This window comes from Pieris brassicae, chromosome 8 (assembly GCF_905147105.1).
Source record: "Pieris brassicae chromosome 8, ilPieBrab1.1, whole genome shotgun sequence".
NCBI lineage: Eukaryota > Metazoa > Arthropoda > Insecta > Lepidoptera > Pieridae > Pieris > Pieris brassicae.
In genome coordinates, this window is record NC_059672.1 from 12,939,462 (window position 1) to 13,061,357 (window position 121,896).

Consider the following 121,896-nt stretch of genomic DNA (forward strand, 5'->3'; position numbering starts at 1 on the left):
AGTGTAAGTACGGTATCTCGGACCCACGAACATACTGTGAAGGCATTATTATCATAGAACACTAAGACTTCTAATGAATATTATCTTAGTTTAAGCTATTCACTAGTATTGTAGAAAATATAATACTACTTATTAGCCATAATTTTTGTAAAGGCTAGATTATAACAAATGTTATTGTAAGAAAAAAAATTAAATCGGTAAGTGAAGCGTACGATCTAACAAAACATTACTGAAGTATTTCCGAACCAATTGGACTTAGGGTCCTTCAAGAAAAGAGCGTACCAATTTTTAAAGGACGGCAGCGCGCTTTCGTGTCTTCTAGCATTGCCAGTGTCCATGGGTGGTGGTCCATGAAATTTTAAAACATGAAGTATACAAAAAGAATTTTCTATGAATTGGTTTAGACGTTACATTCATCAAGTCAACTCAATCGTATTAATATGTATTGCGCACAAATGCATTTCTTATCAGGTTGTAAACTTGCAATTATTCAAAGTTATCAATACAGTTCACCGTGACTATCAAAACAGGTATTTTCTTTGTGTTTCAATAAAATATTCTAGCTCCCGACGACTAAACGACGACTTCTTCGGAAAGACATGATCTGTATATGGTCTATGTATGATATGAGTAGCGCAATTATTCTCAAAAGTTAAAGGCAAAATAATCACGAATTTAAATCTCTGGAGTCGTAAAGTGCTTTATACAATCTTCACGATTCTTTTTTTTATTTAACCTGGATGAGATCACTTAGTAGCGATAAGACCTCGTGTCGCACCATGGTTTTACATATTTTATAAGTCGATAGTTAATATTGTTAATAAATTCTTCTGGAAAAAGTTAATAAATTAAAATAAAGATGGAATAAACTCAAACGACTCCAAAGTTTATTTTTCTATTAGAATGCATTTATCATTGACGTTATATTTTTGGCTCTCAGTGATTTAAGGGGTACATCCATTATACGTACGAACACACGCACGCACACAGTCACCTTAATAAAGTATACATATACGTATAAAAAATAAAATAAATAAAACTTTTTTAGGTCTGGGCCTCAGATTTCTGCATCAGTTTCATGATCATTTGTTAATCGAATAGGCAAGTAGGTGATCAGCCTTCTGTGCCTGACGCACGCCGTCGAATTTTTCTGTCTAAAGCAAGCCGGTTTCTTCACGATGTTTTCCTTCACAGTTCGAGTTAATGTTAAATGCGCACATAGAAAGAAAATCCATTGGTGCACAGCCGGGGAACGACCCTACGACCTCAGGGATGAGGGTGGCACGCTGAAGCCACTACGCCAACACTCCTCTTACGTATGTGTGAAATTTGTTTATGTAAAGAAAAACAAATGGAACTTTCCAGATATTAATTTAAACTGCGTTAATCAATGGCAGTGTAGGGTTGCACTCGATGAATTGGGATTTATGTTCTCATGTAATAGTGGAGCCATTTATTAATTAAAAAGTCATGTGAACCACATACCTAATCAGTGATGTAATGCGGTATTTCGTGGTAAATAAACTAGTATATGCCATAAACAAAACGAAATCACATCTTTCGCGTATCATCGCTCTACTCAGAGCTTTCCTGAATTCATATAATCTCAAGAAATGTGGTTGATTATAAGTGCTTTTAGTTTATTTGTTGCAAAACCACTATCTTCACCACTGCTAAGTCGTGGTTTTTCCAGACCGATACGACTCGTAAAAGGCCGACAACGCCTTTTCGAATCTCCTGACATTACAGGTTTGCTACATAAAAACCTTTTTAAATAAGAGTCTTTCAAGAAAAGAAGAAGAAATTATAAAATTGTCCCGTTTTGAACAAAAACTCAAAATCTCTATAGTATACTTGAAGGCCAGATCTCCATGCACAATTCAGTAACTTGACAAACTTATTAAAAAAAGATAAAATCGCAGATCATCATAATGTTTTCCGCAAATAAAACGCAGTAGGGTTGTAAGGGGTTTAAAGTGCTTACTAAACGCAGCTTTTATCTTTGGGCAAACCCCTGTTAAAGACGTTAAGTACATGTTCGAGGGTGAATGTTAAATATTGTACTATTTATTATTAACTAATTTTTTTTTAAAGATTTAAAAATCAATTCGTCAAAATTATTTTTTATTGACAATATACCTAATGAATTACAATTGTACATGTTTTATTTATTGTACATTGGCTAAGTTGAAGTTTTCTCTTTATACAACACACTTTTCTCACCCTCGGTACCTACTTCTACTGTCCTTTATAGTACATAATAAAACTACACTTGTATGTAACAACTAGCATCGGTGCTATTTAACTCCCATTAGGAATAAAGATTGCGATCCTTACTATGATATTGAGTTTAAATGTTACACAGATGACACAAGAGAGAATTACACCAGAATTTCATTTAAAACCGTTCATACGAATATTTGATGCAGTCGTATTACATAGTTGTTCTTTGCTAAACTACGAGACCTAGTAAGTGGTTTTAATGTGAAACTTTAACGTAACTCCTCCATACTAAAAACTGTATATAAATCTGTTTAGTAATCTTTAACAAACTAAAGCTTTCTTAATATCTGTATCTCCAATTTTACATTTTGCTCCCTTAATTGTAATGGAATTAACTTGAGTAACAATTCTGAAACGTATTCTGAGCATTTATCGTCATAATAAGTAACACATCCCTTGTGCCTGTGTAACAAGAACAACAAACCTTTGGAAGCGAATCCAAAACTATTCAGCTATTTTAAGAGTACAATAAAATTGGTAAGTAAAAAGTACTAGATTGACAAAAGATTATGAGTCTCTAAAAACTTCATACAAACAGCATTGTTTTCTTTGAAATTGGCAAATCGAGTAACGTATGAGTATTTGCGAATTACAAAACAATGGGCAAGCAATTTGTCCCTTACCATTATTATTCAAAATATAATCAAGATGTAGGATTTTAGATTCTATTGCTATAAGGAAAGAGAGTAAAATTCTTTAAACTAATTAATGTTACTCAATTGTGTTGTTACGCACTTTTTTCATAGCCTCGCTATCCAGTAGAAGAAGCGTTAGAGTGTTATGTTGCAAAAGCTACGCTATACTATTGTATAATCTAAGTTGAAACGGAAACGGAACGGACCGCCTAACAGTAAATAAATGTTATTTTACAGATTAGTTGAACTTATTTTATACATAAATATCACTTTATTTTACGGTTATTTTATTAAGATAATAACATACGAATATAAAAACATTGTATATTTATGTAACTTGATATATTTTCCTTAGTTTACACAAAGTAAATCTATATATGTATAATATATATGTCTATCCTCTTTTCTTTATCTAAAATATGCCATACGAAAATTGTGCTATAGCTTGTCGAATCAAATCCTTTATATGATCTTTAATTTAAGGGGAGAGTACCATGTCGACGGAATAAACATTAATAAATGTTTGACAGTTACGAAAGTCATAAACACTTGTGGTAGAAAATTTATTAGATCAATATTAATTATATCAATGAACCTCGGCTACTACGTGAATTTTTCACGAACGCTTCGATGAACGATGTTGTTAACTTTTTTTTACATAAAAACAACGACTTTACCTGTCCCTAAATTATGTGATAAACATATTTAAAGGAACATTTCTTAATGGCTGAAGTTCCTTCAAATTCCTTGTACACCAAACCTTGGTGATTAAAAAGAGTGGCGGGTTTATTGCCAGTTCTTCTCGCCCGCTCGACGCCCTTGTTTTGGGAACTGGTAGTAAAAGTAAATTTAGATCTTCTTTTGTTTATTGGCCGTACAAAAGTTCACATAGTTATATGATTAAATACCTTTTTCATTTAATTTAAATAAAACATTTCTTCATAATGACGAAAAAGTTTGTTACAATGATGGCTTTTATAACTCGAACAAAAGGTTTAATTCAATTCAAGTGTTTATGGTCAACTAAGTAGGATATACTATAAATAATTTTCGTACAGCCAGATATATTTTCTATCCAGCAATATAACTCGTCATCGGCTAGCTTAGGTTTAAGTGGATAACAAGGAGGCACCTAATTCGAGATGTGTCTGATAAGCTGTGGCACGCGTGACGCCTACGTTTCCACTTTACTTATTTGGACAGTATAAAGGACACTTTAAAAGAAGGAAAATTACAAAACCTTACAGTCAACAGGCCTTTGTAGACTAGCATTGTTACCTCAATTTTGATCTGACCTGGCGCCCTCGTGTGCCAACTTTTATAATATTTTTAAGCTAGATCGTATAAATTCCACTGCTTAAGTAACTGTTACTTACCATACTATATATTAATTATAGATGCTTCTTATTTTAGTTCCAATACCACAGATTATACAACTGTTCTATTTTCAAATTATACAAAAAGTTTTCATGCGATGTCATTTAGCAAATAAAAAAATACAATAAAGAAGGCCAAATATGCCGACCTCCGATCGACAGACATCAATTATTTCGTAACTACAAATTTTTTAATAATAAAAATGATATGGCAAGATAATTAGATGACCTTATAGCCATATTCGAGGAGATAAATGCTTAGATAGTCAGAATAAAGTCTCAATTATCTTGAGAAATGAGTCACCGGCCGTTACTCCTACAAATATATTTTTTACTTTAATTTGCAAAACTGTCTAAATACAGCTGTTATTATTTTAAAAATATGCCAAAGAATCTAGACGAACCATTTTTGCTGTTTGTTTTGTTGTTGTGTTATTTTAGAATAGTTTCTTAAATTATAAATTGTTCTTCGGATAGAAAGATACAGTTACTTAGCGATAATAAAATAGCGCGTTCATAATTCAAAATGTTTATTTTTTTGAATTGTTGAATTGTTTAGAATGACGCGGGAATTTACGCCTCTGTCACTGAGAATAGGAGTAAAAGAGGTAATCTTTGATTTGGACAGGAGTCTCTCTGAGTTTTTTGTTATTATTATTGAGACAATAAAGTGGCACTCACATAAGACAATGCTAAACTCAACGTAAAAAATGCGAGCGGTTTTTATCCATCAATTAAAATAATAGTCGTTTATCCATATACAATAAACTGTAGTTACTTTAAGTGGTTAGACGCAAAAACAACGTTTACCGTGACACATGTGGGTGGTGGTTCTCCACCTGATAATATTATTTTGTAATAGGGTAAAAAGTTTCTCAAGAGAGTATATATGTACAATCGCAAATATTTTTTGATTATTTACAATTATATGATATATGTACGAAAATAAAAGAAGAAATAATTAACAATATTGTATGGATTAACCTATTTGTTATCTTTGCATGTAATTTTATTCAAATTTAAGTCTTCTATCTTCTTTGTGTAGTTGTTAATGTTAAAAAACTGGTATTTTTATATTTATCCAAAGGTGTTTATGAAAGTATGGAATAATTAATAACATACTTTAAAATTCACGGATTCTTTTGCATGCTGCCATCTTCCTGTTCTGCTATTCTGATAGCATTTTGCTGTAATGCTAGAAAAGTACTCTCTTGTACTGTCTACGAAAACGTTTATTGTATATAAAATCGTTAGGCATTCTGCTCTTCAAACAAATCTCCGTGCCCTAAGAATGTCGTCACTAGGATTATTCGATAGGATTTTTATCAAAAATCTCGATGGTTACTTTCTTGAAGATATTAAAAGTTAAACTGTATAACATACTTAGTTAAATTAATTATAATAAGTATATATAATCTATGTATGTGCACGTGTTTAAAGACCTTTAGGCGCAGTACGCGGAGGCGGTTATGGCCACCATATACGCGAATAAATAAATTTATTGTTTGTTTACATTTTGTGCGATAAGACGCAATTCGTTTTATACAACGTATTACATTATATATTAGTTGTAGTTTATTGTACGGAATATAACACAATTATATATATATAATACAATAGTGTTAACGTACAATAGTGTTATATATATATATATATATATATAACACTATTGTACGTTACGTTAGCCTAGTGCATTCGACTTTCAACCGTAACGTACTACGCCATTTTTCTTATGTTTTCCTTGTCCGCACGGTTAAGGTGAACATTATAAGGTATGCTTCAGATCCGATAATCGTATGCTGATCATAAATAGCGTCAAAATCATAAATTTCGAATCAAAAGCGTCTGGCGAAGATGAGCGTGAATTCAATATCGGAATTATATAAATGGACGTACCGTCACTGCACAATGAAATTATTATCAATACGTTGAATTTTAAAACATAAAGTCCCAATTCGGGGTGACTGACAATTTTAAGCGTATAGACAACTATGGATCACATATGCATGTATTAAAAAAAATATCAAAGATTTTAATATTAAAGTTGTAAAATAAAATATAATTTCTACACAGTACGGTCAACGTTCGATTCCTGGAAAAAGTTTGTGTTGTCTTATCATTAATCGCGAATCTGTTACTGTACTTTGTAATTTAAATATACGTGTCCGTTTTTTCTTAGAACAGGAAGTGGGTTTGAATATTGTAATAAATGTAAAAAAAAAGTAAAACGTTTCGTTTTTGTTTTTTTAATCTATTACACTATAAGCGAGTTCGCTACAACTTTATGGGGTCTGGGCCTTATTTTAGAATTTGTTTCATGTTAGCTTTTATTTCTAATAAGAAGTAGGAGATCATTATGTGCCTGACACACGCTGATGGCTTTTTGAGTCTAAGGCATGCTGGTTTTATCACGATGTTTTTCTTCACCGTACGTGGAATTAAATAATATAATAGTAATACTATTCAGAAAGGCTGATCATACATACATTTGTTTTACCCATTTATTGTTTCTAAACTATTTATTTAAGTAAGTAAATTAAAAACAACTAACGAGGAAGTAAAAAGATTTAAAAAAATATCAATCATTACATATCCTAATGGAATTGGAGTCACATATTGCGCACGCGACGTTTGATTAAATATCTGTCTATTTCTGTCGTATTCATTCAGAGTACAATGAGTTACTGTTTTGGACACTCAGGGTTCTGTACCGACCTGGCGCCAGTCTAACCTTTGGGGTCATACTGAGAAATTTGACCTTAAATTCTGACTGATAACAACCTTACTAGATTACTCAATAGTTCGTTTATCGTAGTAAATATGAAAATAATTTTATATTATTTATTTCAAATGGTTTATGACGCAAGGTATCAAATTAAAATATACATTTAATTGAAATGTTAGCAAATATATGCAAATCTTAACCTTTTGTAAGATGAGAAATGTATGAAAGTAGAACTGAAAGAGGTTGAATTTGTTAAAACTAAGACTAATTTATTTGATGTAAAATAATCAATGGCGCTACAACGCATCTAATATGAATATGTATTTCCTTTTTTTAGTTTTTTTCTTTACTAGGGTGGCCTGGAAGAGTTGTTAACGAAGTAGCATCCTTTATAATTTTTATGTACTATTATGTTACTTGTTTTTCTATAAATGTAACGCAGTGTAAATAAATAAATAAATCTTTTTAGGTCTGGGACTCTATGTCTGTTTCATGATCATATGTTAATCTAATAGAGAAGTAGGTTATCTGCCTCCTGTGCCTCACACGCCAACAACAACAGCCGTTGTTCTCGCGATTGCGCCGGTTTCCTAGCGATGTTTTCTTTCAACGTTCGACCGAATATTAAGTGCGTACACAAAAAGGAAGTCCATTGCTTTACAGCCGGGATCGAAGCTACGACCTCAGAGTCACACGCTGTAGCTACTAGGCCATCATTGCTCATTTTTTTATACATTTATTATTAGCTGTAGCAGCTTAACGTTCGCTATAACCCCTTTCTTTGTTAGGAGAGTGCATAACAGTTAATATCTTTTTCTGAATGACGTTTTGTTATTCAAACTACATACAAGTCCCATGCGGCAGTATCGAGTTATTGCTAGTAACCCTCTTTGGTTTATCAACAAATAGAGTTGGGTGGCCGTAGAGAATAGACAATATTTTTGTAAGGCCAAAGTCATAAAATTTATCAACCCGGGTGGTAACTGCTATTTCTATGGGTTTGTGAAAAGAAATATTAAATCATTTCTTTGATTGCGTTTGATATAGATCACCTCACACTAATTTAACATCCTTACGAATACCTGCCGTCCTGACTTTGCATACTGGCTACTTCTAGAAATATAAAAAAAAACAAATTTAACGTATTTTATGACAGTGAAACCTTTTTTAATATTAATAAAAAAGCAATAATATTGTACTTGAAATCTTTCTTATTTTAGTAGAATACGAAATGTTCTTTCTCGAAATTTAAAGAGTAGCAATAAAAATTAGCAAGTGTAAAATCTACTTTATGAGTAGAAAATATTTTTTTTAAAGTTACATAAGTTAAAGGAGGATATTCCTCCTTTAAAGAGTAAAGAAACAAATTTTCACGAGAATAAGGAAGCTGCAGCTCGACTTTTGTAGCGTTGAAACAGTAACATTGTGCTTATAAAATACAATTAAAAGTTAACTACGTGCTAGACTCCACACTATTTTAAGCTTTATTTACTTAGTAACACGAGATAGTATGGCTTAACGTTTGCAGTATGATTGTTTAACTTAGAACACGTGTGCAGTCTCCCCCAGTGTTTGTCACTAATTTTATGTTTAGTCCCGGAGATGCTATATTCTCTTTACACTTTACATATTACGTAAATTTTGTAAGAGCAGTTTTTTGGTATTCATATTTCTATAAAAAGTCTTCTTACAATTAAATGCAGATGTTTGCGTTCAATATTTTATCAAACTTGGTGGATTTCATTTAGAAATATCCAGAATTTTATAATAGATGAAAATTAAGTTCTTGTGATTTTAATCGCAAAAACGGGTTGAAATGTTTAATTATCGTTATCAAAAAACATGTGTTAAGATAGGTAGATGGTCAGAGGAATGAATAAACAATAATTTGTTCATTAAGTTTTAGTCACGAAAATTAAAGTCCTTGTTATAGCAATCTAAAACCGATGTCATTCTTATTAAGTAAAATAATCTAAGTGACAGTATCTATATTCCCATGTAGTTCAGATTTGAGAGGCGCTCGCAGGTATCACTCCTATGTGTCATACGAATTGGATTTTAATAAATCTAAAATACGAAATCGAGCAGGTCACCTCACTCTTCGACTAATTTCTCAGTGGAGTGACCGGAGCCGTCTGGAACCCTTGTTAACGATGTGTGTAATGATTATTTTTTACTTTCTCATGTGAATTACTATTATGCTGCGCATACGGCTTGCGTAATAATGGAAGTCGTAGACGTCATCTGTATCATGAAGGGTTTATTAATAAATAAAAATGTTTCATTATAAACAATGCATGCAATATGTAAGATTTGAAAATCAGGGTTCCCAGTTTTTCCATAACAAACTTTATTGTAATATTTCCATCACACTATTCCTTTGTTTTTCAATGACATTTTTTCTGTGTGGGTGCATTCATTTTATTAAAATAATATTTATTATTATTCCAAATTCAAACTAGTTCTAAATTTAATAAGGTCACAGACATATATATAACGTTCGAAAATTGTAATACTTACCAGACCATTTTTGGATTTTGAATGCTCCGAATAAAAAACTAGGCCTTAAAACATGAATGGTTTGATTCATGGGCGAGTAATTGATAGTGAACGGTGAATGATATCTAACTGACATGCTAATAAAAACCCCGCTGCCGATTGACATCCGGTATCAGATTTACAGAGGGAGTTAACGAACAAATTTTTGTAAGTACGATCTTGAATCTGATCTTGAATAAATCAATAGCTTTCCAGGATAATTTATCTATTGTATATTACTTTTTAAGAAAATTATAGGTTGCCTTGTGGCTCAATGGTTAAGCGCATATTTTATTTATATTCTGGCTTTGATTCAATAGTCAATTGTTTCGGAATGGAACTCATGATCATTTTACTGGCCTTTAAAGAACATTGACAGTATCATGTCATTATTCATACAACTTTTCCACTTCAGTAGTGGGCCACTAAAGCAATTCTTATGTATTCTTTTGGAAGGAATATGTTCTTGCTTTTATTTCACCAATTACTATTCATGAGTAATATCTACACTGATATTTCAAACCGATGACGTACTCCGGTCGGCCTTTGCCTAAGCACAGTTCTTAATGAGTGACAGTTTTCAGGAAAACTATTTTTTTATTTACCAACAGCCAACAGGTTTGCACCTAAGCTTACGTCTGCCCGTCTCTTGCTCTGTCCTCCTGTTTTCATTTTCCAGTGTTCTCAATGATAGACAATTTAGAGTGGCGGTATAAAGTATCTTATTCTTGATTGGGTTTAAGTATTTGATCTGATGTTTTTGAAATTTTTGTCATCTCGTTTCTGAGCTGAAAGGGAGTAGTTGACAAACCCCACGGTGACCGGCTTGGTAAGGTTTGATTGATCGAAAATCCTTTATCGAAAATAATCTCTTTTGTTGTTTTATTTGTTAATAACTACATGATAGTCCGAAATTCTAGGTCTATTATACTTTTTTCTATAACTGTGAGGCTATTATTATACATAACTTGGGGGGATATTATCCCCTGCTGGCGTTCTTCATAACAATTTATATCAAAGCTTTATTGGATAAGTAGGTCAAGGGAAGTGACCTTTCAATAACAGATAACACAGGAGCAATCACTAAATTTGACAGACACATAATACCAGATGTACGACAGGCGATTCTCTACGCTCGATTTGATTTGATTTCATCTCATATTTACGCAGGTCTTTGGACCACCAGTAGCATAATTCCCGTCACTACTGTCATTTAATTCTGATTACGATTTTGTTTTGACGGACATATATAACAAACAAATTATTAGAAGGAGGTTTCGTGTAATAAATTGCAGTACCTAATAATTAGAAATTTTAATAGTTTGGCATCTGTTTCAATAATATATGTCTACGGGTGAGATATGAGTTATGACTAAACAATCATTTTAAAATTTTTTAAAAATAATTTTTATGTATGATATGGTCCTGACCTGTCTGATACTGAGAAAACATTTTATATTAAAAAGGTAATAAGTGGCGTTACACCTCTATATCAGTCTTGATCTCAGCTTACATTCGTTATTGTGACAAGTATCTCTTCTTCTATGCCTGACACAAATCGTCGATTGGGCCTAAGACATATCGGTTTCCTCACGATTTTCGCTTTCATCTAATAAGTCACAGTTAGATGCAATTGGGAAGAAATCCAATTTTTTAAATTCAAATTTGCCGTGTGCAGTTTAATCTAACTTAAAAGATAGTATAGCCTACATATATATAATTTTACTCTACGTGTGTATGTCACTGAATTCCTCCTTAACGGCTGGACCGATTTGAATGGCTGTTTTGTATGCGTTTGGGTACGGGCATATGGCGCTTAAGTCGGTACTCTCATACTTTGTTTAATATCCTAATCGCTATCGGTAATCGAAATATCATGCAGGACAACGTCTTTCGTGTCCGCTATTATTTTATAAAAATATACCTACGCCTCTAATGGAAAACCTTGGGTTTTTCGAATTTGGTTAATACTGTATTCATCGCAGTTATTTGCCTAAAGTTTTTATAAATTGTTGTTACAGTAATATTGACAGGGTCGGTTAAAAAATGATTGAAAAAGATGTATGTTCAATCACGTTGATGACATCATGTATGGTTTGTAAAGGTCAATCGAAGATTATAGAAATATTACTTTAGAGTATTATAAGTATCGGATCAAGTAATCAGTTTTATTACTTATCTGATTTTATAACGGAGACTTTGACTCGGAGACTGACTTTGAACGGAGACTCTATTAAATAATAAGAAACACTGGTAAGATGTTGTTAAAATAGTGTAAAAACTGATTTAGTTAATATGAATAAAGTGTCTGACCGAGTAGGTCTTATTAAAGTCATGACAAGTGCATTATATAAATGTCACCGGTCACATGGAAATATTATGAACTCCCTCAAATTAAGCCCTGAGAGTAGGCATACTACATTCTTAAGATTGTGCGTATGTTAGTCATATAAGTGGAGTTGATACATGCATCTCAATTTTATCATCGGACGTCGAGGAAGAATACGAAATTCCACCCGTATCACATCGACATCCGTCGTTTAAAAACTGAGCCACTTTTAAGGCAGTTTTGCTCCGCAACATCACTATGTGGACCCAGCTGCCCATTGAAGTATTTTCAAACTAATTCGACTCAGGAGTCTTCAGGAAAAGAGCGTACCAATTCTTAAAAAATCGGCAAGGCACTCGCGAGCCCTCTGGCATTGCGGTATCACTTAACATGAGTTGAGGTTCAGGGAACAGGAGGATCAATAAAATAAATATATTTCTTTATCTAACCAGATTTACGTCCTATACTCCCAAGGACTATCAAAATTGTTAATTGGAATTACACAATCAAATTTAAATTGAAAACCTTTTTTTTTTTCGACTTTACCAAAAATTTCTGCATATTTATTGTGTGCTTATTTTATCTTGTATACACTTTGGTTTTCATTTTTTTTTTTGAAGCACTTATGTTCTCTTCAATTGACATACACTTTAGATATGCAGTAGATTGAGTACTATGTATGATGTGACAAATAGTAAACTTTTATAAATTTATAAACCCATGATTAATATTTGCGTAAAAAAAAATGTGTTTCATTTTTCGACCGTCAAGCTGTAATGCACTCGACATATTGAAATGAATATCAACTTAAATAAATTAAACATTACAAAAATGAATCAGTACGCAACGGATACAATTTCATTAATTAAAAACGCTGTTGCAGAATAGTAATCGTTTATTAAAATCTTAACATAACAATGAAATACAGTATTTACAATTTTCTTAATCTACATAGTAATAATTAAAAATTAATAAAAAGAAAATTAAAACTAATTTAAATAGTTTGGTCCCTATGGCAGTGTACCTATAACGCGGGCAGCATTTCCACACGCTACGGCTCCAAAGGGAACAAAATCGAAGTTGGAGGAAAGACTCTTATATTTGTAAAATTATATTATAAGGGTTACCGTATTTTATTATTACAAAGTATCTTTTTAATACTTCGTATGTAACTGTTTTCTTAGAGCAAGTTTCCGATACGAGACTGCCCGAACTAACTCCTGTATATCACTATCCAATACATTTTTCAGGTAGTCAGAGCTCGTCAGACCTAGCGCCAAGTGTTTCTGCATCTTACCTTAAGGGCCTAATAATTTAAAATGGTAGTTAGTTTAAGCGATTGAAGTTGAACAAACACTTGAAAAACAACATAAATTGTGTAAAATTCACTATAGACTATGAAATGTAATGATGTAAAATATAATACAGAATTTTCGGGTATTTGAAATGGGTTGATAATAAGAGGACATTTTTACAGCGTATAACTCAGTACCAATCTCCTGGTTACCTCGAGAATAATGAATGAAAGACGCACAGAGATGTCTGCCCGCATCAAGGAGTTTAAAATATCGGCTAGTGAATACAATAAAACAGTTTTTTTTCATTGTAATCGTATGATTCACACAGAATTATCGTAAAACTTTAATTTCCTCTGACAATGACACGAAATTGGTTCAGCCCACACCGACCTATAATTGGGTCTAGGGCGTTTTATATTGTTTTTTTTAAATATACACATATCTAAATACATAAAAGTCAAACAAATTTTGTTAAAATTGTATGTACACTTTATCAGAGTTTTTTTCTGTCAAATTGTCGTTTAAAGAATGAGTTTGGTTTATAAATTCAATTGTTTTGCTCGTAGTCACAATTAGGTCAGGTCCTATCAATATTGTTTCATTATTACTATTCTCAGTAACTGTTCCTATCTGATAAATGCTTCATACACTACCTGTGCTCCGATGCGTCAACGTTAAGTTATTCTAAAGATTAGCGCATATAAACAAACCAACGTTTTGACTTAACAGTTTATTTACGTGTAATCATCCTATAAAAATTCTTTGTTTTAACCACGACTGCCTGGTAAAATGATTAACGGACCGAGTGCTAATAAATATCTGTTACCGAACATAACTGTTAGAAAAATAAAGTAAAGTTTGTAAGCTCGTAGGTTTTCCTTGGAATTTATATTACCAATATGCCTCGATATATGTGAATGTATGTACTGTTCTAGACTTCCGTGGTAGTCGGAATTCCAAAAGTCGTAGAACGAAAACTTTTCTTACAAACGCTGCCTTAACGATGAGAGATATATGAGTTTTAGAGTTAAAGAGCTAAGTTCTCTATAAATATGTCAGCAACAGCCTATCTTTATGTTATATAAAAACAAGTCTGCTATTAGTGTGTTTGCGATTAACTTAAAAACTACTGCACAGAATTTATTGCAGTTTTCACCAATATCTAGAATAGGTATATCTAGGTAGCCTACCTATATATACATAGCTAGGTAGTATCTAGGGTAGGTATTAACGGGTTTCACAGTTGCCTATACAAAGCCGGGTTGATTCACTAGCAAACAAATAATAAATTGCGTATGCTTTATTACTTATGTATACTGGAATTTTTACATTAAAATATCTTATATATCCTTATCTATTGCTAGTGAAACTTAATAATCCATATACGTATAATTGGCTGTTAATTGAATCAAAGTGACTAAACGCATGTCACCCCCTGGTGTGTCAAAGTTGTAATTCCATGTGTGTATGCGCCTTGACTGTGCAGGGCCAGTCACCCGGAAGATATGCCAGGTCTTCGTAACGAACTTGTACATAGAGTTTATTTGCGTTTAATTTTGAGGGTTTATGCTTGGTCCCTTAATGTGGCATGTTTCCGTCCGTTATACCAACTTGACCATTGTTTTGGCATGGTATACATTGCAAATGTAAAACTGGCGCCGCCGCAGCTGAAGAGAAGAAAAAACGATTTGTTTGTCAAAACTGATTATTAATGATAATTAATAATTTATTTTTTATAATATATACATATATATAATGTGTACATGTAATTTATTTCAGATTTCACATGATTTATCGAATCAAACACTCAGTGTTTTTTAACGTGGGGCCCATGCACATAAGGGGGCAATTTTTATTGTTATTGCTATTCTTAAATTTATTTGGAATTCGATTTTCGAAAAAAGGTTAGGATGCACTGACGAATAAAAGTTAATTTTATTTTATTTTTAGTTTAGTCTTTTGGTCAAATGTCAGCTAGGAAATAAATTTAATACTTTGTGGTGTATTTAATTTCCTATAAAATAAAATCATTTATTGCATTAATCGATGCCGTATCACAAATGTAAACAACTTATTGATTAAATTATGCCTTTGATAAGAAAAGTAATTTTGAAGTTGGCATTTCACGTATTTCTCATTGCTGAAATGTAGGTGTTCATTAATGTTAAGTAATAAAAATAATAGCATTTTTTAACCTTGTGATTTTATATTGTTATAGCTTAAAATATAACATTTTTATTTGTTTCAATTTTTAATCGGATAAGATTTTAAAGTAAACAGTATACTAAGATTTGTTATATTTATTCGTTTTGTAGAAGTACGTACTTCTACCGCTATATTTTATATAACTAACAACAATTATATTTAAAGGCTCGGCTTCTCCGCAGGCTCGTTTGGCGCTAACATTAAAAATAAACATTTTGACAAGTCGGTTCAAACCCCATGCACGATATTTTCTACTACTACTACAATCAATACTGACAACAAAGAATCAAGGCGAAGCTCTCACTTTATAACCGACAGCTATACCGATCTCAATAATTAGTTTTTATTCTACGCGATCCCAAATTTGCGACTTGCGACATCAGCGCTACGGATATTGAGAGAACTACATCGAACTTGCATACAAAGTCGGGATAAGCTGCCGTCTAAACTAGGGCCAAGAATGAGGTTTTATATGTAAATATAAAACCTCATTATATAATCTTTGTTTTTAGCCTTCGATCACTTAAAGTACTTAACAATAATCTTATTTGTTTTCAATTTAAAATTGCTAAATATCACGACGTTTGTTGCGATTTACGTCTTATCTCATGAACATGATTTAGGTTTAGAAACGATAAATAGGGTCAAGTCTGACTCCCGTACATCAGGATGATATTGAATTTTGGCATCGTTTCTGAAACTCACCCTCGTAATAGTAATCATTGATATTATAAGTTAAATTCAAGCATTAAATAGCAATAAGATTAACTTATAATTGATTATTTTAAAAATAAAAATGAGCTACGTTGAAGGACTAGGACGCGTGATAAAATATCCAGCGTGTCAGAATAACCTACGGTACGAAACTGAACGAAAATAAACATTCGTAAGCAATAAACCTCAAACTAATGCTAAACTTCTAGGTACTTCGTAGGTTTGACCCCTGTGCACCAATGGACTTTATGTGTATATACGCATTTAACAATCGCTCGAACGGTGAAGTAAAACCTAGTGTTGAAACCGGCATGTCTTAGACCGAAAAAGTCGATGGCGTATGACAAAGAAACAGGTACAGAAATCTGAGGCAACAAGGTTGCAACACCAATGGTTATTAACAGAGTAGGAAATAAACTGTATTTGGGTTTCAATTATACATCTTTCGTTGTCTACTATTTATCATAGAGTAATATTGGATTAAAGCAATCTTAACTCGAATAGCCATGTTTGAAATGCATACATAGTTTTCCTCAGTACTATAATATTTACCAAAATAAAAATGGTTGAAATGGAGAAATGCGTCGAACGAATTTTTTGAGTCTAGCAATTCATGCCATTTATTCGATTTTTACGACACTTTTGAACTTTCACATTATCTTATTAAGTGCAATGAAATCTTTAGAATTATTCCCATAAACGGACACAATGCAGTGACAATCGGGCAATGACCTTACTTCCCTATATAGATTGGCGCCGCGTGCGCGACGCGTAAGATATGTGACTAGCACTAACTATGCGAACTGAACGAACGCCAAACTGACTTAAGATGAATTTCTAGGTGTGAATTGCGTTAAAATAACGTAATTTTTTTTTCTTTTTATAATACAACTCTGCGAAAAATTAGATAAAAATGTTTAGAACTGGCCAGTTAGAAACATTGCTAATGAAAACTTTTTTTTACTTTTCAATTTTAGAACCCTTTGGTAACCTTATGTACCTAGTATATTGTATTCATTTGTCATTTGTTTTTGTGAATTGGCGGCAAATCTAAACTCTTGTTAAACGTGAAAATTAACCTAACGCGAGAAAGTTTTCGATCAATGATTTATTATGACTGTCGTTGTGGGCTTATTCAAAAACAAAGCTATGATAGGCTGCGATTAGCATTTCTTAATGAAGCCCCATCTCGTGCCACTATTTACAATTGATGTAACGAGTTTAAGCGTGAACGTAGCAATCTCAATGATGATCCGCGTGAGGGACGTCCTTTAACAGCGACTACTGAAGATAGCATCAGTGCTGTGCGACGCATGATAGAGGAAGATAAGAGATACGGGCAAGGCATTGGTATGAGTCAGGTTTAAAAAATATTACACGAACGATTTAGGCGTCAGGAAGCTTTGTACCAGATGGATTCCCCATACATTAACGGACCGCCAGAAACACGTTTGCATGGACTGGTGTCGCCAAATGTTAGAAAAGTTCAACGGCGGTGACTCAAATGCTGTATTTGACATCCTCACAGGTAATGAAAGCTGGATATATTCCTACGAACCCGAAACCAAAAGACAATCAGCTCATTGGGTGTTTCCTTTCGAGGATCGGCCAACTAAGGTAAAGAAACCAAGAAGTCAAGGAAAAAAGATAATTGTCTCATTCTTTTGACGGAAAGGTCATTTCCGTCAAAATGGAAGGACAGTTACTGCAGACTGGTATTTCAATCGCTGTTTGCCGGTTGTCATGGAAAAAATTCGACGGCAGCACCCTCGAAGCAGGATCCTGCTTCACCACGACAATGCTTCAGCGCACTCCGCAAGACGGAGGACGGACGGCATTAGCTACTTTCTACATTAAGCCGTTTTTCATTTCTTAAACATTTTCAGTGTTACGTAGCTGCCCACTTTAGTATTTCCGAACTAATTCGACTTCATGAAAAGGCCATGCTCACGAGCCCTCTGGTATTGAGAGTGTCATCTGATGTTAAGTGACACCCATGGGCGGCAGTATCACTTAACATCAGGTGAGCCTCCTGCCGATTTGCCATATTTTATTAATTATTTTATTTATTGGTTATGCACGAAAACGATAAGAAAATACATTTTTTGGAATAAAATTTATATTTTGTGGTAGTTATAGTAATAATTTGAATCTTTTTAAAAAAAATTTTAATACAGCAGGATTAGAATGGAGGTTTCAGACATGGTTCCGCTAGATGGCGCTCATACGATAAACAACATCCAGGTGTTAATAAACATATTTGTATTATGTAATTTGAAACAATATAGAATTTTCACCACAACTTTTGGAAAATATCCTTCACTGGGTGTCCTAAATACAAAAATAAAAATGTTCATGTCATATATTTGTTTTCGTATAATTAATACCTTACATACGAAATTTTATATTAAATCAAAGTCAAGTTTTGACAATCACATCGGGTCTTAAGATTTTAAATGTGTTTGAACAGATGTGTCTCTCCTAGGTGACTATGATAATAGGTCTCGTCATTAAAGTTTTAAGTTCTTATATACATTTAATAAGTACTATACAAATATATCTTTATAAAAACTTTGTATTTATTGAAAAATATACATAATGCCTTTTGGACTATTGGCAGAATAATCTATAGTATAATAACAAAATATAAATGAAATAAATAAAAATGTGTCCCTCTTGCCCCATTAGAGACAATATCGCCCACTTACTGAACATTTATTTAATTCAAATAGTATATTATTCCTTCACATTCATTCTGTAACAGCTGTCAGGACCCGTGTCATTCCTAAAGTGAATGTCAACCGCATACTTAGTGACAGCTGCAAATTTTGCAAACATGGAATTTGTTCAACGAAACTGTTCAACGAAATTTTATAAAGTTCATTGCTTGTTTTTGTAAAAACAGTTGCTATGACAGGCTTAATATACTTTGTTAATCAATATAATAACTCGATACTGCCGCATGGGCCTTGTCTGTAGTTAGAATAACAAAACGTAATTCTCGAAAGGATATTAACTGTTATATCGCTCTCTATATAACTCTCCTAACAAAGAAAGGGGTTATAGCGAACGTTGAGTTGCTACAGATAATAAAAAGCGATTCATAAAATATTCAGTGTTGGCCTAGTGGTTTCAGCGTGCGACTGTTACACCTGAGGTCGTAGGTTCGATCTCTGGCTGTGCAGCAATGTCCTTCCCTTCTGTGTGCGCACTTAATATTGGCTCTAACGTCGAAGGAAAACAGAAAAGAAGCAATCGACGGCGTGTGTCAGGCACAGAACGCCTGGGAAGGATCACTTATTTGCCTATTAGACTGACAAATGATAATCCAACAGATACAGAAATCTGAGGCTGTAATGAGGCTGAGGCTGAGAATAAGTGTTGTAGCGCCACTGATTTTTTTAAATAGATATAAAACTCCAATGTTTTGTTAATTTTGCCGAGTATTCGTTATTCATCGGAACATATTCGTATGCTAGTGAACGGTATACTTGTGCACTATAGTTGTAAATGCCTAAAGACCTTAAGTTTTTAGTACTGAAATTTATTGTTACTGTTCTATTAGTTAGTACTTATTAATAAAGAAATTTCGATGTTTATATCACAAACAACAGAATAACACCCCTGGTTTTATAGTGGCTATCATTTAATGTCATACTTCCGCGATCCATAGCTCTCGGCTTGTCAGCGCTTGCGTCACTGAAATAGCCCTTTCAGCTTGCATTCCGTTCTCGAGTCACCTGTGCAGTATATCATTACCCTACTTTTAAATTCTTGAAGTTCTTATAATAGGGGAGCCCAAGCGGGGATTTTGCGCATTGTCAGAGCGCGTCATAAAAACATATCAATTATTTTTGAAAAAAGTTGTCTATGCAAAACTTGTTCAACCCTATATTTTTAAGATTTGTATGGATCAGTGACCAAAATTATCTTCTTAAATTGCGTTCTTCATTACTGAATTTCGTGTTGGTGTTGCATATCTTACTCCATTCCCCAGTTTTTGGGGAAGCCATAGATAGCGCCTATGTCGGTCAAGCGAGTAGGGGATCAGGGTCTCTGCTCTACCGATCACCACAAGTTTCTCCAAGTTATCGGGACCTCTGAAAATCGATTATAATATTCTTAAATTAATTAATATCAGTTCAGAAGTTGGACTGAAACGACTCAAAATACAAAGCATATATAACGAATACATAGCATAACATATATGTAACAATAATAAAACTAGTTTATTTACAATTCATACATTTATTTATTTTTTATTACTCGCTACCGTAGTTCTCTTCAGTGCCATTGATCCCCTTTTGCAATAATTATGATATGCCCTGCAATGTGTAAAATACTTATTCAATAACAAAGTGATTCCTTCCAAATTTTCAGCCTTTTCGATAAGATAATATAAATATAAAACCAACGGGATTGATTACCTAGATGTTGACAGGTCACCGTGGATTCTAGTCGTATGTTTACGAAGGTGATCGTGGTTACTTTAAGATAAGGCGCTTGACGCTTCTGAGTTTGGGGACCAAACCATTGCCGAAGATTCCGATTGCCGAAGACGTGACATGTATATTACCTGTATATTTAATTGAAGTTGTATATACAAATTATAAATTGATTATTAAACTACAGAATAATAATTAAATATTGATAAATAGGAAATTAAATTGTATGCATTTGGTACTCGTTGCGTATAAACATAGACCTATATTAGTTTGTAAATTGTATTGACCTTGCATATCACGGATCAATTATTGTCAAAAGACACCGCTCACCTTCAGCCTGGTAATTATTTCATTAGGCCTAGTTTTGCTGTAAGGCGATACAACTCGCGGTTGTGTCTGGCGCCGATTAACGCCCTACATACTTAGCGATTAGACGCCGTGTATAATATGGTTCGTCCGGTTGGCTAAGGCCAAAAGGCCAAAACCACTATAGAATCGAATTGTGAGTGTAATGTCCGGTGTCATAAAGTTTGAAGACTTGTTGTTTAGATTTATCAAACGCTACTCTAGCAAACGTCGTGATATTTAAAGGGAAACACTTTAACCGTAGTTTCTTACCATTACAGCAACTTAACACAAATTCGATAGAAAATATATAAACAACCTAAAAAAATTCAGAACAAATAATGGACAATGCAACTCTTGTGGATTCTGTTAAACTTAATATCAAATATAAATTATTATCTGTGGAAAATATTATCTAATATCACAAATATAGAGTATTTACATTACTTACATAGTAATAATAATAATTCAAAATGATAAAATGTAAATTATTATTTATTTTCATGTTTGTCTGATATTTTTCCAGGAACCGAACGATCTGTTCAAAAGTAACAAAAATATCACTTTCGCATTATTAAGTAATGTTATCAGAGATTCAGCATTGTTAAATTAATTAACTCTTTCATAATAGTGTTAATGCGCGTAACAGAAAGTATGAGAAGAAATGAAACAAAGAAACCATCCCACGTTCATCAAGTTTCTATCGTGACAATAGTGGAAAAGTTAACTTGTAAGTTTCATATTTAATAGCTACCTACACAAAAATACGAATATTAACAACCGCCTTCGCAGCTTATTTAATATGCGAGGCTAGAGAAAAGCATATGTTTTTCTTTTTTTATGACACAAGAGGCATAAAACAGACCAATCGAACGACAGAATATACCCGGACAATCTATGCGAACGCATAGTTCAGCAACTTTAAGTACAGATACCGGCAAACTTCTTGAGCATTAAACAAGGGAGTTGGGGAAAGTTTTCGCATCGTACACAGCGCGGGACACATACGTCAACTTATTTACCAATCACGCGATCGACACGTCATTCTCCCGAAGCCCCCCCTCCCACTCCCTCCCAGTGATACATACAAATCGCTTGTTTAAGATGTTTGCACGACACCGGGTGTCTCGCTATCCCATCGAATATAGTCCCAGCAAATTAAAGTTAATGTCTATAAGAAAGTATCTTCCGTGTTAGGTAATAGGTTTAACCATAAAGTGGCTATAGGCTATTGAAATCCAATGTATTTTCTCAGCCTAATTAACAAGTAAAATTCTAAAATCGTTAATTTCAAATACAGGACCTGGCCCAGATGGCTTTCGGTCGTACTTCGCAAAATCGTTTTATGACGTTCTCTTACTGCTGATAACAATTGCAAATCTTTATCTTCAAATCTTCATTGGGTATCTTTTTCCATGTATGAAAAACAGCACATCTAATACCAGGGCATACATCCGGAGACAAATTTTACGTATGCAAAATATAGGCCAATTTGTATTCTAAATACTTTTGCTAAAGTGTTTGAACGCGTCATTTACAATAAAATTTATAATTTTTCCATTACACTGTACTACATATTATATACTCTTACTGCGGTTTAGGGAATACATTCATACAATTTGATATTGAATCAAATCAATTGAGTTCGGTTATATACTCCGACTGAAGTAAGGGAGAATATGAATTTTGTTCATGATGAATGCAAGTATTTTACAATGTTTTAATTTGAAGGTTAGGATATCGTTTAGTTACTTGCTGGTAAGTTACCTTAAAATACCCTGTGTGATGTTTTCAGTTTTAAAAAGTTGCTTAGAAGAGTATTCTTATATTTTTTGCACCCAAGTCTTTAAACGGTTTTATAAATTTTAAATTCCGTTTTACTAGTGAATCGATCACCTGCTGCTACATTGTAACCCGCAGATGTTCAGGTAGACGCCCAAATCGAGAAATACAAGGCCGACTCTAAATTCGATTAAAAACTGAGATAAATCTCGAAATTGCATTCTTCAAGGCCACCTGCCCTGCGCATACGCATCCCAACGCACGCGCCGACTCATTCAAGCCAGTCTGCCACAAGCGCTCCGCATAAGTGCACGTGTTGAATAGAACGCTTCTTGATATCGCGATAAGTGCTGTGTTAATAACGGATTTTTTTCGTGTCGTGGACCGACGAGTTTCTTTAAATTTTGAGGTATTATTTTTCGTTAATTTTGACTCTTTTGTATATTACAACTATTTTATATATTATGACTCAAATTACTTAGCATTGTATCCTATTAGGAGCCCTTATCGTTTAGTCAGTAGGTACTTATTCGGATAGAAATAAAGTTTATCATTGTTTACGTCACATTTCAATGATAATTATTGATTAAGGTTATGTCTAATAAAACATTGATTAAAAAGGAAATGTATGCATCAATTTTTTATTGATCGAAATAAATTAAAGATATATTTTTTAATCTGTATTAAACAAACATAAAGGTAGGTTTCGCTGTCTGTGCGCCATTTTTTTACAAGTCTATATATCTAGACAAATCGACAAGTACAAGCTGGATAGAATTCTCAGACATTAAAAAAATTCATACGTGGGTGAACAAAATAATTTATAAAATACCGTCAATCGAGATAAATAATTATTTCACTATGATAACTATTTTACGTACGGTTAAATAATCGGAAATTTAAAAATGACAAAAACACTATAAGGAACTATTAATTATACATTAAATTCTTACAAATATTAAAAACGTTTTTGCAATAATTTTTATTTATGTAAATTTGGAATTTAAAAAAGTCGGCAAAGCGTATAATACAACATAATTGGTACAAGTTTTTTACTGCTATTTTCTCTTTAATTAAAACTATTATATGTCTAAAAGAGAAACCGTTAATTTACAGGATTTGAAAATCATGTAAACGAAACATAAAAACATTTTAATTACGTTAATTTAATTACATTTTTAATACTTTAGAATGATCCCTCATTTTCAATTCAACAAATTAGTTTTGCAAATTTATATTTATTTTAATATAAATTAAGCATGAAATCTCCCTTTCTATATATATAAAAGAACGTTTAAATACTTAGCAAAACTCTTAAATGCAAAATCATTTTATTGTCAACGCGTCTGTCTAAGAATCTTATAAAATAAATATAACACACTTTAAAATACATCTTAATGCATTTAATTACAAATTTTTCTATTTAAAATTATCCTAGTTTTTTTACAGCTCTTTGGTGCTTGTCATTGAAATGTTTGATAAGCTAGGTAGTTAAAGTACATAAACCTTTTGTAACAGTATTTTTAATAAATATCAAGTCTTGGAAAACAATTGATAAATTATTCTTACTTAATATCAATTTATAGATAGAAATATTTTTATAGCAATATAGTGACTATACAAAAGCACGGTATATTGCATTCCTCATGGAACTAAGCGAAGGACTTGAAGCAAAGTTCCAAAGAAATAAGATATTTCAGTTTGGCTATTTCGAGAATCGCCCCGGGGACCGGCCCCTATCTCATGATTTAAATATAGAATTGAATATTATCTTAACATGGATTTCGTTTATTAAGTACGGATTTTGATTAAAGTTTTAGGTACCACAGATAAAATATTTTAGTTATTATTTACATTGTATGAAAGCTAATGAATTTGAGGGTGCTTCTTTCAAGTAAAGTTAGGTTTAGGAACCGAAAAGAAAAATTGCTAATGACGATGCTAATATATTATGCGCAATTGCCCAAGTTGTGTGGTTGCTCAATCCTAGAGTTAACAGTAGTTTTAAATGTGAACAGACTAAAATTTATAATACATTTGATTCGATTTTTTCACCAATAAAGAATCTCTCTTTATTTAGAGAGATTACAAAATATTACTTTTAAAGGTAATGTGAATGTTATCACCTAAAAACGTGCCTATCAATATTATCAATACGATTGTTTTATTATACACAAGATATGTGGACAAAAGAAAATACGATAAATGCATTAGAAATCAATTTCCTTTAATTATTTCGCAATATACGCTTAAGTGTTTTCGCTCCGTTCGACACAAACGATTTTCGGAGTATTATTTTTTCCCAGGTACAGCGATTGCTCTTTAATCAGTTGACACTGAAAGGTTGACATTTGAAAGTGATAACGATTATTTTTCTTTCCAAAGCATAATATCAGCTCCTTATCGCATTTTAGGAAGAGGAGTTAGGAAGTTTATACACTGTAGACAAAGTTAAGCTCTTCCTTATAATAGTCGACCAGTCCCGGCTTCGCTCGGCTAGATATTTTTTTGAATATATTGGAAACAGATATTAACATACTCAGGGATAGTGAAATAGGTTTTAAATCGATTCAATACAATTGAATTCGATACAATGTATCTGTCGGTCGCAATGGCGTTGCTGTCAACTGCCATTGACATAATATCACAGAGGTGATTAATTTAAAATGCCATCGTCAAATCAGTTTAAATCCGGAATGACTATGCAATTACTATTACTATGGACAATCAAAAAGTTGTTAATTAGTAGATCTAGTAATAAGTTACCACAAGAAACGATTTTAAACTGATTTGACTTCGACGTTATTCATTTACAAGCTCTGTGACATAATGACAATGGCAGCTGACAGCAATGCCATTGCTCCGACAAATATTAATAAAGCTTTAGATTAGAAAATAGCTTTCAATATGTTTAAACCAAGTATGTGTATGTTGCGTTTTATATACTATAGAAGATAATGTATAATATATGTTAAAAATATTGCTTTTAATTATACAATTTTAAATATTTTAAATATACAACATAATAAAGTATTTTCAATATAAAACTTACTATTACTACCCGTTAATAATATTTTAATAATAAGACTTTAAAAAATACATTATTGTTTTTATAACATTAAAATAAACACCAAAGACAAATTGAAACCCAGTATAAATATTTTATAATCTATTAATTTATTTTTATGCTTAATGATTGAACAATGTAGTTTGTTCACCATTCTAGCCTCATCCGACCAGGGTGATGACAGCCTATAGATGTAGGGTACATAAATTTAAATATAAAGTAATTAGTAGCCAAAAGACCAGGTAGCCAGTTATTCAAAAATAGTAAATACGCGAGTCTGTCACAACGGCCGCTACACAGATTAGCGTGGCCTACTCATCGGGAGAGATAGCAGATTTTTTTGTAGTATCTGTGCGTAATATTTTTTGTATTGATTATGTTTTTCTCTTAAGTTCTTATTTGTCAAGTAATGTGTGCTGTAGTTGGGTGTTTCGGGCACCAAGGTTAACCCCCTTACTGGTTTTTTTGTATGCTTAGTTTATTTAATTGCCTAAAGCAAAGAGTGACATTCGCGATCACAAATTTATCAAATTTGTATAATAGTTACAGTTAAATTATATCTAGAACCTCATGAGCGCAACTTAGGAGATAGAGATAGATATTATTCTAGAACGTTAATCAAACTTAAATATAGTCAAGAGCTGTCAAACATGTTTTCCTTTATGAAGTTTGACATATGTACATTTAATTTTTGCTCTAGACGAGATTATGACGTGAGATACGAATTAGATGCAATTTGAAGTTTATTTACGTTTTTAGTCACATTTTATACCTTCCAGTTTCTTAGCAATATTATCTCGCACTTTATAAATATGTGTAAAATGTTAGAAATTATATCAGGTAGGGTGCACTGCCCCTATCAACAGTTCTGTTGTGAGACCTTCTTTGCAGTTGCAGGATTGAATATTTTGATATCGGTTTTTAATTTATAATTTCAACTAACATAAGTTACTATTATTGCTATTAACACCTTAACAGGTAAAGATATTTTTATTTAAAGATTAAAATGATAAAACACCAACTAAATTTTCGATTTACGTGTATGTGAGGTAAGTTACATAGCACAGTATTAGCCGTATAACCTTATTGCTATTTAAACAGGATGTACTTAAAAAATAAACGACAAAAGAATTTGTTTGTTGACGGTACCCGACGGAAGTCACCACGTTACGCAAGCGACGGAATACTTGCCTTTTGTCTCGCGATGGCACACAACATTCGCTACATCTGTTTTCTTTAATTTACTATGTTGAAGTACCAGTTGAAAAAAAACTCGAAGACACATGTATTAAAAAATACATGTGTCTTCACTGAGACATCATGAAACATTAAGATCTAGCTTAACTTGAGACTCTTAAATCATTTAAATCTAACCTAATTATACAATACTTATACAAGTACAACACCAAAATAAAACAAATAAAGTAAACGAGCTAAGGGGTATGAATAACAATAAAAGGTTCTAAATACATAAAAACAATAAATTTACAAAATCTAAAAAATTAAAATTCTGTCAGAACAGTGTGTGATCTTCATTCTTACAGAGCATACACGCCATTGTAAATATCTTCAGGTTTAATTTCATTACATATAGGTTTTAAGAACTGTTTTATTAATAATATAGTATCTTGCATGAAGGTTATTTATATGGAATTGTATGAATATATTTTCCTCAATGAATGGCGTCACGATTCTCTGGACTAAACCAAATATAGGCACCTCGTCATGAGGAGCCTTCAGAAAATCAGAGAAATGATTACACATTACGCCGTAGTACTCATAAATATAAATAATATTACGTAACCTGACGTTGTTTAAGAAAGATATTCAACAAAAATAAACATTTATTTTTATTTGTGAAGACCAGAGACAGAAGAGAGGACAACATAGAAAAAAACTATAGTGGCCGCTGATTAATATTGACTCCAATCCATAAAATTCAATGAACAATAATTTCATAATTTTTACATATTCATCCCAATATTTACACAATTTTAAAAGTTTACAAAGACGCATTACGAGTGAACCAATGACTTTAATATTACGCTTGTATGGTTTGTTTTTATTCTGAATAGAATTTCTATGAGCAAGAAAGTAAACAAACTAAAACAATAATTTAAACAAATGCTTATGTTAAATTCAATTTTTGAGTGCAATGAAAGAAGTACCGTAATTTAAGTCGAGCCAATTCAAAACTTTACTTAATATAATGATGTACGTATAGATTATCATCAGAATGAAGCTTATAAATAATTTTGTAATCTTATCAAAAAATAATTAACAGTCATAGTAATATACAAATAATTTAAACGTACTTGAACTATTGGTAACTGAATGTTGAAATATTCAACGATATTGCAATGGACTGACCTTGTCTAATTAATTTATAAATTAATTATTATTTTGCATCTACATTTCTATTGTTCATACTTTTAATAATTAGATTAAGTCATGAGTCTTGATGTCTAACATTTTCTGAAAAAAAAAAAAAAATTTCGGTGGAATTACCAATATATATTTCCGCCTTACATTGTCTAAATTTCCAGTTACCTTCTATGTTTAGGCTTTCGGTTGATGAAGACAGCTGTGTTGGTTTTGTGTTATCAGACTTTTATAATAATAATAGCCTATTATTACAGATACTTTTACATTAAAACAAATTTATATGTTTATTAAGGTATCTGTGTGCCCTGCAAATCCTGCCACCATAACACGCCTGTCTGCACTGTGTCCACTCTGTACCACCTGCCCTTTCCTTAATTTGGTCTACGCATCTTCTAAATTGTCTTCCTCTTTTTCATTTCCTCTCGGGCATCAGTTTAGTTCTTTCTTGCCCCACTTTTCGGTACCTTTTGCCATGTGCCCTGTCCATTTCCACTTAAGTTTATGTATTTGTATTGAGACATCTGCTTACCTTAGTTGTTCCTCTTAATGATGTATTGTTTTCTTCGCCATAATACGTATGAAATAAAAATGATCCAAGAAAGACTACAATCTGAACTCAGACACATTTGTGTTGTAGCGCCACTGGAATATTATTAATAAGTAAGTTTTCTACAAATAAATAATAGCTTTTAGGGTAAGATTATGAGTACTTTGTCAATACGTTATTGGAGCACTAACTCTCGGGAATATAAATCACACAATTTGGCACCGTAAAGAATTCCGAAAGTTTACTAATTAAACGTTAAATACAATTCTAGTGCAAAAAGAATTAAATAAACTATAGACGCACGATTAATGTTTAGTGAAGCGATATGTCATGTAATCAACTTTCATTGGTTCAATAATCCATTATAGTTTTATGAATGGCTTTCCTTGTATGTAATATATTTAATGAGTTTAGTGCGTGTGTAATGTTTTAAGTATTCAATCGTTTTTACTTAATGATGCGAACTGTGATCCGTTATTTATAATTAATGATATTGCTCTCGATTTTTGCTTGCTGACTTATGAGTAATAGACAAGGGATTATATGAACCTATTATTTAATAACTAGGCAAATATTTAGAGTAAAATTAAACTACCCGAACTAATAAGATTCGATTGTGAGTAAAATTAAGTGACTAACAAAGTTACGACGGTTGCAGGCTGATTGGAATAAAACTGTTAGAAACAGAAATATAAATAGAAATATGTTAATAATGGATCTTTCCATTGTTACAATACAAAATTGTTAATTATTTTAAATGTTTCTGATCAATGCGAATTTATCTCAACCGCAAGAATTCGTCACGAATTGGAAACTTTTGAGCGTGACGAGCGACGACCTTTAGCGATTTGTTTTGGTAAACATTATGACTATATTAAAAACTAGCATACCATCGTTATATAATCTATGCTTACTGGTCTTATACATTCATTAATAATTATATATCTAAATTTAGGTACAAAGTTTTATGCCAGATTATTTAATTTACTAAGGCAGTACTACAGTATCGTTTAAATCAATAAGTTTCCGTTGGCACGAACGATACTGAGTATTGCGGCTTTAGTAAGTCGTCTGCTATCATTATTTTAATTGTAACGGTCATTATAAACTTTTTGTGTGTCATTCTAGACATTATATTTTTTTGTTAAAATGAGGACTTATGAAAATATGTTATCGAAAGGATATACATGTGTGAAAATGTAAGTGTCACTGTAACAACTCACGAGTGGACTCTTTGTATTGAAGAAGTTGCATGGGTCAGCCAGGCATCCGCGAATACAATTATTAGTAATAGTTTAAATAACCAGCCCAAGGTTGCTACAATTAACCCCCGACATCTCAATTAATTTGATTATGACAGATTCAATACCATAGACATTTGTGTTCTTGGCATTTAGTATCGTGTATCGTATAGTTAATATTAATGAGGGGTATTAAGTAATAACGGTCCTAGACTCACAAAGGTTCGATTTGTACTTACGAATTAAACCTTCATATTATACTAATGAACCAAGCCCTAATGGCTTTGTTTTATCTCTGGATTGGCGTTACAGACGCCATTTTCATTGGGCTCAATAAACTTACTTAAATTATTAACAACAAATTTGACGTTATACTTCTTTTGGCGCGTTAGGGAAAATGCGCGCGCACACCGTCACAATAAACCGACACCCTGTTGTTAGCTAGTCATCATTTTAAAATAAAAAAAATTACATTTATTAAATAGCAATAATTATTTTGTGATATTTAAATAGACTTTATTTAACTAGATAATGCGTTATAATAAAACTTTAAATGTATGAAAACCCTTTTTTCTATTCTTAGTATGAATCAGGCGAAAGATACAATTTTTTAAAAGATTTTAATCTTATTACGCGAAAGTAGTAATTTCTAACGCGTGTACATAAGTACACAAACATGTTTTTTTATGATGAAAGGTTAAAATCAGACCAGTATTTTTTTTAGTTTTGTTCTTACAAACAACTTTTCTGTCTATAAATAGAACTTAAGTCAAATCGTACACCATACTCGGTATTCCCAACTGTTATTTGAAAACCACAAATATTTATATAAAATTTTCCTATTTCAGAACCAGTAATGTCCACTGAGTAACCGAAATCAAGATGGCGGCCGTAGGTGCAGTTCTCCTGGAATCCAGGCCTTTTAGGCCCTTTAAGTCCTCTGAGGAGTACTTGTATGCCATGAAAGAGGACTTGGCTGAGTGGCTGACAGTCCTGTACCCTGAACTGAGGATCAATGCTGACAATTTTCTCGATAGATTGGACACTGGCGTCGCTTTGTGCAGGGTATGTATACATTACTCGTTAAAATGATTCCGGCGTCTACTGCGGTGATCATACATGGAACAAAGTGAAATCATTTATTCCCAATACAGTATAGTCAAAACCGTTTACGAACACATCGTTTAGAACAATATACCGATTATAATGACCAAAATCAAAGGTCCCGGCTGAATCCTATGTATTAGGTACTTAATAACAATGTCATCGGTTGTTATGACTATCGGTTCTTACGACCAAATATGAGTAGTCCTTTCGATGTCGTTTTTACAGATTGTAAATTAGGTAATGATAATATTTAAAAATGTATAAATAGAACACTACACACGAACATTAAAACAAATTGAAAAAGTTCGCGTAGCACGTGTACCTTTAGCATTGTCAGCATTTCCTCCCGATACTTATCCGTTGAACGAGGAAAGCACCATCTCAGTACCTGACGCCGATTTAAATCTTTAATTAGGTCCCGCGCAAAATCAAATTTGACGGAGACTCTTATATTTGAGTCGTTTATAAAAAAAGTAATTTTTTTTAGACTACTACTACTAAGTAGTTCTGAACTAATATATTTCCGATAAATCTAGCTACATAAATATTGATGAGATAGAATATTATCTTTAATATTTAATATGCTAATTTTCATAAATTAAACGACTCTGACTTATATTAAACAATTAACCGCCCCACTAAGCTACAGGTAGGACGAAATAATAACTGTATCCGATTTTTTGGTATAAGCTTATAACCTACTTATCATAAATAATATAAATGAGACAGACGCACACAGAAATATATTTAAAAATAATAAACGAAGTCACGCTTAGTCCCCCAGATATTTAATTCGCGGGAACAAGGCTAAATAAATCTTCGAGGATAATAGCTCTTTAATAGTGATGAATCATTTTGTATAACTTTTACCTGTTTTACGTAATTGGAAATATATTGTGACATATTTCAATTTACGTAAATGAAACGTGTTGTTTGCCTTAAAATATATTAAAAGCCTAACAACTACATAAATCCACACACCACTCTCAATTCAAACATCACAACATAGTCACTTTTATTGAAATAATAAAATTAAATATCATACCTTCCGTACACCTAACATTAGAGGTAATTTAATGAATAACTCAGAGGAGTCATTGTTTACTATGAAAAAGAATGATATAAGTTTAAAAAAAGATCTTCTAAATTGATTTCATGATTAACTCTCGCTAATCACGCGTTCGAAGCCGATTTGAGGAAACCTAATAAGCTTATAAATTCGCATTTCCATCTGTTTAGATATATAGTACCTACCCGTTTCAAATAAAGACTATATTTTATTTCTATATAAAATAAAGTTTTAAATTTTAATGAATTCCAGATACAGACTAATTTACATTAATTTTTAATAAAGAAAATCCTGGCACTGTTTTATTCATGGAATAATTTTATTAAGATCAAAAATTAATCTGTCAAAAGTAAAAGGTCATTGAAGTCTATGATACAATTATTAAAGCAGTTGCGTTCTATTGCTGTTACTGTTAATTAAAAAGTTTCTTGTCACGATTTTGATATTGCCATGTACAAAAATATAAACATAAATTTATCCTCTGCTCTAGCACGGTTTTAACCAAATTAATTAATATGGCTATGAAATTACTGGTTTGTTAAATAAGGTTGGTACGTTTTAACGGGTAACGTTGCCATGGTAACGTCCCCCATAAACACATAGATAGTTTGTAACGCAAAATTTCTTAAAATATTCCTTTTATGTTTGCTAATGCTGGTATTATCCATCTTTCAAGAATGAATCAGTCGACCGAGCTTAATAAGCATACATATTTTTATCAACATAACGAAATACCACGTCCAGTAGCTTTCATATGATTGGTGCATGACCTAAAATCTGAGTGCGGATAATATGACCTTTGCACAATATGATAAACAAATGTGTACACGCGCGATACCAGTCGATACATAAGAAATGTCACGATCCGTTGCGAAACTAGACCTAATCTCAAAATAATTTAATTAATTTATTCATTCAATGTCAATGGCGTAATAGTTTAACTGACCGGATGAAGGAAGCCGTCCGGTGTGAAAAGCGTTTTTCGTACAAAACCTAACATTTATAAGCCAGCCAGCGCGGTGATACATTGATTAAAAGCAAAATAACTTGCTTATCCTATCGCGATAAGAGCTATCGAAAGAGGCCAATAAAATGTCGATATGAGCGCGATAACCACTTGACATTATTCAAATCCGGAACCATTTCTCTCTTATCATATTTGCTTGCATTATTGAAATTTTGTCAACAATAATTTGCCACGAAATTTGATGATTTACCAGAAACTAAATCTAGAATAAGCGATGTCAAAGATAACCAATAATTGTTTGAGGTTTTGTGTATGGTCTATACGGTAATACTAACTTTTGTAAAAATATGGGTAGAACTGTATCCGGCGTATTATGCTCATTACTATTTTCTTCATTCAATGGTTTGCCCCATACCATTTAGGCTTTAGTGCATTCTAGTAAACCTTTGGAGTTTGAGGTGTTAGCATGTCAACGAAGTGTTGGTCTGTAATGGCTTCGGCAAGATTACCTTTTGTTTAAAAAAAAAGCATTTGTTTAGTTCTAAAATAATGACATAATGTCTTTCGATCCCATTTCATTTTTTTTTTCAAAACAATTGCCGTCGCCGTGTCCTAGTAGGCATGCTATACAATCCAGTGTTATATTTTAAACGTGACTAAGTTCGGAAATATGATATGCCATAAAGAATTTCCTCGTTAGATAGTCTGTAAAAGTGTACATTGACTCACTTTCTTAAAACTATACTGAATCATTGGGCGTTACACTTTTAAACACCGCGAAAATCTGGGAAAACCGTTGATTACTAAATAGTAGATTTGTTCTATATCTTTATACATACTTTTATTCGATATTCTAGATATTTTTATAAACTGTACGTTATTAAAAATATTATGATTCTTATTACAGCGAATGGTGGGAAAATATTTGTGTCAATTGTAAATATTGAACGCTGTCAAAAATAGTGTGCCGAGCTTATGGTTTCGTGTAAATTATGATTTGATTTTAGAACATTGTCCAAAACTTACCATAGGCTAACAATATTCGTCCTATATGACGTAATACAGCCTTGTCAATGTCGCAAGTTGTCATTAGCGGTTGTCGCAAGAACGTCACTTTGTCTATTTTTACCATTTTACTGTTAAAGAGGTCAAGTCAATTTGGGTGCTTGAGTATGTATTGGAATGCTGAATGGAACTCCCAGCGCATCTGCATTGATTAAGAATTAGAAAATATTGAAGGTTTAGGTAAGCTGAGCGGAGTTTCAACACTAGGAAAGCGTTGCATTTTTCGTGTATTGTGCAAAGAAAACTTCTTAAATAAGCTTTTTTATTATAAAGAAACATTATACTTAGCTAGAAATTAAACTGCTTGTAATAATATTTTTAGTATGCCTACAGGAATATATTTATTTACATTTCCCTTATACAAAAACATACATATAAAAAAGCAGGTTATATAAGTTATTAGGCAACGGGCGGCCTTATCGCAGGCAATCCTGGTATAGAAAAATTTAAAAAGAAACACCTACAGAGGGTATAGTACAAGAAGTACTACTACCAAAAAAGAACATAAAATAACATGTAATACAAACTATGTATATTAAAAAATAATAATATACATATATATTAATAAAAATGTAAAAGCTAATCTTAGGGTTGATGAGTCACAATTAATAAATATAAGTAGCTTATTACGAGGCAGAAGATAAATGCTGAAAAATACATAATGTATATTCAAAAATAATTTGGCGCCGTTTTGTTTTTTTTTTAAATCGCATTTCAAGACAATCAGGTGACATTTATGTATGAATAGTCGAGGTTTATTTGTTTATAAAATTTACATAGTTGTAGGTATTGATTTAATTCACCCAAGTAGCATACATTTTAAAACACATTATACAAACTTGTAACGCGTTTTTTTTAAAGAAAAAAAAATATATTATGAAAATTTTACTTATCAGAAGGAAAGTTAAATTAAAAAATGTGTGCGTGTGTATGTTCACACGTAAGAAGTGAAACTTCTTTATGCCCTTATTTTTCGATATTACAGAATTTCATTACTTGAATTATAACTATCATTATTATCGTTATTATATATTTTTGTTATTAATGGCTTCGAATCTCTTCGAATCAACCGTGGCAGGGACAAGAAAATGATCGCGCGTTACGGAAAAATGTGACGCGCAACCGAAAAATGTGACGGTAATTTTTTTCCAACGCCAATAAAGAAGTTTCATTTCAAAAATATATTTTTAATAATATAAAATAAATATTTAATAAACGTAATGTATAGAAATAGGAAACTTCTGCGCGGTCTTCGTAATTAAACTTCTACTAAGCTGGTCTGAATTTGATGAAATTTTTTGTGTGTATTGTTTTTTAGGGGAAAGATTTACAATTTTTAAAGTTTTTGTGTTTAAGACGTGTATACAAAGTCTAAAGGGATCGCTAGTATAATTATTACAATACTTGAATATTTAGAACATTGACTTTTATTAGTTGTTAATATTGAACATAATATTACAATTATTTAAATTTTATGATGTGGTTGTGAGAAACCAAAAGTAGGATAAGCTGCGCGTTGCCCTTGTCGATAGCGATTATTGGCGAGGGCGGAGGCGCCGGCGCAGGTGTCTTGTACATTGTTTTTCTTTTGTTTATACTTAAAGTTTTTAAAGATAATGTTATTAAATGACGGCTCGTACATATATTTCTATATATGTATATATATCCAATCAGGAATATACATAAGGAAACATGTTTTGTCTTCATAAGACACAGGGGTACCTATTCATCATTTATTTTTTGATCATGTAAAGTAAATATAGTGTATAGTTCTAATATTTCATACAATTTTAGAAGTTTTTCAATGCTCATATTCAATCAAAACCAAAGATGTCCAAAACACAATTCACGATAATCATATTCTATATAATTTGTGGAAAAAGTGGTTTGACAGATATTATGACTAAATTTGGGTGTAATTCTTGATAATATTTGTTGTAATTCTTAACACACACGGGCACGGAAATTATACACACACAGTATCCGTAATAAAGAAATATATTCACTGTTTAACTTGGAAGTGATATGTCTGCTTCCTACCACGATACAAATTGGAATAAATCAGAAATGACCTGGAGCAGAGTGAGGTAAAGACAATTTGGCGCCTCGACAAGATGGCGGCTCGATCGCTCATTCAAATGACAGGAAATAGTCAAGACAATGATTAATTTTTGCAATCTTACTCAAATAAATCAACACGCCCCCTCAAAAATTAATTCTTGTACAAATCAAATTCCTAAACAGAACTATATAACTTCCAAGCGAGTCTGGGAAAATACAAAAATAATGATCCAACATTTGTTGCTCGGATAAGGGAAAACCCAGAGAAACCTTATCAGATCATTTCATCATCTTAAATTCGATACATTATATACATTAGATATAATTATCAGAACACAATGAGTATAACAGAATAATTAAATTAATAACAAATAATAGCCAACTCATTAAATATTATTATTGTAAACCCATGTTTCTCCTCATTTCATGAAACGTAACCGCTAGTAATGGTTTTGTTAACGCATCTGCAAGTTGTTGACCTGTGGGAATATAATTTAGCTTTATTACATTTTTCTCTATTTGTTCCCTAGAAAAATGATATTTAATATCTATATGTTTTGTCCGCTTATGATTAGTCGGATTATTTGCTATGCTTATACAGCTGTTATTGTCTTCATATATAACAATAGGAGTGGATATATCAATATGAATACTCCTTGCCAAAGATTTAAGCCATAAAGCCTCCCTAACGGCTTCATATAAGGCCATATACTCAGCCCCTGTGGAGGAGGCTGCTACTGACAATTGTTTCTTTGTTGTCCAGGTTATTGAACAATGTTCAAACAATTTAAATATATACCCAGTCCACATACCCAGTTAAGATGTTATTATATTCCCACCTTTTATAACATAATTTAAAATCAGTTGTGCCTTTTAAATATCTAAGCACTCTTTTCAGGCATTGCCACAATTCTTTATTATTTTTATTTGTGTACCTACTTAATATATTAACGCTAGTGCTTAAGTCAGGTCGAGTACATAACATTATATACATTAGACAACCAATTAAATTGCGACATGGAGCAGTGTAATTTTCTTCTGAGTTTAGTGCTTCATAATTGAGTTTACTATCCATAGGAGTAGTTGCAGGTTTACAATCCTGCATGCAAAATTTATTTAAAACTGTTTTAATATAAGTACTTTGATCTAGCATTATCATATCATCGGAACGAGTTATTTTAATTCCAAGAAATAATTTAATTTCATGTAAATCTGTCATTTTAAATTTACTCATTAAATATATTTTAAAACTGTTTATTGTATTTACATTAGCACTCACTATTACCAAATCATCAACACTATTACAAAATACATCTATCTACTGATGAATTCTGAAAACCCTCCCGCCTGTTCTGACTGAGACGACTGAACTGACTGAAGAGACTGTTCAAAAATTTCAAACCAGCATCTAGCGGCTTGCTTTAGCCCATATAATGCTTTATTTAATTTACACACATAACCATTTTTGCAAGACACCCCTTCTGGAACTTTCATATATATTTCTTCCTGTAGTACCCCATTAAGAAATGCAGTTTTTACGTCCATGTGATGTACAAGTAAATTATATTGATTAGCAAAAGCAATAATAAATCTATTCTTGCAACAGGTGCAAAAGTCTCATTATAGTCTATGAGATATTCCTGGCTAAAACCCCTAGCAACGAGTCTAGCTTTATAGCGTAAAGGCTTTCCGAATTCATCATTTTTTATATTAAAAATCCATTTGCAATCTATAATATTTTTGTTATCTGGCCGTGGTACTAAAGTCCATGTTTTATTTAAAAATAGAGAATTTAATTCTTCTTTAATTGCACCTTCCCAATGAGCTCTATCGTCTCGTGTTTTAATCTCTTGAAACGAATTTGGTATTTTACACAAAATTGAACTAGCACACATAAGGTTATCATCGATTTCTTTATAAGAAATAGGGGGACGACTTTTAAGCCTATCACTCCTACGTGGTTCAATACAACTGGTTGTGTCCTCATTATTTACGACCACTGAAAGATCATCAGAATGTGCATTTGGTTGTTCAAATTCGACGATGTCATGGTTAGTTTTGCGAATTTTCTGAGGAACTTCATAATCATCAGATTTACAGGTATCTGATTTATATCTGTCAGTATTTTGAGACTTCATTGACTTTGAAATGTTGTCAATGTTAACATTATCATGAGAATTTACTATATTCTCTTCAGGTCGCAACGCAGGCCTGGATTGAAGAAAATTTGTCTCATCTACTATGACATCTCTGACAGTAATAAATTTTTCGCATTCAGGATTCCAAACTTTATAACCGTTTGGTTCGTATCCCACAAGAATACCTTTCCATGACCTGATCCTTAACATCGAATTTTGTCTTATGTAGCTTATCATGCACATAAACTGTTGAAGCAAATTTTTTAAAATATTTTATTTGTGTTTTTTTGTTATGCCACATTTCAAATTGTGTTTTGCATAATTTTAAAGCATTTGTCGGGGTTAAATTAATCAAATACACAGCAGTTAAAACAGCTTCATCCCAAAATAATTTTGAATGATTTGCACCATTTATCATACAACGAGCTTTCTCAGTTATAGTTCTTACCATTCGCTCCGAAACACCATTTGATTGTGGCATTCTTGGAATAGTGAAATGATAAGTTATTCCTTTTTCAACACAATATTTTTTCATTTCAGTAGATAAATATTCTCCACCGTTATCGCAATATAAATAAACTAGTTTTACATTAAACTTCGCTTCGCTTTTTGACACACAATCTTTGAAAACAGAGAACACATCTGATTTATGTGTTAATAGATACACAACACAGTAGTGAGTATATTGGTCAACAAACAAAACAAAATAGTTTTTGTTATTTATTGTTGAAGGAGTGATAGGACCACAAACGTCGGTGTGGACAATATATAACGGTCGTTCAATATAACTTTTGTCCTTGCTGTGATTAAATGGTAGCCTACTCTGTTTCCCATAAATACAAGATTCGCATAAATTAGCATTTGTTATCACTTTGTCAATTAAATTAATGTCAAAAATCATTTTATTATTTTTTAATTGCAAAAACTTATTTTTACTTATGTGCCCTAGGCGCTGATGCCATAAATCGTAATTATTACATGTAACATTACATGCCTGGGAAACAGGGCAGCTCACATTTAAATATACTTCAAAATCTAAAGTAATTAAATTATTAACTGACTTACCTCTCATAATTGTTTTACTTTGCTAACATATGCGGGTACCTCTGTGATCAAATATGACAGTAGCTCCAGCCTGTTGCAACTTCGAAACAGATAGCAAGTTGTAGGGCGCCTCGGGGCAGAAAAGAACGTCTTCTAGTGTTCCTCGAACACCCATATTGCTGCTGACATGTAGTGTTCCTTTTTTGCTTAGCTAAAATATATTCACCGCTTTTAGCAACTGAAATTTTTATAGGAATAGGCAAATCAATCAAATAACTAAACAAATCTTCCCTGTTTATAATATGGTCAGATGCTCCTGAGTCCAATAAAAATGTTATTTGGCTTGCGGTTGCACCCGAATTGTAGTCACCAGCCATGAAAGCAAAACCAGACGCGTCAGCTGATGATGTGGATGGCTGATTAATATCAACTTCAACTGTCTGCACTGTTCTCGGCCTATCCGTAGTTTTTTTATGATTTATTCGCTTAAAATAATAACAGTCATTTTTCACATGTCCTTTCCGGCCACAATGAAAACATTTTATAAAATTTGACTTCCTTTTTGCTTTATGATCCCTTTGAAAATAGTTATTGGGTGTATGATTTTCAAATTTTCTTTTTCTAAACTGACCCTTATTTTCAGTAGAAACTTGCAGTACTTTAACACTTGTGTTATTATATTCGTTCTTTAATTTGACCTCATGGTCAAGGAGTCTTGTTTTAACAAATGCTAAAGTCGAATTATCTTCCGATAAAGTTTCAATGGCAGTTATAACACCGTCATATGTTGCGGGTAGGGTTAAAAGTAAGTGGGCGACTTTGTCGGTTTCTTCGAGTTTAGCGCCAGCCGCGAGTAATTCCGTGATTAAATCATCAAACAGAGAAAAATGTTTTATCAAACTAACATCACTTTGTAATTTCAAGACCAACACCATCACTTTGTAACGTCTTCTTTTGCAAATCCAAGGTATGAATCGGATAAATATTCAACGATTATACTTTTTGCGATTCGGTTATTTTTTTTCCCATGAGCTATCTCTGATAATTGGGTCACTCTCAATCACTTTCAACACATTTATTTCACTCAATAAGGCTCGTATTCTAAATTTCCAAACGTTTTATTTCTCGCCGTCAAACGGTTTTATATTACGTTTTAATTTTAAATCCATTTTTATAATCACACTGGCGACGGGTATTATTTAATTTCAGAATATATTTCACAATGATATTTTTGCGCACACTGGGCCCATAACCTGTTGTAATTCTTGTTAGGGCACGGAAATTATACACACACAGTATCCGTAATAAAGAAATATATTCACTGTTTAACTTGGAAGTGATATGTCTGCGTCCTACCACGATACAAATTGGAATAAATCAGAAATGACCTGGAGCAGAGTGAGGTAAAGACAATTTGGCGCCTCGACAAGATGGCGGCTCGATCGCTCATTCAAATGACAGGAAATAGTCAAGACAATGATTAATTTTTGCAATCTTACTGAAATAAATCAACAATATTCACATTGCATCTAAAGCCAAATCACCAAATATTATAAAAGTATCAAGTATCACGGAATTATTGTAATCTAGTTACCCAACACAGTTGATCCATATGTAAAGGCTAACTAGCCTGACAAACTTGTCACAACCATATTTTGTTATTAATTTCGTTGTTATGAAAATCATGGTTTGACAGATTTTAAGACTAGATTTGGCTCCGATTCACGTATGTTTTATTATCGCAATTGTTACATACTACTTGGAATGCATCAAGCGATGCGAATTAAAATGTATCCGAACTTTAGATCCAAACGTACCAAATAACATCAATTGAAATGCAAACCTCGTACTTGTCAGCAGGGCGTGACGTCACGTCCTAATGTTTCGCGAAACCGCGCCCATTCTACGGAGCTCGCGTAATCGATTGTTCTATTATCTATACATTTTCTAGTCTATGCTCTCTATAGATGCACACGTTTGATGACGTATGACAATAAAAGGATGACATTAAATTGTTACTAATTTTCGAGCCTACAAATTGACATTTTATTATAAACATAGAAAATGATATTATAAACATAATCTCATTATCATTCATCAAATTTTCTAATAATTATCTCGAATGTATATGTAACAATAATAATTTATATTCCTGGTTTAATATTGTATTTATTATTTGTCTCCCGCTTTACACTTACAGCCCATGTATGTCTAGGAACTACCCGATATAAATTTAAAATCTAATAAGTGAGTCACAAAACCTCGCCTCGTGGGTTACTCATGGCATATACATAGTTTGGCTTACAAATGCGGGATGTTAGTCAAAGAAAACTGAACACATTCAGTAAGAATGTATTTTAAACATACATTTGTACCCCGTTTAGTAACGGGACTAACAGAAAAAAACGAAAGTTCAGTTTCATGAGCGACGAATAAATAATCAATTTAATTTACTCAACAGTACTCAAACAAAACAGTCAAACAAATTAAACAATTGGCAAAAATATACACGTGTTCATCGATTTCTGAATTTAATTCCCATGAGATGTTTAGAATTTTAAGTATGGCAACAATGTAAGGAAGCTCGGGGCTTTTGAATTTTATTATGGCATTATTTGGCTATTGTATTCAATTGACTGGATTTAAAAAGCGCATTATATATTTATGATACGGAAGCACACGATAAAAAACATATTACATGAAATATAGGACATATTATATTGAAATGCGTTCTAGAACATGTTTCAAAGAACATCATAACATGTTTCAAACTTATTATCATACGTTGTGTTTCTATTACACGGAACTGAGTTCTATTTGTTAAGATGCGAAATGGTTATCTAACTTACTGTTCTCCGAAAGCCTGTTTTCGTTTGGTACGCAAAAAAAATGTTCTTATTTGTAGTAGGTATCTCATTTTGCTTCTTTTATCACGACAGGGCCTGCGTCAATATGATTAGTTGCTTAGTTCATATTATAAACTATTGTAGTCCCTATTTGTTATAAATGATTGGTTTGGTTTCTATTAATGGTTAAATTAAATCTTTAATAAAACTTCAAATCATTAAAAGGTTTTATTAAACACTTTAACACTGTCAAGAGAGACAACAAAAATGTCATGGTAGAATCATTACAAAGTAGAATATAAATAATACATATTATGTTTATAATTAGTGTTTAAATGTTACAAGAATGTAAACAAAATCTTGACGCCGGTTACACAAAAAAGGCGTTCACGCCAGACGAAAGTGATCTTAAAAATAGTATTTATCGAAATGACGACCTTTACGCATGCGCAACATATCCGCGCGGAAATCACCGGAATGTCAACTTGATTACCTTTCTAGGTCGTTACCGTATAGACCTACTCTAACTTCTTATAGGTACTAAAAAGTAAAACCAAAGATCTTAATTAAAAATAGATTAAAACGTGAGGATAAAGTATTTTTTTATAGACGCCAGTTCAATTATTTTGTTTACCTTATACTGCTTTGTACAAGACAGTCTAAAAAATCTTGAATAAACAGATGAAGACATAATGTCATGCTATTTGTATATTTAAACATAACAAAGTTTAATACTGTTATTTTTGTAAATCTCATACTAAAATGGCTGTCCCATAGGCTCGTTTAGGTACCCTCGTTTAGGTAGGTATATATTGTAAAAAATAAACAGATATTCGTAGAAAATGGCATTCGTAATTTTTCCGATCTCGTAACTAAAAGATCTGAACATATCTTACCATAGTGTAAAACGTGATACACGTATCATACCCATTGAACTCTATGCTCGCAATTACTTATTTACACCAAAATGCTTTTCATTTTGTATACCATCATTTAATTTAAACCATAATTGACATTTCATCGCGTCTCGCAAATGATATTAACAGACTACATCTGTTTTCCTTTAATTACTGATGAATAATGTAAATGGAGTCTTTGAACTTTACTGTTTTGTTTGTGGCAGCCGTCAATGTCAATGCAGATTGTAAATTGTTCTTGTCATTGTCCCATAGAATTTTAATTATTTATGATGTAGATACAATTTGAACACGAGTTGCGATGTATTGGGTGGAGGATACCTTTATCTTTGTCTAACTTTTATGTTCGCTATTGTTGACGTTGATTGACAAGTTGGGAGCGTAACTTGACATTTGACAACTGAACGAATCATTTATTCATATAAAAAAGAATATTAATAAGAATCTTGCGCCAAAGTAGAAGTCATCACCAGGACTTTGTTATTAATTTTATTAGTATCACGTATATGACGCATTGATAAATAACAAATAAATAAATAATAATAATAAATTCCTGACGAAATATGATTGTGACAAAATGGATCTGACGTTAGTCCCTACCTACATTGTGGAGCCCTTATGTTATGGGTGTCTAGACTATCTCTTTCGTGGTACATGAAGCATCTCAAAGACAAAAGGAATACATAAATGATATTTAAAAATATTTTTTATGGTAAAACCAATTAAACAAATATATTAAAAATATTACATGATAAAACATATATTTTTATCTATTTTAACTAAACTAAAGCTATAGTAAGACCAATTAATGCAAGTGTACAATATAAGTGTGTAATACAAAACAATACATACCTAAAAAGTCACTTCCTGGTGAAAAAAATATCCAGGGTTATTAAAAAGTTTCCTGTGATTGATCAGCTGTCAATGAACTGACAGTGACAGTAAGTGTATGCCCTTAATGGGCGTTTAACTGTCGATTAATGTCAAAATGATTTTATTCGCACTTGAGGCTAGCCGATGACACAGGTTAAGGGCGTTCTGGAGTTCAAATTGAAGGTTTTAATGATAATTTAGTGAAATTGAGCCATTTTTTGTGTCTTAACTTAATTAAACGCTTTTGCGAATTTTACAGAACTGGTTTTTTTATATTTCGCGTGAAGTGAAGCTTTTTTAACAGCAATAAATATTACTCTTAATGCGATAAATAATTAATTCAAGCTTTATAAGTGGTGTAAATGTGCGCATGGGGAGGATGCATTCGTGCGTTTATTACATAACATGTAGAGAATCCGCTTCCATACATTGAATGAACTGAGTAATTATTTATTCAATAATATCAAATATTCTTTCTTCTATAATTTAGTTATGATAATAATAAAACCTCCTTGAGACAACCTTTAGGTTTGTAATAAATTATAATCCCATGTATATTTTAACTCTACATTATTACTACTACTTTGCAACAGAAAATATACCATTAATGTCGAATATAAATGAGTTGCGCGAATTTTGAAAATCGCTTCCCCAAATCTTTTCCATTTGCTGCTTAATGAATTAATACAAACATTAGAATGTATACTTTAAACGTATAAGCTTAGAGTTTCTTTTATATAAAAGTTCATCCCGTCTAATCGAGTATCCAATTGGGGAACCATATTCAGAAGTTATAGTTAGGTGTGGTTACAGTTAGGGCGATTTATTAAAAACATTAAAATATGTATTTTTTTAATATTTAGATTATATAATATTCTTAATATATTAATAATAATTCAGTCTTTTGGATTCAAATATCACAATACAATTTCATTAAAGTAATTTTGAATAACGGAATATTTTAAAAAATTGTAAATATTTCCGAAATTATTAAAGCGCACCTTGAGCCATATATCTTATTCCAAAAAAGCATTTTATGTAGTCGTGAGCATTGTCGATAAAATCCATTGTATAAAAAAAATATTGGCGGCTATTAAGACAACATTCCATTGTAGTAGAGTTCCAATTCGACGTAGAGTCCCTCAAGAAAAAAGCGTACCAATTCTTAAAAGGCCGAAAACGCACTCGGGAGCCTTCGGAGGGTCCGTCCTGCCTTTTTCATATATGATATACACGAGTTTCAATAACTATACTATTCTATAAAACAAAAATCGGGTGTATGTTTTAGAATAAAATGATCTTAAATATTGATAAAACTAGGAGCATTTAGGAACATAATATAATAGCGATGAATTTCTCAAAGCGTAAAAATAGCAAGAAGTGAAACCATACCTAACTATTCATGGAGGATCTGCGTCCGAGTTGTAGCGGGAATTAACTTCATTTGATTAAACCAAGCGAAGTCTCAGAGACGTGTCTAAGTGCAAACTCTCGAAGACTTCACTCCATCAAATGATTATAATTTTGACAGGAGAGTCAGCTCGAACTTATACCAGTATCTAAACCTAGAGTGAAGACAAGAATTGTACTCTAATATATTTGTAGTAAATGTCAGCAAATCAAAAATGTCAGGATTTTTGCTGCAAATTACAAAAAATCAATAAAGATATCAGAGCTCCAATAACTTACTTTATCGGTACCGACGGGGAATGTGATCTAAATTACGATTTTTTGTTGCTGCGAAATCATATGCACGGATATGGAGAATACATCGAACTTGCGTGCAAAAATGTTGGAATCGCTGTCGCTATTAGATGTTACAGAGTACGTGCGCTGATGTAATCAAACCAAAATTATAACTAAGCTTAAAATATCAGCTACTACAGTGACGTTAATTAAATAATCAGATAAATTAATATAAAACCCATTGTGTAGGGGAAATTAAGAGGAATTTTTAGAAAGTTATACTTTAAAATATTCCCATTAATTAAATTTGACGTCTCTGAGAGCTAATTGTCCTGACTTGAATTGTAATTTTAATAGTTTCTCAGGGTAATGCAAATTATAAGTCTTGCCTGCAGTGTGAATTAAACTATTCGGAACCATTAAATAAAGAGGAATCTCTGTTCTCTAGAAAGTGAATCAAATCTAGTTTCTAGACCTGTCAAACCATTTTTTCTGTGTAAAGTTTGACACATTTGTAGTGACCAAGACGAAATTGTGACTAGAAACAAATTAGAATATGGACCGACCTGACCGTGATTGTCGTAATAAGTGAATACTTGGCTTCATAAATTAAAGATAAATATAATATTATTTACCTATAAGGTATAAAAAACATTTTTACTACACACGTAAGAAGTGAAACTTCTTTATGACCTTATTTTTCGAAAAATGATCTATTTTATCCAACTTTATAGAAATTGCTTAAATAAGATAAAGCTTAAGAAAAGGCTTTTATTATCATAGACATAAATACAAATAATACAATTAGTTCATTTTACTTTTCATTAATTGCAATAGAATGATTACTATCATTGTTATCGTTATTATACATTTTTGTTATTAATGGCTTCAAATCGAAAATAGGGACAAGAAAAAGATAACACTGCACTTAACGGAAAAATATGACGGTAATTTTTTTCCTAACGACGATAAAGAAGTTTCACATCAAAAATATTTTTTTGTGTTTGTTGTAGTTTTCGTTTTATTTTTTGTAATAATTGTATAATTTAAAAATTGTACTGTGGAACTTCAGGCACCAAGTTTTTTGGTGTTTTTTGTACTTTTAATTTATGTATAATATATTAAGCAACAATTGAAAGGACTTAAACCTATATATAAATGATATTTCGATTTTGCTCGCAATATTTAGAAATTTATATGAATATCAGACCCACGTTTTCCTTCCTTCCTTCCTTCCTAACTTCGCAACTGCTATTTAATTGTCATTGTCTCATGCACACTGTTAACTATTAAATCACTTTATAAAAGTCAAGGTACTGGTTGTTTTAATATGCCTTATTGACTGACTCACTTTAGCAGTATGGGGATGCGGAGAGTAAGAAAAAAATGTGTCTTAAAAATCCCGAACTGTTATGGCCTTTACGTTATAGTGAAGACAGTGTCGATATTGTAAATAACAAAAGTCTCTAGAGTTAATTTAATTAAATAATATAACTCTATACTCTTTGTATTATAATACAGAGTATTACTTACAGAGTAAATATATTAACAACTAGAGTAAGAAAAACACTTTTTGAACGGATTAAAGCTATGTATTATTATTAAAAACTTATAATTACTTACATAATTCTAAATTTAAAAAAAATTTCGCCGTTTCGCGTGCTTTTCAGCACGGAAACTAGAGTATTTTGAAATAGGAAGTTCAAAACGATTTTGTCATAATTCTCGCAAATAATTGTTTTTGAACCGTTTCGGTCGACCATGTGTGAGTATTGAGGATGCGATGAGCGACGTGACATAAAATCATGGTGTGCCTGACCATATGAGGCACGGAAGGATTATTAGATTCGCGATTGTTTCATATAACTGTGTCATTGACCAGGTTACTTCGTAATATAAGTCCGGGAAGTACTAATCGACATTAATCTCAACATATCAATAAGTTATTTTTCATATGTTTCTGTTAAAAGCTATCCTATGCTGAAATGGAAAATATTATTCTTGTAAGAGTAGTTTAGTCATAAAATTAAGTCAAGTGCCTAAAATCATTAATATGCCAAATGAAGACTAGCTGACGCAGGGAATCCAGGTTTGATAGTACACTTTATGTTTAAACAATAAATCCTTTTTTTAAGTTAAAACTGTTGGCCAATATGATTCAAAAGCACTGCGCAAATTATTACGACATTTGTATGGCATATTGTATGGCAAAACAATTGAATTTTAACGTTTTAGGGAGTTTAATGAACGTGTCACCGTTTTTAAGTACCTCGGAGCTAAGTTTCAGTCACCCATACAACAAGTATTATTATGCGTACACGATTGTATGTAACAATATGTAGGAAATCGTCACGGTGTAGAGAGAGGAATGCAGATACGAAACGAATATTGATTACACTGACCAATGAGCGTGGCGAATGAATTATATCATCAACATGAAAGGACAATTAATATGCACGTATAATTGTGATGTATGCCAAGTTATTTAGTAAGTTATTCCAAAAATTGCTTGCAAATGCATATGCACCAACATCCTATCGTGTCATTTCCATAGATAAATTACTAGAACAATACCCATTAAATGGGTTATTGAAGCCATAACTTGGTTAGTCACGCACTGTTGGACGATATCCTAATTTGATATAAAGCCAATATAAAATGGCGTTGTTATAAATTGTTTTACGCGTAATTCGGATATTTTTTTAACATTTTAACGCTGAAGGTCTAGCTTTAAAGTGTGCAGATAACTCGTTAAAGTTATTAAAAACGAATATTTGTAAACATATTTTTGCAACCGTAGATAATTAAGTTCTAGGAAGGGAAATTTGAAAGGGGTTGAGCAGCACAGAAACGTCTTTTGGCGGATAACAAAATAACTATACTAGATTAAGAGTTTAAAAATATTTGAATTAATATATTGATTTTTGCAATAACAATAACTTAATTTTAAATTATATCCATATGTTGTCTTAGAGTTATTTACAATTCGGTCTTAGTTGCTTTTTTATTCAACAAAACAAAAGTTCGGGTCTAGGTATACCTGGCGCACTGTAGAATAAGATATCCCAATAACAGCCTAAACGTTGTACTAAATTATAATTGTCAATAATTCAAATAGTTAATATGTATGTAATGTATAACAGGATGTCAAAAATAAGAATGATAAAATTTTAGAATATTTAATTTTAAATACCATAAACAATTGTAAATATGAGAAATAACAGATTCATTTCGTTGTAAATTTTATGTAGCCTTTATGGAGACTCTTTATAGTGAAACCGCAACGTGAAGAATATATTATACAATAACGTTTATCGTCCGATCCATACATAGCCGCCGGTCAATTTTCTATCGATAAATCGATTATTATCATCTAATCATTTAGATTTAGAAAGCCGCTTTCTTCTTGTTTATTTAATATTTGGACGATATTGTTATTGCATAACTTATATAATGAGTATGGGAATGGAGATAATTGAAAGGTCTTGAAGACTTGTACAGTATTTCAAAAAAATGTTTTTGTAAATATTAATTATTTGACATGATCCTGTGCACTCGCTGAAAGCATATAAGCTACATACGATTAAGTACATAATAAAATCTACTTCCAAAATCTCGAACCCGATGTCAAGGTCGACTTTTTATAGATTTATCGACAAAGCCGTTTTGATTAATTAGAGATGTATTTAAACACGCACTGAATTAGCTAGTTGAGTCATGCGCATGATTCACACTATGATTTAATATTTTTATGATTTTTAAGTAACAAAAAAGTGTTTTGCTACGAGGTATAAAAAGGTTAAAAATCACAAATTACTGTAAGGATCTTACAGTATTGTCTATCTGTTTCACTCTGTTCATAAATGTGTTTTAAGTATACGCGTTTTAATAGAAAAATTAATATTTTAGAAAAGTTGTCATCGACGAATGAATTATGTAAACTGGATAAACTCAAAACTCCAACTCAAAATAACTTTATTCATATAGGTAAACAAGTACACTTATAAACGTCAGAAAAGAAGTTAAATTTACATTTACTACCAGTTCGCAAGTAAAGGGCGTAGAGCGGGCAAGAAACTTTCCGCGTTTCTTTAAAATTTTGACTACTTGAATTTTTTTTGAATTCGGATAGTAATCAGTCATCTGCCACCATTCCTAAAGGCCATAAACGTACGGGTAGGTAAATACGAGTAATATTGGTACCACAGGCTAGTACTATACATGGGCATAGATTGAGTAAACCCTAGTTGGTCCCTGAACGGTATACTATGGTCGATGGCAACTACATAATACCAGAAAAGACGAAATCAGTAATAATAATAAAAATCATCTTCAAGATCCTTTGGTTTTCACCTTATCTATAAAATGCCAATTTCAGATCTTGTTTTCAACGCCTATAAACTTGATAAATGACCGCGGTGTTTTTAATCTGTATTCGATAACCGATATTGATTAATAGTCTGTGATGACATTTGTGATGTCACTGATCTTGATGAACAATCTAGAGGACAAAAATAATTGGCGATGGTTATGAAATATGCATGGAATGACGAAAAAACTTGATCAATGTATTAGTTTGCGCGTTATAATTATTAATTATAATATTATTGGTGTAATGGAAAATTATATACCGGTGGTTTATTAAAATCACACCCATATAAAGCAGTATATAAAGAGAAAACAGAGGCTAGTTTTGTTTTAAATAAATTAAAACACTATATATAGTCCATATTAATTCCCTAAACTAGTTTTTACGAATTTTGCTTATTAAAACAACTAACTTAATTTGGTTGCAATAATCATCTTGATTATTCTCGTAAATATGTTATTTATCTTATACGTATTGTGCGGTCATAAGTCTGTGGCACTACCTGGATACACTACAGATTATGGCAACATTGGCGAATTTTTTTTATATGCGTTTGTGGATTGAAGCTTTATTTATTACAGTAGTAAATCGAAAAGACATTGCCGATTTATGAGTCAATTCGTAAATATGCGTCGTATTTATATGCGACGTTGGTAAATACAGCAATTTACTTAATTTATGTTAAAATTTTCTGAATATTTATAGAACTTTAATAAACATGTCGTCTTTACCTTTAATTTTAAAAACTCCAACAAAATATTAATTTTGTAAATAAAATCTGAGGCTAGATCTAAACTAACACAAACTTAACCAAAATCGAAGGTCACTAGAAATAGTGCTCGAAGGTCGTGCCTGGCCGTGGGCGGGCGATCCAAGCCGTGGGCGGGTGTCGCAACCGATACAATTACTAACCTGCTCACACTTATTTGCATAGTTGCCTAACGTTATCTGATAATATTGAAAGAGTGTTTGGGTAGTGTCAATGACCTCCTTCTGTCAAATTAATCTTATTTAAGATTCGCGGTCAAGCTTTATGCGGTGCTGCACCTGTTTAGATAAATATAAAGTTATAATAACATATTTATTTATTTCATCATCATTCGTTATTGAATGAGGCTTATTTGAAAAAGTGGTACAAATTCTGTATTAACTTTTATCGATTGCGTGTATTACGATTACAGTCCACCTATATAATACTCAAAAGAAAGTTTAGTAACAGATTTTTTCAAACTTTCAACTAATAATTTGTATTTATTGTTACAGGTAAGATCCATAATGAAAAATAAATCTGACTGTCATCGTATTGGGTAACGTTGTAAAACTTTGATTGATTTAAAGCAGTACAATATACCTATTCTAATATTATAGAGAGGAAATATTTGTGTTTTTGTTTGTATGTTTGTAGACGTTACAAATGTCACACGAAAACTACTAAACCGATTTCAAAACTCTTTCACCATTAGAAAGCTGCATCTTCCCTGACTGACATACGCTATATAACATTTTCAAAAAAATGGATCCCTAATAAAAATGCAATAATATAATCCAAGGTGTAAAAATATGCATAAATTATCTGCCATCGCGTGCGTTGTAGAATCTTGATGATAGGACAAAAACATGTTATGTGTGTGTAGAACGTATCAATATCTACAAAAATAATGTTTCAGCCATGGGCAACGTATGTTGGCCTATCCCAAGTCGGAACTACACTCCAAAACATGAAATTTTATGCTGCTACAAAACAAAACTACGGCAAACGTTGTGTATAAAGAAGTTCTAAAAATAAATCTCTTCTCTAATATTATAGGCGAAAGTTTTGCATTTTAACAATTTATAATAAACAAACTAAAAATTCCTGAACTGATTAAAAAAAGTATTTCAGTACCGACTAGAAATCATTAAATATATTTTGAAATTTACTAATGTCGGAGATTCTACGTAAACGATGTTAATAACTAAGTAAAATTCAGTTTTATGATATCAAAAAGATATCTATAGTCCGACTTTCTACTACTACGAGATTGGTATCTAAGCGAGTGAAACCGTGGGGCGTTGCTAATGTATATAAAATTAATTTTATTAATTGAAGTTACACTTTTCTATTGAATATTAATGCTGTGTTTTATAGAAAAGCACTGAGAATATAAATAGCTATACGAAGTAAAACAAAAGCGAATAAAATTAGAATTCAGCCATGACACGCCATAAAAGTCGAAGAGTTAGATACCTTAGCTGTGAACAGAGGTGCCAACATAGCCGATACTGTGTCTACTGACAAGAGCACAACAATCTTTATCTATTTTCAATTTTTAAACGTATTCTTCATTTTTGAAAAAAAAGGTGTGTTAAGCCTTGTTAAATCTACTAGTGCTACAGAAATAATATTCGTTCTAAAACAATGTTCTATTACAATATATGTATGTGTTATGATTTCAATATATACCTATTATTAGTTATATTGTTCTAAAAAAACGAAAGAAACATCGGCACTTATTGCACATATTTCTGATCATATTTCTTTAAGGTAAGGCAAAAACATCAATGCAAGACAATAATAAATATTGTTCGACCCATCAACCGTAGAACGTTTAAACTAACGAAGCTTGACGGCTAGGTCACATACGTGGTTAATTAATAAAAGGGTAATGTTTTAAGGGTTTTATTGCTTATAGGAGACATAAGTTCACGAGCAAATGGGCAGTTGACACGAAACGTGATAGCAAATATTCTGACCTGGTTTTAATTTGGATAAAAAAGTTGTGGTACCTTTTTATAGCGTTATTCTTTTGTCTTTTATTTGAGTTCTAATCAGATTAAATGCGCAGTTAGTTTATATGAAATATTTCAAGATAATTTGTTAATAAAAGTCGCCTATATTACCTGTTCTATTAAGGATAAGATTCTGAAACCAGACTTAACGGTAATTGTGATTCCCGTATGTCAAACACGTATTGGATTTTGACATACGGGAGTCGTTGTTCGCTGTTGTGACATATTTAGCTAATAGGCACGTTCGTGCCAAGACGAGGTAGCACTCAAGAGATAATACCATCTTTCTGACTAATATTTTTTAAATGGAACAAACTAACAATGTTAGAAAACACTATTTTTAATCCACATTTTATTATTCCTACAAATTATTTTACGTTTCCAAATCAAGGTCGCACAAACGTATATTTTTCTAAATAATACTATTGCTATTGCTAATAGCACTGTTTTTATTTGTTTTTTAGAACGTAGTTATTTATGTAATACTACTTTTGATTTTTTTCGCCTACCGACTCATGGCTTGACGATTTCTTAAAACTTTCCTTGCCATAAAATCAAGATGATTCACGATGAAAACAATTTGGGCCGCAATCAAACCGATTGTCTTGAGTTCACAGACAATACATTTAATTAAATAATGTGTCATTGTGTAAATTGGTTTTGGCTGGTACCTGTTTACTTAGGTGATTACATGAAATGATTTATAATAAATTTTTGTACATTTTAATATAGTCAACACATAAATAAGTCTGAATTAATTCTAATTTCAATTATAGATACATATTTATAAAATACCGACCAGTGTTGGCATAGTGGCTTTAAAGTGAGGTCGTAGGTTTGATCCTTGTCTTTGCACCAATCTACTTTCTTTCCGTGTGCGCATTTTACATTACATAAAGCAATGTTACGATCGACCAAATGTATCCATGCTAGTAATATTTTAAAGCAAACTTTCGCATTATAAGGATTTACTATAAAATTAAGTCATAAATCACAACTCAGCGATTGTTTAGCATTACAAATTCTGATAATGGCGCGACAATGGTGTCTAGACAAGTGACAGCACCGTACCGAGGAAATGTCATAGCGACAGCTGTCAAATTCATATTGACAGCTGAGTAGTTGAATTTATTATGTTACCATTATGGTATGGCATGCTATACATATGGAAAAAATGTTATCTTTGTTAAAAATTTAATCATGTTAGCAACAGTAGGTCGGTGAACAAGCCACTTGAAATAAAGTCTTAAATTGCATGTAAAAAAACATTGGCATAAATTTTTGACTTGTTAGCAATTTAAGTGTAATTAATGTTTATGCGGCGTAGTTTTTGTATGTGCATAGAACCTTTTTTTAATGTGAAGGGCTCACCAATATTAAGTTCGTTTATGATTAGGATTTCCAAACTGTTGCGGTAAACATTATCAGCCTGGAAGTTGAACTTTCTTTGGCCCTAAGCACATACATGTTTTGAATTAGGGCGTCACTTGCGGTACCATTGAATTTGGAGGTAACAGTACCCACCTACGCCCTTTTCTATCATCTAGTGTGGGTCTCTTTGTAGTGTCGCCTTCATTAGCGTATTGTTTATGATAGTAAAAGTAGCGCATTTCAACCGGAAATCGGAGATTGACCAAATTCGGAATTCAAAATGCCGATGCCGATGCCGTAAAAGAAGTCTAGTTAGGCAAATCTCGTTACGTGTTTTTCCTTGGAATTCATTTATATATTACTAACGGACCCGACAGACGTTGTACTATATACACAAATACAAAAAATCTTCTAATTGTAAATCTAAACCATTTCCAATTTCACACACAAAAATTTCATAAAATCCGGTCCAACTGTTTATGTGTGTAATTACAAACACACGCACTGAAGATTTATATATATATTGATGTTCAATTTATCAGTTCATCATCGGATAAGCGCCGATCAAATGTATTACGCACTCAGAAATGTTGTCCTGCCCTAAAGATCGATGGAAATGTTTATTTGACCTTTGGACACAAAAAATAACAGTAACAACCTTTGGCCCTGGTCAAAAAGCCTTGGTCTTCTGTATTTATTTCGCGCTCATTTGTGTTCCCTAATAGGCAAAAGATCAGTCTGTGCCTGAGACACGCTTTTTTCCACGCCGGTTTCCTCGCGATGTTTCCTTTCACCGTAGGAGCGAATTTTATATGTTCATAGGCAGAAATTCCATTCGTGCACAGCCCGGTTTCAAACCTAGGATGAGAGCCGAACGCTCAAGCCAATTTTGGTAAATGGCCATTTATAATAATCGTATATTCATATAGTACCTATAAACCTACTTAATTCAAACAAACGATCGTCCTTCAATAAAAACACACCCAATACTGTATTCCATAAATTGTAGAGTAATTGTAAATGTCACTTTGTAAGCGGCTAGATTATAGGTAAATTATGCTTTATTGACTTGCTTTAGACGCTTTAGATATTGTTACGGTAGATTTATGTGTTTTGCCACTTGCTATAATATTGACGTATTCGATTACGGTTCTATAGAAGGATAATAACATATAATAAATTGTGTGAGACAGTTGCGGAGACGGGAGACCTTTTCCTACAACCATTCATTCCCACAGCTGCATTCATACCTACAAATGACTGCTAAAAAAATTGACAAAATTTTGTTTAATTATTTCTCGTTTGTTTTACCTAGGAAGAGTCTAATCAACCACCAACACATATGTCTTAGTAGTCCTAATAAACCTACACTAGGACATTCTTGTCCAGCGTCTCCTATAAATATAAAGTGTATAATTAATAAATATAGTAATTAAACTGTATAGAGCTGAAAAATTTAATATTCTACACTCAGTAAAATTTTCCATATGTTGTTTTCTAGCTAAAAAGGGTAGGCTAAGTAAAAACACCATATTAAAATGAAACAAAGTTTGCGGTTGTATAATAGTTTAAACTAAATCAGTAAATTTAAGTTTATAAATTTTGTATTAGTCACAGAATAGTCATATTTTCTCTATGACAAGCGAAACGGCACACATTAAACACTTAAATTAAATGTTATTAATAATTGGTCAAAGACCGAATAAAAATAGATGTAAGCACTGATAGTATTTTGACAGTGACCTCTCTAAGTGACCCCAGCCATCGTTAGCCAAAAATGGCTAACAAGTGAAAAGGTGAGGGTCCCGAGAGCCGTCGTGGGAACGACCAATTATATGCGGGTCACAGTTTATCATACGACAAAATTTATGTAGGGTGACCAATCTTACGACAGCCAATAATAAAGTCAGTAGGTAATAAATGTTATTAAGACAATAATTGTTTACTTCGATTCCTTAGCAACGATGCACTATTGAATAGGTTGGTTATGTTAAATAGAGTATTTAGCTAAACGAATTATACGTGAATGGACTCTTGTTTTTTAAACAACTTTCATAGTTAAAAATCTCTGTTCCTATTTCTAAAACGAGCGCTGTTCCTTTGACGCTTCAATTTAAAACTATACGATCTTGCTAACATAAATATTTTAATATTTTACTTTCATAAATTATTTTATAATTAAAAGAATTAAAAATAAATAATAGCTGATATACCTAGTTAATTCATCTCGAAACATTTTTGTAAACTATCCTAAAAACACTAAACCTATACTCACCGAATATCTCGATCACGATCAACGGCGATTTACAAAGAATCTGCGCGATAGATCTGTGCGGGCGCAAGATAATATGAATACAATTAATGTAGTTTATTTATTTCCTTCTAATGTACATAGCTGGTTCAGATATTTCATACTTGTATTTCAAATATGATTTTCTTTATTTCGTGCGTAAGTACATTTTTTTTATTAGGTGTTCTACTTAATACAGATAACTTTACAGTAATATAGGTTTAGGTTTCGGTAATAGAGAGATTGATTTATTTCTAGTAGCATGATTATAGATGTGAACCAATTCACTTTTAAGCGTAGGATTTTTATTTATACAATTAGATTATAATCGTTTCTTACCGATCAGTCGATACAGTACGATAATTTCATTATGAACGCCAGATGCGATGGTGGTGTAATGGTCAGCATAGTTGCCTTCCAAGCAGTTGATCCGGGTTCGATTCCCGGCCATCGCAGATATTTTTGCCTTTTTTTATTTTTTTACCACTAGTCAATGTTTATTTTATTAGTTAATACCAAAAAATACATTAAAACAAAAACTTTTTCGTTTTAGTTGACCTTAGTAAAAAACAGGTTTTGCGATAACAGCAATACAAGGTTTTGTTATGAACTAAAGCTAAACTAGGTTTCCTGGTTAGACAATAATTAAAATAATGTCATTATGTCTTTTGTCTTTTGTCTTCGGTATTACTTTTATTGGAATTTTAATGTTTTCAGTATTTTTGAATATTACTAGTAGGTAAAATACAGTAAATACGGTAAAATAATGTACATAAGAACTCTAGCAGTGTCATGTCAAAATACCCTCACCATGAAAAAATCACAACGTACATATACAAACAGTAATTTAATAAACGTCTCCATATAACTGAATCACTCCCTAAATGGACATAATAACAGCCTCATTATCGAAATAACATCTCTGATTCGTCACATCACGCCAAAAAAGGTGTTAAAAGGTGCTGTTATCGAGTTCCAACTCATTCATCAAACAGACATTTCCGTAATTAATTTAAAATGCTGGACGTCCGACCTTGACGGGCGCCCCGTGTAGAATGGCGCTTCAAGGACAGTGCAACGTACTCGCAAAATTGTTAATTGACGGTAGACTTATAATTCGGTTGTTAGATACGGTTATATTCAAAGATGAACAAGTTGAGTTCTTTATTTTTATTACAATATATTTGTAAATAAAACGTTATCAAATATTCTGTACTGGAGATAATCGTTGATGTTTCTAACATTTTTTAGATACTTAATTGTTATGAAATTAGAAATCAATCCTTCACTTATTAGCTTATATACCTAGGCGTGTCGAATAGCGTCTAGTCATGTTCTAGGTTTTATCGCAAATAATTTGTCTCCTGTCGAATAAAGCATTGAAATAAATGGTTAACTAAATCGGCCATGAATCACGATCCGATCGGCTCCTGATTGTATTATGGAACCCCGTGGGAATTGTTATGACATTTCCATGATTTACACTCATATTTGAGACTCGTTTTATCGGTATGTACTTATTGTGTGACCAGTTGCTAGACACCCATTGTTACCACAGCTGAATTTCACTATCACGATCTCGTGTTTACGTCTCGTAATTATCGAGAGTGCCAGTGAAGTTGAAGACATAGACAGTGAGTCTGTGTAAGGTGCTCTTTTAAAATTCTACCTAATTTGGCCAAAAAATCTGGAGTTTGGGTGCGTTAAGTGAACAAGACCTTGAGTACAAGTGACCTAGTCGATGAAAGAAACAGAAAGATAAAAATTTCCTGATCCGTAATTGGTACCTATTTTTATAATTTATATCTGCATGTTTCAACTTTAATTTCTTTATAATGGGGAGTATGCCTCTTGAGATAATGTATAATTATGCGCTGACAATAAACTTTACTTGCAATGTTGTTTCTTTGTTTAATTAAAACATTTGTTACAAGGTCTCGATATGTCGCCAAATTGATGGCTTCCTCATCATCAGCCTTTCATTTGGCTATCTGGCCTTTATCTTTAGTAAAGTTTGAAATGCATGTAAGCAGTTACGGCTACACCGCTTATAAAATACCTACAATTAATAATTAAATTTCAGGGAAATAATAGAGAATGGAAGAAAATATGGTGCAAAGGATACAGAAATTCACTAAAAGTCATTGTAATCCCGAGTCGTGTAATCCCGTAGTGTGACATTCACAATTCTTCCGTGATTATCTTTCTTCTAATAGGTAAACCTTTCGTTAAAATCAAACCTAGAATCTCAGAATGAAACTCACTTATGCTATACCAAAGCCACGGAATCGTATTATTTAACAATAAATTAGTTACTTTATGTTACTTGAATAAGTTGTTATTGCAAATCCAGGCAGGGCATGCATTCAATTCCCACAGTCATACTTTACGAAATCAACAGAAATCGTATTTATGACATCCTTCTTGCATCATTCCCCAATAAAAAAAAACAATTAAAACTTTTGTAACAACCGTAAACAAACATAAAATTATAAATTACGAATCATTAATATTATAATTAACGAGTGACGCCAAGTTTCATGATTTGCAATTAAAATGTGCACATGATTGTAATAAGGATTAGCGGGAAACTAAAAACTTCATTGTAAAGTCACAATACATATTTATTTATTTAAATATAAAAGGTTTATATAATAATAAAAAGTATTTTCTTATCAAAGAAAGTCGGACATTCAGATAATTTGTGAAAAAAAAACACAATATATAATAACAGGCATACTAATGTCATATTAGTTATCATAAATAATAGTAAGTACAGTTAAGTTAATGATAATTGTTATTTATATTATATATACTCTCCCACGTTATACTCGTAAAGGCACATATAGCAATCATAGAATACTCAAAGGGGCAGAATTTTTAAGCCTTCGGACACTTTTCGATTGAGTAATTGCGTAATGCATATATGAAAAGAAGAATGACAATTTACAATCACAGATCGTGTCGTTAACGAGGACATAGAGCATCTGATAGGCGAACCCAATATAATTAATGAAGCTTTTATACGCTTTATTATATATATATATATATATATATATATATGTACCCAGATATAGGTTGCGTAGGTTAGGTAGATTGTTTAGTTTTTCACTATGCGATATGATACTTCTTAAGCTGCTTGAGTAGCAATCTAATGTGAGCCTTGTCCTCCGAACCTTCTTCGATCACGTGCTTGTAAATCACGTAGATCCTCTCCAAGCCGTCTTTCCAGCGACATCTGGGCTTAAGGAGTTAAATTTTTTAAACATTCCAATATTTCCTCATCTATGATCAGTCTAGGGAGTCATTGGGCTTTAGCTTCCGCGTTGGGTTCGCCTATCAGGTCCTCGATTTCCTCGTTTATGATACGATAGTACTTACATAATAAGGTTTCCGAGCGCATTTATACTGTAACAATTAAACAAAAAATAAACCTACCAAGCTATCGGTAAATGTAAATGCTTCATACCTAATATCTATTAGGTATTATTATGATAGTAATGCTTGGATAATTTATTGAAGTAACAAGTATTGATCGAATACAATAATTATACCATATCGTTATGCGGCGCCGGCGCATGGCGCAACCGACAAACTGCTCTAATGAGATGGAAAATATATAGAATATGTCACATTAGTTCAAAAGAATTTGATCAAGATTTAATTTGTTTTATGTTGTAACCCCTAGCAATTATACATTATATTAAAAAATTTAAAAATATTAATAGTCTTAATAGCTAAATTCTATTATGTGACGTGAAATTATATTTTTTCAAAATATATATAGGTTACGAGTCTCTCCTGGTAATATTGGAGTTTTTCGGATTAATAACCGCAGCTGAGTTTTAACACCGGACGCCGAGGCAGAATACGAAATTCCACCCGTTTCACCTCGAAGTCCGTCGTTTCACAAATGAGCGTTTTTAAGGCAGTTTTTGCCGCGCACCACCACTATGTGGAACCGGCTGCCCACTGAAGTATTTTCGAACCAATTCAACTTAGGGTCCTTCAAGAAAAGAGCGTACTAATTCTTAAAAGGCCAGCAAAGCACTCAGGAGCCGTCTGGCGTTAAGAGTGTCCATGGGCCGGCGGTATTACTTACCATCGGGTGACCGTTTGTCCCCTGTTGTATAAAAAATATTGATCGGCGAGATACCAAATTCGCGTTTATAAAGTTAAAAATGCTTTATGTTCCAACTCACGTCAAACAAAAACATAATTGATACTTTTATAAACTCATCGTTCAGCTATGATGCGAAGTCGGAGCCTGTCAATAGATCCCTAATAAAAATATGACAGAATAATGAATATAACAACGCTTGGTACATTACAATTACTTACCATTACAAGTCGGTTCACGCCTTGCCCACTGCTATTAAATACTTTAGTAATAGCAGGTGTTTTTAAATTGGTCTGGTTTGCGTAATATATGCTAGATAAATAAATCTTTATACGAGTATATGAATAATTATTACAATGGATTTTATAATAAGAATTAGCCGCGCTGTTTAAAAAACCTATATAATCACTTGGCGGTAAGCTTACAAAAAATATATACCAATGAATATATATTATATTTATATATATACGTATATATTATGTTATCAGACAAAGATAATTTATTGTTTCATTAAAATCGCCATCCCGTGGCGCTACAACTCTTTATGGGTCTTGGCCTCCTTCATAATAATCCTCCAGTGGTCTCGATCCTATCGATCCCATCACTCTTAGGTCCTTTTCGGTGCAATCTTTCCATCTCTTTTTGAGCCTGGCTTTTAGCCCTTTCTGCTGTGGCGTTCATTGAGTCATGGTTTTTGTTAAATAAGTGTACTGGAGTAAAACACCTATATTTATGTATAGACGTTTATACACACAAAATACATTGTTTCAAGTTGTTGAGTTTATTAAACTGTTATACACGCAATAAGGTTAATTATTTCGTGTATAACAGTTTTTTTAACATGTATCTGTTCGAGATTCAGGCCAGCAAAAGCTAAATTTCTTGACGATTTGTAAAATGCCTTTTTAAAAACCTTATAAGGAGTATTTATGTGATTTACAAAGTTACACTAAGTAATAATTTAAAAACTACTATTACATTTACTTAAGTAGATAATTAGTGCATTTACGGCAATTTATTTCAGTAATGAGGTTTACCTTCTCACCTCAGTAATTAAGTGTCATTACCGCAATTGACCGGATTCTTAAAACTAAAACCCTGAAAAATTATTTCCTTTACGCAAGTTTCCGTTTTCTGTACTGTAGAAATCCTAAAAAGTATTTTACTTGTGTTTCTTAAAATATATCAAAGTATAATTTTATTATGCAGTGTTGGCCTAGTGGATTTATCGTGCGACTCTCATCCCTGAGGTTGTAGGTTCGGTTATTCACCAATGGACTTTCTTTCTATTGCGCATTTAACATTCGCTCGAACCGTGAAGTAAAACATTGTGTAAACCGGCTTACCTTAGACCCAAAAAGTCGACGGCGTGCGTCAGACACAGAAGGCTGATCACCTACTTGCCTATTAGATTAACAATTGATCATAAAACAGATACAGAAATCTGAGACCAAGAATATTGTAGAGCCATTGATTGATTTATTTTATTATGGGTGAATGTCATTTTCTGATTTAAAAAATAAACAATGATTAAGCACGCGTATCTCACTGGGACTGGCGATTAAACCCCGACTGTGCGTTTTATATGCGCAATTCTTTGTACAGTTAAATAAAATCCTTGACGAAACCTGCACGTCTTAGTGTAAGATTTGTCTCGATCTAAAGTCTGAGTTTCCTTCGGTTAGATCAAACCTCATTAATAAATGCATAATGCGCATAGATTGATGATTTACATTATTTTTTCATTTATTTAAATCAAAGCAACATAGAAATAATAATGACCATTTTCTTACTTTTATATTTTACTTTAACATTTATGAGTATGTCATTCGGCGTATGACAGATAACGTTAAAGGCGCTTAACGGACTTGACAGTTGACAGATCAATAGTAGCATAAAATTTTTTGCTTACTCATAACACTATGCCCCTATAAAGGATTAATAACAGTAATGCTGGCAGCCTAATAAAGTATGACATGAAAACAAAAGGTTATATGAACAATAAGAGTCCTTGTATGAAATATGAAATGCACAGACATAAATACATATGTCATAACTGTAATTACATAAAATTATAAAGTTGAACATTAATTTTAACAACGCATCAATTATAGTAATGAATGTTTCCCTTTGTAAATATAAGATCGAATGATAATAGTTTATCCACTTGGCTCTCGTCTCGTTGAAAGTTTTTTTTTTTACTTTACTTATGATTAGTATTTTTTAGTTAGCTCGCATATATAATTAATATAAATGTATTATAAGTGTGCATATTAAGTGTGTGTGTAACGCGCACTTTAAAATAATAATTATTAGTAACGCACACGTCGTTACTCGGCGTATACTCAGAGTTCGTGGGTTTAACCCCAATCGAAATAATATGAAATGTTGATCATCTACTTGAACAACACTATAAAATGTGTCTGCTCTATGTATTATGGGATTTAAAAATGAACGTTATTCCTCAGTAGCACGATCTTTTAATATGTACAAAGTGGAAACATTCTGTTTTGAGCAAATAATACGATCGCGAACGTATCAGAAGTATACATACAAAACCTGACCAAAATTATCAAGGTTCGAAGGTGCAACTTCATTTGTTAACATTGTGCTTCCAACATTGCTCATTGTTTGTTTTTCACATAATACTTGACGATAATATGCTCAAAGACATAATTCAATAAATAATATTAAATTAAACTTATACAAAAACATGACCCCTACGCCAGACTGCAGAGCTTTCCTGCTTAATTGTAATAATGTGGGCTCTATGGACAGCCGTATCCAAAGACTTTAATTAAAATTAATATTTATGAGGCCTGTAAGAGTTTATTTCATTGTCAAAACATTTTTTTTTATATATTGTCTCTGCACAAATACTTCATTTAACATTATTTAACTTTACCCTGAGTAATTTAAAACTGTCCTAATTATATAAAAAAGACTATTCAATATAATAATTTGTGTCAATACATAATGACAGTCTCTATTAAGGGGAAGACACTGTTATTGTGTTCTGTTTTTCCACTTACCACTGTTTAGCAGACTGAAGTGCACTTACACTAATTCACTTATTCGAATGGTTTTGAACTTTTCAATCTTCTTACTATACCAGTGGTGTCAAGAATTTCCAAAGCATAGTGTAATCTGTCTAAGTAATCGCACAAAATGCATTGTCTTTAAGATATATGTAACGTTTGTCATGATAAAGGTATTAAGAAAGTAAACAATTTCGTGTATTGCTCAAAATACTGGCCTTTTTCTGATAATAATCATACTAAATTACTTAATGTGCTTATTACACGCTCCGCGGACGTTATTTGGCTACTGGTTTTTAATGTTAAGGCTGATTAAAATAAATACTTGCGTTTGGTATATTCGAAATTCAGTTCAGTGGCATTTCGGTATTTTTATGTTCATAACAAGGACACAAAACCAGAGTTCAACTGCAAGTCAACGTTTGTGAATGAAAATATGTTTTCCAAAACCAAACCATGTTTCTCTCTATATATTTAGTTAGAAGTAAAATACACAGAGCAGTTTAATTTCATATGATTGCCATACTTGCAAATTATTTAGACGTAGATCCTTCATTTAATTAACAGATATTACACCTAGATTTATAAAGAAATCTTCAGAATCTATAAACAATATTTGATAAGAGAAAACATATTAAAAGTTATTGCAAAATACGATTTCTTCTCACTAAACATAACATGTTAACATGTGTTACCACTCCCTCAAATCATATAAGTGTATTTTTATTTATATTACATTAATGAGTTGTATGCTGTATTTGATTTCAAAGTAAGATATTACAGAAATGGTACTTTGTACAAATTTGGCGTGCGTTTCTACCATACGACATGTATAGAAAGTGCTAAAAAACTTCGTTAGCTTCGTCAGATATGGCAACAAATTGGTTTGGCTCGGCGCCTGCGCTCTCGATTTAAATTGACAGCGCAGAAATTGTCTGTGCAAATATGGCGCTAATATTGTTATTGACATTGGCTAGAAGAAAGTGCGAATTATTTTAGATGATTAGTCATAAAATTTATCAAAATCACGAGTGCAAGAGCCATTTTAACGTTTCTTTTGATATTATACGCTTTTCTAATACACAATCTTTTAAAGATAACTTTTAAATAGATTATAAAATCTTAACGGTATATAAATATTGTATATAACTTAAATCCACTTATATAGGGAAAACTATTTTTAATTTTACTAAAACAAAATAATTTTACCATCTAATTAGTCAAAATGTACCAATAATAATTATAAATATTTCTTTACAGCACGCGAACGCCGTCCGTGAATCAGCGAAGCAGATTTTGGAATCCCTCAAAACTGATACAGAAGAAGCCATAACCCTAGCTAGAGCCCTTCGAGCCCGGCCACCAGTTAATATGCTCCCAGCCGCTAAAGCGGGAACCTTTTTTGCCCGAGACAATCTGTCCAACTTTATCGACTGGTGCAGAAAGGCACTAGGTATCCTGGAATGTCTCCTATTTGAAACTGACGATTTGTGCCTAAGGAAAAATGAGAAACACGTGGTTCTTTGCCTCTTGGAGGTTGCTAGAAAAGGAGCTGTCCTCGGTATGCCAGCACCCTTGCTGGTTCAAATGGAGAAGCAGATTGAAAGGGAGTTAGCTGGAGAAGAGTTAAGGCCAGATGACTCGGCACTGGGACTGGTTCCGTCTGGGCCGCAACCGCAGTTGGTGACTAATGACTTGAGAAGTCTAGATGAGAGGGTCAGGGATTTGGTAGAAAGGTGCTCCTGTCCCACACAGTTCCCAATGGTGAGGGTTTCTGAGGGAAAATACAGGATTGGGGACACAAGGCTGCTAATTTTTGTTCGGGTAAGTTGTTTTAAAAAATACTTTACGACGATATTTTTTTAACAAAAAGTTTTTATTTCAGTTATTGCGATTGTGTAATTGTCATGATTATGTATGTAGAATAAACGTAAGAATATTATGTTAACACATTAAAATGCCGCTCTTATTGTTAATGAATATGTATACAATACAATAGATATATAAATGTGCTATATATCTATAAAAAGATTCTCTATATATTAGGTTCTTACATATGAAATTGGCGTTTTGTATGGGAGGAACAAAAAGTCGAATATTTTTAAATATAATATATTTAATTAATCAAAGTATGAACCATTGTTTTCTATGCACTTTTGCCATCTCATAGGTAGTTGATTGATCCCTTTACTAAAAAAAACAGCTGGACGGGAATCAATAAAATCTGTGAAGGCGATTTGGATCAGAGTTAAATTTTTTCCCTTGCAAGAAGTTGTCCAAATTTCGAAAAAAAATGGTAATCTGTTGGAGCAAGTACGGAGGATGTCTTAGACATTCCAATTGAAGCTCTTCTAATGCATTGTGTGGTCTAGCGTTGTCGTGAAGTAGCAGTGGCGTGGAGCGATTGACCAGCCTAGGTTGTTTAGCCGCTAGCTTCTCCATCATGGTTTGCAATTTTGGGGTTAATTTTCGCTTGGGGCAGGATTTAGCTGGCTGGCCAGGATCCAACCATTGCGCTGAGCGCTTCGATTATCGTAAAGAATCCATTTTTCATCACAGGTAATGATTCGGTTTAAAATACCTTCATTATTGTGCCGGCTCAGTAATGTAACGCAGCAGTCGACGCGCGTTTGCCGGTTTGCTTCAGTCAATTCGTGAGGTACCCACCTTTCAAGCTTTTTAATCTTCCCCATGTGCTTCAAGTGAATTAAAACAGTTTTATCACTAACACCGCAGTCTGCAGCTAACTCGGACGTGGTTTGCGATGGATGCGCTTCCACAATAGTCTTCAATACTTCATTATCAACTTGGGTCTCAGGCCGTCCACGGGGCTTGTTCTGCAGGTCAAAATTTCCAGAACGAAAACGTTAGAACCAAAAACGAACTGTGTTTTCTTTTGCAACATGACCGCCATACACATCATTCACCCTTCGAGTCGTTTCCGCAGCACTAGTGCCACGGCGGAACTCGTACTCGTAAATAATGCTTTAAGTTTTCCATTTTGTAAAATTAGTGACGCAAACAGAAAAAAACAGAAGAAAAACACAAATGAATGACGGTCATCGAAGCACAAATACATGAGTAAATAGCTGTACAAATTTGAATTTGAAATTCTTAACCAAATATCTCCTGTATTTGAGGTCAAAGTGGCCAGTACGACAAAACGCCAATTTCATGTGTAAGGACCTAATATATAACATACACATGAAATAAAAACAAAACACAGTTATTTAGAATCAGCATGGGCTTTGTATCCAAATATTGCAGAGAAGTAAAGTTGTGTTGATTTGATTAATGACTTTGTCACAAAAAAGGTAATCCGATACAAACTAGTCGAATAGTTTGAGTTCTGTCACTCCATGTTTGACACAAGGTCAAGGTAGTGTTCAGAATCCATCAAACCGCTTTCGTGAGTTATATGACCTCTGCACAGGTCCTAGAAATCCTTGAAAAACTTGACGATATTCAATTTCTAAATGTAGTACTAGTATTTTATGAAAGTACTAAGGACTAGTATTTTATTTCTATAAATAAAAAAGGCTTACAATTAAAACAATATAAAGTAAATAAGAAAAGCACAATGAGTTTCATTCGACTCGACGTCCATCGTTAAACAACTGAGCGTTTTCTATGGCAGTTTTTGTCGCGCACTACCACTATGTGGAACCAGCTCCCCACTGAAGTATTTGCGAACCAATTCGACTTAGGGTCCTTCAAGAAAAGAGCGTACTAATTCTTGAAAGCCAACGCACTTGCGAGCCTCGCAATGTGAGTGTCCGTGGGCGGCGGTATCACTTAACATCAGGTGAGTCTACCCGTTTGCGTTTACTTCTTAACCATATCCTATCCTACTCAATTGTGAATTCTATAATTATGTATTTTATTATTCTTTCGTATTGCCTTGTAATTCTAGAAATTTTCAGTGTTACTTGTTATTTTATTTTTGATTTAGTTATATACATCTTGCATTTAATTTTTTTTTTAGTTTTTTCCTTACTTGGGTTGCCTGGAAGAGATCGCTTGTTAGTGATAAGGTCGCCCGTTGGATACCTAATAATTTCTGTTGTTTGTTTTTATTTTAATGTAACGAAGTTTTAATAAATAAACCATAAATCCAGAGTCTGGCCATAAATACTGGCATAAAACTTTTAATTTTTTTCACTTTTTAATTAATTTAAATTTGGAACACGTATATTGATTTAAACATTCTTTCGATTTTGCTCCATTTCACATATTGTTCGTGTTCTTTATCAAACTACAATATGGAATGGGGTGTTAAAGAAAATAGGATTGCAATCATCGCCTTGCCAAAAGTGGGTATAGAGCCGTCGGTCATAAGACACTTCAATAGGTCAGCCGTATGTTCGTATATCGTAATATCAACAGATACAACAACACTTTGTCGTCGAAGACCAGAAAAGATCGGGGCGGCCGCGTGCTGTTATAACTAGAAAGGCAGTTAATAAATACTGTTAAAGCCAGAATTCGTCGAAAACCTATTAGGAAGCAAAAAATCTTATCTTAATATATATAAAGGAGTGAAATCTTCAGCCCAAGTGTATCAAGATAGATCTTGGGTCATGTTGTGAAACCTTTCAGCAATACACTTTTGTAAGATATAAACTCCGAACTTTATTTTAAAAATATAACTCTTATAAAGTCCGAACTTGAAACCAACGTTCCGGTGGTTTCACCATCAACATTATATATCATCGAAACCAAACCTCAACCCTTTAGACTTCAAATTATGGTCAGTTTTAGAGGCCTGCTCTAAACGAAACGGTGACATTGAATCTCTTAAAAAAATATTGGAGCAATGAGTGGCGAAATTTCACTTGGAAACAGTGCATAAATCCATAGATTCGGCTAAACAGATTAACGGCCATTCAGACAAGAACATTTTTTTTATTTTTTGCTAAGACTTTAATAAAATATATGAAGGTATACATTTTAATATTAGACATAACATTACATTTATTACTAACAAAACACACACAGAAACACATAAAATAACAATAATCTAAAATAAATAAAAAAAGATTAATAATAGAGAGATAACATTTTTTTATATATTTAATCGTGTAATGCGTGTGTGCTGTGGTTGTAATTGACCCTGGCTCAGCATTGTGCTGAGGAGCAGAGTTGTTCCACAGCGCTGGTCATTCTGCCAGAGACCACAGTAGCTAGTTTGCGCCTCTGTCGCAAAAAAAAACGTAAGAATCTAATACTCAGTAGAAACAAATAATAATAATAATAATAGTAACAGTTAGCAGTGTAAGTAATGAAGAAAAAAAATGTATATAAAAATTAATATAAGAATAATTGTTAAGAAGTAGATAAATTAAATATTTTTGGGCGGATTAAAAACTATTACATTACTTAATTTAAAAAAATAGGAATTTCTATTAGATGTTACTATATTGAACTTATGGCTCGACTTGTTATACGTATTTTAATTAAGTAGTTTTATTAAGAGATGGTTAATACCAAGGTGCGTAGTAAGCGTCGCGTGAATCTAGACAATGACGTTCAAGCGATTCCCAAGAGGAGATGACTTGAAAAAAATTTCTTAGCTCTTGCACTTAATGGTCTGTTGAAAAATCTATGACTAGCAAATTACAGTTCATTCATTCAAAGCCCTTCAAACTTTAATTAGTATCGGAAAATTAATTGCATAAAAAGTAAACTTTTATTTTTAGACGTGTTAGGAATTATGGTATGAGGCTGACACGAGCTTTTTTCTTCTTTATTCACTGTGTACATACCAAGAGTAGTTACACAGTGAATAAAGAAGACCACCCAAGCTCCTTGAAAAAACCCTAAATCCGACAAATGATACGGACAAGCAATAAATCACTTTTTACTAATAAATAGCATCTAACGTGTCTGGAGGTGAGCAGGAAGTATTGCTAGTAATTAATTGCAATTCGCATTTATTAAGCATTCAATTTAATGGCAGTAACCGTACACAGGGTATAAATAATGTTTGATTTGTATTGAATTGAAAATGTTTTAGCGAATACCATTCTGGTCTTGGCATAGTGTTCCCTTTCTTAATAAAGTTCGTGGGGTAAGGTTCAGAGTCGACACTATGACTCCCGTAAGTCAAAATCCAATACAGAAATAAATTATTTTTCGCTATGTGCCGACTTAGTGTAAAAACAGTAGGTAGCTACTCGACTCGAACCTCACCAATATACTGTTCATAGGTACATTATATTATTGTCTATAAATGAGTGTTGCGTATAGTATTATAACATTATCTCTTAACGGCGAAATGGCGGTGTAAATCTCGCTACACAATACCTTATAATTACATCATAAAATTATCAAACATTCCAAAAATAGCATGTGTCAAGATACACTGGACAAAGGTCAAACAAACGTGCATTTCATATGACCGTATACGGATACGACCAGTCCATGATTCATCGCAGGCGCACAAAATAGATCTATAGATCCATTAATGGATTAAAATCATTTATAGCCACGTGGTAGTAATTACCGTCAAGTGTTTCCGGGGCCTTTTATGGTGTTAACATATGGTTTTTGAAATTGTGACCTTATTGCACAAGATCATGACAATTTAACAAGTAAACATACGAACTTGCTGAAGAGTTAGGATATAGCACAGTTCTGCTTGTTTCTTGTGTTTTACTTATTTAATTAGTTTTTTATTGATAATGTGAACTATAGGGTTCATTTTATTCTAAAAATATATTTTTACTCGTAAGACGAGGCGAAATAATTACTATTTTGAGAAGTTTCTAACATAAATGCTCTCTTCCAGATTTTACGTTCGCATGTAATGGTTCGAGTTGGTGGCGGCTGGGACACATTGGCACACTACTTGGATAAACACGATCCATGCCGTTGCAAGGCACAACACAGAACATCACTCTCCGCTCGGCTTGCGAGACCTAAACAGGACCTCGCTGGCGCTACAGTTACCTATGAAAGACCAGACTTTAAAACATATGAACCAGTTTCCATGCCATATCAATCCAAACTCTACAACGACGAGCCACGGAGCCTCCAGTATCAATCCAATAACAAACTAGATGCTCCGACCAGTCTACCATACTTTGGAGATATAGACAGGGGTGCCAGCCCTAGCAGGAAGCATTTGGCACCACGAACACACAGTCCTAGCAGATGCTCTTCATCTCCGGATCGAAGGACCAAAATTGTGCCGACCAATCACCTGGTACCAACACCTTTGGGGGTACGAAATAAGAGTCCAAGACCTGTTTCTCCCGCTCCAGCAGTTGAGAGTGCATCCGATAATGGTTCAGAAGTGTCCGATGAAGGGTACAGGAGTTTGGGAGTGGTGGCTGGTTCCACCCAGGGATCGCCGTCTACGAAGACAACGAATAGATATTCGCTTCACAGCCAGACATCAATGGAAGACGCTGATTTTAGCGGTAAGCGTTATTAAATTAAAAGCGTAAATAGTTACATTCACCAAATCAACCGTTAATACTAAACTAATTGCATTAGTTAACGGATTATGTAAGTCACAAAATACAAATTAGCTAGTTTCATATATAAATAAGGGTTCGCTGTAAAATGACCAATTTATTATTAAAATATATTTATTCACAGTTAATCACATAATAACAAAGCATAAAATATGTCATGATAATGAGTTGGACATGTTTCACGACTATCTGTTTAGCGAATAATAAGCAGAAATTACAGTTAGTGTGACCGGTGTTGAGTAGAGGTATTTCGTGAAAAGACAGGGAAACTGCAAGTAAATGAACGCTGTAATACTATTGTTCAAAGAGTGGTGTATAAGTGATAAACTTAAACGAAAATTACTATTAATAAACAATTAGTATTGTCTTTTGTTAACATAGATTTTACACATAAAAAAAACACTTTTTAAACGGATTGAAGCTACGTATTATTATTAAAAACTTATAATTATTTACATCATTTTAATTTTTTTTCGACGTTTCGCGTGCTTTATAGCGTGCGTGGTCACCGTGACCACCACCGTGATTATGTAAATAATTATAAGTTTTTAATAATAATACATAGCTTCAATCCGTTTAAAAAGTGTTTTCTTCATAAACAACCAACTACATAACTAAACGGACTGAAGTGGTCGTAAGAGTAATATGTTTCCATTTTAATAATTTGATTTGAAGTTTACAATCTCATTCAATTGTTTATAGAAATTCTCTAGCTGAAAGTCTGATAAAAGTTAATAGTATTAGGTGCTTGAAATCGCTTTCGCCTTTGTTTTAGTACCATGCAGAAGATATTTGTGCAATGCGCGCGCGCCGACGACACGCGTCGTTCCGTTAAATTGGCTCCGGACTAAATTACATCCCTCCTTCAGGGTTGTCATATTCAATAAAACTAATGACCTATAAAATAGATGCTATATAAATTTCTTTGTAAAAACGTTATGGATTTGGAGATTAAAGAACTATAAAATAATTGCTGTATAGAAAAGAATTCATAGTCAAAAAAATTTAATCACTTTAGCTTTAATTGTAAAGCGTTAAGCCGTTCTTTGGAAATACCAAATTCTCAGTCAGGTATGGTTTACGATTATATATAAAAAATCAATAATTTACTTGTGTTTTTACCTCACTTCTGTATTTTATATAGGATTTGGCATAAATTTATTTTAAAATATTTTATCATCTCGAAATCCTTCATTCCACAACTACAAAACCAAGCGTCATTTAACTTAGTTTTTGTTAAAAAACCCACGTGCGTACATACATGCGTTAGAAGTTATACTAGAAAAGGCGACATTAACAATAGAAAAAACGAAAATGTTGACTATGGCTAACTTCAGAGTGTCGGTTTTTTGTGACAGAGTGCGCGCGCATCGTACATTTCACTCTCACCACTGTTGCCTAACGCGCCAAAAGAATTAAAATTTCAAAAGAGAAAAGTTTCGAAAAATTAAATATCATTTCACAACATCGCGTACGTATCTACAGCCCGATTTCCTTTAGCCAACAGCCCTAACGGCCGTGTCATTACAACTATCTAGTTACGCTCATATTTATGCTATTTGCTCAATGTTTTAGTAAATTATACTCCGTAAGGTATTGTTATAGCAATATTTGTTCGCTGCGTTAATAAAATAGTATAGTTACTGCCATTATTGTTGATAGATAATCATCCATTGATCAGTTAATGATTATGTGCTGATATATTAAGATCCCTATTATTACTTTATTGGACATTTGAATATTGGTTATTATTTTATGAGGTCTTTGTTAACATGGCTAGATATTGTCTGTGATGTTAACTTGTAAAGCTTAGCGATTGGCCAAAAACTTCCTACATCTTGCAAGGCATTTAAATTGTATTTATTAACGATGAGTCTTAACACGCTCTCAATGGGCTGTTAATCTGTTTTATTTATTTAAACTGACATTCCAAGATTATTATTGTTCCATCTGGAATCCATAAGTCTCGGTCTTATGCAATCATAAGACCGAGACTTATGGATTCCAGATGCTTTTTTAGCTTTTCTAAAATTTCCTTGTATTCCTTTTAAATCAATCAAGCCGCTACGAAGTCCATACGGATATATGATAAATATTGCAATTATCACAAGTCCTAACAAACTATTGAATTTTTAGTAATTCGGCTTAGGCGAAGTAGGGGGCAACGGGTTGTGAATTTAAAGCGCCGAGTCAGCTGTGTGGTATGCATTTCACTCAACACCTGCGTGTTGGGATTTTTTTCTAAGTAACATTAGATGTTATATACTTAGTGCAAATATATTTTTCTAATCATATTCTTACGTATCTACAATACTATTAGTGCAATAACGAAGGAGATTTAAGTTGATAGTGACCGTCGTGAGTCGAGAGAATTGACCTAAATCTTTAGAGTGAATGATATACATAGGGATTTCAGTAGGAATAGGGTAGGGGAAAAACATTTAACGATATTAAGTCAAATATGTCTGACTAGCAACATCGAATAGATGGAAGGTTTTAGAATGAGGCATTACACAAAACACAATTCGAAAAATTATATTCAAGAATTAAGCGATGGGAAATAATTTCCGTTACAATTTTTTTTACAGAAAATAATTTAAACCTGGCTGGCGTTGTTGCATCTTTCCCTAATGTCTGCAAATATATTATGGAGGAAATTTTTTTTTTTGATAATACAAAATCTTCCATTTAGATTTTAAATTATTATAATTTATGACGCATGTGGCCATACATTGGTTGCATATAAATGGGATCCCAAAGTGATCCACTGACGACTGCCATTCAGGGGTCAGTAACAATCATACGACCAAACAGAGACTTATTTGCGTACACAATTGTCTTGAATTGGTTAGATCACTTGATGTCATTAATATTATGATTAAGTGTATTTGCTAATTCTGTGAGAAGGACTTTTTTTAATATCTTGTTTTGAGTTTTTGTATATACAACTAGCTGCCCTTTTACATAGCTTACGTTTTTAGTAGCTACATACCAACATTGAACATTTTGCTATGCCACCCAATAAGGACTGTTCGCTCTTCCGGAATAAAAACCTAAATTAATAATGTTTATTTACTTTAATGCTTCCAATATAATGTCCTCATTCCCTTGAATTAAAATAACTCGAATTGGTCAACCATCTTCGATTTTTGCGAGACATTTTTGTTTCCCACTAATTATATTTAAAGGTATACCGCCCTAAAAAACAAAATATGACACTTTCCTCTTCTGACAAAATGTGTTTTTTTTAAATTATTATACTTTTTGACATCAACATATGAAATTAAATTCACATAATCCTGAATTGTATGTTATTAAACAATTTAAAATTCAGTTTTATTATTAAATATTTTGTACATTTTCCAGTTATTACTATTATACTCCTTTGCCAGTCAGTTCTAACAAAACCTTATTTCATAACAATTCAAACTAACAACTGCGCTTCCTTATAAGCATTTGAAATTGCATACAAAGTTGCATCTGCCAGGTATGGTGAGTATTCGTGAGTCGTGCCTGCCCTGGGGTCATATATTTGGTCAATTTATATGACTAGTTCCCGTGCTTTCCATTGCTATATGTATGCTGTTACCCGCGACTATGTCTGATGACTTGAACAATGTTCTTTGCGAGGTTTTTGAAAAACACACAAAGTAATTGCAATATTTTTAATTTGTATTGACTGGCCAAAGAGAAATGTATGTTAGTTTTTTAATATAAAGAGGTAACGATAATTCTATTAGGCTATTTCTGGACGTGGATCATCCCAATAAGTCTGATAACCTACTACTTATTGAAGTCGGTCAAAAAGTCCTTTTACTTTTCAAAGTAGATATCATACGTATTAAGCGTTTAAACGCACAACTAAATATCTAACTGGGGTTAACTGTCTATGCGATATTTTGTTTATTAATAAAATTAATTTTACTGTACCCACTCGATTTGTAGTATTCTCTTAAAACACTTTTAAAAGTGGCGCTAGAACCTTTTAGATCTGTTTCTGGTTTCGCGATTTTGGTTTTCTTATATCAAGTAGGTAAACAGTCTTCTGCGGCTGACATACGCCGTAGAGTTTATTGCGTCTAAGGCACTCCGATTTTCTCACGATTTCCTTCATCGCAGAAATTCCATGCACAGTCGGGATTCGAACCTGTCTACTTATATTTTCGAATCCCGCAAATATCAATAGTTAAATAAGTTTTTAATGGCAGTAGAAGTTAAGCAAGCATTAAACATGTTTTGAATCAAAATAAATAATATTTGTCTATTATCTACAGAGTTTTTGTTGAACTATATCCGGGATATAACTCTATTTATATGTAATAACTTTAAAGTCCTTGAAGTGCGCACGGCACCATGTTACAGCTAAGTCACGGTCGACGCTTATGGCAATATAAAATATGGTGAATCAGGAAACCTGTCGTATTAACACGGTAACATAACTCTTTATGTCCTTTTATACGTTTGCTTTATAAAACTACATGATGATATCAATATAATACATAGGATTTGCTAGTTGAGTTTATATACTATTTAATTAAGTGGTATAAATATATAATTTAACGTAATAAAATCTAACCAACCGCTATTCAGAGATAAAGCGTATTCGAATCTCAATACTAAAAAAAACAAGTTCGTTAAAAATATTAAACATTTTACATTTTCTTCCAAAATTTAAAATTGATAAATTAGCCCAATACAAAACAAACTTCTCATTCTAAATCAAGATGTTAATTGGTTAGACGCAAATTTCAAAATATTTGCATACAGGTAGCTATTCTGAATAAGTAGTAATCATTATCTCCAAATGGTATTGCCATATACAACAAAACGTGACGGTTCTACTGACTTTAGGACATTATGGCCGCTTAATGGCTCATAAACTTGATAGCATTTGAAATAGGCCTGCTATTAGTTTGTTCACTTTTATCAATTGATATATTGTAGCAATGAAACCTGTCGAGTCGCATATTTGTGATTGAAATACACATTTACTCAAATGGCATAAATAGGTACAATTAGTTTATGTGTACATAATTTAATTAAATAGCATTTAAAATTTTGGAGTGTAACAAGAATGTGTCTCCTTTTTCAGAGCGTCTCGACCACGACGACGGCTGTCATGTCGATAAGACTGAGCGTGTCGACGACTACGTGAGTCTGACCACTGGTCTCCGCAAGACTGATTTCTCAGACACCTTCTACGGAGGCAGGAAGGCTAACTCAGAAGACAAGTCCAATCGCGCGAGCCCCGAGTGCATTGTTGTCCACGAAAATAACGATTCCCCGAGCAAAAGCCTTCGACCAACTAGAGAGTTATCTGAATCGCCAACGAAAACTATTCGAAATCGACAAGCCAGCAGAATCCCTCACTCCCCCGTTAGAAACCGGACTCCTAGCAGAGGAAACACACCCAGCCCAAAACACACCCCTGTACAATCGTCCCCAAAACTTACCCCCAAGCTACCACCTACATCCAGAAACACGTGGGGTGGCAGGACAGCTCCGAACCAGGCTAAGACAAAATCGCGACCCACTATCGGTACTGACACATTTGACAATCCAAATAAGTCTCCAAAAACTAAGCCAAAAGTCCAAAATGAGGCTTTTAAACGGAATTCCCCTTTAAGGGCGAGCAGCGCCACCTTACGGTCTCCACCTCAGAAACCGTTAAGCCCTCTGTTAGAGCAAATACTCCGATCAGCGGAGAGCGCAAAAGATGATGCGTCAGTTTTAGAAAAAATGAAGGAAATCATTAGGACATATTCTAAGGGAGAAGATTCTCTGTCTAGAACAAGTTCAAAAGACTCGGATTATGCGGATTTTACGTCGGCCTGGGTGATGTCTGATGGGAAGCTGGAAAGATCCACCAGCACCAGGCAGCTGGCTGCCCCCAGAAAGGACCGTGGTGCTTCCAGAATTCCAGCGCCCGTAGCTATTGGTTGTCGGCGGTCTACGTCGACCACACAGTTCCAGTGACCGATTAAGACTGAAATAAGTTTTAGTAAACAGTGAAATTGCTTTTATAGAGTTTATTATAAAGCCGGGTGACAAAATGTTCACCTTATATTAAAATAGAAACAAAACAAACAGATATGAAGATAAAAGTTTCTTGTTGGTAATCCCGGCTGTATGTAGACGATATATCACTACCATATCTATAAAGATAAGTAGTTTATTCGAATTTAAGTCTAACAATGTACTAATTATTCAATAAAGAATATTTGTACTAACAGTGACAGCTCACACGCACTTGTTTTGTGACAGTTGACATTAGTGTCACGAGCAGATACGTGTTTTTAATTTTGACGCAATGACAAAGAAAATATTAGATGGTGCTAATTTTAGCTTATTATAGTTACTTTAATTTTTTACGAATTATTTATAATTAGTTTCTGACGTTGGTATGTTTCAATATTTTAATATTAGAACATACAATGTTTTTCTATAGTATTAATTATAAGCAGTCCGGCTCAATTATAATTCAATTGGCTCAAAAACCTTTTGCATTTAGAAAGTCATTCCAATAATGCTGGGAATTTGGCAATTTACTTTTTCAGTAATCTCATTTATTCCTGAATAAGATAGAGAGCTAATGATTTCGTGGAAATAATCAAATTACCGATTACCTAAATCAATGGCAACTAATTATTATTGATCATTAATTAGTTGTGATAATTGTAACATACTTGTAAGTTTGTCTAAATAAATTTGGCAATAACAATAGCTTAGGACGTTATCGTTTTATGTCGTCAAATTGGAAATGAGATAAGGTAATATATTTTGTCAAATTGACGACAAAATTCGAATGACGTAAGAAAAGGTCGATTTCGTAGAAAATATAACTTTAAGATAGAGAAAATCTATTCAAATCGATTTAAAATTGTAGGACTGTTCAATTTTGTATGCACTTCTACGTCGTAAGGATCTAAAAACACAAAAAAACACTTTCATACCTCACTAGTATACAAGGGCAAATGTAGTATTTTTTCACCATGTGACCACAGCCGTCCATTATTTGTGGCGTAGTGTCGCTTCTTTCATTTTAATAGAAAATTTAATGTTTAATTAAATTAATGTTTGAAGCGATGAGCGTGTCGAACGTCGTTTTGGTAGAACGCGAAAACCTGGGTAGTCCTGCGCTTACTGTAGCTACTGGTTGACGATTATTTTGCGCCATCTACCAAAATTACGAAGTGAAAAAAATGGCCTGCGTATTATTTTCATTTGCTGTTAACCTATGCTTCCAAAGCCCTGGATACCAGAAGTTTTTAATTGTTTTTTTTTTAACTAATTATCCCAATACTGAAATTAAGAGATCTTATTCTTGGCTAATGTATCCTGTTTATATACAGTTATCATTAAATTATATGTTATTATAGTATGTTATGTGAAGACTTTTGTAATCTGCAAATTATGAAGCTCTTGCTTATTTAGGAAAAAGTTATGTATTTCTCACTATTTAATTCTAACTTAACTGTTAAAGTACAGATAACACAATATGTGTGACTTCACACTTTCCATTTCGGCAAATATTCTCACTGAGTGGAGTAAGTTTTCATTTCTTTGACATTCTTTTTAATTCTAATTAATTTATTATAACAAATCGTAAAAGAATATTTATTATTTAATTGTGGTGTCTGTACTTAAACATTAAATTGAGTAATATTTATTGAAATAAATATTCTCAGTGTTCTATGTTTTAGGTATGTTATAAAACAATAAAAAATATTTAACAAAAACAATTAATTTAAGATCTTGATTTTAATTTTTTTATATCAATGTAGGTTTATTATTGTATAGTTAAATATAATTATTGAAATTAGTTTACATTAAAAACTGAGAATAATTATTTTTTTAAATGTCTGTTTCTTACATCTCTGTTTCAATGTTAAAGTTTTTCACCCTTTTTTTATAAAAATAAACATTAGTTTTTTTATATAAGGGGTTTTGATACTGTGCTTGACGCATATATTTTATTTACCTAAACGTGTTATTAACGTTGGAACATAGATGTCGCTGTGCTAGAGGCTAAGTTTTCGACTTATGTTACCAGTAACTATGCCATAGAAATTGTTGTAATTCATACAATTAAATATTAATGGAAAATCCGTCTTTGATATATAACTCCTGCTTATGTCTCCTTTTCGTAAATTAAGACGTTTTTTGGACAGATTTCTAGATTTTGATTAGACGCAATATTTTTTGCTATATTTATTAAAGTGAAATCAAGTTATTGAGTAAAAAAAAATAAGTTTCATTGACATTCTCAATTAAGACATTCATTGATTGCCCCCCATTTAACATTCGATCGAACGGTGAAGAAAAACATTGTGAGGAAACCTCTTTGCCTTAGACCCTAAAAGTCGACGGTGTGCGTTCCCCCCATCTAAAAAGGTTGTAGCGCCATTGATTTATTTTTATTAAGGATATTGTTAAAGAGACGAGACTTACGAGACTGATAGAATTTTAAGTAAATACTTTATAGAGCTAGCATGAAATAACTTGTAATCTGTGGCAGATTATGTCTTCAAATCTGTCAAAAGAAAATTCATCGTACAAACACAAAATTAATTCCTAATGGGCTTTCAAGAAAATTAGTACAAACAGGAAGATGAACGGGCTGGTGATTAAAATCTGGCAGACATCAGTGTTTGTTCTTCTCGTGTTTGCTGCTTTCATGTCACTTAGAGGCCTTTGGAGAGCTACCAGAACCGCCAGGATCCCTTGTCACGATAGCTGCTAGAATCGTGAACAGGTTCGGTACAAATTAAAATATTAGAAATTAGAACGTTATTGTCTTTGGTTAATTGTGTAAGATTATTCATTACAGAATATAGATGAGTAGAACAATTATGACGATAATGTTTGATAGTAATGGGATTCCCTGTAATGAGTGTCTATAATTTTGTTCTAGTTGCTAGTGCATAATTTATACAGATGGAAGCGTGCACTAAGGGGACAAAGACCAGGTAGGTTGGGTTTGGTGTAATTGATATTGTAATATTTAAGAAATTATACCGTTTTGCGGATTTATCTATCATCCCGATATAAAATAATAATAATAATAATCCCGAAATAAAATATAAATAAAATAATTCTCCAAGAAATATTTTTTTTTAGATAATACTCAATGTATAAGGAAAGATTTAGTAGTGCCCAGCGTTAACTTGGCCTCATGATAGTTTGACAGCCATCTATTGCAGGGTACTGTGCAACCAAATGTGTTCCTGCTTCCGATATAAATATTGTTTGCATTTAACTTTAAAAGTAAGTACAGATTCAATATTCCGTAATGGCGGAGGACATTTTGTTGCACTATACCTAAAACTCCCTCTGAAATCCGTCTTGTAAGCAATAGGAATACTCATCATATTCTATTTTAGCGACCCGAAAAATAAGTAAAAAAATGTCTAATATACAATTCCACTTTAATAGGTAAACGTAAATTTACATTCGATAAAAATGTTTTTTGTTTTGTTTGAACTGAATATAAAGGTCTGGAGGCCTCGGCAACAAAGGAGTGGAGGCCCCTGTCCCCAAATTATTTTTCAAATTAATTTTTATTTCAGTCAAGCTTTTCAATAAATAATTTATTGTGAAACCAAGTAGATTATTTTAGAATTAAACTAACATATATCCCAAGAAAAGTTGTTTCCTAGTTGTATTTAAAACATTTATACACAAAACACATATTTAGTTTTAAATACCCACTATCTTGGGCTGTAGCCCCGGTTGCCCTCCCCTAAATCCGGCCCTGGGTTTGAAAACGATGTATTCTTTTTATCATATTTCACTGTGTTATAATAATATTTACTTTTATAGGAACGAAATGGAATATAAAAGCGTTATGTTGGGTGGCCTTATTTACATTCTGTTAGTTGGCATATGTAAGTTTTGGAATTTTTAGTTAATACATATATTCCATCGCACTTAGGATGCAAATGTGGAATTCATTTTATATATTTAGTGAATTAGTGTTAGTGTACTTTAATATTAAGTGCTAAACAGTGAAAGAAAAAAATTGAACACAAGAACAGAGTGTCTTCCCTTTATGAGGGTGTAAGTAGTGTTATTGGACACTTACTTATGATAACAATCCTTTTTAATAATAGACTTAAATTGCTTATTAGACTTAAGTTAGGCTAGATCGTAATGATCCATGATGTCGTACTGAAGACACATGTATGTAAAAAAAATTTATAGTATAAGTACTTTTAGTTTTTAAATGCACCATTTGACTTGCTATTACCCATTTTAAAGAGTATGTAAAATTTCAGTGATAAATAACTGCATATTTAGTTATTATTTATGCATCGTAGAATTCGATCAATATAAGATTCAATACTTTAATCATAGGATTTAATACTTTTGCACATACAGAGTAATTACTACTGAGGCTAATGCCTTTGCACATACGACGTTTTTCTCACCTTCTGAGCTTTCTAACCATAGGGTTAAAATAGTAAACTTTAATGTAGTTGCCTCATCATAAATCTAGAGCAAACGGCGCAGCAAAACATTTTAGAGTCTTTATTTCATTAGTATATATACTTAGTCTTGCCATTAATACTGAAACAAAGAAAAACTATTTTTTTTTCTATAACAAATAACATTTATAACTTTTACAGCGTATTAGTAAAACAATTTAAAATATAAAAGGTTTATTCGAAGACGTGTTCTCCATTGACTGCAATACCGTCCTTTAAATGTTGAGGACAGTTATCAATAGAAGCACGCACCGCACTCGCTCCATGCGAAAATTATTCACTGCCAATAGTACGGATTGTGTTAGGGACTCCAAATTATCATGGCGTTTAGAGCAAGCAGTACTCTCTAAAACTGACCATAAATCATAATCCAGCGGATTCAGATCGGGACTAGACGAAGGCAAGTCTTCAGCTCTGATGAAGTACGAAACGTTTGTTTCCAACCAAGACTGCGTAGACCGAGCTTTATGACCCGGCGCCGAGTCTTGCTGGAAAGACTATTTTTGGTTATTGAACATCACTAATACCATCACAGCTAATACCCCACCAAGCTATCACTACAGTCGGATAGTGTCGACTAATTGGAGCTTTGAGCATAAATACGGTCATATTGTTTGTTAAAATGTGATCATCGGCTTTACCACCCTATCCTTTTTTTTAATATCAGTTAAGAAGTGACTAGTACATCTCTTATAGCCTATAAGTCCTAAGTCATCTTTTAAAATACGTGACATGGTTCTAGTCCCGTAGATCTTCATCTCCCGAGATAAAACATTTTACTAACACCAAGCGTATGGAGCTTTAAAAGTTGCATTTGGCTCCATACCTACTTTGTGTAATGCAATCACAGCGATTCGGTTCTCTTTATCATGACACTCCAATTTAGTTTCGCAAAATATTGAACAATGTATTGGCGCCAAAATACCCAATGAACAATCATATAAAATGACAGATTCCAAATTCGAATGTAATATTTTTTTAATTTTCAATTGTAACAGTATTTATGGCCAGACTAAGTATATATAGCCTTCTACGACATTAGAAATTCTCAATTTTGTCATTAAAAATTCTCATATTTCTCTTTGATGAAGTTATACGTGGGTAACACTGAAGATGTTTAGAACGGGCCAGCTAGAAACATTGCAGATGAAAACTTTTTTTGAATTTAAATTTAAGAACGCTTTGGTAACCGAATGTAGTATATTGTATTCATTTGTCATTTGTTTTTGTGAATTGGCGGCAAATCTAAAACTCGTGATTCTTCTGGTGGTTTCTCAGTGGTTCCATCGAATGCAATAATGTGTAGAGAGAAACGAAGATTACTTCGAAAAATAATCAAAGTATCGGCAACTTTCTACATTAAGCCGTTTTTTAATTTTCTAAACATTTTCAGTGATACCTAGGTATAATAAAAAAACATACTCTAGACGAAATTTATAGTACTATACGTTACACTCAATTTAAAATAACAAGCGTTACAGTTTTAGCCTTAAATTCTTTCTACATCTAACGGTAGAGGTTCTATCGTACTGAAGAACAAACATTTGAGTTAAATTTAATAAGCATAATTTTCTCTTAAATTAATTTCAGTGATAGTGATAAACGAAGCATTCTGCAAATCTATTTGCTTAAAAAACGCTCAGCGAGCTGCAAATCAAGCAATGCCAGACATTGATTTAAACGAACGGAAGCCTTCAAAATCCAGACCGATATAAAACACATCTGACGTGTTGAACGACATACTAGATGGCGCTGTACTAAATAGTGAAATAAAACGGCAATTCTTATGTAGTCTTTTATTTACTTAAAAATAATTAAAGCAGTAATAAATACAGCCAGCGCACTCTAGTTAAAATGTTGAAGACCATGTGCTAAGGGCTTATTATATTAGAATTCCTTACATTATTACCATTATACATAAACGTATTTTTGTTTTGTCTCGTTTTATTAAATCTGAAGTTTATTTGACGAAAAGAGATGAAACATAAAAGTATACGTGACGTAACGGAATATCTTAAAATTAATATCACAGTCTATTCCTCAGGAAATATTTTGTTCATTGGTACAGCATTAAATATTTTGTTAGCGACATCTTGGAACACTGAACTTAAACTCTTTTCATAGGCGTCTTTTAATTCATTGAACACCAAATCTGAATTTTCGTTCAGGAACCTGTAAAAAGATTTAAATATAATCTGTTTTAAAACCCATTATGGCCCTTTATTTGGTATTTATTTTTGTTGTTATAATATTATTGTCCACCAGGGGTTCGTATAATCTTAAGAGGGAAGGTTCTGCCTGCCATAATATGTCGTTATTTGAATGTCGGACATCATGTTTGCCTTCACCGTATGAGCAAATATGAAGTTTGTACATAGTTAAAACCTATGCCGTGATTCGAACGCCACACCCGGGGGTTGAACGTCGCATCCTTAGGCCACTATGCAAGCTAAATAAATAACGTAATTTATATTATATTTTAAGAAAATATAACAAAGTAATATTATTTTACTTAAGCGCCACCTATTTATGCTTAAATAAACGTAGGCTTAAATAAGCGCTGCACCTTTTACTCTTTAAATTGTCACTAGGTGGCGTTGTACCACATTATTTCTAAGATACCTGTATTTACCACATAACAGCTGTCGCCGCTAGATGGCGTTTGTACTTACAAATTCATCTGATCGCCCAGTCGTTTGTCGCCATTAAACAAATTGGAGAAATTCAAATAGACTTTCTTCGGAATAAACTTTACTCGGTAATCGCGAATTCGCATGTATGTCTCCCCGTCTCTTACTATTGGTTCGCCTATTAGATCGTGCTTCACTACCAGGTTTACTAAAGACGAAGTTAAACATATTAAGACAGTTAAATATAGTATATTATATAGTAGATACTGTTTTGTAGATTTTTGAAGTGAAACTTCTTTATCGGCGTTGGGAAAAAATTTACCGTCATACTATTTCGTTACGCGCCATCTTTTTCTTGTCCCTTTATTAGATATTAGAAAAGATTCAAAGCCATTAATAACAAAAATATATAATAACGATAACAATGTTAGTAATAATTCTATGACTAATAATGAAATTCTATAATAATCTTAGTAGTGATAAGGTAAAATGAAATAATTGTATCATTTGTATTCATGTCTATGATATTAAAAGCCTTTTGTTAAACTTTATCTAATTTAACCAATTTCTGTTGCATATAGTTGATCATTATTCGAAAAATAAGGTCATAAAGAAGTTTCACTTCTTATGTTGAAGTTTCACTCGTGTGTACTATTACTACTAGTACACGCACATATTTTTTTTAAATAAAAAAATTTTCTCCACAGAAAAAGAATACAATTGTAAACTTTGCCCTTTTCCGAAATTGACCGAATTTTGGTTCAGCAAGTATCTTAATGTCAGAGCTAGTATTCAGAACAAGGCATTTTCTATAAAAAACAGTTATGTTATTAATGTTATATAATGAAACTCACAGCCGTATAATGCAGCCCCAAACAATAAAGAAGAAAAAAATCAGCAGCATGTATATAATATTAAATTTTTCTATAGTAACATCTAAAAATCGCTCTACGTATAAACTTAGCCACATAGAAGACGGTACCTAGCTACATTTGGGGGGCGTACCTAAGAAAGTTACGCCAGATACTTTAATTTTAAATTTAGAGTTTCAAAGAATACCAGTATTTTGTACGTCTTATAAATAGTTACCTACCCATAGTTACGTTAGCAATGCCCTTTCCCTGTATGGGTAGAACTAGGATTCTGCCCTTCATGACATAATCTGCGATAAACTCCATTTTAGGTGTCACCGTCTCCGTCCGTAGTCTATAGTGCTTTAAGTCTGTCCTGGAATATCGTAGAACAAAAAAATCTAAGAATCTTGCACTAAATAATAATAATAATTTTACGACGATATTGTTATTTGTTACTGAAAAAAAAACAATCATTATTAAAAAAAACACACTTTGTCGCTACTCCTATCTTCGAAGACATATAAAATGCAGAAGATCAAAAGCAGAATACGGCTTTTCCCCCCGTATCACCTCGACATCCGTGGTTCCACCAATGTATGTGATACCAGCTGCCCACTGAATCTTTCCGAACCAATTCGAATTAGGGTACTTTAAGAGAAGGACCAAAAAGGCCGGCATCGCCTTTGCGAGCCTGTTATTGAGTGTCCATAGGCGGTATCACTTAACATCAGTTGATCCTGTCCGTTTGCCCCCTAAAAAATCATAGTCGACTTTTAATTGACTGATTAATAAAACCATTTTAGGTTATAATTATAAAATTTATAATCACAACTTTTACGATTAGAATAAGTGTCTGTTTTCACTTTTGTTTTAATTTCTACTTTGAATTTTAAATTTTATTCTTACTTGTAATGAGTAACAATGGTATCAGTTAGACCGTGCAACTGAATATTCTTGTAATTCTGGGCGATGACGACGGGTCCGGCGCCAGCTTCTATGTTCATACCTGACACTGATAATGGTTCTAGAGGAGGTACTGCAAGTTCTGAAATACCTAAAAACCCCACATATTTGATAAATTATTGTATTTGTATTAGCGAGATCTTAAAACTTCTCGTTTAGTTTAAAAGTTTTAAGATAAGTCGGGTTTAATCGAACACTTATAACTCGACTGGAAGGATTTTCATGGTTTTTTATTTATTTTATCTCCGTCCCGAATAAATTGGAAATTTTATGAAACAATAAAATGCACAATGTTCATGGGTTTTGTAACTGTCTATTTTTTAATATTCAACCTTCAACTCGGTAACTCAAAGAACGTATTTAAATGAAGGTTTCGCCAAGATATATTGACAATATAATGGCGTACTTCATATTTAAAAAATATAATAATGTTAGTAATGAAAAAGGATATATTATACATTACTTGTGAATAATTTTATTAAAGTAGTAAAGATAATATTTTTTTGTATTAATTGTATCAACTTTCATCAATCATAAATTAGTTCAGCTAATCTGTAACACGACATTCATTGACTGTTAGGCGGTACAAGGTTTGCCGGCATCTACTGAACAGCATCATACTATGAAAGATGTAAAACATCATACATATCACGTGATTATAAATGCTAGCTAACATATGTCTTAATATATATATACCTTAAGCATGATATGTGCGATATTGGGTATCTTATTTATTTATAATATAATATTAGATATTTTATTATCTATATTTTTTTTCGAAATTATTGTATTGGCGTAAGTGTATGTATGTTTGTGAATAAATAAATATATATTTATATCAGATTATAAAATCTGATAAAAGCCAAGAGGCTGATTGCAGATAGACAAAAGTTATAAAAAAAAACTTTCCAAATAATCGTTACAAAGTATGTACTCTCTAACTGAGACTTATCGTCAATTAAGAGGATTGTGCGGAAGATATTACATATATATTAAGCAAATAACCAAATAGCATTGACCCGTACCTTTCTTCATCTTCCTGAGCGCGTCGGGCACCGCGTGCTTGAGGCATTCATCGATGGCGACGTCGTTCTGTCGACATCTTGTAAACTCAGCCGCTGCAACAATTGCAACAGTCAGGACTAGTGGCCTTTAGCAATAGTCACGTGTCTGAATACATCTTCGAGATAAAGCTAAAAAAATCTTTTGAATTTCTAGAAATTTCTTAAGTTTTTAAGAGTGATTACATTATATATTTGCGGCGAGATCCGGCTTCGTACGACTGGAATTTTTGAAGTATTTTGGAAATAAATATAGCGTATGTTATTCTAAGAATGTAGCACACATAGAATAATTTTTGAAATCGGACTAGTAATTTTTTAATTTCTTCGTTTCAAACATACAGAAATTCAAATATTTCCGCTTATATGTATGTCTTTAACACATATACTAGATAATGATAATTTCTTAATTTAATATTTTACCAATCAAAACCTAGATCTATTAAATACATATATGCTAGTAACCTGTGATAGTATTATTTATGTATACAATTCTTATATACATATTTAGCTTTATTTCTTGGAATTAATTAAATATATTATAATGAATAAATAATAGCAATAAAACATCCGTCAATACGTGTTTAACAATTGTGAATAAAATATATGTAAAATAAAATAATTTAAGAATGTATATATTATATTAGATTTAACAATAATTAACGACTTATTTAACCACCATTTCTTGTATATTTAATCCATTTAAGTCGGAAGTCCACACAAGTCGGTCTGCCCGAAGCTTCTTTACTTCACGTGACACAGTATTGGCAGACACTTAATACTCGTTATAAATACCGAATTTTATCCGAGTTATTTGATTAAAGTTTAAAAAATATGTTTAAAAGGTCAAACGTATTTGTTAACCAATTAATCTATACGAGCCACATTTTATGCAAACAGTGCGTGAAAGAATTCGAATAAACTTGACCTTGTATTGCGTAACTAGAGTCAAACACCTTTTAGTCTCGAATACAGGTCTATATTTTTTTTATTCTCTCTTATTCTTAAAAAAATTTAATACTATCAAATATCTTTACCAGCAAATAATCAATCATAACACTATAACATTAATCTAGACATGTCGATACAGAGTATTCTAAATAAATATGTATTATATTTTACAGACACCTTTTATGTAAATAGAGTTAATTTATAAGGAATGTAGTTTATGTAAGAAAATATTTTAAAACCGTATTAATAATTTATCTATATTTATTAGTGTATTGCAATATGTATTTAAAAATGATGTTAATAACACAGAAATAAGTATTAATTATTTCACATTTAATACAACACAAACACACACATATACATATATATATATATATATATATATATATATATATATATATATATATATATATATATATAAATATATATATATATTATCGAAAAAATTGCATAAGACTGCGTTAATCGTTGCGTTAATCCATCTTAGATTTTTCACTGATTTAAGGTGTTAATGTGAATACATGCAATCATATAAGCCACGGGGTTAACGGATAAATGGTAGTCCGAGATGTTAGGAAAGGGCGTAATATTCCACTCGTCTTACAAAATAAGAGAATCGGGGACGAGGCCAGCTGCAGTTGCCAAACCCTGACCACAATACACTCGACAAATTACTCTATATAAACACACTAGCTTTAACCTCTGACATGGCTTGCTATGGCTTTCGTCTTTAAGGACATTAAAAAAAACTAAGATATAAAGGCGATATTTTTTTTAACAAGTGTTGTTACCACGATTAATCGTACTCGTAACTGATATTATTCGCATTATATCAGTTAGAGCAGTGTTGGCCTAGTGGCTTCAGCTTGCGACTCTCATTCCTGAGGTCGTACGTTCGATCCCCGGCTGTGCACCAATGGATTGTCTTTCTATGTGCGTCTTTAATATTATCTTGAACGGTGAAGGAAAACATCGTGAGGAAACTGGCTTGCCGTAGAACCAAAAAGTCGACGGCGTCAGGCACAGAAGGCTGATCACCTACTTGCCTGTTAGATTTACAAATGATCATGAAACAGATAAAGAAATCTGAGGCCCAGACATAAAAAGGTTGTAGCGTCATTGATTTATTTTATTATATCAGTTAAATGATTTATTATAGTAAATGGAAGATACTATAATTGTTAAGAACTTATAAGTTAAACAATTGTCCGAATACCGATATTTTTCTAAGTTTCATTTTTAACGGTGTTAATAATTCATTTTCTTTCCATCCACATCGAATTCAAATTATTTATCTAATAAGTCTTAAATATTATTTAAAGTTAGTTTATTTACATTGGCAACACCACATAAACGTTTACACTTAAATATAAAATACTTTCTCTTCATAATATTTACGTACAAAAAATTCAAGATAGACATGTAATGTGCACGCGCATCCTTGCTAAAGGCCTAGACCGAAATTCGTGGAGATTTGTTTTGCACACTGCATATATTTGGAAAAGGAATTTTCCATCGCTACGCTAAATCTACATACATAAAACAAAATTTTAAAAGTAAATGTATTCTTGAAGTTCTCTTTCGTCTCTTACTGTAAATTTAACGTAATGACACAAATAAGTACGTCAGTTAAAACGGTCCAATTGAAGTTATTTATTTTTTATGAATATGGGATATTAAGCAAACTCCTGATTAATGATCACTTACTTGTCCTAAAATGTAAATAAAGAATGATGAAAAAATATATATATAAGCGTTCAGTCCTGGCTTTGCTGATCTAATAGCTTAGACATATAGGTATATCGGATATTTTTGTAGATATTATGGATGTCTTACATAAAACATACCTCTATGATCCATTGTTAATAGTTTCCACAGCGTAGGCGATAAAGAAATTACAATTGTTTCTTTTCACACATTTTACATTATCGTTTATCAAAGTTTTGATAGGAATTCCTAACCTTTTAAAAATATTGAATAGTCTATGTTAATCAAGGATAATGCTGGATTACAACGGTGTATGGCTTTTTGAAATCGCTACACTTTTTGGCCTATTCAATGTAAACAATCAAATCTTTCGAATATTAGAGTAGATAGAATTCTGCAGCAGACCTTTCAATACATCAGGTGAACATAATGCTTGAAACCGCTGCAGCATTTAAGAATAATATGCGCTACTACGCGGTTGCGGTTGAACTATAAACAACACGAAAATACGAAAGAAACCATCATTATGCCTATTTATCATCGTAACGGTAATTTCTTAAATGGATTTAAATATTTCCGTATTACTAAGAATACAAATGATAAAAACTCGCAAACTACTGGTTAAGAATAACTTACGTTTGTATGCAAGGTTTGTCTCCATAAGGAGCCAGGAAGTTAATGACTTACTTCTATATTTACTTAATAGAACAAAACAGTTTTTGGCATCATGCATTATAAACCAAAATAAAGATGTTTATACATTTTCGCCGTAGTTTGAAGCTTGCAGAATCTTTTGATTATATTGTGTGCCTGATCCTTCCCGTTCCGTATCGTACCGTTTTATATAGGTACCTATCTGGATGACTTCCATGACAAACATGGCTCATGCTTATGTACCGAGATTCAAAAAATATAAATAACATCACACAGTTACACACAACATACATAACAAATACTATTTATATATTTTAATAAAAATTCAATTTTTTTATGTAACTCTTTTATAGTTGCGTTGCGTAAAATAATTTTTATTAAGGTGGTTTGTGTTAGTTAACAATAATGAAAGTTTATTTAATTTATTAAAAATATCAGATCTAAATTTTCGCTTCCTGATTCTTTAATTTATAACAATTATTTACATTCAATTAACGAAGACTGTGACTGAAATATATATTATGCTTTTTAAATTTAAATATACCACTTCTGTAGCTTAGGTACGCATGGCAATAATACGCAATTTTATTTGAAATTCTCTATGATACTAAAGGCCTATCCAGATGAACCACTCCTTATATGGAAATTGTATTCGTTTTTACAACAAACTCCCAAGGGAAATTAGAGAATTATCACTAAATAATTTCAAAGCCTTCGTTAAACGTAAATTAATCAATAAAGCCTTTTATAAATTTGACAAATACTTCAATGATCCTAATCCTTGGGATTGATTTGCTCCAGTTCAAACAATTTGTATGTCTCAATACTTGGCGATTAAAAAGAGTGGCGGAAAGTTTCTTGCCAGTTCTTCTTACCCGCTCTATGCCCTTGACTTGCGAACTTGTAGTAAACGTAAATTTACAATTAATTTAACTTCTTTTTGACGTTCATAAGTGTACTTGTTTACCTATATGAATAAAGATTTTTTGAGTTAATAAATAATAATAAGACGCAACAATTTTACAACCAACTTTTTTTTGACTAAAAATGTTTTTACCAACAGACTTTATTACGCAACTTCGAAGCACTAAATGTTATTTATATTTTTGAATTAATTGAAAGAATCGTGTTCTCTAGAAAAGAAAAAAGAATATCATAAAAAATACTCCAAAGATATCCCGTCTGTTTTCTGCCTTCAATTAATATAATTATCAAAATTTGTCACGATAAATGCTATTTGGCTACAAAATGTGGACTATTTGTATCCCAAAGCATTTATCAACTAGCGGCCTGTCCCGGTTCGCACGGCTGAACACTTTTTTATAATTTTGAAAATAAATATGTATAGCCACTAATTATAATATATTTACTTTATAATTACTAAGAGTATTCACTATTCAAATAGTGAAAGATTTTTTAATTCGTGTCAACAGTTCGACTTAATGTTTAGATAAAAACTAAAACTTAATTGGCATAAAAAGGTACCTATGTTCTTGTATAAACTAAGACTTAAAAAGAAAATTCCCATTAAGGAATACACAACGTGTTAGGATAATAAGAGAGTAATCGTTACATAAATTTTACGGTACAATAAGTTGATATCCTAGAGCGTTATTAAGCACTCGCGGAGAGCGTAACGAAAGTTATTACGCAACTTGTACTTATAAAGATTACGTACTGTTTTCACCAACAATATCTTAGCATTTAGTACGTTAGAAGTTGGTTTTAGAGAATCGTTAGTTTTTAAGAATGTATTACGATGATTATGATTGATAAGATCTTATTATGATTTCACAAGAGGCCAGATTATCTTTTATAATTTGTACATAGATAATATTATTTTATGCAGAAGGGGTTTAGTGTAGTTCAGTTGCTATGTGAGGGTAGGGTTGTTAGGCGTATTCATTTTTAATTTATCCAAGGAGGTGACAATTACAAAATTAATAAACAATTACGAAACGATGTCAAATATTGTTTGTTTATTTGAAAGACACCCGAAGTGTCTATGATCAGAGATCAAATCAAACCCTTGAGAGTGGGAGATAATTTTTGAAACTAAAACAAGGTTCTTAATATAATATTAAGTATAAGGAAGAAGAGACTGATAAGAAGTTATTTCTATCGTATTGGATTACGCGTTCATAAATATGTACTTCTGAAATACTTAATCGAAACACTTAATCCACATAATAATTGTTATCGTTTAGGTAAGTTACATCTAATCACCTAACGGAGTTTTTGCACTTCGCTGATCTTGTTCTACGTAATTTGCTGAAACTTAACTTGAAAAAAAAAAAGTTAACTTTTTATCTACGAAATAATTACATACTAATAACTAGATTTTATTAAAAAGGTTAAACCGCAATCGGAAGGTAGTAGGATGACAAATAAGTTGACAAGTATTGACGCATGCAAATGGGTCCATTGCGAACAGAACCTTCGCACGCGCGCCCATGAGTCTTTGGCCATTATTGGCTATTTGCTAAGGTTAATGACATGATGGCCTCAGCCTAGGATTATAATGGTTGAAGGCCTTATAAAAATAGCAAGAGTAAAACTGAAGGACTATAGAGGCTTGTGGGGAACAAATCAGCAAAACATATATCAGTAACTTGAGTATAAAGTACTAACAAAATGGTTCTACGTTGACTAAGATTTTAAATTAAATATGTATATCCCAATAACAGCCTTGAATGGACTTACTAGTAGTAAGTAGTTTAAGTACAAATAAAAAAATATGTCAAAGAAAGCATAAAAAAAGAAAGAGCCGCGGCTTCAGCAATTGACCACCAGTTATAAAAAGTTCGTAAGGACGTCTTACATGCTGAGCAATAGTATTGTCTTTTGTTAACATAGCTTTTACACATTAAGAAAACACTTCTTTTTTTACTTATAATTATTTGCATAATTTGAAATTTAATTTTTTTCCGACGTTTCGCGTGCTTTACAGCGTGCGTGGTCACGGTGATAATTATTAGTTTATAATAATAATACATAGCTTCAATCCGTTTAAAAAGTGTTTTCTTAATGCTGAGCAATTTTAAAACACAAATATAACAGCTTCAAATAACCTTAAAATTAAAATTATAGTATTTATTATCTTATTTATAAATTAGGTTCTAAAAGGTAGTTGTCGGTGTTTCAGATAGAGATTCAGAAACGAGTCTCAACGCCGACTATGACTCCCGGATGTCAAAATTCAACACATTTTTGACGTATGAGGCTGAGTAAGTATACACTAAGTATTTAATATTTATATGTGCAGTTAAAGTTGTGGTTTTTATTTGCAAATTACAGCTTGCGGTGGTATTTATGAATATGAATAAAATTATGCATTCCTTTGTTTACGAGTTGTCATATGCAAAGTTATAGGTTCTAAGAATCTTTTACACACAATGTAGCAAGGTAAACGTTGATATTAGGCACTTAAAATAACACGTAGTTCAAATAAATAATACGCGTTACTATGGAGAAATTCGTTTCGTTTGCAAGTAACTATATGAATTTTTAAAACGCCATTACACTTAAACTGCTCGTACAGATTTCATAAATTGGCAAAAATAATCTAATTGACAACGTTACAGGCATTTATAAATAACTAAATATAAGAATCTATATAATAATAAAATCGATTGTATATGATATACAATCAATTAATTTATTTAATTAATAATTATGTTTGAGTTCGATAGTCCATTTATCGAGGAAGATTAGAAAGCACAGGATAGCTAGTATATGTTTTTTAACTATATTTGTCACGTAAAATATAATACATTACATTATAATATAATACATACAAATTTTAATTCTGCTCTCACTAGGAATAAAAAAAAAATATACCCTAAAACCGACCGACATTTAATTTTTTTTCTTATTTATGCCCATAAGCCTGCTTGTATTTCGACATAAAATACGGCAACATAGCATGCAGTTTACAGCTCATCTAACATAGCCTGGCGTACATATGAATAAAATTATGGGAGTATAAATATGAATACAATAATATTAATACAATTTATTTACTAGAATCTGAAAATGTCATAATCTCTTTTTATAATTTGGGCAATTTAAAAACAAACTAAAAATACTTACGCAATGAATTTTCTGCGATCACTGAACTTATAATAAAAAATAGAAATAAAAACATTTTTCTTTCACTAAAAATCATTTTTATCAACGAGTGCGAACTTCACGCTCTCTCGCAAACAACTGATTTCGCGCGCTTTTCACTGTCATATATATTTTTTTTATTGCGTATGTAAATCACAAACGAGTTTGTTTTGGATGCAACTTTAAAATTATTTCCATCCCTTCACCAATGCGTGAAATATTTCACCACTTTCATACGACCTTCAATTTCAACTTAAACAAATATTATGGTTCATATTGCTAAATGTTTCTGGTTTATAAGGTCGGCCACTAAGAGTTTTCGAGTTTGTAATATTTTGTAGGTATACAAGGTGAAAAATATGTCCTAAGGATTATGTTTTAGCTTTCAATAAGAGTGTAGCAAGAGAAAGTCATACAAAAATTATTAATTTATAATTACGTGGTCAGTATACGTACGTAGGATAATTTCAGAGATTTTCTTTCGCGATATAAGTCCAATTCGATTTAACAGGCGGAAGTCACACTTAGCGCTTGATGCTTTGAAAAGACACCTTAACCGAGTGTTAAGGTGTCTTTTCAAAGCATCAACTATGGGCTCACAGTACCTTTCCGGCCTTTAACATTTTGTACTATATTTTTGAAGAAGTTTAAAAAGACCTTAAGGGGCAGCTGGTTCCAGATGTACATACTCTTCGTCCATACATAATAGCTAAGACAATTCTGGTTATGTTCATTATATAAAGGGTATATAATGTATGAAATATAAACTAACTCATATGGTCCAAGTGGAAATCATCTTTACTAAAAATTAAGAGAATAGTGTGTGTATATAAAATATATTCACACTGTTTGTAAAAAAATCAAATTAAACCTAACAAACACAATAAAAGAATATTTTTTCAAAAGCATTTACAGTTAAACCATAATTTAAATATGAATACATCATTTTTGATTAATAAATTAACGTTTATATTATAACAATGTCATCATTATTAGTGTTTGCATAATCATAGTTTGGGTCATCTACATACTGCCTGTAGCCTTTCTGGTATTTTAAGGCTAAAGAATCACCTGGAAGTGTTCTATTAAACATTGAATCACCATTTAAATCCAGCTTTATAATTCCAAAATAGACAGAGTCTATGTCTTCCTTATTTTTTATCATTTTTCTTTCTTTAATGATTAAATGATCCTTAACTGGCAACATCAAAATCATATCCTGCACCTCATTATTAAGTTTTACTTTAGCCTGAATCATTCCATTTGTAGCAAGATCCTCTTCATCTTTTAATGGCAAATTGCATTCCATACATCTTATATTCCCATTAAAATCAGTATTAAAAGGCACAGGGAACAATCTTTCATTTAAATAAAATCTATAAATACACTTATGTTTCTCTTTATTGGCAATACTATGCATCCTTGATTTTGCTGAATGGCATTCAAAAAAGTTTGTATTTCTAAAGTTTTTTAAGATATTAATGTTATCTTGGTCATCTGTGTTGAAGAAACCTAATTCTTCTGTTGAACAGTCATCATAAATTCTGAATATATCATCGGATGAGTTATTACTTTCAGGCTGTTCCTTTATTGTATCTAATGACACTTTTTTGGGTATACCATTGGTTATAGATTCTGTGGATTGATGAAAGTTCTTATTTAAGTAATGTTCCTGAACACCAGTCTGTACTTCACATTTAGTTTTTTTAGAATTAATGGTTTTATTACAAAGATCATCAGATTTTTCCCTGTCTGCTAGTCCTTTGCAGTCACCACATTTCTTGCAATAATCAAACTTTGCTTGTGAGACATGGAACATGCAGTCCGATTTGGTACTTTTGAAAGTTCTTACATTTGTTTTGGTGTTGGAAATGACACCCGTTGAACTACTTTTCCTATGTTTAGATGTTGGATTGATTTGTTTTGATAAAACAACCTTTTTCACAATGTTTGGTCTGTGTACAACTTTAGTGTCTTTCATTTGTTGTGAAACGCGTAAATGTTTGTTAAATCTTTCACATAATATTACATTAGACGAATCACTGCCTTTTTGTGACATTTTATATATATTTTAATGTTTGTAACACTTGTAAGAAAAATATATTAATAAATAAAAGTTTAAGCAGCTGTTGCCATAGAAACGTCATGCTCCTGTAGTCTGTTGGGCCATGATTATACGCTTGTTCCTCGAAAACTCTATCCATCGGAAATAACTTACAAATTTCACATGTTGGACCTTAAATTATAGACCAGAAAAAAACCCAAATCAGAGAGCAATGTTCCATATGGCATTTTTACTCTTTCCTTCAAGAAGTATGATATATATTTCAATATTGATTTAAAAATAATATGTTCTCTTCTTCAATGGTTTCAATTACTTTTTATATTAAATATTTACTTCAGAGATCTCTATCGTAAATTATTGAATTCATAAAGTGACACCTTCAAATTACATTTTATCACTAACGTCACTAGATGGAGCTTAAACATTAAATAGCTAAAATGTTTTACCACATTTAAAATTAAATTACAAGATGATTTATTCAATCAATTAATTATTGTATTGTGTAGGTATTAAATTTTATTTAGGTGTGTGTCATCACTTTTATACATAAAATATCGAAAGATGGAAGATAGATAGGAACTGGAAATAAATAATAATAATAATTATTATTATTATATTATACCATAAATAGGTTCCATAAAAAATACCTTCTCAGGAACATGGAAATGTTTCAGAAGAAACAAAGAAAAAAATTACCATAAGTAGGTACAATATGTGAAAAAAAAAATTAATGATAAGGTACCTAATATACATTTACAATAAAATTAAATAGGTATTGATATTGACTTTAAAAGGTAACAAACCCTTGAGAATGCAACACTTTGTATATTATTTTATAGCATCAAGTCAGCATTTAATTTTTTTCACGTAATGTCTTATTTTCCTTCTCATCATGGCCAAAATAATCTATAGAGCGTTCAGCAGAATCACTAGTGCATCGATGTGCGTCAGCGCAGCTCGCCTCTTTCGGTTTTGGAGGTTCAAGCGAAGTAAGCGATTTAATAACATACGCAGATTATTTAAGCATGGATAAATTCGGTTTTGTCGTCTTTTACTTACTGGTGAGTTCAACATTATTTGAATATAGAGATTGTTTGTCACACAGATAAATATATTATCTCTTATAAATCCTGAAAGTTTCAGTGGCGCCATCTTTTGTACAAATAGACTAAACATTTTCGGAAAATTAAAAGACGCCATAAATGTATTTTTAAATTCATGATTGATGTAAGTAAGTGGTCAAAAATAACAACATCATAATAATAATGTAAATGGATAAATATTGATTTTGTGTTTATTAGGCTCTTGTTTTAAATTACTAAATATCTTCGTTGAACCGTACATTTTACTTTAATGAATGAAAAATGAATAAATTCTTTTTTAAACTTTTGAAATATCTGTATTTATCTCTTTGTCTAAAAACAGTCACATGAATACTGCTAATTGTGAAATCATTGATTAAAAAGATTCAATACATTTTGTTGTATCTATGAATGGTTATTGCGGTCAATGACATGGCAAGATGTTATGAACCATTGCATTTTTATAGACATTAAAAAACCTATACCCAAAACTTTTTGTTGTCTTACCGCTTTTAGCAAGATTGTCTCATTATTGATTTGAATTCTCGTGAATTACACCTCATTATTTTACATAAAGATATAACAGTATCCTACTGAGGCATATACTGCTATTTAGCTTAAATAAAAAAAAACAAATGAAAACCATGAATGGTATTATAGTTTTAGAATATATTGGCTCTAATGTGCCAAAACGTTATTTTTACTTTTGACTTGCTGACGATTTTCTCAAATTGCTTACGGTATAGTATGGTTAAAAAATATTTTCAGAAAAAATACAAATAGATCCAATACTTGACTGTAAACCAATTTTTACTCGTATTCTTCTGTAGGCGTGTTTACATAAAGACGTAAGATTAAAAAAAAGCAAGAAACACTGGCCTTCATGTCCGTTTAACATGAAATAATATTTTTTATTTTACATTATCACTTATATATCAGAAAATATTTCGAACGATGAAGAACCAAAAAACGTTCCGGTTTTGAAAGCCACAGAAAGCTGATCACCCACTTGCAGGCGAAGTTAAAAACTCAACACGCAAATACGGGATTATTTACATAAAAAATCACGATTTCTATGTTTGATATGTTACATACTTAAAAATGTAATTGTTTCTGTTAAATTTATTGATTCTGATTCTGTACTGTCCTTTGAAATCAGTTCGAAATTGACTTTCAAGTGGTCACAATAGTGCAATCTACGTAATTCTCGTTTATGTATGTTTTATTTTGTTAATAATTTTAAATACAAATTATGTATACCAAAACATTGTTTCTCTGAAATTGAATACAGGTCCTAACAATTAATCTATGAAGTATTATTGTTAGACACGTAATATCCATACATACAAAAAATATTACAAAGGTATAGATGAATATAGTTTATTACCAAAGTGTATATTAGCTGTTTAATATCTAGCCTAGATAAAACTGGAATAAAAAAATATGAATATATATATAAAATATATTAGTTATCTTAATTTTTTTTATTAAAAATTTAAATTGAAACAATGCAGACATTAAATAAAAATTCAATGATTTAATGATGCCCGCGGCGTTAGTAGGCCTATTTATTTTTTTATAGGAAATGTACATTAAATATTAGAAATATTGATATATTATTCTTAATATTAAGCTTTTTGCCTTTAATGAATTATTTATTACTTTTATTTTCTATGCATAGATTAGTTGGAAAGTTATTTATATTCGATAAAAATATGCTTTCTCTCATATTATTTTAGCGTCAAATAAAGGGTCTTATATTTAAAAATGTTTAAATTGTATACTTTGTATTATAATATGTTTTTTACTTGGTTTTATTGCAATATGGCAACTACTATGACAATAAAAACAGTATTTACGTCACAATAACACAACCCATCAGAAAAAAATAGAGAAAATAAGGATGTAAATGGGCGTTCATAGTGCTAAAAGCAGTTACTTCCACACTGAGAATTATCTTTTTCAACTTAACGTACTTAACATTGGCGCGCGTGTCATTTATCTTACAATTAATTATACATGAAAATAAACACAGTCTAACTCATTGTCTGCATCCATCAGAGCTAAAACTCGATTTGTCAGAAACAAAGGATTATTAATTAAAGATATTAAAATATGCTTAATCTAAACCGACAAGTGGAATCTTGTACCCCGAAAATTCTCTTTGATGATTGTTTGATCTCATAAGTTAATTAAATGGTCGTTTGACGCCCACTTCCTCCATTATTTTCCTCATCAGTATTTTAATGTATAAAGAGTGTTCCTAAATTTACTCAACAAATCTTAATTTTACACGATATTTATGTGACCTTTAATTTAATTGTAAAACGTTTTTTATCACACCTATGCTTATAATATCAGGTATTTATGTATAACTCTGTTGGCTTTCTTGTGTCGGTTCCTTTTAGCAAAAATAAACACAAATATTACTCGAGGACGTTCATAAGTGTACATTGTGTTATGAATTTTTGGTTATATGAATAAATGATTTGAATGTTGAATTTTGATCAATAAATCAGTTGGAAATCTGACGAAGGAATCATTGGAAGGGTTTGGCGACCGTATATATTATACTCTATCATTATGCCATAAATTCCTTAGTGCTTCTATGGTAAAGAGTGTGATTAACATAGGACAAGGTTAGCACAATAATATATCACAAGAAATGCTGCTTATCTCGTGTGACCAAATAAGTGTTATAGAAGTCTCAGTTTTCAAATATCTATGTTAATTTTTTGGTTTCAAATCTCAAACAAAAAGTATATAAAAGTATTGTTTTTGTTCATCACAGTTTAGGTATGAGGACGTCAAAGGACCCGAGATGGTGGTGGTAATGGTCAAAGCGCAATTAAAATGCAGATGGGACATGCTCCTTGATCCCAATGCCGCATGGTAGTACGCAAGTCACGTAACGCCTGAGGGCACGACACTGACACTATAGTTTTATAGCACTATTAACACTTATTGATCATTGTTTGTTAGTATTATAGATACATTAAATCATACCTTAGTTTTTCGTAACCACCCTTTTAGACAAAATCAGTTGAATTGCGACTCAAATGAACGAAGAATTACCGTCAGCCAAAAACAACGACTATTAAAAACTATATGTTATGACTTGAGCGTACATGAATTGTTAAATCCGCAAGTGAAGCCAATTCATTAATTGAATAGCTCTGCTTATGTCGAGCCTTAACAAAGTTAATTTTTTTATATATGTCAACTGTGTTGGCAAGTCTTATAATTTACCAGCAAATATTTTTATTAGTAATATAAATTATGCGACATTTTACTAATTAAATTCATAGTTTTTGTATGAATACCACATTGATAATAATGGGCCAAACACATCCTGTAGTGAACTATCTAAGTTGATAAGCCGTGAGCTAGATGATCAGCTATCCGGTAATCTGAATGTGGACGACTGAAGCACGTTTATGATGCGATGATATTATTGTTGAATTTAAATTCTTATTAAATTGTTTATTGTGAAAATCCTTGTCAACTCTATGAAGATTTGTAGTTTTAAATATTATGGATATAAATAACTACTTAAGACAATTTTTATTAAGTCTTCACATTATCTTCATCCACTATATAGCGAGAAAATGTTTCTGAAATGTTGTTTTAATTTTCTATTGACCCATTTTTAATTTTTATTACTTAAGAATATTGTAAATACTGTATATTTGTATGTAGGAAATAAACATAAAAATTATCTACTTAGAACTTTATTATAAATGATTTGAATAGTAAGCTTCTGATAAAAAAACAATATTTTATCAAAATTATTTTATCAAATTCGTTATAATATCCAGACTATTTATTTTAAAGTTACATCAAGGCCACCTACGCAGTCTGCCCGAGGAAGACTCGGTGGTTAGCGTATACACCAAGGAAGCAGCACCAGGTGTAGACGTCTACCATCAGATCGCGAATAATATTGCTGAGAGGATCACATCACCAATTTACAGGTTATATGATGAAATCCAATACAATAAAAATCCATAAAAAAAGAAAATTCTGATGTAAGCTTTGAAGATTGTCGTAAATATGTTCGTTAGAATCGCGGATATAATTTTATTTTGTATATAATTTTAATTTTTCTTTCCATTTCTTTAAATATTTTCGGTCAAAAGTTGGTTATCAATACGAATGAATTATGATTTGATTTGGCCAGAAGTCGTTTTTTCTCGAACGACCTCGTCGCTTCTGAAAGAGTTCGTCTTAGGACGCAAAATGACCAACCTTCTTAAATGATCTAAGAAACACACAAAATATGTCTGCCCCACATGGGTCACGAGACTTCAGACATAATGTATGTTTATCTCAAAATAAAATATACAAACAAAATATTTTCAGGTTCCTAGGTTACAATCGCACTACTCCCGCTCCAGAAACGACAACAAAACACAACTGGGACAAAATAGAAATCTTAGAAACTCAACACGCGAAATCTTTTCCGCCTGTGAACAACGATATAGGAGAAAAAGACGTTGAAGAATTATCTGAAGATGTGCAGAAGAAAACAGACAGAAAACCGGAGAAATTTACGCTATATTCTAATTACTTGCCTCTTGGTAAGTTAGAGTTTGATAGTCATAATGATACTAAAGATGATGATGATGATTTTGGTTTCGATGATGTAGAAAGTGATGAAGATGTTAAGCCACGTCAAGGGCCATTTACATTCGTTTTGGAGCTGATGTCCAGTTTGATACAGTTAATATATGGTGGGTTTGTAGCGCTATTTCAGAGGAGACCTGCACAAACTAGTTAGGTATTTTTTTCGATAATACGTAATATTAATTATTGTTTAATATAAAAAAGAAATTCTAAGCTAGCAGAACATCGTTTCAGCGAGTTCATGGATTTTTAAATTCATGCAATTTAAAAACCGTAAATTGCAATTCATATAACATAATTGAGACTGTAGAAAAACATATTTATAGATCGTTTCATACTCTTAACTTGAAATCCAAGACAGATGGCGCTTTATTAAAAATATATAACTGTATTTTTAATAAATAGCTAATATATAAAATCTGAATTAAAATTAAAGTGCAGGCCATATATTCGACGTTAATGCATATTTGTTAACATATTTATATCTGTTTAATATAAACTGTAGATGTAAACGAAATGATATAACTGAAATTATTACGTATGTAAAATGATTAAGCTTTATTAAATTAAATTAAAAGTAATTTTTTAAAGACTCCATACTGTTAAAATAGATTTCAGTTATTTTGTTACTAGCTTTACATTATCTATTTTAACGTATAATTTTACATTGGACTGTTTCAATGTGTTATTCGTAAAAAGATGTATGTCACTTTAACATTAGTTCTGTGCCATAATCTTACTAAAATTTACTATCTTAGGTATTTTAATTATCGTAAAAAAAGAAATACTCAATAATACTTTTTTAATATTTTTTATAAGAATTTTTATACTTGGTAAAAAAGAGTTTGGACTCCGTACACACTGCGTTTTTTCATAATATAAGACCCTCAAATAATATTTGATTAAATATCGCTTTACGTAAAACGTTTTTACAGTAAGTTTATGGCTAAGACTATTAAATGGTTGAGATAGACTACCAAATTTCTAAATAATTACAGATACAAAATTTGTAAATAACTATAAATTACACAAAAATATGTCTTTTCAAATGAAAACGCCTCAGAAAACCTTCAGATCCACATACAATCAAGATAGTGTATACGCCAGTCGATATTATCGTACTGCATATCGGTATGGGGTGAAGCGATATTATCTACAATGCTGAAAATAGAGCGACACAACGCGCCATTCTTAAGATATCTGAATCTTATGAATTTGAAGAATATGAATTCTTTTCGCTACTCAACTTCTAAATTGTACAATGAAACACAACTTGTAACTGTTAGACAACTATACTTAAGGGCATTATGTCGATGTCTTTTTTGGAATTAAACACCTACCACACCTAAGCAAACGTGCACATAAGCACGCACGCACCCAAAAAGCGAACTTTTTCGCCCAACGCCTTTTTCTTTCATCTTTGACCACTGTGTTAAAAACAAAATTTTCACGATTCAAAACAAAACTAAAACGACATCTTTTCAAGACTGTCTGGTGAAACGGAAAATACTGAGCAACAATAGTTTCATTATAAAATGTAAGTGTTATGTTGAAATAATTGTCAAGTACCGTTAACGTATCAAATGACGACTAGGTAGTGCACTTTCTTTTTAACTAAATATCCTTGGTTATTACGTATAACAAAGTTTTTTCTTTAAAAAAATAATAAGGAGAATTTGTTTGATAGAACTGTAATATTTGAATTACAAAAGTATACGGTACTCTTAATCTCTAAACTTAATTTTAATTTAAAGCCTTATCATAATCGACGCAATTAAAATCCTAATTATTATTTAAATAATTATATGTGCTTTCTAATTGTTTGTGGATTAGTTTTTAGTTTGTGACTTAAAATAATTTTCAGTCTTACAAACGAATTGAGAACCTCTTTCCCAAAGTCGGTTAAGGAAAGCCATTTTCCCGGTTACACTCAACATCAAAGTCTTGACGAATTCAAACGATTTCCACCCCAGTGTGAACGTAAATTGAATTTTTTATCTTTTCTTTCATAAGATTGCCTTTGATAAGGTTGATAAAGATAATAACTTGAGATGGCTCTGGCATCTTCAATTGAACATGTATTATTCGCAATTTTGGCATCATCTGCGACACAAAAATGATATTAAGCTGCCCAAATGTATTTTGGGAACAAGAAAGCTCTGATTTTTCTTCTTAACTTATTAAATATAACGTGAGAACAGTCTACATTGCAAGAATTCAAACCTTTTTTAAATGTTGTATTGTCGCAAACCCACTGCAATGGTACTGGTATGTGTTCAATTTACCCACTAAACTTATGACTATCACTTCGCTTATGGAGCCATGATCATTTGTGTATTGTTCGGTTCTTTTTGAGGAAGGGTGCGTAGACATTTACAAATCAACTAAGGCCATGTGTTCGAATCCGGACTGTATTAGTAGTTGTATTGACTCCTTTCAAATCGCTTTTAGGCGGTCATTTGGTCTGTTAGTCCTGGCTAATTAAGCCATCCCAGCTCTATCTATAAGCTCAGAAGTTTGTAGTTTGACGACTTCACGGAGCGACCTCATAGACCGAGGATTTCTGATTGTTGGAAAGCCACAGCCAGGCATTCTACTTCTACGTGGGTAACATTCATACATAATTCCTTTACGCTTAAACAGCCTCTGTACGAGGAACTGTCTGTTGCGCCTCGTTGAGGCTTAGAAGTCGCTTCGTCACTAGCGGAACCCGTGCTGTATACCAATGGATTTTATCCTATGTGTGTTGGAAGGTCGTGATGCTGTCCACTTATACTTGTCTATGATGCACTGCATTTGAATTTGGATTATGTTTTCTTTACTTTTGATGTGCGGTGTCATTTATAGATTAATTATATATTTTCTCATATACAAGTAAAGTTTTCAAATATTATTTACGTTTTAATTAATTGCTCTAGCCGCAAGTCCACCCTATCAAGTCACACGGTGAAGTGTGTGCATCATCGTATATTATTTGGCGAAGATCTAAGATTATTTATTACTATTACTATAAAGACCAAAGTTATAGAGAAAAATACCCAATGAGACACACAAAAGTCTTCAATATGTACCAATTCCCAGTAGGTAACTTTCACTTTATACTAAAATAGAATATACTTCAAAAAGTTTAAGCTTTGAAAAACGAATCCGACAGTGATCCCCTGAATCCAACTCCATTAGACCTTTTACGAAATGACAAACAATAAAGCCGGCCTATTAACAAATGTCACGGACTATCAAATAAATTATATTTAGCTCGTAAACAATATATTAATCCTAAACAAATACGTATACAGGTAACAATTACTTCTAAATGCTATTTTACATAGGTAACTTTGTGGTTATAGGTACAGTGTATAATACAATTCGATAAAATATTATTGTTAATGCCCATTGCCTAAGCCTACAATTTCAGTTGCATAGCAGTGTTGGCTATGTGGCTTTAGCGTGCAACTCTCATCACAGTCTTATGTTCAATTCCTGGCTAGACAGATATAGATATCCATTATATTTAGCTTGGCTTATATATCGATGGTGTATATCAGACACAGAAAGGTAACCTATTAGAAAAAACAAATGATCACGATACAAAAATGTGATGCCAAGGCCTAAAGGGTTGAAAGTCACTGGTCTTTTTCTATGCGCAAACGGATATACTTTATATGCGCTACCACTTGCTTTTCCGACAAAGGTAAACATCGCGGAACAATTGGGATGTCATAGGCTAGATTTATCTATAATAGAGGAATAATAAAAAAAATGTACCCGAGAACAAAAACCATAAATGCTTAACGCCACCGAATAGTATTATTATTATCATTCAAACTAAATAGTATTACCGACTTGTTTCTAGAACATTATTCCACAGTTGACCAAAAGGGTCAAAAAAGTTTGTATAAAATAGAGGAATATGTGTGTTACAATAAAAGATTAAAACTATTAAGTATACTCAGCTGTTTTTATTTGCGAAACTGTTACAAAATACATTTATTATATACATAAGACCACTAATCAAATCATGTCACACATATCATCTAAGTATGAAAATTAATACTAAATTTTCCTTATAAAAAAATTGCGTTCGAATAATTGATAAAAATGGGAGATTTCTTAAACTATCGTATAACATATCGTATTTGTTTAAAAGTCTTGCGAAAGTTTTAAATATCAAGACTATATATAATATGAATACATAGGGTTAAATGTGACGCTATTTCTATAATTTGTTAAGATATAAATACCTCTTCAATAGTTTTCTTGGAAAGCCAGAATTTTCATCAAAATATATATCATTTCGTTCTTCATAATATTTATCGAAGAAATAAAACGAATTACTACAATTTCAGCGACCTAGATTAATTTGTGGATTTGGCTGTAAACATTTTTACGCTACAATCATAGATAAAACTATATTTTTTTTTAAATTAGAACACTTTTAATTACAAAAAGTACGTATAACGTTGTATAATTATTTAGAAAATCTAAAGCTTATAAACAAGTGGCTGTAAGTATCTTAAAGCTGCTGATAAAGTGGATTCATCCTTCGCCAACTCCGCGACCATCTCTTTGGATCTGTTGTTAGCGTAATCATGGCCGCAGTCGTGTCGATCTACCATCTTGGAGAGAGCCATGCTGAGTTGTGCCCGCGCACCACCGCTAGATGACTCAGCAAGAGACTTCATAACTTCAGGCGAGAAACCCTGGAAAATTTAGTTCAACTTGAACATATATGGTTTAATAGACTTTAATAATGATACGTGATTTAATAGACTTTAATAATAATAATCCAGTGGCGCAACAACCCTATATGGAACTTGGCCTCGGATTGAATAAATTTTTCTAATAATTTTTATTTAATAGACGATTTGGTGATCAGCCTTCTATCTGACACATGTCGTAATTATTTTTTTGGATTTGGACATGCCACACGATGACCTTCCCGTACATAATGCGCATAGCTAAAAAAATCCATTGGTGCCGGGGATCGAACTTCGACCTCACGCTACAGTTAAACAATGTATATATGAATATACGGAGTACAGACGTAGTATTACTAGACAAAAGTTTTTTGACACACAGTTCACGCAAACCGCTGGATTATGATGAGTTTTTGATCGATAGGGAAAGAGAGAATCAATACAGTTATGTGTGGAGCTTTAGCGAAATTTTCTTCAACATTTACAAATATTAAAAGTGGACCTTTATCAGATTCACTTTCCAATTTAACCTGCTTCAGTGTTTGAATCATATATATTCATGAAAAAGTTACCTATTCGCAATGTACATTAACTTGTATCAAATCTCAAAGTAATTTCGTTCTCAATAAAACTACAAATCACCTAGATCCGAACTACTTTGTTTTCCTGCTGCCACTGAAGGTCAAAGAACTCGTTATGGGGAAAATGAACTGGATTTTTATTGACTGTCTCTTGATTCTTATCAATTGTAGTCAATCGTAGATTTAGAAAAACTCAAACAAAAGTCTGGATGAAGATTTTTATATAGAGACAGAATTTTCTTTTCATATACCGAATCAGCTATGGTAATACAAAAAATTCGAGGCTTCATTAAAATACAATAATAATATCTTTTCTATGAACTAAGTATATTTAGTTTCACTGCTACTTATACGAATTCGCCTTTTGTGTAGCCAATAAAAGTTTTATTGTTTAGTGTAGACAGACCAATGATTTATTTTTGCCTCCATCCCTATGACTTGGCCATAAAAGCTGACAAGTTTCATAGACAGTGACATTTATTGGAATCTAAAATTGCTAAAAGCAAGTCGCATTTTTTTATAATCATCAGCCCGATGTACAATATGTTAAAAATAACATATCTTGAATTAGTCCTTATGTATTCTTAAGATATTAAATGTTCAGATCCACTTCTATAATAAGCTATATGAAATAAAACAGTTAGCATGTTATTTATTATATGCTAGTATTATGGACTTTGAAATGTTAATTCCTTAATGGAAGTCTAGTGATCTTGAAATAATCAGATACTAAAGTGCACATACATAACATGAAACAATTTTATTTTTATTCTTAAACTTGATAGTATTGGGAAGATCAAAGGTTTTCCTCTCCATCTTAAGTGTTTAAGTATTAAACAGATAGCAATAATACGATACCAAGCAAATCCTTTTATTAAGAGCCTTGGTTAGTTTAATATATCAATATCCCTTAATATTCTTCGAATTTAGTATCAATATAATTATTTATCAGTATTATCTATATACTCGTACTTACACTGTAGTCAGATAGCCTCTGCCGTTTAGCGTCTCTGCTCAGTAGATCGTACAGCAATAAAAGTCTCAAATTAGACGTTGACAATTTGCCTTTAGAGGAAGGTTCCGCTGGATTCAATCTGAGACCTGAAAGCAGAGCATAAAATATATATGTATTGTGTTAACTAAACAGCAGCTTATCAGCCTCGGAGTATGTATTAGGGCTGATTTAATACATTTAACACAATTATACTGTATATCTAGGCACTAAGCCACTTACGTGGAGTACAGTAAGTAGGGTTAAAGCCGATAGAAAGGATTAACTACTTATGTTACATAGTTAATGGAATAAATATTTCTACGTTTGTTTTATTAGAAAGGTTTTTACATGTTTACTCAGTTGTCAAACGAAGAAGGCTAGATAAAACATCTTACCTTCCCACACGTCTACAATCCTATCATCATCAGGATCATTGGCCATTCTTATCATTTCTCTTACATTTGCAGATAGATACTGCAAGTTCTCTTCATCAAAATCATCAGAACGGCTTGAGACCTTCAAATCATCATATGGTGGCAGCAAATGTGGGTCATTTGGTGCTGGATCCACAATAGGATTCACCTCTTCGTTATGAGCTGCCAGAAGGGGTCCATCGGACTTGGTGCCTTGTGGTTTGATCAGGCTGTATTGATGCTGCTCGATAGGGAGAAGGACAAATTGTTGGGTTTTTGGGAAGTTCTTGCCAGGGGAAATACGGTCTGAAGGCTTTGGTGGTGATGATGGTGAATATAGGCCAGGTTTGTGGAATGGTGTTGTTATATCTCTGAAACATTACATTTTATATGTATTTCAGTGAAATGAGCTCATATAACCGTTATCAAGGAGATAATCGATGTAAGACTCGTATAACGATCAGTTCGATAATGATTTAAAATAGATCTATATTCTAAAAAGTTATATAATATATTTAAATTTCAGCGGTACGGTTATCTGCATAATATTTTTTTTATGGGACAGGATGCGAAGAAGCATGTGGGTTACTTAAAGTTAAGAGGTTTGCAAGCGAGTTTCCGGCCTTTAAGATAGTGGTACAGGTAGTGGTGGTTGAAATTACCTGGAATGCCAGCTGGTACCATAAAATGGTGGTGCAAGCAAGAAGTGTCTTTAAAAGCGCTCTATTGTGGAACGTCAGACGTCAAAGTGGAACGGATACGACTTGGCAAGATTTTGCGTATTTTGCGAGATTTAATTGCATGTACTGAAACTTTAAAACAGTGCATTTTTTGCCAACTTTCGTGTTCAAAACTATACTACTTCGACCAAAGATCACTCATATAATATGTTAGTTAAGCCTTTTAGGATTGAAAAAGCTAAGCGACAGATTTTTTTAAATATTAGGATTGTATTTAAGCAATTGAAACCCAAACCTAGAATCTGCATCTGATATTTTCCCAAAAGTAGCTGAAAAAAGAAAAGCAAGAAGGAGAAAGGACCATCACCTAAGCCGATAGCGCGTTAACCATCCATTCAAGTTAGCAAAATAATCGAAGTTCACATACAATGGTTTGTGAGTTGTAGTAGTTTTTAGAGGAACCTCGTCTTTCATTTCAAAAGACATTTGGTCAGTAAGATGAGCGATGATCTGCATGGCTACGGGCAGGTAAGAGTCGGAGACGCGGACATCTTGTTTTGCTGAGTCGACCTGAAATTGAATATACTCGTACATAACCTGATTAAATGTTTCTTGTACTTAGAATTCAATGCAGTTTCAAATAGATTTGAAAATAAATAATATTCAAGAAGTTGTTAATCTTTGGTACAATACTAGTGATGAAATATTTTTCGTATTAGTTTACCAGAATCACTCTTCTGAGGAGTGGCTTCTGACTGAAGTACATAAAACCTTATAAATACTGTTTTTCAGCTTAAGTTATATAAATTTACTTTAGACTTTCCTACAGAAGTAAAACTTTATTAATTCCGTATTGATGATTGTATTTTTTTTTACAAGACAGCTATTTGAAACTTTTAAATAAAGTAAACTCATAAGAAACTACTAAACAAGAAACAAAATATTAAAAAACATTATTGTAAGGACTTTTAAGTTCAAAACGTTCGTTGGCATAAAGAACTAACTAAGACTATTTATGCTTTTGTCAATCGACGAGGCCATAACATAAACATTATACAGTAAGTGAACATTTTAGACATTATTAAGAGTCTATTTTTGATGTTTTTACAACCATAAAAATCCTTTTCAACAAAGTTTTGGAAAGCGCTATTGTATGTTAAATATTATGAATATTCAATTTGTGACATCATTGTCCCATATGCAGCTTTGTTAGTTCATTTGTCACACTTTTATTTTTTAATTAAAATATCTCGCTTTCATCTCCTTTCCAATATTTATTATATGTAATAAACTTACCGCATTCCTCCCGGACAGAAGAAAAACCGTCAGAAAAAGAACGTGTTGTAACATTTTGGTTATCTGAAAGTATAGAATAGTTATTATTACGTTATCTATGTATGTAAAAGCCACTACATTAGATTCGTCCTTATTATCTATGGCTAGCAAAGCTTTTTAATACCGGTACTACAAGTGTTGTATATAGTCCAAAACTTTGCCTCGTTTGTTATAATTTATTAATCGTACAATTCGTGAACAAGGAGTTCAAGGAACTCGCAACACTACATTGTCTATATCACATTTGCTTACGTTCTCTTGATAACAACGAAATTCGAGTTACAAAATATTATTTTCACGTATTGATTCGGTAAAAAAAATTAATTGGACAGTACTTAAAGCATAGCAAAGTATAAAACTTAAGTAGCTATTTTAAAACCACCCAATATTCACACATCACTTATACTTTCTATAGTAACAATGCCTTTTACGCTTAGAATTCGTATATGTCACACGAATGGTCTTCAATACTAATGTAATGCCACAAACCTATACGACACCGTGGTGGGGAATATCTAAAAATATGTAAGTAAGTTGTAAGGCGGTCTGTATATCAAAATTTGTATCTCATTAACAATGATTATTACAGAATTCGTTTGTCTAAAGGCATTGAGTCAGAAATCGTTGTATTTGAGTAGCCTCTGTAAGTTCCTTACTTTCTTTGCAGGTTTATTTTTACAATTTAGCTCAGTCACGCTCAAGATAGCGGATCTAGAACCCAAATGACATGTAGAGATTGTGTATAAAAAACAATCAAAATCAGTCACTTCTAATACGTTATTTGCTGCCGATACAGAGAATCCTAGTGTGGGGATGGTACACTTGGTTATTAACTAAACAGTCTTTTTGATTATGCATAATAAAGATTTTCTTTTCATTTCTTAAATTCACATATTAATAAACCTTGATACGGTATTATTTAAAAAAAATATAATATTAGATCCGTCTTGACACGCCTGAATATTTACGCGTAAAAAAGTACAAAGATTATCTTAAGTAGATCTTCGCTACTTAAGTCACGCCCGCGATCACGCGATAACGAATATACCGATTTAATTCACTATTTATACTTTATATAAGGTTCTTACAAAATAACAATACTGCATAAAAAATGGTAAACGTGTCTTTGGTAGAAGACATAGGTTTCCTCTTTTTTTTTCTTAAACTGGATTGCAAATGTTGGAGTTATCGCAGCCTATGGACACCCATTTTAGTAGGTACGTTACCAGGCTTCGTTGGAGGAGTATACTCCATTTTGAAACATTTGGAGGTCGCATCTCCCAGGGAAGACGTCCACCGAGAGATGATTCCGTTCGCTCGTTCACTAAAGATAATGTCTAGTAGAACGAACTGTGAAAGACTTACACTGTCTGCGTATACCGTAGGAGCAAGTGTTTGTACACCGTGCTTTGAACGTACGACCTGACGATTGAGAGTCACACCCTAAGACACTGAGCTAACTCAACACAAGACTTCAGAGTTCGGAGACGCCTACTAACACTGACATTATGGTCTGAAGATAAATACATAACTTTACCTATATATAGTTTATCCCAAATCATCAATAAAATTAAATGATTTATTTATGAGCAAAATTTAACGCATTGTAAAAAAGTAGTAACTCGTTTACGTGCAATAAAAAAATCCAGCATTTTAAGGTAAGAACATAAATTTTATCGGTGTCGTAAACGGAACAATGAGTTTAGGAGATGCAAATTGACTGTTGAGATGATAAATTTTAGGTGATATCAGAATGGCTTGAGATTCTGTAATAAAATGTATTAAGGCGATATCTGGAACAACTTCAGTTTGTTAAAGGTGGTTATTGTCTATCAATGTATGAGTCTTTATGTTGACAACACCATAGTCTAAGTTTTCGGAGGAGAATTTAATTTTCTAGTCTAGTCTATATATCTAGTCCAGCCATATGTTTTGTTACAAATTAAAATGATTTTTTTTAATGATGTAATGTAATATTATTAAAATTTATACCTATATATATTTATTAGTCTCAGCAAAAATTTAAAAAAATATTCTATTCGAAATGGCCACCTTTGGCTTTTATACTGGCCTTTAATCTGTTTGTCCACACATGTATGGATTTACGTACTGTAGAAGGGAAATTTTGCCACTGCTTGCTCCAAAGATTTTTTAAGAGACTCATGTGTGTCATTTAGAGCACGCAGCAGGCCATGTCCTCTGAAACTTACCATAATTTGAATTCTAAAAGATTGAGGTCTGGGCTAGATGAGGGCTAGTCTTCAGCTCTTTTAAAGTCCGGAACATTAGTTTCAAGTCAGGCTTGGGTAGTTCATGTCTTGATCAGAAGCAGAATCCTGCTCGTAATTTCGCTGTGTATTTTGAAAAAGTGAATTGCTGAGAGATTTCACAACATGATCCAAGACTGTGTATTGATAAACCGCTGAAGTTTTCACATCTTTTTCATAAAAAAATTATATATATACTTTACCATTTTCCTTATTGTAGAACAATGTTCAAGATAGAGATAGATGGAGCCAGTTGGAGGTCTATACTTAAGGCATTATTTTTAATGTATGTTCAAGACCAATGGGTAAAAATTAACTATTAAAAACACCTTTTTATAATAAATCGAAGCTTACAACAGCCAAAATAAAAGATGAAAATATTGTGAACTAATTTTCTCGGGACTAGGCACCCAGATGAAATAATAGTAATAAAATCCTAATAGTCATCAAACGTTATCTCATAAATATATAATGTCCGTAAGGTGGGTGCGTACATAACATATTTATTTATTCACACTTATACAAAAAATACATATAAAGAAACATACTCTAGTACTATAGTATGTGGAATCGAAATAAACTACAGATTACAGTGAAATAAAACATGACAACAAATAGGTCGTAGAAAGCCCCGCGGCCGTATAACGGACCTAGGATTTGTACTTGTCTCAACCCACTTCCTTACACAGGCTACGACCAAAACGGACGTTTAAATTGGACATTACAAGAACCTTTTCTGGCATGAAAGCTGTTATTACAAACATATTTTATTATAAACTCAGCTACAATTATTCTGATGGTAGCTCTGGGATTATGTACGTCTCATGAATTTTCTTAAGTTAAAAGCCTTTTCTGTAAAGTACAAACCGTTGTTAATTTGACACAGTAGTTAATTTTAACTATTTCAGTGAATTAACGATCATGATAAATAATAATTTCGCTTTCTGTAGAAAGTACAAAATTGTCACGGACCGACCACAGAAATATACAGATTCAAAATAAAATGACAGTTTGACAATTCAATATTGGATATACATAAATAAACAGCTATGGAAAAGAGAATGATTTGAGATCCGTGTAAGCTCATAAATTTAATAATGAAAATAATATTACATTGGTACATATTTTATCCAAAACTATGAATACCTTAATAACTACGTTGAGTTATTTTTACTTATATTAGCGTTTTTTGTTTACATAACGTAATAAACCATTAACTATTGTTATGTGTAAACAGTATTTATAAGTCTAAATTATTTTTTTAAACTTTCACAATTTAATTCATTATTAGATTTGACATCTAATAATGAATTAAATTGACTTCCATGTCTTTTTTACCTTGTCTTTGGTTTAAAAGTACGCCATATTTGTTTACCGTTTAAATCAATTCAGAATAAATTGACTATACTAACTAGTAACTTTTTGAAGAACAAATTGAAATATTTGTCAATATTCGTGATGAATCCTAAAAATCAAACAAATTGACTTTTTCATACCTAACGTATTTTAAAACATATTTATTCTCCATTAAGAACATAAATTACGTTAATCTATCTATAAAACTGTTAGTTTCATAGTCGTAAGATGTTTTACACATATGTATATATTGTCAATTCGTGCAGCGGTCCGAAAAAAGATGGGGGCATTCGCATGTGGTGTGTGGTGGTGGAATGTTCCAAAAAGAAGCAATAAGTCTATTCTCAACCAACTAAAGATCGGGGTCAATCGCCTACCCGTTGGTCTGACCAAAATAAGACAATTATAGCTCTCAACATCCCTAATACACTGAGACAAGATGAGGATACAATGGTGTGCAGCAAGTCGATGTATCGGTTAGGGCTTTTCAAGACAGGTACGACCTTTCATGAGGACTACGAAGAAGATATATATCTATCGGCAATGGTCCTTAGACAGCTAGAGTAGTGTTACATATAAATCTAAACATTATGATGTTACTTTAGTAATTCAGTGATACGTGGGTAACACTGAAAATGTTTAGAACTGGCCAGTTAGAAACATTGCCAATGAATACTTTTTTTGCAATTTTTCAATTTTAGAACTCTGGTAACCTAATGCAGTATATTCCATTCATTTATCATTTGTTTTTGTGAATTGGCGGCAAATCTAAAACTCTTATTACACGTGAAAATGAACCCGTCAGGAACCACACAGAAACCGCTTTGTACCACATGGATCCCCCATACTTTAACCGACGACCAGAAACACCCTCGCCAAATGTTAGATAAGTTCAACGGCGGTGACTCAATGCTGTATTTGACATCGTCACAGTTGATGAAAGTTGTATATATTGTACGTACCCGAAACCAAAAAAAAAACAGCTCAGTGGGCGTTTCCTTTCGAGGATCAGCCAACTAAGGCAAAGAAGTCAAGGAAAAAATATGAATGCCTCATTCAGGTTGTGCTAGAAGATGGAAGGACAGTTACTGCAGACTGGTATGTGAATCGCTGTTTGCCTGACTTGGAAAAAATTCGACAGCAGCGCCCTCGAAGCAGGATCCTCCTTCACCACGACAATGCTTCAGCGCACTTCGTAAAACGGACTGTTGAATATTTCACTATGGCAATTGTCGAGATAATGAGACATCCGCCATACAGTCCTGACCTGATATCCTGCAACTTTCATTTATTCCCAAGAACTAAAGATAAAGTTAGAGGTATTCGCTTTACGAGCCCTGAAGATGCGGAGAAAGTGTATGAAAATGACATAGAAGAGACCCCTCAGGCAGAATGGGCCCACTGCTTTTCTCATTGGTTCCATCGAATGTAACGATGTGTAGGGAATAAGAAGAGAATGATCGGCAATTTTCTACATTAAGCCGTTTTTCATTTTCTAAACATTTTCAGTGTTACCTAGGTATATACAAGACATAATAATTATATTATTAAACAAAAAGCTAGTAAAATTTCTGGCTAATCAGCCAGGACCATTCGATGCGCAAAAGTAGATTTAGGTTTATATTCAAACAAATACATACACGTAATTTTTCCATACTACACAAAATCGGACCAAGTTGCGGTCAATACTATTATTTCTTTGAAACATTAATATCAAAAAAATGTTGAACGTATATACCAATATTACAATTATAAAACCTTTTATATGCTTTATATCAAGCATGGGTTGATATTAAAGTCGTTCTCAATTTATCGTTCAAAATTATTATTACGGGCAGCTCGGATAATCTTTTTTTGGCGAACCACATGATTAAAAAAGGTATTTGAAAACTTTTAAAGTCCATAAATTACTAATGCAATTTTCCCAGACCCACAGTGGGTTAAAGATAAAATTTGATTTAGTGATTCAAGATTGGAGTCTGTATAACCGGTATGAACTCTTTTTATGTTATTAACAGGCAAACCTTGCATTTTAGTATTTTGTATACGTATGTTTGTATAGTTATTACCTTTGAAAATTAAACGGCCGAATCAATGAAAGTTCAATTGTTCCATCATATTTTTATTTTTACTGAAAACTCCTAGTGGGAGTGCCATGCTGTTGCTTTCGGGCTTCAGCCAATCGGGCAGGCACGACCGGGGCAGTACCACTGTCTCACAGAAAACCGGCGTGAAGTGATGCAATAGGTTCATCTTATTGTACTCGCGTTTCGTGCGGTGAGTGAGACTCCCGGAGCCCATCAATTCCCCCCTCCCCCAGAATATGAAGATGCAGTTTAAACAGAGATTACCCCAGGGGGGTACCACACGTTTCCGCTGTGGAGAATCCCCCTCTGAGCGTCCATCATCGGAACAATCAGTATTCGGTGGTGGATGCACAGGCTGCCCTTCGTATTCTGGGGTGGGCAAAAACTGCTCAAAAAACTATAAGTTTCGATCTCGGGGCAAACGGAAGAATTTACCGAAGGCATCCCCTTCCACGCTCTCAGTGGACTTTACCAATGTTAGGGGGCTCAACTCTAATCTTAACGCGGTTCACTTTCACCTCGAAACTGCGAAGCCGGCCTTATTCTTCCTTACTGAGACTCAGATATCCTTCCCGGCTGATACTTCCTACCTCTCCTACCCGGGGTACAAATTGGAACATTCATTTGTGCCGCGGGCGGGAGTTTGCGTGTACGTCAGAGAGGATATCTGTTCTCGTCGCCTCGGGTCGCTTGAAGGAAGGGACCTATCTAGCCTCTGGCTGCGCGTAGACTGCGATGACCATCCGCGATTCTACGCATGCCTGTATAGGTCCCATAGCGGAAATACCGAAACTGAGCGACTCATTGAGCACATCCAATTGGCTACAGATTCCCTGCTCGAAGGGGTTCCTACCGCTGAAATCGTGATACTTGGCGATTTTAACGCTCACCATGCCGATTGGCTCGGTTCGGAAACCACCGATCACGCGGGAAGATCCTTTCACGACTTTGCTTTAGCTTACGACCTGTCACAAATGGTCCCTGCGATTACGCGAATACCAGATGTGGATGGTCATAAACCCTCTTTGTTGGACCTTCTGCTGACCTCACATCCGGAGACCTATCAAGTCTCTGTTGACCCGCCATTGGGTTCATCGGATCATTGTGTGGTCCGGAGTACTGTGCCTACTACGCGCCCTCCTCGGCCCCGTTTTTCGGGTTGTCGTCGTATTTGGCACTATCGGTCAGCAGATTGGGATGGGATGCGGTCTTTCTTTGCGTCCTACCCTTGGGGGCCTATGTGCTTTTCGTCGGAAGCTCCAGATTCCGTCGCTGCCTCTGTCGCCGAAGTGGTTCTGCAGGGCATGGAACTTTTTATTCCATTCTCTGCGGTGCCGATCGGTGGCAGGTCACAGCCCTGGTTTAAGCGTTCTTGCAAGGCGGCATCGCGTCGAAAGCGAGAATGCTTTAATGCATGGGCGGAAGCGGCGATATCTCGTGATGCCAATACCAGCGAACATAAAAAAGCATATAACTCAGCCTCCAGGTCCTTCAAACGGGAAATCGCTAAGGCAAAGTCAGAGCACATCGCCAGATTTGGCGAGAGATTGGCCCAACTCCCTTCTGGGACTCGAGCCTTCTGGTCTCTCGCCAAAGCTGTACAAGGGAATTTTTGTCAGCCATCGATACCACCGCTGCACAGAGAGGATGACTCGCTCGCCCACACTGCGAAGGAGAAGGCCGACCTCTTGGGCTGTCTCTTTGCGTCCAACTCGACTTTGGATGACCGGGGGAGATCACCACCGGCGATTTCGCGGTGTGATAACTCAATGCCGGAAATCACATTCCAGCAACGTGCTGTTCGCAGAGCACTATCTTCCTTGGACATTCATAAGTCGAGCGGGCCGGATGGTATCCCTCCAATTGTGCTGCGTACATGTGCTCCTGAGTTGGCTCCGGTCCTGACGCGCCTTTTCCGGTACCTGTACTCGCTCGGCACTGTCCCGAAGTGCTGGAAGACCGCTTCGATACATCCGATCCCTAAAAAAGGCGATCGCACTGATCCATCCAACTATCGCCCAATCGCAATAACCTCCTTGTTCTCCAAAATAATGGAATCCATTATTAATGGCCAGCTCTTGAGTTATCTAGAGGGCCACCAGCTGATTAGCGATTATCAGTACGGCTTTCGTCGTGGTCGTTCAGCTGGTGACCTTCTAGTATACCTTACTCATAGATGGGCAGAGGCAATTGAGTCCAAGGGGGAGGCACTAGCGGTTAGTTTGGACATAGCGAAAGCCTTCGATCGGGTGTGGCACAAAGCACTGCTCTCGAAGCTACCAGCCTACGGGCTTCCTGAGAAATTATGCGACTGGATCTCCAGCTTTCTAGCCGATCGGAGCATCAAGGTCGTCGTCGACGGAGCATGTTCCGACCTTAAACCCGTGAATGCTGGGGTCCCACAAGGCTGTGTTCTGTCCCCGACCCTGTTTCTTCTGCATATCAATGACATGTTGCAACTTAGCAACATTCATTGCTATGCGGACGACAGCACTGGGGATACTCTTTACACTGGCCGGGCAGGTATTTCTCGGGCAGTTGTCGATGAGTACCGGAACAAACTTGTGTCTGAAGTCGAAACTCTTTTACGTGGAGTCTCGGACTGGGGTAGACTAAACCTAGTCCAATTTAACCCCAAGAAGACACAAGTTTGCGCGTTTTCCGCGAAAAAAATACCCTTTGTCGCTACTCCTCTTTTCGAAAACACTCTTCTTGAAGCCACAGCCAGCATCGGAATACTTGGCGTTGACATATCGAACGACGTTCAGTTTCGCGGTCATTTGGAGGGAAAGGCTAAATTAGCCTCCAAAAAGCTTGGTGTGCTCAGCAAGGCGAGACGGTACTTCACTCCGGGCCACCGCTTGCAACTCTATAAAGCGCAAATACGGCCCCACATGGAATACTGTTCTCACCTCTGGGCGGGGGCTCCCCAGTACCAGCTCCTTCCACTTGACCGTATCCAACGAAGAGCGGTTCGAATCGTCGATGACCAATCCCTCTCCGAGCGGCTCGATCCTTTGGCGTTGCGTAGAGATGTGGGGTCACTCTGCATCTTCTACCGCATTTACCATGGAGAGTGTTCAGAGGAGTTGTTCGGATTAATACCTGCAGCTGAGTTTCAGCATCGGACGTCGAGGCAAAATACAAAATTCCACCCGTATCACCTCGACGTCCGACGTTCCACGACTGAGCGTTTCTCAAGGCAATTTTTGCCGCGCACCACCGCTATGTGGAACCAGCTGCCCACTGAAGTATTTCCGAACCAATTCGACTTAGGGTCCTTCAAGAAAAGAGCGTACAAATTCTTAAAAGGCCGGCAACGCACTCGCGAGCCCTCTGGCATTGAGAGTGTCCATGGGCGGCGGTATCACTTAACATCAGGTGAGCCTCCTGCCCGTTTGCCCCCTATTTTATAAAAAAAAAAAAAAAAAAAATAGAAAGGTTCTGTTTTAATTTTAAAAACAATTTTACTCTTTCTAGTATCGATATTAAATTATAGATAATAAAATAGATGTAAGTTACGTTCCGGTGGATCTGTATAACCTAGGGCCATAGTAAAATTATTGTGCAGTTGATTACCCAAGTTATTTTACATATCTATGCACTGACAATTCGCTTAGCGACCAGAGAGTAGTTATATCTCAAAGCAGACGCTTAACCAATTAAAACAGAGAACAAGATTATTATAAATCCTGCTACCATAGAAGCCAGTAAGGTAAGGAATTAAATTCTTAATTTCTCAGTTGGAGTAATGTGTTGTAATTAAACACATTGTCGAAGCATACTATTCAATAGATTAGGTTCACGCAAGAATCTATAATGTCAAATCGCTCAAACCAGTTCAATTCGTCTGTTTTTATCTAAACAAGATTTTATATTTAAGTTTTTAAGTAGTATCTTACTATTAATAGTCACAAATAAAATAATCCTTAAATAGTTAAATCATACTTTATGACGTTTATTTTTGTAAAACGTTCCCGTGATAATGGCAATGATAAGGATCAACATTCAATAAGTGTAGAGTGTTCAAACAAATATTCTACACAGACGGTACTAACAGTCGTCCTTTAAGAGTATCATTACGTACTTAGATAAGTAACGTAAAGACTTAAATAAGTTTATCATATATTTCCAATCGGACATATATGATAAACTTATATAATTGCTAAACAAAAGCTTCACTGTTGCTTTCTTCCTCTGAATTATTATTTTTTAATTTATAACCTACCATTATTTATTGACTCTGTGTGCGATTATTAATAATAGAAGCTATTGAAGTACTGAAAACTTTACTGAACTTATATTCCAGCTACATACCTAAATATTTAAAATTAGAATTATAAGGCTTACAAAGTGTTTTTAAAAACTTACCGCTAATAGCTTTGAAGACGCGTGCGTCGCTGCGCGTGCGTCGCGACACTGAGCCACAGCATCCCTTGAGGATAGTGACCTCAGGTTGTATCGTTAGATTTATATAGAGTTGCGAAACTTGCTCGAGAGGCTTCTAAATAAATTTGATTATTCTCATTTTTTTACCTTAGCAGTAGCACTAATGTGAATTATGCTTGATTTTGATAGCATAACTGTTTACCTACGACTCTTAGCATTTTGTATGAAATAAAGTCGTATTCATTTTTACTTATCTCTTTAATATAGAAAAGGTCCAAAATATATAATGTTCGCGCCGCGTCAATCTTACTTCTATTAATTTTGATGATGATGTTAGAGTGATGAGGAAATATGGAATTAATTAAGAAGCTCAAAATACCATATAATTTAATATATCGCGTCCAGCAACAGCCATAGCTGTTATACAATGGATTATAAAACAAAAGAACAATACATTTGTCACAATAAATAATAGTTCCAGGTAAAATAAAGCGATCTTGTTCTACCAAATTTGGAAATAAGACTATTCTACTTATGATTTCCTTAAGATATATAATAATAAAATATTTCTTAATTAACAATTCTTAATACAACGTTATATAGATATTTCGATAAGACAAACAGTGGTGACGGTCGCGTTCACTGACCACTAATATGGTATTAGCATACAAGTAAAAATTCGCGTCACACACACACACAAACAGTGTCAGTGTACCTATATCCACATGCGGTTTTTCAATTAGAAAACAGCTTTTTACATTTCTTAAAGGGCTTAGATTCT

The 121,896-nt window shown here is 32.8% G+C and overlaps 5 protein-coding genes, 1 long non-coding RNA gene and 1 other non-coding gene across 8 annotated transcripts; 4 read left to right on the forward strand and 3 right to left on the reverse strand.

Annotated features, from left to right (window-relative positions):
• The first annotated feature begins 22,964 nt into the window (after positions 1-22,964).
• On the forward strand, positions 22,965-79,232 carry LOC123712782 (GAS2-like protein pickled eggs). The gene is made up of 5 exons (XM_045666038.1): positions 22,965-23,084; positions 30,764-30,980; positions 64,906-65,469; positions 70,436-71,069; positions 76,219-79,232. The coding sequence occupies exons 2-5, from the start codon at positions 30,798-30,800 to the stop codon at positions 77,100-77,102; spliced, it is 2,265 nt and encodes a 754-aa protein (XP_045521994.1). The 5' UTR covers positions 22,965-23,084; positions 30,764-30,797; the 3' UTR covers positions 77,103-79,232.
• Trnag-ucc lies at positions 56,871-56,942 on the forward strand. Its single transcript has one exon. It is a non-coding gene; the product is annotated as a tRNA-Gly (tRNA).
• A 420-nt stretch (positions 79,233-79,652) lies between the features above and the next one.
• LOC123713664 lies at positions 79,653-83,400 on the forward strand. The gene is made up of 4 exons (XR_006754225.1): positions 79,653-79,886; positions 80,041-80,095; positions 80,949-81,013; positions 83,204-83,400. It is a non-coding gene; the product is annotated as an uncharacterized LOC123713664 (long non-coding RNA).
• Positions 83,395-94,636, reverse strand: LOC123713663 (protein takeout-like). The gene is made up of 6 exons (XM_045667451.1): positions 94,526-94,636; positions 87,086-87,178; positions 86,004-86,151; positions 85,337-85,470; positions 84,286-84,451; positions 83,395-83,785 (listed from the first exon to the last, which is right to left on the reverse strand). The coding sequence occupies exons 1-6, from the start codon at positions 94,599-94,601 to the stop codon at positions 83,647-83,649; spliced, it is 756 nt and encodes a 251-aa protein (XP_045523407.1). The 5' UTR covers positions 94,602-94,636; the 3' UTR covers positions 83,395-83,646.
• An 864-nt stretch (positions 94,637-95,500) lies between these two features.
• LOC123713130 lies at positions 95,501-96,856 on the reverse strand. The gene has a single exon (XM_045666647.1). It carries the CDS (start codon positions 96,600-96,602, stop codon positions 95,511-95,513), a length of 1,092 nt encoding a protein of 363 aa, XP_045522603.1. The 5' UTR covers positions 96,603-96,856; the 3' UTR covers positions 95,501-95,510.
• Positions 96,857-97,552: 696 nt separating this feature from the next.
• LOC123713163 lies at positions 97,553-102,774 on the forward strand. Its single transcript, XM_045666708.1, has 3 exons — positions 97,553-97,669; positions 101,525-101,664; positions 102,053-102,774. The coding sequence occupies exons 1-3, from the start codon at positions 97,634-97,636 to the stop codon at positions 102,468-102,470; spliced, it is 594 nt and encodes a 197-aa protein (XP_045522664.1). The 5' UTR covers positions 97,553-97,633; the 3' UTR covers positions 102,471-102,774.
• Positions 102,775-106,300: 3,526 nt separating this feature from the next.
• Positions 106,301-121,156, reverse strand: LOC123713162. Of its 2 annotated transcripts, none has more exons than XM_045666707.1 (6): positions 121,098-121,156; positions 110,978-111,040; positions 110,109-110,251; positions 108,984-109,372; positions 108,571-108,695; positions 106,301-107,016 (listed from the first exon to the last, which is right to left on the reverse strand). In XM_045666707.1, exons 2-6 carry the CDS (start codon positions 111,029-111,031, stop codon positions 106,798-106,800), a joined length of 930 nt encoding a protein of 309 aa, XP_045522663.1. In that variant the 5' UTR covers positions 111,032-111,040; positions 121,098-121,156; the 3' UTR covers positions 106,301-106,797. The 2 variants fall into 2 exon arrangements, with proteins under 2 accessions (XP_045522663.1, XP_045522662.1); XM_045666706.1 differs by lacking the exon at positions 121,098-121,156 and adding an exon at positions 113,227-113,367 and having other exon boundaries at positions 106,302-107,016.
• Between the last annotated feature and the right edge of the window lie 740 nt (positions 121,157-121,896).

What these genes read in the sequence shown, in the direction of transcription:
- LOC123713663 (XM_045667451.1), bottom strand. Translation starts at nt 94,601, where the DNA reads ATGATTTTTAGTGAAAGAAAAATGTTTTTATTTCTATTTTTTATTATA. An exon ending in GATCGCAGAAAATTCATTGC is followed by an intron (nt 87,179 to 94,525) that starts GTAAGTATTTTT and finishes CAATTGTTGCAG; the next exon opens with CGGCTGAGTTTACAAGATGT. An exon ending in CATTGCTAACGTAACTATGG is followed by an intron (nt 84,452 to 85,336) that starts GTAGGTAACTAT and finishes CTTCGTCTTTAG; the next exon opens with TAAACCTGGTAGTGAAGCAC.
- LOC123713130 (XM_045666647.1), bottom strand. Translation starts at nt 96,602, where the DNA reads ATGTCACAAAAAGGCAGTGATTCGTCTAATGTAATATTATGTGAAAGA.
- LOC123712782 (XM_045666038.1), top strand. Translation starts at nt 30,798, where the DNA reads ATGGCGGCCGTAGGTGCAGTTCTCCTGGAATCCAGGCCTTTTAGGCCC. An exon ending in CTGGCGTCGCTTTGTGCAGG is followed by an intron (nt 30,981 to 64,905) that starts GTATGTATACAT and finishes ATTTCTTTACAG; the next exon opens with CACGCGAACGCCGTCCGTGA. An exon ending in GGAAGACGCTGATTTTAGCG is followed by an intron (nt 71,070 to 76,218) that starts GTAAGCGTTATT and finishes CTCCTTTTTCAG; the next exon opens with AGCGTCTCGACCACGACGAC.
- LOC123713163 (XM_045666708.1), top strand. Translation starts at nt 97,634, where the DNA reads ATGGATAAATTCGGTTTTGTCGTCTTTTACTTACTG. An exon ending in TTGTCGTCTTTTACTTACTG is followed by an intron (nt 97,670 to 101,524) that starts GTGAGTTCAACA and finishes TTTATTTTAAAG; the next exon opens with TTACATCAAGGCCACCTACG. An exon ending in ATCACATCACCAATTTACAG is followed by an intron (nt 101,665 to 102,052) that starts GTTATATGATGA and finishes AAATATTTTCAG; the next exon opens with GTTCCTAGGTTACAATCGCA.
- LOC123713162 (XM_045666706.1), bottom strand. An exon ending in TTCTGTCCGGGAGGAATGCG is followed by an intron (nt 110,252 to 110,977) that starts GTAAGTTTATTA and finishes ATTCAATTTCAG; the next exon opens with GTCGACTCAGCAAAACAAGA. An exon ending in AGAGGCTATCTGACTACAGT is followed by an intron (nt 107,017 to 108,570) that starts GTAAGTACGAGT and finishes TAAATTTTCCAG; the next exon opens with GGTTTCTCGCCTGAAGTTAT.